General features: G+C 32.0%; 3 protein-coding genes, 1 long non-coding RNA gene and 1 pseudogene across 5 annotated transcripts; 2 read left to right on the top strand and 3 right to left on the bottom strand.

Moving 5' to 3' along the window:
- The first annotated feature begins 1698 nt into the window (after positions 1 to 1698).
- On the top strand, positions 1699 to 27195 carry LOC132755421 (phosphoribosylformylglycinamidine synthase-like; annotated as a pseudogene).
- Positions 27196 to 36146: 8951 nt separating this feature from the next.
- Positions 36147 to 42867, bottom strand: LOC132755420 (iduronate 2-sulfatase-like). Its single transcript, XM_060746289.1, has 7 exons — positions 42770 to 42867; positions 42113 to 42267; positions 41077 to 41254; positions 40416 to 40504; positions 38997 to 39210; positions 38490 to 38777; positions 36147 to 38018 (listed from the first exon to the last, which is right to left on the bottom strand). The coding sequence occupies exons 1-7, from the start codon at positions 42831 to 42833 to the stop codon at positions 37225 to 37227; spliced, it is 1782 nt and encodes a 593-aa protein (XP_060602272.1). The 5' UTR covers positions 42834 to 42867; the 3' UTR covers positions 36147 to 37224.
- A 3053-nt stretch (positions 42868 to 45920) lies between these two features.
- On the bottom strand, positions 45921 to 69357 carry LOC132755419 (protocadherin-11 X-linked-like). 2 transcript variants are annotated; one of them, XM_060746287.1, is made up of 6 exons: positions 69241 to 69357; positions 68567 to 68662; positions 55649 to 58421; positions 47951 to 48124; positions 46850 to 46982; positions 45921 to 46613 (listed from the first exon to the last, which is right to left on the bottom strand). In XM_060746287.1, the coding sequence occupies exons 3-6, from the start codon at positions 58301 to 58303 to the stop codon at positions 45928 to 45930; spliced, it is 3648 nt and encodes a 1215-aa protein (XP_060602270.1). In that variant the 5' UTR covers positions 58304 to 58421; positions 68567 to 68662; positions 69241 to 69357; the 3' UTR covers positions 45921 to 45927. The 2 variants fall into 2 exon arrangements, with proteins under 2 accessions (XP_060602270.1, XP_060602269.1); XM_060746286.1 differs by lacking the exons at positions 68567 to 68662; positions 69241 to 69357 and adding an exon at positions 58719 to 58971.
- A 555-nt stretch (positions 69358 to 69912) lies between these two features.
- LOC132755422 (uncharacterized) lies at positions 69913 to 118250 on the bottom strand. The gene is made up of 3 exons (XR_009629207.1): positions 117746 to 118250; positions 116852 to 117016; positions 69913 to 70232 (listed from the first exon to the last, which is right to left on the bottom strand). It is a non-coding gene; the product is annotated as an uncharacterized LOC132755422 (long non-coding RNA).
- On the top strand, positions 73371 to 77794 carry LOC132755418 (uncharacterized). Its single transcript, XM_060746285.1, has 2 exons — positions 73371 to 74958; positions 76737 to 77794. The coding sequence occupies exon 1, from the start codon at positions 73514 to 73516 to the stop codon at positions 74948 to 74950; it is 1437 nt and encodes a 478-aa protein (XP_060602268.1). The 5' UTR covers positions 73371 to 73513; the 3' UTR covers positions 74951 to 74958; positions 76737 to 77794.
- Positions 118251 to 121953: the final 3703 nt, after the last annotated feature.

Here is a 121953-nt window from a genome sequence, read left to right as displayed (position 1 = left end):
AAAAATTGAAAAAACTGACACTGTTGTGAAATTTTCTACAATTTTAGTAGCCTGATTTATCTTTGAACAAATTCTTCATAGGTGTATACCCTGCTGTTGAATTTAAAGTTTTTAATATTCCTGGGAATGACTTGAGTGGGTGCATATTTGTTTTTATTGTTTTTAAAGAAAAGATATCAAAGACTTGTTGAAAAATGTAGCCAACTTAAAATGGAATAAATGTTGATAATAAATGCATTTATATGTATAGCAAAAATAAATCTAAAGCATAATTTCCACTTCCATTTATTATTGGCTAATCAAACCTTAGCTAATTGAATATTGGTTGTTCCGGGATACTGATAACTTTAAAAATGTTTTCATTCTAGTTATGTTTGAATGTAGTTTTTCAGCTCTTTTTAAAGACAGTTGACCAGTGAATCCATTTCTTCACTGGTCACTATGGAACACTGGTAACACCTTTGCTATATACCGAACTAGAGCATTATTTGTGAGTTAATATTTGTCAAATATGCAAAGTTGAGCCCATATCATGGTCTTTTGAGGCCATAATTTAGTTATGAAATTCCAAATTTTAGCCCTAAAATTTCTTTCATTAACCCTAAAATTCCTAATTTTAGCCCTAAAATTTCTTAAAAATTGCCCTAAAATTTGCCCTAATTTTTTGTCAGAAGGTGCTGGACAGCCTGTACTATTGATCATTTAAAGGGAAATATTTAAAATGTAACTGAATCAAAAGTGAACAGTGCAGACTGATCAGACGTCATAGACATGCTGGCATGTCTTATATCGTGGTCTGCACTAGTCAAATTTGTAAATTCAGTTTCCACCTGTAGGCAGAGAGTTAAAGTATTACCAATGCTTATATCCAGGTTTTCAGTTATTATCCAGGTAATTTGCAAGGCTGTAGATTGTTATAATCATAATCTTTTTATAAGGGCTGCATTTCATAGAAAGTCTTATATGTATCTCAAGTCCTAGGAAATGAAACAAACTTTAGGGCTAACTTAAGACCCTTTTATTTGCAATGTGGTATTACTCATCTGTATTTAGGCTCCCACGTTTACAATTTTTTGTAAACGTTTACACAATTGCTAAGAACCGAAACGATACCGTTTAAACGGTGGTACCTGTATGTACTATATACACCATGTATTTGAGTCGCCAAATGATGTCTTTCTTTCTATTTTTAATACATGTACAAATAAAGAATGTGCAAGGCTCATCACGATTGAGTCAGCACACATTTTTTGCATTGTAACCCCATTTTTTACCAAAAATGTATTATGTCACGAGCAACTTTGCACCGTAATGCTGTGTGGAGGGTTGTGAACACCCATTTTCCGTCTTTTACTTTGAAATAAACCACTAGAATTGATAAAATCCATAATTACAGGCAATAATTAAGAAATTTTGTAAGACAATATGGTCATTTCGATTAAACGGTAAGAAATATCGTAAACGTTTATGAATGAAAATCGAAATGAATCTGTTTAAACATGTAATCATGGGGGCCTTAATCTGTATAGCTATTCAAAAATTGAGAGTCCTTAAAGAGATGTCATAATTAAGACATTTCTCAAATTGTCTCAGTTTTGGTCTTAAGATTGATTTCAGACTTAGGATTTTTTATGAAACACCTGATTATGACCCTGTTAAAATTCTCATCATCCTGGTACATTTATTGTTAATATACAGGAAATGTGTTAAAAGAGATAGTAGAGCCAGCAGGTGCTGTTATACGAGCTTCTGACTTCCAGCTAGGAGATCCAACCATCAGTATCCTTGAGCTGTGGGGGGCCGAGTATCAGGAGACCAGTGCTATACTTCTAGCCAGAGAGCACATGCAAGTATTGGAGAAAGTTGGACAGAGGGAACGCTGCCCTGTTTCATTTGTTGGAACAGTTACAGGGGATGGAAAGGTAACGTACAATATATTTTGTCAATTCAACACAACACTGTTATAAATATGTTAACCTTTCATATAAAGATTACATGTTGTAGTCCAATGGATGAAGTCTTGTCTTTAAAACATGTAATTGGAGAGTTGTATAAAGCTACTTTTAAAATACATTAATTTATTTCAGATCTGTTTAGAAGATTTTAAAAGAAAGGGAAAAGAAAAAGCTTCAGATGTTATAGGTAATGCTGCAAAGAAACAGAAATTGGATGATGGTGAAGTTGCTGATGTGAATAGTGATGACAGCCATACAGCCAATGAAAATGTTGATGATGGTCATGTGACTGAAAAATCAGCCAATGATAATTTGGCAAATGGTCATGATACTGACAAAACAACCAATGGTAATATAGCAAATGGTCATGTGATGAATGGGGCAGCCAATGGTGATTTAGCAAATGATCATGTGATAAATGGGACAGCCAATGGAGAGTGTATTACAGATGCAAGTGGGGATCACAGAAGATACCCTGTAGACTTGGAACTAGAACATGTTCTTGGTAAAATGCCTCAAAAGGTTAGTAACAATGATAAAAATATATATCTGCTTTCAGGTTATTTAAAGCAGAATTGTTTTTCTGTTTGTTTTTTTTTACTAAAAATCAATAAAAAATGTCTTGAATATATCATATTGTTATTGCATTGTAGAATTTTCTGTTGTAATTTTTATACCTTGATAAAGGTGGTACTAGGTGGTACTTTTGTGTGTTTTACTCAACATAGGATTCAAGTTGCCAATTTGGATACTTACTATTTTAATACGTAATTTTATTATAAAATAAAAGAAATACTGTACAGGGCTCACCAGAGGAAGTTGAACCAAATTTTTTTTTGTTTCCCAATTTGCTCTTTGAAAAAAAAAAAATTTGGCCCAAAAAGTTCTAAGCAGTATTACAGGGCTGCTTACTATCATACCCCAATCGGAATGTTGCTTATATAGAAGGTTTGACTCAACTAACAAACATTCTTTCTTGGTCTGATACCGGCTTGATTTTGAGGCAATATGATTTAGCAAGTGATTTAATGAGAATTATGCATTGTTAGTGTTAGAAAAATAAACATGTATTATATTCTCTATTTAACAATACACTGTGTCTAAGATGTTTTCAGAACTATCACCAAACTAAGTTACGACTTGTGATAGCCCTGAAAACTTTTTCTCTTTCAATTTTTTACTTAGCTTAGTGTTTGGAACTGATTGAATTCCATATAACAGGAAAATGGAAGATATTCTTATCAGTTAACCATTTCATTATGTTTAAACATTCAGAAATGTCGTTAACATGTACTAAAATAAATCCAATGAAAATTGAAATAAATACGTTTAATAGTATAGATGTAGGGGCCTTACTTTTGTGTTATAGACAGGGTATAAGGTTATGTCAGAAAACTGTTTCTTGGGCATTTTATTTTGCCAGCAATGACACCAGGTCAAAAAAGATTCTCACCCCTAGTCGGACTCAAACCTATAACCTTGGCTCTACCACTCAATCTCAATCAATTCATTGCACTTTAAGAATAAACCATTGAAAACAGCTTTCAACATCTTGGTACATGACAATGACCTTTAAGTGCCCTGAAAAGTCATTACCCTGTGAGTCATTGTTTTCTGAAGGATATTGCAGCGTATTGACATTTCAATATCCTTTTCTTGAAGTACAGAGATGAGAAAAAAATTATTAGATAGAAATGATTCTTTTATTTAAAAGATTTTTTGCAGGTTTACTATGTTATTGCTTTGACTGTCTAAAAGTTATTAAATTACACCTAAAAGTCTCTAATTGTCTAATCATAATAATGAATGTCTGTTAATGTTGCCTAAAATGCTTTATATATTAATTAGAACTGCCGTTATCATTTTGTAGTTAACTCATATATATATATTTTTGTAATCTTGCGTCAGGTTTCCCAAAGGTAAAGATTTAGCTTTTTTTTCTACCCTAGAACCTCTTGTAACCTATTTGTTTTGTTATCCCATTGGAATCCAGACCCCATACTCAACAGCATTTAAAATGTATATTTTTTAAATTATTTGACGAAATGATATATTTGAAGCTGTGGTATATATAATCATATAAAATGATAAGTGTCTGAGTGATTGATTTCAAATACATTCATTACAGATCCTTAAATGCCTTATTTAAATTTGTGTAATATCCATTTAAACATTTATGCAAAGCTGCTGGACATAATGTATAGAGCTCTGTGACCTGCTGGTTAAGGACTTGGGGCTGTCATTTATGGAAAACTTTTAATCAATATATCAAAGCCATGAATTTATCATATATCATTATATTATATTGATAACTAGTACAGTAAAACCTATTTGTTATAAACTGGCTTCATGGTGTTATGAATGCTTGTTTTAGTCCTCTCAGATACAACATACTGAAAGAAAGTCTATTTTCTTGAAATCATGTCTTTCTGACCTCTGAAAGCTAAATTCAGTCAAGCAAAAGGAACAAGGAAAAGAGATAGCAACTTCTGTCTTCAAGCCAAATAAAGAGATATTTGCATAAGACGGAGAAATGGATTTTTAATTGTATCAATATTCTAAATTGAATCAAATGTTAAATATCGAATGGTATATTGTTATTGTGCAGTATTTAATGACAGTCCTAGTTAGAGTTACTGACTTTGAATTACTTGTTTCTTACTGTTGTGGAATTGAATCCCAGCATTTATTTAAGGAAGCTGTTTATCTAGTTTATGGCCGGTTGGTTACACTAGTACCTAATACAATTAATGGAGTGCTACCAGAGGTCTTTTTCTGCCAGTAAGACTTGATAGTCACCATATGTTAGTTTAACTGAAAACAAAACTTAAATTAGATCTATATTAAATGGTGTAAGGTTAAAGGGTTAGTTTAGTTTTGGAATGAAATTACAGAATATATGCATTTACCATGTTTTCTTCATTTTTATATGTCGAGAAAAAAAATGCAATTGATAAAGGATCATTGTTTTATCTAAAGATATATTATGCTCAAATAAAATACTAGTATGTGAAAAAAACTGATATTACTTCTTTTTAAATGTAAAATAAACATGTTTGAGTTCACAGAAAAGGGATATGTTTTGTTATTAAAAAAAACAACCGAAAGCTTATTTAAAGAAAGGACAAATAAATGACCAGTATTAGGGAATCTAGCTTCCTGAAAATAGTAAATGAATTTTCTTATTCAAATTAGACATTTTCAGTAAGAATTCACTAGATTTCAATAAATTTCTGAAATAAAAATATGTTACCCAAAGGTGAGCATAGTATATCTTTAAGTACAGTCTTTGTAGACAGTTTTGTAGCTATATATTTTGCCCTTTCCTCTTGTTATCCCCTTGATGTCTGTGAAATGCACATGTATTTGTTGATACTCTTGCTTGTGTTTAGTATTTTGTTAAACCAGTAAGGCATGGCTTTATTGTTTGGAATTTCTGAAAGATCCAAATTAGTAAATGAATAAATAGTACTCTGTGATGGGCTCATATAACTTTACTGAATGGACTTTCATATATGGAGGCATGCTGTGTTTTTCTTTGCTAGAGGTTAAAGAAATGTAGTGTTCATTACATGCTATATTAGGGGTTAGGGTGTTTTTTCCTGAAAAGATTAGTGTTTACTATGTTTTACTGTTTTAAATATTCATATAATAAGTTAAACATTTCTTATATAAAAAGAAAGAAGGAAAAAAACAATTTAATATTGTAAATTTTTTAATTATCTGTCTTTATTTCTTGTCAAATTTCTGGCAGTTTGCCAAAGAATAAATGTATTATTTTTTAGATTACAAATTTCATTTATTTTTTACTACTGACTTTTTACAGTATAAAGATTGCAGGTTGTAATTTGCATGTTGTATTTGTGATATTGTTTATATACAGGTGTTTCATCTGAAGCATGAGCCACTACCCCTCCAGCCTATGTGTATATCTCCAGACTTGAGTGTGAGAGAGGCTCTAGAACGAGTCCTCCGACTGCCTTCTGTAGCTAGCAAAAGATATCTTACAAATAAGGTATGCACAAAATTTAATAAATTCAATTTATAAAGTTAACCAAAAGTATCAAATATGTGATAAAAACCACCTTTGAGTTCTGGTTCCTCTAGAGGTCCATAAACTAAAAGGTATTTAATCATTGTGACTACCGGTTCATAGAGACCTATCCATTTGTACATTTTAACTATAATATGCACTTTTTATCCACTGTGCAGGTTTACAGGTATTTATTCATTCCTCATTCTGTGTTTAAGAATGTATCTTGGAAGAAAATGTTAAAAATTGTTCTAGAGGCTGGACTTTCTTAAAACTACAGTATCCAGTGTCTTTAATAATCATTTAAATGACAGTTTTCTATGTTAATTTATACAATTAAACAGATTCAAAAAAAAGGTTTTGCAATAAAATAAATGAAATTTCAAAGTTTGATTTATCCCAACAAAAGGTATTTTGAAGACACACCTTTTTGCTTGAACTGTGGCTTGATGAGTGATAGCATTAATGATGTTTTGTCCATGTTTAGAACAAATTTGTCCTGTTAAGGTTCTTCACAAAGACTTAAATACCTTGTTATAGCTTTTTGTTTCCTTTTTTAGCTCACCTGTCACAAAGTGACAGGGTGAGTTTTTGTGATTGCTTTTCGTCCGGCGTCCGTCCGTCCGTAAACTTTTACTTTAAATGACATCTCCTCATAAACCACTTGGCCAATTTCATCCAAACTTCACAGGAATGTTCCTTTGGTGGTCACCTTTAAAAATTGTTCAAAGAATTTAATTCCATGCAGAACTCTGGTTGCCATGGCAACCGAAAGAATAAACTTAAAATATCTTCTTTAAAAAAACCCAAAGAGCTAGAGCTTAGATATTTGGCATGAAACATCATCTAGTCAGTGTCTACCAAGTTTGTTCAAATAAAAGCCCTGGGGTCAAAATTGGCCCCGCCCCAGGGGGTCATTGATTTTCCCTATATGCATATAGTAAAACCTTAAAAAATCTTCTTTTAAAGAACCCAAAGAGCTAGAGCTAAGATATTTAGCATGAAACATCCTCTAATGGGTGTCTACCAAGTTTGTTCAAATAAAAGCCCTGGGGTCAAAATTGGCCCCGCCCCAGGGGGTCATTGATTTACCCTATATGCATATAGTAAAACCTTAAAAAATCTTCTTTTAAAAAACCCAAAGAGGTAGAGCTTAGATATTTGGCATGAAACATCTTCTAGTCAGTGTCTACCAAGTTTGTTCAAATAAAAGCCCTGGGGTCAAAATTGGCCCCGCCCCAGGGGGTCATTGATTTTCCCTATATGCATATAGTAAAACCTTAAAAAATCTTCTTTTTAAGAACCCAAAGAGCTAGAGCTAAGATATTCAGCATGAAACATCCTCTAATGGGTGTCTACCAAGTTTGTTCAAATAAAAGCCCTAGGGTCAAATTGGCCCCGACCCAGGGGGTCATTGATTTACCCTATATGCATATAGTAAAACCTTAAAAAATCTTCTTTTAAAAAACCCAAAGAGGTAGAGCTTAAATATTTGGCATGAAACATCTTCTAGTCAGTGTCTAATAAGTTTGTTCAAATAAAAGCCCTGGGGTCAAATTTGGCCCCGCCCCAGGGGGTCATTGATTTACCATATATGCATATAGTAAAAACTTAAAAAATCTTCTTTTAAAAATCCCAAAGAGCTAGAGCTTAGCTATTAAGCATGAAACCTCTTCTAGTGGGTGTCTAACAAGTTTGTTCAAATAAAAGCCCTGGGGTCAAAATTGGCCCCGCCCCAGGGGGTCATTGTTTTTCCTTTTATGTATATAGTTAAAACATAAAAAATCTTCTTTTAAAAAACCTTAAAAGCTAGAGCTAAGATATTTAGCATGAAACATCTTCTAATGGGTGTCTACCATTTTTGTTAAATTAGGCCATTATTTTTTGATATTTCGGTTTACTGACCCGCCGCATCCTTTTTTTGGGAAAATGAAAAAAAAAAAAAAAATCTGCCCCTAAAAAAAAAAATACTCGAAATATGCGCTAATTAAATTTAGATCTAAATGTTCTATGGGAGATTTATAGAAGTCCAACTTATTACTTATTAGACTTGTCAAAGAAACGTCGAGATAATTTTTGACGGCGATGTATTTTGCATGAAGAAAAATGTCTGCAAAATGGGTTAAACCATTCTCGCCAAATTAATTAGGCTAATATCTATATATTTAAAATATATTTCATGTATGTATGTATAAAATCATATGTTTTGAAGGTCCAATTGTGTAGAAATGTCAAAGAAAACAACTACAAAAAAAATAAATAAATAAAAAAAGCCAAAATACGCAAGTTATCACTTTCATGGATACAGCGAGAGAAATCTTATTCAATGAGAATCAGATTAAATTAAATCTAAAAAGAAATAATTACAGTGACAATATCACTATTTACAGATTTAACAAAAACATTAGTCTTTAAAAAGAGATTAGATATGGGTTTCCTTTCAAACAAAATAAAAAAATGCACTTACGATTAATAATTTACATGTCGGTAATTGACCCGCTAATATTCCGATAGAAATATTTTTTCAACTTGGGCAATAATTTAACAAGTGTAATCTTTTCTTGACAGGTTTTTAAACTTCTGTTATATAAATAAATGAGTGCGAGTCAGTTGAGTTTCGGCACCTTTGATGATTCCGATTAAATAACTGGGACTACATGTGTGTGAACATCAAAGATTTACACCGACTCTTTTGAAGGGTCGGCGAGGTCATCTCGTGTGTAGATTAAATAATAGCAACATGATATTTTATCAATTTGTGGATGCTATTTTGTTTTCACACCTGTATGTGAACGATGTTTTGTGTATTTATAAGCACTGTGGAATTTAGACAGTCGGTCATTTAATTTCTCTAGAAAGTACTATGTACGCATCACATTTATCAGAATCGGGATGGACTAATCATAAGAGAAGGGATTCTTACAAAGTATGTCACCTTCCAGACATGAAGATAATTATGAAAAACTTTTCTCTTTTCCTTTTTTTTTTTTTTTTTTTTTTCCCTCCTCCGACCCTACCTATTTTTGGAAAAAATCAGTAAACCAAAATATAAAAAAAAAATGGCCTTAAGGGCCATGGGGTTAAAAAATTGGCCCCGCCCCGGGATCATTGATTTTCCTTTTATGTATATAGTAAAAACTGAAAAAATGTTCTGTTAAAAAGCCGAAAGAGATAGAGGTTAGATTTTAAGTATGAATTATCTTCTAGTGAGTGTTTACCAAGTTTGTTCAAATAAAAGCCCTGGGGACAAAATTGGCCCGCACAGAGGGGGTGGGTCATTGTTTTTCACTATATGTGTTTAGTAAAAACTTAAAAATTTTCTTAGAGCTAGAGCTTAGATATTTATCATGAAACATCCTCTAATGGGTGTCTACCAAGTTTGTTCAAATAAAAGCCCCTGGGTTAAAATTAGCCCCGCCCCGGGGGCCTATATACAGGTGAGCGATTTCAGGGCCATCATGGCCCTCTTGTTTCTCAGGTAGATAGATGTGTAACTGGTCTGGTTGCTCAGCAACAGTGTGTCGGTCCCCTGCACATACCTCTAGCAGATGTTGCCGTTACAGCCCTGTCATACATGGAGAAACGTGGTTCTGCCACGTCCATTGGAGAACAACCAATCAAAGGCTTGATAGACCCAGCATGTGGAGCTAGGATGGCTGTAGGAGAGGCTTTAACAAATCTAGTCTTTGCTAAAGTGTCTGATCTCAAAGTAAGCAAGAATCTAACGTTTTGTATTTCAAAATACAAAAATGTAGTTGTCCAGTAATTTCTTTGAACACAATTGTATAGTTAAGCAGGAAAATGGTCAAAAAGACTGTACTGCAGGATTCTAGTTCATTTGTGTTGACTCTGTTTTCTTTCTTTCACCTTTTAGGCTGAATAGATTTGTTCATCTTTATACTTTGATAAAACCATTCATTCATCACTTTAATGAAAAATTCAAAATAAGTACTGACTGAAAAGTGAACAGTGCAGACCATGATCAGATGGTACAGATACACCAACTGACAGCGATACCCAACTGATCTTGGTCCACTCAGGTTACATGGGTAGAATCTGTTACTGTATGCAGGCTAAGAGTTAATATTGGATTATTCAAACTCACTTATATATAAAATGTTCTAAAACTTTAGCAGAACAAAACCACTAAACAAATGACAACTTACAAAGATGTATGAAAATAACAAAGAAAATAATATCAAATAATATCAATGATCACATGAAATTACATTCAAATCAAAGGGAACCTGTACAAACTGAAGAGGTAATCATATTTACTGTCTAAGGGAGATAATTAGTATCTGTCTAGAAGAAAAAATAATAATATGACAACTTGATGTTTAAAATATTGCAGAAGATTATGTTTCCTTTGACTTAATTTTGCCTGAATTAATTGTTCACTTACAGGATGTGAAATGTAGTGGTAACTGGATGTGGCCGGCCAAGTTGCAGGGTGAGGGTGCTAATCTAGTGGATGCATGTAAAGCCATGTGTAAGGTGATGGAAAACCTTGGTATTGCAGTAGATGGAGGGAAGGACTCTCTCAGCATGGCTGCTCGTGTTGGTGATAACACAGTTAAAGCTCCAGGTTTGTTTTTATCTTACTTAGCTGGTTTAAAGTTAGAAACAATTACCAATTCAAATTTTTCAGCTATCTCACTCACCCTTGTCATGAGAATTGCAGAGGTCTGTCAAGAATTTGAATGTAATGGTGCCATAAGCCACATTTGGTATAGAAATATTATGCCACTATGTAAAAAGGTGCAGGCCATTGGTATATAATTTAAATTATGACCTTTTACAGTTTCAGAATATAAATATATAGGTATAAATTGTATTTACAAATTATCAGTTTGAGGTAAATAGTGTAACCATTGTTAAATTTACATTTATTGAAAAATTTGCACTATGAATACACAGTGTTTAAATAAAGCTACGCTAGTGAACAGTTTGATTTTGTTTTAATTTAGGAAGACTAAAAAAACATTTAAATGTTATGTATATTTTAAAGTCTATAAGATATATATTTTTCTAAGAGGGGATTAGTATCAAAATTCATGAATTGAGAGCACTAACTCGTCAATCATCTCTTTTCTGTTTGTCTGCTTTACATGTGTACTTGTGTGGAACTTGTTTGGGTACTCTGGTCCAATTTTACAACTATAGAAGATATTCACTTTTAATTTTAGAAATGTCTTTCGGGTTATACCTGTAGGTTACTGATGAAGGCCCATTTCTCTGGTTTAAACTTTAACTGAATAAATAACCTTTGTGAATTTCTGTCAAGTATACCTTTGTGAAGTTACTTTCAATTTCTGTCTCAGAATTACTGAAAATCTTAAACTAAATGGTCATAATTATAGATATTTTTATATGTGCACTTAAATTAAGCAAAGTAGAGCTGGAATTTCATTTACTCGGAAGTTAATTTCCATCTCTTTTAAGAGGGAATCTTTGTTTATATTGTTTGTTGATAATAGCCTTTCACGAGAATTGTCCTGTTTTTATTATCTCACTGTCACCTTTACAGAAATAATAGTTTTCAGTCGTGTTAGTATTTTGTTTGTTCACAAGTTCCTCCAGGTGCTATTCTTGTACCCCATACATAGCTGTTATTTATTGGTGTGATATCCTGTATCATGCAGTGATACCAACGGAACTCATGAGCTTATGAATTATACAATCATTCTAAAATTTGTGTGAAAACTTTTTGATATTTTTACAGGTAATCTTTTATTTTTAAAATGGGACTTCTTTTTTAAACCAGTTCAAATTTAACATCTATATGGGGTCTGTATTCGACAGCGATCTGAAAGGGCTGGTGGACCCTCATTAAGCATAGATTTCATCATCATCGTCTTTTTTGTGTTACTGGACTCCTTACCTTCACTCTATAGTTCTGTTGATTTTGATATTGAAATCACTTAAACTTATAATGATTTTACTTTGTTGAAGAATTTTTTCAGTTTTACATTCAGCTCACTGTGTTAGTTGAGGTACAAAGCAGTACTCTTGAGATAGTGTGGAAACGGGGTGTCCGTGGCCGAGTGCTTAAGGTCTTTGACTTCCAACCACTTGCCCCTCACCGCTGTGGGTTTGAATCCTGAAAGGGACTTTAGATTCTTTCATGTTAGGAAGCTATCCAGCTAGCTTACAGAACGTCTGTGGTTCTACTCAGATACCTGTTTGTGCCTGAAATAATGCATAGAAGGGCACCTGAGGTCTTCCTCCACAAGTAAAGCTGGAACGTTGCCATATGACTTATACTGTGTCGGTGTGACGTAAAACCCAATTAAACAAACAAGTGTGGAACCCCATTTATTGCAAAATCATACACATGTATATAATAAATATGGTTATAACACCTGATAGAGTTTCATCAAATTTCAAGTACACATATACACATAATATATAAAAACTGAAACTGAAGGTACCATATCAAAATACATTTTGTGGACATTATAATACAATCATTTTGAAATCTTTGTTAGATTGATGAACTGTCGAGTAGACAATTAAAACTTATATATTTATTATTTCAGGTACTCTGGTGATCTCAACGTATGTGACTTGTCCAGATATCACACTGACCGTTACTCCAGATCTCAAAACACCAGATGGAAAAGGTTATAAAGTATTTTACTATTCCATAGTATCATGGAACTCATTCTTGTTGACCCAATATATGAAAACATTTTTCTGCAGACTTTTTTGAAAGTTCTAGGGCAAAGCTGATGATGGGTTTCTTTTAAAGATATGAAGTGAAAGTTTTGAATCAAATTCCTTATCACAATGTCAAATTGTCATGCATTAGTCTATGTTTTTTTATTCATAGAACTTGTCTAAAGAATGGGCAGAAGAAGTTTTTCATTTTCCAAAAACTTTATCTAAATCTTAGAAAGTCTTTCTACAAGAATGTTTTAAAGAGTATTTTTTTACAGTGTTGGTTCTACAAATAGGAGTTTGATTTTAAGCAACCAAAAAAAAAAACAACTCATTTACATGCTCACAAGGCAAATGATATTTGATATAAAGCATCCATTATGGTCCTTGACCTCTAAATGTGAAACCAGTAGTCGAGTATGATTTGGAGCGTCAAAGGTCTTATGAACTCACTGGCTGTCCAAGTAAATGTCAGATCTGGAATATTATGATCTTTGCTTCATAGTAACCAATTTGTGGCCTTTATACTGTTTATAAGGGTTTGTTGTTAGTATTAAATGATTTTTAGATTGTTTTTATTTGTAGATATATAATCCATGTTTTGATAGTAAAAATCATAAATAAGCTGTTTACTATTAGATTATCAATGTTTTCTGATGAAAGTTTTTTTTTTTTTACTTTTTTTTAGGTTGTATTTTGTATGTTGATATAAGTGGTGGTAAGTGCCGTGTTGGTGGGACAGCATTTGCTCAGTGTTACAAACAGCTTGGTAACCAGGCACCTGATCTTGATCATCCAGAAGTATTGAAGTCTGTTTTCAACATCACCCAGAAGCTTATTGAAGGTTTATTTTTTCTCTACTTTTTAGCTCACCTGTCACAAAGTGACAGGGTGAGCTTTTGTGATCGCTTTTCGTCCGGGGCCCGGCCGTCCTTAAACTTTTACTTGAAATGACATCTCCTCATAAACCACTAAGCCAATTTCATCTACAGGAATGTTCCTTTGGTGGTCACCTTTAAAAATTGTTCAAAGAATTTAATTCCATGCAGAACTCTGGTTGCCATGGCAACCGAAAGAAAAAACTTTAAATATCTTCTTCTAAAAAACCCAAATAGCTAGAGCTTAGATATTTGGCATGAAACATCTTCTAGTTAGTGTTTACAAAGTTTGTTCAAATAAAAGCCCTGGGGTCAAAATTGGCCCCGCCCCAGGGGGTCATTGATTTTCCCTATATGCATATAGTAAAAACTTAAAAAATCTTCTTTTAAAGAACCAAAAGAGCTAGAGCTAAGATATTTAACATGAAACATCTTCTAATGAGTGTCTACCAAGTTTGTTCAAATAAAAGCCCTGTGGTCAAAATTGGCCCCGCCCCAGGGGGTCATTGATTTTCCCTATATGCATATAGTAAAAACTTAAAAATCTTCTTTTAGAGAACTGAAAGAGCTAGAGCTAAGATATTTAGCATGAAACATGTTCTAATGGGTGTCTACCAATTTTGTTCAAATAAAAGCCCTGGGGTCAAAATTGGCCCCACCCCGGGGGTCATTGATTTTCCTTATAAATGTGTATAGCAAAAACTTAAAAAATCTTCTTTGAAAAAACCTAAATAGCTAGAGTTAAGATATTAAGCATGAAACATCTTCTAGTGAGTGTCTACAAAGTTTGTTCAGATAAAAGCCCTGGGGTCAAAATTGGCCCTGCCCAGGGGGTCATTGATTTTCCTTATATGTGTATAGCAAAAACTTAAAAATCTTCTTTGAAAAAACCCGAATAACTAGAGTTTATATTTTAAGCATGAAACATGTTCTTATGGGTGTCTACCAAGTTTGTTCAAATAAAAGCCCTTGGGTTAAAATTGGCCCTGACGGGTGTGGGGGAGGGGGCAGATCATTGTTTTTCATTATATGTGTGTAGTAAAAACTTAACATCCTGAAACATCTTCTTATGGGTGTCTTCCAAGTTTGTTCAAATAAAAGCCCTGGGGTTTAAACTGGCCCCGCTCTGGGGGCCTATATACAGGTGAGCGACCTCAGGGCCATAATGGCCCTCTTGTTTACATGTTGCAAAGGCAACTTTGATCAAGATCACCTATTGTTTGTTTTAGTTGAGGAATGTTTGATCATTTTATCAATGTTTTTTTTTAGCAAGGGGACTTTATCACACACTTTACTGGTTTTTGTTTGAACCTTTTTGTTTTGTCTCACATCTAGAACATTTTTTTGCTGTTTAAGTTCATAACATAATTGATTTCTTGAGAGTTTGTGGTTTGGAAATTGAAACACATATGTGATAAAATATCTTCGCACATCAATATGATTGTGTTTTCTTGAGTAAAGTCACGTATAAAGTCACAAACAAAAATAATTAAACACTCTCCAGGAGACTATTCACTAAAGTAAGGATTGGAGTAATTACGTTTGAGTTGAGAAATGAAAGTCAATATTTATGCAGGGTAGTTACAAAAGAAGTGCCGTACATTACTATTTGTCCAAAAAAATGGTAGGAAAAAAAATCCTATTAGGCACATTTTTGCAGAAGTGAATTTTTAATCATTTTGAATCAAATTTTCAATATTAAAACAGGGGCGTCTGTGGCGTAGTTTACTTCAAACCATTTACCCCTCACGGTTGTAGGTTCTGTTGGATTCTTTCATGTATTGAAGCTATCCAGCTAGCGTACAAAACATTAGTGGTTCTACTCAGGTGCCCATTCATATCTGAAATAATACACAGAGAGGCATCTTAGGTCTTCCTCCACCAGTAATGCTGGAAAGTCGCCATTTGATCTCTACTGTGTAGGTGCAATGTAAACCCCAACCAATAAAAAAAAATCAACAATGAGGACAAAAATGTAAAAACCATGATTTTTTAGTAGAGCAGGCATATTCTTTTTGGACACTTTAGTAGAAATTGAAATTTTTGAAGTAATTTTATATATTAACACCATTCAGAAATTATTGTTCTCAGTACAGAATGTGATTCTGTGGAAAAAGAATAGCGCAGCATGCATTATAATGTGAACTTTATATGGAAATTAGATAAAGCTTCTTAATAAAATAATAACAACAACACAGGGATAGTAAAAGGAAAAAAAAAGAAAACAAAAAAAACACTAAATAAATTGACAAGTACTCCTAAACACATCAATATGAAAGAGACTCTGGGTGGGGGTACAAATACTCCTCTGTCAGGAGGGCAAGTTTACAATAGATCTTGGGTTGTAATGCAGCGCTCTGAAGACTGAAATGTCCCGGACTCACTTACAGAAACATGGAAAATACACTAACATCAAAAGGTGCTGAATAATAGAGTAAGTGGTATAAATTCCTATTTTCAAAAATGTAAAATATTCAAAGAAAAGAATTATATGGCAATTGTCTTCTTTGTGAAATAAACAAAGACACAGAATTAACCCTAAAAAATGCTTTATGCAAATAAACAAAGAAACAGAATTATCCATAGATGTTTTGTGAAAATAAACAAAGACATAGAATTAACCCCTAAATGCTTTTTGCAGATTAAAAAAAGACATAAAATTATCCCCAGATGCTTTTTGCAAGTGAATAAAATTGTAGAATTAATGCAAGATGCTTTATGCAAATAAACATAGAAACAGAATTATCCGTAGATGTTTGATGCAAATAAAGACATAGAATTATACATAGATGCTGTATGCAAATAAACAAAAACATAGATGTTATATGCAAGGGGTAATTGCCCAATCAGTTATAAAATCTTAAATGACTAAATGGGCAATATTTAGAGGCAACATAATTATGTTCCTTGGTGAAAGTGAATAAAAGGGTTTTGATGGGATCAAAAATGAATGTATAATATTTTATAAGCCCTAAACCTAAAAAAAGGGCAACAAATTTGCTGCTCAGTGGTAAGAGAAAATGAGAAGAAGAGAGCAAAATGGTAGGAGGACATTTGTCAGTGACCCTCATCCTGATATCTGTTGCAGCATTGTTTTGTATTAAAATACATAATATAATATTTTTTTTAAAAAGTAACTACATGTATGTAGAAATATAATATACTTAGGTTATATAATTTTGTTTACTACCAAAGCTGCAAAGTGTGTAATGAAAAATGTGTGATTGTTTATTAACAAGTTGAAATTAAATATCAAATGAATAGTAAACATGTTTTCGTGGTTATGTAAACTTAAAAATTTTGCTGACGTCAATATCCATTTTTTTGCAAAATTTATAGATCATATTAAATCACATTTTTTAGTTACCATAAAAATTTGTTTACATTGTTTCATGGTATAAGATTTTAGTATTCTTTGTTGACTTTCAAAACATACATGTTCAGTACAGAGTTTAATGCAGTAATTTTTTTTACGTTTTTCAAAACCCATACCCCTGAAATTGTGAATTTTTAGTGCCATAATCTGTCAAATTGAGAAAAAATAAATAAGAATAAATCACCACCTGTAGTCACTTTATTCATACATTTAATAATTATATCCATAGTTTCAGCTTTCTTCTTTTTATTCCCTCAAATATATCAATCAAATTCTCAAGCTTGTCATTTGTCAGTTCATTATTTTGTTTGTTACTGAAAGCAATCCTGCCTATTGTGAATTTTTTACACATTTTTGTGAATTTTTTATGTGTTTTTGGCATTGTGAAGAGGCCTTATTTTGGGGTCAAAATCAACAAAAAAATATCTCTGTTCATGATGCAAATGCCATTTGAAGTGTGTATTATTTTGATTTTAGCTCTGTCAGGGCAGAATAACAGAACATCCATTAATGCAACTGGTATTCAAACAAATAATACTGCTTGATTGAAATAAGGTGTTTTCTAAGTTTCGTTTTTTTCATCTCTACAATTGACAAACGTATAGCTCAATTCTGACTGTATATAATCAATTCTGTTTTTTTTTGTGTTGTACATGTAGTTTTGTGAGTTATTTATGTTATAATGATAGTAAAGTTGTAGATGGTATTTTGATAATGATTTGTATTTTTTTCAGAGAGAAAGATTGTATCTGGTCATGATGTAAGTGATGGTGGATTGATAACATGTATACTAGAGATGGCTTTTGCTGGAAACTGTGGCCTTGACATTGATATGACCTTTGAATGTAAGATTTTTTGTGTTGTTTTTTTTCTCCCAAACTTAGCTTGACTTTATGTTTTTTTTTACATAAAAATGTTTCATCATTTGTCAGCATCAAGATTTAATATTAAATTTTTTATGAAAGATTTACCTCAAATGATGCATGTTTATGAAAGAATACTAGATAAAGGATTGCCCGAGAATTGTAGCCTTGACAGAGATATGTCCTATTATTATATATGAGCCGTGTCATGACAAAACCAACATAGTGGGTTTGCTACCAGCAAGGATCCAGACCAGCCTGCGCATCCACGCAGTCTGATCAGGATCCATGCTGTTCGCTATCAGTTTCTCTACTTGTTATAGGAAGGCGCAGGCTGGTCTGGATCCATGCTGGTCGCACTCCCATTATGTTGGTTTTGTCATGATACGGCTATTATTATCATTTATCTTGACATCTAGAAAATGATGTGTTTTTTGGCAACAGACTTTGCTTGAAACTTTGACTTTACCATATTTATATGGCTTAGTATCATAATGGACAAAAAATATGAGAAATGATATGTGCAAATATGATTGCTATATTATTTCCTTCCACGACTTAATACTATCAACACTTTCATTAAGATAGCAAATTTATGTAGGTGTAAGGTGTGTTAGTATCTTTTCTGACAAAGAGATAATTAATGAATTCCTGTTTTGATTGCACGAAAAGTAATTTACCTTTGAGAATTTAAACATAGTAGGAATTTTGAACTATGCTAAGAATAATTGTGGTCAGAAATTTTTTAATAGGAAAATTTTTTACCCGGCCAATTTTGAATTGGAAGATATTTAAATGTATACTGTGGATCAACTTTTATTAACCTTGGCCTTGCAAATCCTTTTAAATCCCTTGAATTTTCAAGTAAGAATTTTGTATTATCCATGTTTTGTGTAAGTTCTCTTATGACATTATTTTACAGATGGAAGTTTTATAGAAGCTCTGTTCCATGAAGAACTCGGATTAGTTTTGGAAGTTAAGGAAGCAGATGCTCAGTATGTGGCCGAGGCATTCACTGCAGAGAATATTTCTTGCAATTTGATTGGCTACTCTCTGAAAGGTGGCCTAGACTCGATGGTATAAAACTTCTTATTGCCTTTTCTGATTCTTATCATGCCATAATTATAATTTTCTATTGATGACTGTAAAATGTCATAAACTGTGTTCAAGGGGTTCAAACTTTAGTCTGATGGTTGCCACTGATTATTCCCATGTGACCTGTGCAGACCAAGAGTGGGCACTTCCCTGCTGACTGATCATGGTCTGCACTCTTCCTTTAGTCATTACTATTTTGAAACCTTCCCTAAAAAAATGATGAATGGTTTTGTCCAAATTGCTAGATGGACAAGTCCACTTATAATATTAAGTGTGGAAAGGTTTATGTGGCATTGCACAGTTTATTGATTCATATTGCATCTTTTCAGCAGACTAAATTAGATACAAGAAATGATTTAATATTGTTATCATTAACAATGTTCTGGCTATAAAGGTAAAACCAGACTTCATGTCCCTGTTGTTAAAAAATTTCTGCTGTAATTTAAAACATATTTAAGCTAGATTGTGATCCAATCTTGAAGCCTTTTAGAACCACTCAAAAACTTACCAGTACTGTGACTGCAGTAGATCTCGAACCATCGAACCCTGGCTTGAGAGGGAGACACATTAAACACTAAGGCAGTGCTTCCCTTAAATGGTAATGCAAAATTTTAAACAGTAATTTTAGAAAGAAGTTTGTTTGTATTTTTGACATGGATTAAGCATTTTCAGTGGAATCTTAGATATAACTTTATCTTCTACAAAGTATAAACATACATGAATTTCTGAGGCTTGAGGAATGATTAAATACTCTTATATAAACCCATTACCTCCTGAAAATAAATAATGGAAAAGATATATAATGGATAAGCACTTCTTTGAATTTAGATCCAATCATTTCAAATTATAAATGTTGAATTGAGCAGATAATCTGGTCAGGTTGTATTTATTTGTAGGCTGGCCTGGTTGTAATTTGGTAGGGGATGGTTTGACATTGTCACCAGTCAATAGTACTTAAAGGTTTACTGTTACATGAACATACTGGTAAAACTATCCTGTACATCTTTTACACTTGTGAAGTAAATTTGTAAGCAGCCAGATAGCTCAGTTTGTAGTGCTGAGGAACAACATTCTTAGGGTACTGTGTTAGAGTCTTGGTTTGACTGCAGGTTTTTGTTGTTTTTTTATTCTGTGGATATTGCTTGAGTATTTTACATGTCTAGAATTTCATAATAAAGCAGAGGTATTGAAGTCTTTCTCTGATACATTCTACATAAAGTGATTTTATGATCTTTGTTTAACCAACAGCAATTTTATTCCTTGTTTACTAAGTGACCTTTATTAAATCCTTCAAGAATATCATAGTCTTATTCTAGCTGTTAATCAATTTTAGCAAGTGAATAGTTCAGGATGAAATTCAATATTAAAATTTTTCTCAGTTTTCTCACTTGTAAATTAATATATTAATTTATGTGTATGATTCATCATTTATTGTGTTAATAATGTTTTACGCAAATAAAAAATTGTGTTAATGACTGAATGTTAGCACTTTTTATGTAATCATTTTGTTTGTTTCATACCATCTGAGTTCACTGTTTTGACATGTACACAGTTTATTCCTAGAGATTATGTAGGGTGAACATTGTGAGCATAGTTTGAAATTTGAAATGGCTTAACCTCTGAACCTGCTGAATTTGTGTGTTGATTATGGAACAGTCCATTTCAAGTGTAAGGGATTTCATTATCAAAATATGAAAAATGAGAAACATGTTCCAGTAGTATAGAGCTTGGTCAGACTGTAATGATGTGCAGACTAGAGGCTTTAAGGCTAATCACTAGGTTACAGGAGGTTAAAGGAACTCTTCTGAAGTCCAAAAGCTTAAAAACATAAAAAAAAAAAAACAATAAAATTTGAGTTTCTTACATAGATCTGCTGGGGCACTTTCATCAGAAAGATTTGCAGAAGATAATTAAAATGTACACTTGGAAATGAATTTAGTGTTGATATTTTTTGTGCCATTCTTAGCCTCGTTTAAGTGAAAATCGGTGTACAAGTATAATAATTATCCTGGAAAAAACAGAGGAAGGAATGATATGAAATTTTGCAAACAAGTTACTTATTCAAGCCTTAATCAAATTTAACATTAATCTGAAAAATTATTAACAAAATCCCTTCATGTCAAAATATACTCATTTGAGTCTCTTTAAGTTAAGGTTTGAATTTTTAAATTACCATATCTAAAAATAACATAAAATTATTAAAGTTGCCATCTAAATTTACTGTAGACAGTTTACATAGAGTTTTCTAATTTGGATAAAATATATCATGACTTGTGTCACTGGAATGTTTGGTAAAAAAAAACTAGAAATAAAAAAAAACACTAGTATACAGCAATCCTTGCATTTATTTCTGGGTATACAATTTTAATATTATTAAAAATTCTTTTTCATTTCTAAATTTTTCAACTACATTTAAGTAAATAAAGAGGAAGAACAACACATCTAAATTTTAAGTTAAAAAGCGGGCATATTGAAAGAATAAAATTGATTGGGACTTTTCTTTCACTTCACAATTGGATAAGTTTTCCTTTTAACTTGTGGAAAATAGCCTTTGAGATAATAAATTTGATCATTAGAGTTTCTCTTTAGCAAAAAAATTTGTGGGGAATTTATAAAATCTCATGTCTTTTGAGTATGCTACATATCTGAAATAGTTACATGGTTTGTTTTAGTCCTTTAGCGACCACTGCCAGTCAACTTTCCATAGTTTTTAATTTTTAATTCATGTAACTATTTCATGCAGAAGTTTTATTTAGTTCAATTTTTGTAGCAAGCTATTAGCTTATAGACACCAGTCTGGAATTTCATACATGTCAGTGAAAGTTGCTAAATATGCCCATCTAACCATTATACCACAAAAATGCTTTTCTTTTATGTCCCTATATGGAACAAACTTTAAAGACAATTCTACAAACAAATCGCTGACATTGTACGAGATATTGGTAGTATATTTTTTATGTTATGCAAACTTTTCCGTCCTTCATGTTTTCCTTTGTCCTACTTGCAGGGTTTCTTACAGCACCTACATTAACATTTTATTGATTACAAGATCTTATATAAGTTTGACATGGGCCACTTTATATGTGCGTCAAGTTGATAAGGTCATTGTTTTATCTTGAAAGAAGAGCAGTGTATTCAGCTTTGAAGAAATTGGCATTTTAGTAGGGCATTCATCAGTTTTACCGTAGTCTTGTTTTCAAAACCTGCAGTACATGTAAGAAAAATTGTAATTCCTTTTTTAAAGGGGCTTGTTTAGTGACTCAGTCAAAATTAGAATATACATTAATGTACCTTAAACTTCAGGGTAATTTTTCGGTCCAAAAAATTTGTTCATTGATCAATAGGCTCATGTACATTGTCTATATATAATTTTATATAATTTTGTGTAAGATAAAAGAAAGGGTTCATGAGTTTGTCTGAATTCTAATACTCATGTTTAGTTTTGGCTTTCATAACTTTATATGTCGCTTTTATTTGACATTGTGTGACAGTAGATCTAGCTGTACTATAAAACCTGTTCGCTGATGTCTCTTTAGCTAACTCATGTTATGTTGTATGACGTTGTTAATCTGGACTTTGAACTGCCTTCAATAATGTTAAACAAAGCAATGTTTTTTTTACATTTTTAGATAGACGTGAAGATAAAGGGTTCAAGTGTTCTGTCGGAGAAAATGACTCTTCTAAGGGATGTATGGGAAGAGACAAGTTTTCAGCTAGAAATACGACAAGCCAACCCAGATTGTGTTGCCCAGGAGAGAGATGGACTGAAAAATAGAAAACAGCCCGAGTACAAGCTTACATTTGACCCAGATATCGTACATATTGTACCAAACGGTAAGGTCAAAATGCATTGTATCTGATTTTCTTTTGACCTTAATAAGAAAGTGATTGGGAAAGGAATGTTAAGAATGGGTTTATATCGACATTCACACATTTTTATACCAGTCCACAGAAGTTGTCAATGATAAAAAGACAAGATTTTTTTTTTAATTTCTTATTTTCAATAAATATTTTAGCATTAAACCTGTTGAACCTCCAGTGATTAGCCTTTGCTAAAGTCTGAATATTCATCTGTTTTTGAAGAAAAAGGTTGAGCTTCTATTATTACGGGTGATGGACTCATGCAAACACTTAATATCGGTCATTATTATATACCTATACCAAATTTTCTCCCTAAAATACACGCAAATTTTGTGTGATTTCTTAACTGCATTTTAGTGTGAGAACATTGCAACACTTCATTTTTTGGATATTTTGGAAAAAAAAAACAGGATAAGGAATTTACCTTAAAATTTTCACAGAAGTTAATGTCCTGACCTTCATATGGTGGTACACATATCACAGGAAAAATATTTCACATCCTGTCCTGTCAAAAAAACTCAGTGGGAGGCCCTTTGCGCAGACAAATGTTAACTCTGCCTCAAGTGCTCTTGTTTGTAATTTGATTCTGAAATCTCTTAATCTTTTTGAATTGCCTATACCAAATTCAAAAGATTGGCAATTACTGTTCATAAATGCAATTAGGTAAATGGTAAGATCTACAATCCTTATTCACAGAAGTGTATTAATTTTTTCTTACCATAATTGTAAAGACTTATTTGTTTCTGACAAATTTAAAGTCCTAGAATTAATTTTAGGCAATTATGACAGAATGACTTGACACTATTAGGTTTTGCAGGCAAGAAGTGTCCCCGTGTGGCAGGTACTACGTGAAGAAGGTAGCAACAGTGACAGGGAGATGGCGGCTGCACTAAAGATGGAGGGTTTGAGGTTTGGGACCGTGAACATGCAAGACCTGTGCTCTGGGTAGTATTACATTGGACCGTTTCCATGGTGTTGCTTTTGTTGGAGGTTTTAGCTATGCAGATGTTCTTGGTTCTGCTAAAGGTATCCTGATTTCATACCAGTTACAAAAACAGGAAACTTTTTATACATTTCATATCATTCAAAAACATGTTTGTCTCTTTTATACATGTACATACATGTATTTTTTTAACATCTTATGTAGAGCTGAAATCGATATAAACAATAATCAATAAGTTGTTTGATATATTTTTTAATGATCATTAATCAGTTCACATTTATAAAAATAGATAAATTTTGACCAATAAACTTAATGTCTAGAAAATTATGAAAATTCACCCTAAAAATATACAGAAGCAGGTGTCCATGTCTAACACAATGCTGTTGTTACATAATGGAAATATTTCATAACAATTGTGACAAAATAAATGGTTAGGAAAAAAATCATGCAATTGCCATCTATAAAGACACTGAACAGAACATGAATTTTACTGAAATCATTTAAACATGTATGGAATGACATACAAGTAGATTTAGCGATATATTGGTGTATCGTTAATATTTGTCATCTGATATAGATAAATTGTTGATATCAATGACTGCTCTCATCCTATGTATAAAATTTGAAACTTTCATTAAATCTGGCTTGTCCGTCTAAAAAAAAAAACCCAGATCTACAACTGTTTTATGGTTCAGTTATGGTATTCTACTTGTCTGTGAAGTGTGATTATTTACATCTATGACTTGCCTACCAATGAATATGTCCCCACAAATGGGGGTATATAGGAGTTGGTCCATCGGTCTGTCGGGTTAGTGAACTTCATAATATGTTTCACAGAAGCATAGTCTTCAATTGCAGAAAGCAGAGCAATACATTTATACATTTATTATTCATCCAGAAATTGTAATTTTCCTGCTAAGTTGCTGATTTAGATAAAATATATATGGATGTAGGAAAATTCTTGCAATAAAATCTGTCAGAAAAAAATAAGAGAGTAGAATTTTCTTCCTGATTAATATTTTAGCAATTACAATGTATACAAAGATGAACAAGTCAACATTTGGTTTGCCTTATCATCAGATCATACAGAAATTTGCGTTTAAGGTGTTTTTAATTTGAGGTTTTTTTTGACGTGACAGAACTGGAAATATTTTTCATTCAGAGATTTGGGGACCACTTGATGAAAGTCTGATCTAGTAACTTTTATGCAAATTTTTAGATATTCCTTTACTCTGAATCTTTCTGTATAAAAATTTTTATTGTGCAAAATTACTCAAAAATAATTAACATGAGTATATTTATCTTTATTTTTCGATTCGAAGCGCTTCATTGATATATATACCTGTAAAAATTTCAAATTTTATGTCTTTTAGGCTTTTTGGACTATAGTGGAACTCCTTTAACAATTACATCTATCAGACTTAGTATATGACATTATTTGCACTCTTGTTGTTCATTGCTTCATTTTATAACTTTTTAATGGACAAGTCAGTTTAAAATTTCAACATAACTTTAAATATTCATATTTTACTGACATATATCTTTATTATATTTAGGTTGGGCAGCTACAGCTTTGTTCAATCCAAGTATCAGAGATCAGTTTACAGCATTCAGACAGCGGGAAGATACTTTTAGCTTCGGTGTTTGTAATGGATGCCAGCTGATGGGATTATTAGGCTGGGTATCTCCAGATAATGGTAAATATGATACATTAGGCGTGGTATCCGCAGATAATGGTTTATATGATATAGATAATGGTATATATGATATATTAAGCATTCCCAGATAATGGTATATATGATATAATGGTATATATGATATATTAAGCATTCCCAGATAATGGTATATATGATCATTCAGACTGGGTTTCCTTACATAATGGTAAACATGATACATGCACAATGTAGTTTTGTATTGAAAACAAGTTCTTTTAGAAAAAAAAAGGAACTTAAATTGTGTAGATGTAATACCAAAATCAATGCTTTTGGACTGATTGCCATTGTTGACAAACTTTTTGTTATTGAAAAATTATTTGATATGCAGCTCTTCCCAAAATTTATTAAACCTTTTTGATAAACATTAGCGGGTCCATTCCTTTTAGAAATTGCTTCATTATTTTTTTTCCAGGAAAACACTCAGTAAAGTCAAGGTTTGTTTTTTGACCCAAAATGATCGAAGATTGAGTGTAGATTTTCACTGAAAAATACGAAGCCACTTTTAATGTTCGGGGAAAGGGGGGAGACGGTCTTTGGTATGGGGAGTGCCCTGGAGAAGGAAATTTCACAATTTCTCTTATGTAAAACTCCATAAAAAACAAAAATTTGATGAAAGTATAAATTTTTTTTTAAACTTGGACTGTTCAAAGACTAAGAACTATTGTCTTCACCTGTGCCTTAGTGTCATGTCCATACTAAATTTTTTCGTACATTCCACTTTTCACCCATCTCAATGACAAAATTACCTTCAATCTTCAGGGAAAGAAAACTACGTGTTTGTGACCATCAACTCTAAATCGTAGACAGTATATAACGGCTCTTGTCATGAAATTTTGACACAGTTATGTCCCCCTTTTAAAGGGACTGTACAAAAGCTATACATTGTATATAAATGTGAATGCAATAGCTGAACTAAAATATAAAATTGAAAATGAGATTAATATCATGAATTTGAAATGATGATTTATGCTAATCTTAATAAAGCGGCCTTCAGATTTTCTATAGGTTAAAAAATAAATCATTTCATATAATTGGCAAATCAGGAATTAAGGTGAAAAATGAATCTGCCTATAATATGATAAATAAACAATAATGAAACTCCTTGTATAACTCTAATCTACCAGTCCGCTCTCTATATTCAAATTAGTAAAGTGGTCGATTCTCAATCTTCTATTTTTTAAAAAACGAACATCACTGACAAGTTATAAATAGCTCTCAGGACACTGTTTTTTTAAAGAAGGCTTAACAATGATATGATGCCACTTTTCCAAAATACTTAGTTTGAAACAACACTGAATTGTTGATCCAAAACAGAATATTAAAGCTGAAGGCTGCTGTAAAAGTGGACTTGATGTTTTCTTAATATCAAAAATGAATAGATCAATTAGAGAAATTAGAAAGTTGTCAAGTGACAGGCTTTCTATTGTAGATATTTTTTTAAGAAATTACATTTTTGAAAATTTATGATATCCATACATTTTCAGGTAAAATGGTTTTCAAAAATAACACAATTTATGAGAACCTGAAGACAAACAAATTGATTCCAGTAAGATATGTAAATGATGAAGGGGAGGCTACTACAAACTATCCTTTTAACCCAAATGGTTCTACTGATGGAGTTGCTGCCCTTTGTTCAGAAGATGGCCGACACCTGGCCATTATGCCACACCCGGAGCGATGTTTCCTGCCCTGGCAATGCCCTTGGATGCCTGTAGAACACAGACAGTCTCTTGATGTATCACCGTGGATGAAAATGTTCCAGAATGCATTTGATTGGAGTGTGCAAGTCATTAATGAATCAGCTGAGATATGAACTTTAATTAGAGTTTAATTGTTAAAAAAAAATAATACGAAACAAAAATTCTTGGTTGTTAGTTAACATTTAAATGTACTATGTTCCTGGCTGTGTCAACAATGTTCAAGCAGTGTAGATGTGTTAACAAACAAAACATTTTCTAAGATACTATATTGTTATATGTATTTGCTTAATCGGCAATTCTATATGTGTATAGCAAATGCCATTTTTTGAGAGCTTTTGCTGATATCATTGATCTCATTTCTTGTTAATACTCGTTCATTATTTTCAATTTGATGAATTTTGTTATTGACATATAGGTGCTTACTAATTGTTTTCCAATTTTGTTTCCACTGTTATACTACATAAACATCCTTCAAGATGTAACTCTTTCGTTTACATAATATCATAATTATGTTACATAATATCATTATATAATATTAAGTTCAAAAATAGAACTACGTTTTCTTATTGTTATTTTTTTTATGTGGTATTCTGTCTATGATATGGAGATGATATGAAAATTCAGTCCTTCTCAATGTTTTTGACAAGAAACTTAATTATATTAAAATATTTTATAATGAATATCTACTGATGTGTTAGTATTTGTTTCCATATTTCCTTTAAGAGGTGATGGGACTTGCTTTAACAATGTAAGGGTCATAATTATGGTGTTTCAACTGCTATAATTGGTGGAGGAAGACAAATTGCTTATGAATATTTAAAGGAATTCCACTGAGGTCACAAAAGTCTAAAAAAAAAGTTTAAATTTTACTTTACTGGTGGAGGAAGACCTCGGATGCCCTACTGTGCATTATTTCAGGCACGAACAGGCACCTGAGTAGAACCACCGACGTTCCGTAAGCTAGCTGGATAGCTTCCTCACATGAAAGAATCCAAAGTCCCTGTTGGGATTCGAACCCACAGCCGTGAGGGGCAAGTAGTTTGAAGTCGACAACCTTAACCACTCGGCTACGGACCCCCCCAAAGATACATGAAAGATAATCAAGAAATATATACTGAAATAAATTAGATATTGTGTTTTTGTGCTATTGTTAGCCCAATTTGAGCAAAAAAAATTGCAAAGCATTTCAATTTTGGGTCATTTTTCACAAACAGAATATTTTTCTGGAATGGTGTTAGTGATTGATCTGAAATTTTGCGCATAATATATAGAAGATATTTGTTTGTTTGTGTGTAAGATGAAATTTTATTTCATCCAGTGAGCTTTAAAAAAACAGTATTATAATTGGTTTAGACTTGTATAAAATGTAAAATTTATCTCAAAAAAGCTGTTTTCATTCCCATCATGTGAAAAAACCTCAGTGGAGTCCTTTTAATGAATTTTGGCACTTAAATACAAACACTGATCTTCCATTAGCTCACATATTGTATATTATGGAAGCCCACAACTCGATTACAATGTTAGATATACCTTGATGAACTTGTGTTTATTGAATACTGAAGTTTTTTGTCATTCACTGATTTACTTGGTAGTAAACAATGGTAAATGTTCTCTCTCAATGCTAGCCGCAATGATTACAATCATACCTGTGCTACTAGAACAGAGTTGGGGACAGCTTGTATGTCCATGCTGATGTGCAGATCTTTCATTGTTTGCTCAGATCTTTGAATTAATATTTCCATCCTTAACTGCTAGTTATATCTTACAAAAATTATCAAGTAAAGGTTAATATATTATCGTGTATCTTGTTGACATTTACATGAACTATCATGTTGTGAAGCTAAGTGCACTATTATAGTTTGTTTTGTTGAAGAACGTGATTGATATATTGAAACAATTAGCAGAAAATATCAAAGCTGTAGTAATATGAAATTTATTAGTTTTTCTTCCTTTTTTTTCAAGTAATAAACTTAGTTTAGGTAAATGTAACCCCTGCCTCCCCCACTCCTGGGGAATACCGGGGACTTGACTTCAAGATTATTGACTAAGTTGGAGATGCCAGGTTACATAACATAACAAAACATAACTGAACAAAATTTGTTAATGTATTTTTTTTTATGAAATTAGCATTTAATTATAAATGAACAAAGTTAATATAATAATAATTTTGTTGCCATGTTCTACATACAGGATAAAAAAAAACACCAATTTATTAATAAATTTGAAATTTCAAAAGTCTTAGATTTTCAGCACAGCACAATATTTTTTGATCTGAGACACAGTGGTGATATGAAGATAGAAGTTTGTGCTGAAGATAGTGTACACTGAGGGATAGTGGACATTGATGCATTATAACAATGGCAGAATTAAAACTATTTTAATAGACATACTCTGGAATTAAGAATATTTGAGATTTTCCAAGCTGATCCGAGAGTACTAACTTTTACTGTTACAGCTTCGAAAATAAGTATAAGAGGTTGGCTAATCTATTGTGACCAGTAGTGCACCTAAAAGCTATAACGGTAAAAGTTATACTGGGGGATTAGCTTTGAAAAAACAACATTTGCCGAGTTCCGGTTTACATCTATTTAGTTGATATTAGGTGTGATTTTGATAATGTACGACGACATAATAGAATCTGGCTTATACAGTTTTAGTTGTCTTATGAAATTGCCTGCTAATATTGTGCTAGAAAATTTCACATCTTTAAAAGATTTACACACTTTTCATTGAACATACATTTATAACTGAATATTCTTGCTAGTTTTAATCATTGCATCATTATTTTATTTAAAAAAAATAATTTTTTTTTTTAAGACATTAAATCAGTGGCAAGAACAATACACTTTTTGTCAGTTGATACATGAAAGCACAAATTTGATATCTACCCGTGTATGATGTGAATTGTATGGCAACTGAAGTTTGGAGGTGGACCAGGGGATGTATAAGTTTACATTGAAATTTATGTTCTTGAACTGTACATTACAAGTCATATCAAATTTTCTATAATATAATCTTTACAGTTATGGGCATGTTTGTCAAATTGATACTGTTAACATAAGAGAACATTAAATTAATTGGAAATAGTATAAAGATGATATTAGTTCTATAAAGTTTTGTAAATATTATATTGCGGGGGGGGGGGGGCAAATTTTTTGTTGGGTCTTTACATTAATCTTTACTCATCAGATAATACCTGCCTGTAGTTTTATTTGTTTCTTTTTTAAGTACCACTAATAATGTAAAAGTCATTTGGCAACTTTCCAGCTTAATTGGTTGAGGAAGACAGTGGCAGCCAATCCATGCATTAATTTCAGGGCTGAGCAGGTACTCTAGTAGAACCCCCTAACCTTCATTAGCTTGCTGAATAATTTCCTCTCATGCACATGCCAAGTTCATCTTGACAAAAAGCAAAAGAATCAGTGCAGAGGTGAAAGTGGAGTAAAATGTCCTTCAGTTACATCCTTTAGTTACATCCTTTAGTTACATCCTTCAGCTACATCCTTCAGCTACATCCTTCAGTTACATCCTTCAGCTACATCATCAGCTGTCAGAAGGCACTCTTCTGACTTGAACTGGTCAAAATATCTGTTAAAGGTCTTGCTCCTCAGAAATTAATTGTAATGAAAATCATTCTTATAAATCAATCAAAAGATTACTGCATCATTAAACATTACTTAATTGTTGAAAATACCAACAGGTAAGTTTCTTGTATTAAATAATCCTCATAGATATTGGATGAACATTTTCCAAATTAATATGTTTGAAGTACAGTGAGTTGAGTTCAATGCAATTTGAATTTGCTTAATGAATCTATGAGTTGGTCTATAAAAAAACCCAGTGAAGCAAATAAGTGTTACAAACTTGTGACAAAAGTTAACAGACACATTCCTGAAAGCCAGAAATGAAGTTTAATGACATTCTGGTCATTTGTTTAAATGGCTATTTTTTGTTGTTGTTTTTTTTTAGCTCACCTGAGGACATTCACCCAAGGACAATGTCCTCAAGGTGAGCTTTTGTGATTGTCCATCGTCTGTCTGTGTGCTCGTGCATCAACAATTTCTTTAAACAACTTCTCATCCTTAACCACTAGGCCAAATTTGTTGAAACTTTGCAGGGATGTACCTTGCATGAAGCTCAACCAAAGTTGTTCAAAGAATTAAATTCAATGAGAACACTGGTTGCATTGGCAACCGAAATATTTTTTTTTTACAAAATATCTTATAAAATCTTCTTGTAAAGAGCTAGAGCTTAGATATTTGGCATGAAACATCTTCTAGCGGATGTCTACTAAGTTTGTTCAAATAAAAGCCCTAGGGTCAAAATTGGCCCCATCCCAGGGGTCATTGATTTCACTTATACATGTGTATGTATATACTAGTGGTAAAAATTAAAAAAAAAAACCTTGTGAAAATCCAAAAGATGTAGAGCTAAGATATTTGGCATGTAACTTCTTCTTGTGGGTTTCTACCAAGTTTGTTCAAATAAAACTCCTAGGGTCAAAATTGACCCAACCCCAGGGGGTCATTGATTTTCCTCATATGTATACAGTAAAAACTTAAAAAAATCGTATGACAATCCAAAAAGCACCGAGATTAGATATTTGGCATTAAACATCTTCTAGTGGATGTCTACCATGGTTAAAATAAATGTCCTAGGTTCAAAATTGCCCCGGCCCCAGGGGTCATTGATTTTCCTTATAGAAAAATTAAAAAATCTTCTTGTGAAAATCCAAAAGAGCTTAGATATTTTGCATGAAACATGTTTTAGTTTATATCTACCATGTTTGTTGAAATAAAACCCCTAGGGTCAAAATTGGCTCCAACTCGGGGGGGGGGGGGGATGGAGGTTCACAGTTAAATCCCCAGCCAGGTCAAATGTTTGTTTTCCTTCTCTTTTTTTGTCATCTTCTTATTAGCTTACCTCTCACTTAATGACATGCTAAACTTTTTAAAAAATGGCTGCCAGAGCTTAAATTTGAAAACAACATCTAAGCCACTGGTTCAATTTTGAAATAATTTTACACAAAAATTTCCTTTGTGACAGTGTACAAAAATTGTTCAGATTAAGCAGTCCTTTGTTATCAAATTGTGCTTCTAGGGTGAAAAGGGGCTCCACTTTGACCTTGTGACCTATTTCTCAGGTGAGCGATCCTGGGCCCTCTTGTTTTTTAACTGGTAATACAACATAGTACTTACTCATAATACTGTTTCAATAATTTTGACTTTAATCATAATTCCTCATTTGAAATATATTTATCTTGTACATGTATTACAAGACAGGCAAATTATTTCATGTTATCTAGATAGGAACTTTGTATAAAATACTTTTTTTGAAAATGGGAAGTCAAGGGATACCATTGAGATTTCATAAGTACCATATACTGGCTACTGCAGCTACCTAGCTTTGTTCCCGTTAGAACTTAGCCGTAACTTGTCTCAGTACATGCACCTAAACTAACACAGCCATTCTGGGGCTGGGTACAAATAAACCGGTTGTTTAAACTTTGTACCCAGCCTGGGTTGTGTATTTAGGTGCTACCATTACACTAAGACAACCCATGGAGCTATATACTCAATGGCGGCGGACTTCCTTCTCAAAACCTAATATCAGCATCAATTTATACAGTATATTTTTTGCACTAAATACTGAATGTGTTATGAATTTCAATACGAGAAAAAACACTGTTTTAAATAAAACAGTTAAAGAACCGTTATTAATTTAACATAATTGAGCCTTTGCCTTTCAAATGTTAACATTCGGAATAGTGAAGTGAGGTAAAAAGAACACTTAAAAAAAGTTTTAAACTCTTTACAAAATTTCAATTATCTCCCTTTAATAGTAAATGTACTGTTCATGCTATGCAGCTATTTATATACTCCAGACACTCTCTTATACCTGTTCAGTATATGCATGTGGTGATATCACATACAGGTATATCACAGTATGCTTCCGGAATTATTTTCTTATGTATAGTTTATACCATTCTTATAAAAACAGGGATGCATGTTGATGTGTTTATTTTTCTTGTCACAGATTATAACTGTCCTCCAATGTAATACTAGCTCTCGTGTGAATTTTAATGTCTGACAATTTTATGGGAAGTCTAGCTAAAAATAGTTGTTTTTACAATCTTCAGGATTTGTTTTCTTGAAAACTTGAAACAATTTTAAATTTAAAATAAAAAAAAAAGTAAAATGATAAGAATAGCAACAAGAGCTGTCACAGGAGACAGAGAAGCTCGACTGATTAAATACTAGACACAGTAAGAAAGACAAAACTATGAAAGAAAAAAAATTATGATATAAATATATTTCTTCTTATGACAAGAATTATAGTTGTAAACATAAATTCCAAGTTCAAGGGGGAAAAAATTCTGGAAATAGTCACATTGGGTTACGGACCTTGTCACACACGTGTGTAATGATGAGAAATATATATTCTAAGTTTGAAGTAGATACCTTAAAAAATAAAGAAGTTATATTATTTCTTAAAAAAAATTAAGTTCATAGGGAGATAAATCTGAAAATATTGCTTCAAGAATCATGAACCTTGTCACATAAGATCCGGTTGATGATAAGGAATAAGTATTTGAAGTTCCAGGTAGATACCTTTAAAAGTAAAAGTAAAGAAGTTAGAGTAAAAAATAACATTTTTCAAGTAAAAACATTTAAGTTAATGGGGAGATAAATCTTGCAATATTGGTATAAGAGTTATGAACCTTGTCACATAACATGGAACATAATATATTTGAAGTATGAAGTTGAACTCTTAAAAAATAAAAATAAGTTACAGTAAAAGATAATATTTTTTGAGGAAAATTGTAAGTTCAAGGGGGGATAAATCTGAAAATGTTGGTGCTAGAGTTATGGTCCTTGTCAAATAAGATGTGGTTGATGATAAAGAAAGTATATTTGAGTATGAAGTTGATCCGTTAAGAAATAAAGAAGTAACAGTAAGAAAATTCAAGGGGAAATAAATCTGAAAATATTGGTGTTAGAGTTATAAACCTTGTTACATAAGATGTAGTTGATAAGGCACATATATTTGAATTGAAGAAATAAAGAAGTCACAGTAAAAAATGGTATTTTTTGAGGAAAATTCTAAGTTCAAGAGAAGATAAATCTGATAATATTGGTGCTAGAGTTATGAACCTTGTCACAGGAGATGTGATTGATGATAAGGAACATATATTTGAAGTTGATACCTTAAGAAATGAAAAAGTTATAGCGAAAAATATTTTACTGCACCAAAACTTTAATCTGAAATCTCGACGCCGACCCCAGAACTAGTAGGACAGCTCTCCATATACTTCGTATAGTCAAGCTAAAAATCTAATTTAAAAAAAAAGTCAGTAGGTTTCTCTCTATTAAAGGTTTAGTCAAAAGTTAAGCTCTCAATACAATTTAGAATACATCATCTTTATAAAATTATGTTCCTATAAATGATTTTTCACAAAATGTGTTTTTCACATTAAAGTACTTATGTAACAATTAAAGATTAAGTTTTGCAATTATATTGGGCCAAAATACCCACTAGTAAAAATAAATTACATTATTTTGCCTGAGAATATAATACAGCTGTATTATGCATTCTTTTTCTTTTAAGTCATTTTTTTGTTTTTGTTTTTTTTTCATAGAGGATACTCATATTCGTTTTGCATGCGCACATCAAAATATATTTCACAAAGTGAATACCAGATGCAATATTTTCATGACTTTTTCAAGGAGTGAGAATCAAGAATGTTATGGCTTGTATTCATAAAAGTGAAATATAGTGTCATATCACAAGCAAAACAAACACATTTTCGATTTAGTTCATGTTTATTAAAGATTTTTAAAGTTTATTTTTGCTGCACAACATCTATTGCTCCTGTTCATGCCATCTCTATGTTTATATTGAAAAGTGAAAAAATGAAACAAGAGGGCCTTGATGGCCCTAAGTCGCTCACCAGAAACAACTGCTTTTCAGTGTTGGAAATTATACATTGTCAATATTTTGAATATCTTGACTTTAAACTATAATTTGAAGAAATGCCATGACCTGGGGCATTTAAGCTTTAGCTTAAACAGGGCCAATCAAATTAATATGAGCAAACTTGATAAAAGACTACCTAAGAATGCTACAGACAAGGTTTAGTGTCCATCTTTATTTGTCATCCAATGAAAACGCTGTAATTTTTAAAAATCCTGTGCATTATTTTTCACAGAAGAACAAAAGTTGATACTATATCAAATACCGTTCATAGTCGTCTTCTATTTTTCATAGTGCTTCATGTAGAACCATGTTTGTAAAAATAGTCTTTTGCATAAATTTGCACATGCGCATTCGTGGGCTGATTTTGAATATTAATTAAGTAAAAATGACGTCAAAAGGTCAACCTACATTTTGCTTTTATCGATAAAGGATATAGATCTACTTTGCAGTTCAGATTTAAATCCATGTCTTTGCAAAAAAGATACTGATAAGAATGCTACAGACAAAGTTTGGTGATCATCTATTATTTCAGTAGGAAAAGATGTTCAGGTAATTGTTAAATAAAGCTGACTGGTAGTGACGTAATAAAGTGAATATTAAGGAGGCCAAATTAAGTTGGACACTAAATATGTTAGTATTCATCTGTAGCTGTTCTACAGAAATTAGAAACATTCTCCTGTCGTTATCGCTCCCGTCGAAGTTTCTAATTTCTGTAGATGAACAGATGAACACTCACATATACTTGGTGATCATCCATCAATTATTTCAGTAGGAAAAGATGTTTAAAGGTTTTTTCTATTTTTAGCTTTAGCAGCTCCTTAAAGGGGCCAATCAAATTAATATGAGCAAACTTGATAAAAGACCATCTAAGAATACTACAGACAAAATTTGGTGATCATCCATCAATTATTTCAGTCCAACATTTTTTTCTATTTTTAGCTTTAGCAGCCCCTAAAAGTGGCTTATCAAATTAATATGAGCTTATCAAATTAATATGAGCATACATTGATATCATATTTTGATTGTTTCACTGTAAAATTATCAAAATATTTCACTGATTTATATCATTAATGTAATAAAGAAAATATTATTGTATAAAAGTGCTTTAATATAATTCTATCAATTTACAAATAATACAAAATATAGTTTTATCATAGTATACTATCACAGTATGTTTAAAATTCAATATGTGAACTTAATTTTGATTGTATCTTAATCTACAACATTAAAATTTCAACAACTTCACGTCTTGATTATATAATATTTTGAAAAACACAATGCATTACATACACTAGTTTAATGTTTTCACATTGAACATAAACTGTTCATTTGTGTCCAAAACAGATTTTAGTTCTTTGAAAATGGGATGTTTCATCCATCCATCCCAAACTTGAACTTGTCACGACTTTATAAAGCTTAAAACTAGTAAAAGGATATTAGCAGAATGTCCTCGTTTATTTGTTTTGTATAACCTTAAAAGATTCCTCTTGATTAGTTCTAAAACAAACATGTTTTGAATCCTCAAATGAACAATTTTGTATTAAGTAGTCACTGGTAATTCATTGGCAAACTTTGCTTTTTGTTTTGTTTGGTTTTACAGCAAACCAACACAAATGAGGTCATACGGTGCCAAAACAAGTGGATGGTTTTGGCTAACCTTAGGGTGTTACAAACTTAAAGCAAATTGGCAAACATAAAATGTAAATAGTGAATAGACCTCAGCTTCACACACAAGGACACATAAACAATGTTATTAAGTTGACAAATGTAAAATGTTAAATACAGGTATGGCACATTTATGGGTTTAGTTTAGAGTCTGGTCAACAGACAGTGAGCAGTTAGTGATGAAATATCACTTTGAATGAAGTTTGCTGTCCAGCATGATCGGCACACAGCAGACGGGAATCGAACCACAGGTCTCTGGACTGCCGGTCCAGTATGCTAACCAATACACCACAGCAGCCAATGCCATTTCTTAGGTCTAATTGACCTTATATATTTAACATAATTATATATATTCATATATATGGCTCGATCAATTACATTCTTGACAAAAATCCGGATTTTGAATACAGCCTGTGTCAATGTTTACTGAACACAATAACCACTTTCAAGACTGAAAAGTGGCAAGGAGCATTTAAATTCTTTTTAAAGAAACATATTTATCAAGCATTCCTCCACCCTGCGTGTAACTGTTTGGACAGCTGATCAACAATAGACTGATACTGTTTTATTCCAGCTAAATTACTATCTTCCAAAGAATCATTCATGTGAGAATATAGTTCCCTAGCATGTACTTGTGTCCAGTCCATTTTAAAAGTTTTGTGATTAAATGAGACCCATTCTGTATACCTGTATTCCTTAGTTCTCATAGAGTAACCCATTATTTTAATATCCCGCAACTTTGGTTTATCACTGTTTTCTAACGGCAGATCAGAAGGCCTTGGATACTGACTAAAAACAGCTTGTTTGCCTGATAATCTGGAACTAAATGTCTTCAAATTCTTACTTTTATACTGTTGTAAATTACTTTTATCATGTTTATACCATTTCTGTGATTTTTCATCCTCTATCTTTGATACATTGAAAATTAATGGCACAAGACTTGCTCCTTCAGTACACAAAATGACGTCTGCTGAATTTTTTGGACATCTCTCTGGTACTCGAACACCAGCTAGTTCTGCAAGTGTAGGAAATATATCCACCAGCTCTGTCAGAGCCTGTGATTCCTTAGATTTTACAGCTGCTGTATTATTTAAATTGGACCATTTCTTGAAGTTAATATATTCTGGCTGGCTTTTTATAGTTTGATCCGGTTCACTTAGAAGATTGATGTGAGGGAATAATCTGTGTTGTGTAGGAGCTGTAACTCCAGGAATATAAAACATTAGTGGTACCCTGGTAGACACTTCAAAGTTACTATATTTAGACCATTCCTGATGTTCACCTAGTGACCAACCTGGAACAAAAATGAATATTTTGTTAATTTCTTTAAAATTTTATAACCATGGAAACAAGCTGACTATTTATGAAATCTTCAAATGTAATTAAGTATTCAATATAAAACATCACAAAGAAAAGTTTATCACTGGTAAGAATATATTTACTCCATCTTTTCATTCTATAAAATTTTGTAATAATGTCCTGGTGACAGCCCTGTGTTTTACAGAAACTGATAGCAAATAAGATTCAATGGTACACAATTGTAACTAAGTAACTAATGGTGATTTACATAAAAATAGCCTATGTTATCAGTATTATTAATTGAAAGTTGAAAATATAATCATGACTAACTAGTAAACATAAATATTGTGACAGTATCATTTTAACCTTTTTTTATTGCAATGATTTTACAAGTCCATTACTTTTGTCTTTTATAACTTTTTACATTTTTTGTTCAAACTAACAGTACATGTATATACAAATATACCATGATCACCAACAAACACTATGATAGTATTGTTGGCAAATCCCTCAGTTTCTAGTGTAGACAGCAGACGACCAACTTGATCATCCATGTACGATGTTGCCGCAAAATAACTCTGCCGGATTAACTGACTAAAGTTCTCCGGCATCGGACCGTACGGGAAACTGAGATTCAGACGTTGTATATCCTCGCGTTCTCGTAGGTCTGTCCACGGATTCCAGGCCACAGGAGGGAGCTTTTCAGGGTACACAGGGTCTGCTACCTTAGGTACTTTATTCAAGGGGTATAACTCTGTAATATAAAAATTTAACTTCCAATTCAAAAACAGAATTTTACCAATAAGCAAAACATTTGAAATGCACACATGTTCGATTAACTTTCATAGTAAGTAGTAATATGTGTACCAAAGTCAAAAATTAAGCAGGAAAAATATTCTTTTATCTATCTGTTAAGTCTGCTGCTAACTTTTACAAATAAAGATATTTAGAATAAATATATTTCTATACATACTAAGGTATTGTTTTGGGTATTTCAGAGGAATATGAGGTTTATGGAAGCCTACTGCCAGAAAGAAAGGTTGATCTTGTTTACGCGAGGCATTTCTCAGGTACTCTGTGGCATACTCGGTGCTCTGTAGATCTGGGAGGGAGTGTTCTGGCATTTTATCTACATCTACCGGACATACCAGATTCATGTGTAGTTTACCATCATTTCCTGGACAAACCTATTTTACAGTAAAATAAATCAACAGAGATTTATTTTGGCAGTCAAACAAAAATACAGGGAGGTTTCATTGTAATGACAAACCTATTTGCTGAAGTCAGTAATGGGAGAAAAAGAAAATGTAATAGATTTGTTTTGTCTGTCAAAAAAAGGTATTTCAAATGATAGTTGCACAATGAAATTATTAACTTTATTTGAAGACCGACTTCATCATAGCTTTGACTGTAATAATAAATGTAATTCTTGCAATAGTAAAAGTGGCATTGATTAAGTTACTTTGAGAATCAAAAGAATAAATGTGGAAAATGAACTTTGCCAACGATTAAGAACATCATCATTCAACAAAAAGGAAACGCCTCACTTCCCTCTTCTACCTGTCCGCTTTCTATATTTAAATTAGTAAAGCAAATGATTTTTTCCCGATCTTCTATTTTTAGAAACGAACATCACTGACATGTTATAAATAAGGCTCCCATGTTTACAGTTTTTTGTAAACGTTTACACGACTGTTAAGAGTCGAAACAATACCGTTTAAACGGTGGTACTTCTATGTAATATACTATACTATGTATTCGAGTCACCAAATGATGACTTACTTTCTATCTTTAATACATGTACAAATAAATAATTTTCAGGACTCATCATGATTGAGTCAGCACACATTTTCTGCATTGTATCCCCATTTCGCACTTTCGAAAGACCAAAGGAAAATCAACTTTACCAAAAATGTATTATTTCACGAGTGATTATTGCATGTAATGCTGTGTTGTAAACACCCATTTTCTGTTGTTGTTTTTTTACTTTGGAATAAATCAATTAGAATTGATAGAATTTATGATAACAGGCAAAGATTAAGAATTTTTGTAAGGCTATAATTTATGGTCATTTGATCTAACGAATAAAAATCAAAACAAATCTGTTTAAACGTGTAACCGTGGGGGCCTTAGTTATAAAAAGCTCTATGGACACTGTTTTGAAGAAGGGTTAACAATGATAGTGATATGATGCACTTTTCCAAGATAATATTAATGAGAATTGTTTTTCCAACAGAAAATAAAACCCCGAAGGCCACTTTAAGCTGTACTCTACAAGTACATTAACTGGTTAAATTTTTGGAAATTTTACAAATTTCCTTTAATCTATTACTATGCTTTGACACTTCATTTTACTTCTTTCTGTACTTGCTTTCTAGAGATTTGTACTTACTTTTGCCATTTTGTATTTCTGTGTAGATGGGTGGTAGGCTGGTACAGACCAGCTGTATGGATAATCATCTGTATAATTACTGCTCTTACCTGAATAAATATATAAACATGTGATAAAATAGTAATGTTAAACAATAATCTGCCAGTTAATGTTTAAATGCATAACAAGACTGCATTTGTAAAACTTCGGGTCTATCAAGATGAAAATTAAGTTAAAGCAGCATGCCTCCAGTTCGATGCTACTTTTCATGAAAATTTTGAAAATATTTAATTGTATTGTGAAGTAACCAAATGGAAACAATTTACATATAACAAACAGCACTTGTAGTTTATGAAAATTACCACAAATTCAAAATATGCTGAAATAGATTTTATACCTTCATAATATTTCATTTTGGGCTTCATTTTTTTAAACTTGTTTACTAAATTTTATAAAATATGTTCAGTATATTTCAGTTAGACATTGAATCTATTATAAAAGTCACAATATATGGGGGACCAGTGGTATTATGACTTAGAGGGGAATTGACATTAATGTTTCTACAACTCTTCAAGCAAACAAGAAATGAGTATAAAGGTATTAAAAGTATGACTGTAAGGAGAGCTCGAAGTTAGAGAAATATAGAATTGTTAGAGAAGAAAAAAGCTTTACTACTGTTTACCTGGATGGAAGACTTTCCCAACTGACACAGTATGGTAACCGTTCTGTTTGAAGTGTTGTGGTAGAGTTGTAAAGTTACCTGCTGCCACTCTCCAGTATGAGTAGAAGTCATACAGTCTAGTTGTGTCAGGGCGACGACTTGTTAAAAATGATACTCTGCTAGGTCCACACAGTGCTTGCTGAAATTATTTCAAAATTAAAAGTTTACAGTAATATGACTGTGTTGATAATAAATATGAGCCGCGTCATGACAAAACCAACGTAATGCGTTTGCAACCAGCATGGATCCAGACCAGCCTGTGCTTCTGCGCAGTCTGATCAGGATTCATGCTGTTTGCTTACAAACCCTATTACAAGTAGAGAAACTGATAGCCAACAGCATGGATCCTGATCAGACTGCGCGGTGGCGCAGGCTCTGCGCGGTGGCGCAGGCTGGTCTGTAGCCATGCTGGTCGCAAACCCACTATGTTGATTTTGTCGTGATGCGGCTCAATTATATTGTAGATACAGTGCAGTTATTACATATAAATGTTTTCAGTTTCTAAATTTTATTTCTTTTTGGATTCCTGAGATGAATTTAATCCAACATCTGAAACTTACAAAAGAAGTTTACATTCTGTTACAACATTATTTATGTTAGAACATCCCTTTTCTCATAAATATCTGGAAAAAAGTGATCCCTCAGAAGCATAAACCTTAGCAAAATTACATGAAAATTTCAGATTCGGTTTGACTGAGTCTGTACATGGATAAAGAAAAAGTGCAACATCCCTTATGCCACCTAGCACCAGCTTGAGTGATACTCAATTTTCAATACTAAATGTGCTGAAATTAATGACCCTGAAGGACCAGAAAAATATAACAACACTCAAACTTGACTGAAGTTTAGTAGGGGGCAACTTTTTTTGGCTGCCTCACACCACCTGCTGTTGTGATGACTGATGTATATATATATCTGTGAAAAAGTCATCCCTCAATCCGAAGCATTAAAATCAACAAAATAACATGAAAATTGCAGACTGGCTTAAATGTCTTACCTGAACATAGGCATTTTTAAATGAGACTGAATGCCTTGCAAGATTGTCTATATTAGGCGTCACCATAAAGTCATCCCCATAGCAACCAAGTGATGGCCTGAGATCATCCACAACAATAAACAGAATGTTTGGTTTTTGTGACTGAACATTGTTCCCTATAAAAAGTGAAGTTACAGCATTGTTTTAGTCAAAATATATAAATAAATGTTCTAACAATCTAAAATCAATAAATGCAAAGCTGTAGATCTATATTGTGGAAGCTTTAATAAAGCAATGGAAATTGATAGAAATGTTACACAATCTTTGAACATGCTGAAGTGTTTTGTAACTTTAACAGTTTAAATTAATATTGCTGTTGGGGACCTTATTTTTTAAAATTGCTTATTCTTTGTGGCTTGAACAAAAAATCACACTTTTGAATATGTGTTCTATGTATTAATCTCCATGTTAACATCAGATAAACAACGTTAAATAATTATCATATATATTATAAATGGTTAAATGGACAGGAAGTTTTTTGTTTTGTTTTTTTTTTTTCATGAAAAAGTCTGAAAATTAAAAAAATGTATTAGATCTCTATATACAATGCTATTAAAGAATTATTGACATTTTGTAATTAACAGGTCAACCAAATTCATTTAATTAATTTTCTCCCACCGTTTGTCAATGTACAATACACTTGTAACAGAGTAATCAGTAAATTTAACACCAAATACTTCATTTTTGTTTGTAGGATTAACTGTAGGCGATGAATTGAAACTTGCCACCGGTTTTGACTAAAACATTGCCATTTTCTAAAATCACCTCAATATTTACGGCAATATACGTTAATATTATGATCGGATGGTGATTTTGAATAAAATGTTCAGTCCATGTGAGCTCTTAGTTTTCAAGTCATAATGTTTATTTCAATTCTTTATTAAGAGTTTGAATTGTTAAGGTTCAACACCATCCATCCATTTTACTGTAGGCTACTGAAGGGTCTTTCAAACAAGACTTTGAGTATAGATCGATAGAGTTTCTGTGAAACTGTCATTTTTTGTTAAAAAATGTTTGAATTCAAATATTTTTATATGCTTTTAAATTTAGAAGAGTAAAATATCTTATTTCTGCCTGCTTTATTTATACAGTATTTATTTTAATTTGATTATGGGAAGGAAGCTGTGACTTTACAGGCAAACTTTCTAATCCATTCTTAGTACCAGGATATTTCAAATTTGTTAGTACCAACCAGTACTGAGCAATGAGTGTGAAGTTTCCTGCTCAAGGCAATGAATCCATGCAGCCAGCAATCCTAGAATTAGTAGTCTGAGCACGGATTTATATTACAATATAAATCCGTGGTCTGAGGCATTAACCACATGGCCATGTCGCAATATGTCTACTTGTAATTAATGAAAATCATTTGTAGATGTTAGTGATTTACTGGTAATTGGGTTATGCAGTCTGTATTTTGATACAGTCCCTTCCTTAGGTTATGCTTTTTCATGTTCAAATGTATTCCGGCAATATTAACAATAAAGGAACAACAACTCTGTTAGGAATGATTAGTTTTCAAATTTGATTTGCTTCCCTTTGACCACATTATTTCCTAGCATCTCATGACCAGTTTAGTTTTATTTGAAATAACAATACAATAAACATTTCTTATGACAGGATAGAAAGCAAACTGTGCTTGTTCTGCTATTTCAACTTGTGGCAAATTTCTTTTAAAGACTATGACTACAACATATTATGTTAGGAAACAGTTTCAAATCTTTATTCATTTATAAGAGTGCAAGACCATTTTAGTTATATATTGTAAACTAGTGTAACCTTGTGACACTCAATAGCTATTTCATTGTAATCATATTATTATGTACATAAATGTGGTCTCAATTTATATTTTCCCCAATGAACAACAGTATTTTTTCCAAAAAATACTGTTAGCTAATCCTTTGCAATGCATCCTTAGCAAACGTTTGGAAATTGTTCACTTGGTTCTGTTATTGTCACCAGATATTTCATTGCCTTTCAGTGTAAAAAAAATTTGGATGAAAATACCCAAAATGGAATGTTTTGCATATCTTTTCATCCAAGTTTTTTGTAATCATATCAAGTTCAGTTTTTATTGATTCATAGAACATTAACTATTAAAATCATTTGCATAATTATATTTCTAAATTTCAAGACACAAACTCTGGAATTTCATTCTATAGTAATCTTTTAACTGTGGTTCAGAAAATTAACTGTCCATCAGATTCTGGAAATACTTTTGTAATATTCATTGAAATAACTAATTCTATATATCTGTGGTAACACATATCAGTGTAAAACAGTGCCTTTTATTCTTATTGGTTTCGCTTTATGTCACATCAACACAGGAGGTGTCATATGGCCACTTTCCAGCTTTACTGGTGGAAGACCTCAGGTGTCCCCTCCATGCATTATTTCAGGTGAAAGTGGAAAACCAAGTAGAATCACCAACGTTTTACAAGCTAACAAGATACCTTTGTCAAATAAATAAATCTGAAGTCCATGAGATTGGAACCTTCAGGGTGAGGGTCAAGTTGTTTGAAGTCAACAACCTTAATCACTTGGCCATGGACACCCTCTTTTTAAATCAAAACTGAACATATTTTGTTATTTTATATAGACATTTATTATTTTCATAATTTTATACAGATATAAATAGCACCTGAGCGTTTATATACAAAAACAAATCAATAACAAAGTATCATTAACAAAATAATATCATTTCTATAAAAAAAAAGGGAAGATTAAGTGACCTTAGACTTAAAAAACTTTTAGAACCAAATATTTGGATAAAAGATTTCTACTACTGTGATATATATTTCATATATGTGGCTTGTCTGGTTGCACATATGTGATATCTGCCCTAAATTGGTTGTTGTAGGTTTACAATGATGGCACCAAAATGCAGAACAACCCCTCTACAAAACAACACCCAATAAGAAGGCAAAGAATTTGGTTGCTTCCAAAATGTTATGCTCTATAGAGGTTAAATCTATTTTAAAATTCTTTAACTTATGAAGTAAAAAGGTATACAATGTTGGTCTACAGTGGACTGCCCTGCAGAGGTTACACTGTAGCTTTATGTATGATGATAACTTACAGTAAAATATTTTCTTACTTGTGTCATTAAATCAGTATTTTATCAAAAAAACTTTTTTTCTATTTGAGAAAATTCTTTATAAAAAATTTGATTTTGAATATATAAAATGATCAGATGTTCTAAATAATTTTGAAGACTTTAAAAATTACTTATTTCTGGTGATGTTAGTTGTGTTCTATAATATTTATTAAAATCTGATATGATTATATAGACATTACTTATATCTGACAAAGCCAATAAGAAGTGCTGGATTAAACTTGAAAAAAAAAATAGAATTACCATTTTGAAACCAAATATCTCAGCTTTATAATGAAAAACTGTGTAAGATAAATAAGTTCTTTAAATCAATTGAAAACCAGAGTAAATACCTCAAGAAACCTATCATAATTGTATCATATTTAAACTATTTCATTTATGGACATATCATCATTTATCGTACACCCTTCTGAGACACATACCTAACAATTCATGATAAATGTGATAGAAAAAAATGTGTACATCACCAAATCTATCTATTTTTTAAAATAAAAGTAAAATTGATTGACTAAATCGAAATTAATATTTTTTTTTATACAATTTGTAAATTAATGAACACTTTCAAAAAAATTATTAATGCAAGGGAGACAACTTATATAATATCAAATCACTGGCCAATCTGTATTAGTCTCCCTTGTATCACTCAGTTTTTTTTGGTTTTTATTTACACAAAAATATCTTTTAACTGTGCAACATTTAATTCCATAAAGTCTTCATTAGCATTATTATCTATGGTATAACTTCCCGATGTTGTTGTATTATCATCGTCATCATACGCTGTCGTAACACTTTCCATCGTTTCATCCAAATGTCTATTATTATGTGGATACATACGACTATGGTCCGATTTTGAAAAATTTGGTGAATGCCGATAATTGTCAAAAGTATCAAATGAATGTTGCCGATTTGGCCTGTGTCTGGAACTGTGTGGATGATGCTGACTGGAAAACGATGATAGTCCCATTTGTATACCAGCACCTGACTTTGCTTTTTGTGGATTTGTACAAAATGTCACTGTTTTTGTTGGTGCACTATTTTCCTGGTAAGGAGGATATCTTTCATTGTTTGTATTTTTATCATTTTCTGAATAAAAAAGGTCTGTGTTTGATCTAGAGTAAGGTGGATTTAATTTCCTATTTTCAAATGATTGGTCACAATGATTATTTGAATCTGACTGGTTCACATGATTGTCTCTAGGAGTAAGATTAGATGGGTTTTCTCTTGGTGTAAGATTTGAAGGTTTCTGCGGATATTTATTATTGTCATAATCTTGACGATGTAAGTGTGGTGGGGTGCCTCGTCTTCCACTCTGACGAACAATGTTCTGTAGCTGCATAATTCTTAAATCATCTGAAATAAAAACAAACATTTATTAGATACAATGCTGAATATCTAAACAAAAGTATCAATTATGAAACACAACTGTTTGAGTTAATTATCATACATTATATATGTGTATTTATATTTCAAAACTGAACTGTATCGAAATACTTCAGAAAATTTCAGGATAATTTAATTATAACAAAGTCATCTGACCAAAATCTATAAATAACTAAATCTACATTATTTCATTAACTATGTTATACCTGCATCTTGCGAGATTCCCATGTGACCGTCACTAACAGACCCGCCCCTCCCACTATCGCCATCCTCAGAGAGTTGACTATGAGTGTCCTCGGCTCCTGGCCTTGATAAATACATGTCATTGTTCTGATCAGTCTGTAAACAAAAATTAAAACTGTTTCAAAATTTTTTCATATTGCAAAGAAATAAGAGAATAAGTTTTTACTTTTATTCTACACGGATGGGGGTTCTTACCTACAGATGAATTATGGGAATAGAAAACAATATATAAATGAATCATTCATAAAAACATTTATTTTTTATTTGCTTATTTTGCCTAGTATTTTCTTATTTAATTAAGATTGTTCCTATGGCTGTACAGAAAAATTGGCACAGAACATTGGCTTTTAACATTTTTATGGCCCCAACACTTACAATCATAACAATAAAAGTTAAAGAACACCAGACATAATCATTAATTAAAACATCACACCAAGTATGCTAACAATTTTAGAGTTTCTTTTTGTAAAAGTGTAAAATTTCAATCAAAGGATTAAAACACAATATGCTTGTTTGTGAAAACTTCCTATCAACAAATTAAAGGTAATGATCCTAGCTGTCAAATATAGCAATCAATTGTGTAACACTGTCAACATCTGATAGTGTAGGTAAAACATCAAAGGTTTTTTTAAGGGTACAGGTAACACAAATGTTACAATGTTTTTTGATTGGTCATTGATTTCGGACAATTATTCAATCAGGTATTACACAGACAAGTGAAATATCAAGTCTGCTGAAGGAAATTATATATGTAAAAAGTGTTGATTACCCAATAAAAAGGTGTGATTGCATGACCTTTTATCTTTTATGTTAAAAGGGACAAAAAATTCTTTATGTCTAGATTTATTACTATGTTCTTTATGCATAAAAATGAATTATTTCCTTCAATTATATCTTGCATATCAAAAACTGGACATACAAATAAAATTGCTGTTAAAAAGAATAACCATGACAAAATGGACAAGCTATTGAGAAAGTATTGATACCAAAAAAAAAATCTTAATCTTGCATCTTATAACAAAACATTGTATAAAAAGTCAAAATGAAAGAGAAATTCTGCTTACATTATTCTGATTGGTCCATTGTTTGTCATGTGACTGTATAAGAGCCTGATGTAAGCGTAGCGATGCTAGCCTGTTTACGGTTGGTGCACTGTTGTCATGTGACAGTGGGTTACCATGGATCTGCATGTCAACGTCTGTTGGGTCAACAGCAGACGTCATAGAAGGAGTTGGTGTCTGAAAAAAATAAGCTTGTATGTTATTTTATGAACATTTATAAAAATGCTGGCATATAAATATATATATATATATTCATTGTACATAAGTTAAATAACAATTATTGTGACACAATTGAATCTCCGGTTATTATGAATGTATAGAAAGCTTTAGCCTTATGTTTGTAGCAGACTACATGTTGGTCAGGGGCTAATAAGAAACAATCAGCTTTAGGAAATTGAATGTCATTATCAAGAAATCAAAACTTACTGCCAACTGTACTTGAAAACACGCCCCTATTTTACTTTAATAAAAGAGTGATTTACAATTCCAATGAATAAAATCTAATGAGCAAATATGACATGAAAATAGAACTCTAATGAAATACATTATCCCCCTAAAATACAAACAATGTTTGCCCATTTTAATGCCAGGATAAGCAAATACGACATTTTTTCATTCAGTTGGACCAGAGAAAGACCGTCACTAGGCCAATAATGCTACATCAATATTCTTTTATATACAACTTCTGTGGGAGGTTTTTCTCACAAATAGTCAAAATGAGTCACCGAAATTAAATATTTCACGATCGAGATTGTAAAAAATGATTTTCACAGATTGACGAATCACTGAGAAATTATTTGATGAAATTTATCCTCTCATCTCTTTCTTTAATTTAAGAACCCCACGTGCAGTGATATTTGCAAAATAGCTATCTATTCGGTGTCACTGTCACAAAAGGACTTAATTGCAATATAAAGATGGTTTCATGATTATATCATTCAAAGTTAACGGCAAGTGTTAATCTCTTTAAGCCAATCTTTAATTGCTCTCCCCCAAACAAGTCACAATAATTCTTCTGTTAAATAAAAATATTGTTGTGAAGTTGTGATCTAATTTTTTAATTCATTTTTTAAAACCTATTTACATGACAGCCAAAAAACATTTCTTAAATTCAAAAAAAAAAAATTCTTTTCAATGAAAATCTATACAATGACTGTTTCCTCATACAGAGTGTTGTGACAGAGTCTAAAATTATCATCAACAGTTAATAGTTATCCATGTTATAACTATTTTTTCCTATGTGTCAGAACTATAACTAATAAATTGGCACTCCTATATCATAAGCATATCATTTATTAGATACATAAGGTATTAATAAACCAAAAAATCTGATATAAAATGACTCATTTTCTTAATATCAGTGTATATCATAAATCTACGGCCAAATCTTTTGTTTTTAAACTGTGACAAAAGTATTGAGGTGTCACGGAGTCTAATATCGTAAGAAAGAGATAAAAAATCTGAATGATTTACTTAAGACCAAGATAACTAGATATCTATCACTAAATTAAATTTACATTAATTGGTGTCCTTTGTTTGCATATGTTTATTTACAATTTAGAAAATATTGCAAATTTGACAGTGATTGTTCACCTTATAATTATAACAGAGGCCCAAGAAAAGTTTCTTCCAAAATGAAATTTTCATTAAAATCATGCAGTTTTCCCAAAAATCTGAACTTGCACTAGCTTTTTTACTTCCAAAATTAGCAACTTTAGAGAAATTTTTTCCTAAAATCAAGGCTAAGGGTTCTTCCCAATTAAGTGAGAAAAAACAACTGTCTGTGCCCTAATAAATATGTAATATATATATACATGTATAAAAGAAGTATCAAAATAAAATACTTTAAGATTTTAGTTGTGAAGAAACTGTTAAAATAATGTTACAAAGACATACAGTTTATCATTACAAGGACTGTTTAACATATTTACTTTAAATTATCATTAAAAATGAAAGAAATTCTTGTCTCCATACAAAGTTTAGTTTTAATTTCCTACAATTCTATTTTTTATATATTGACTTAACCATGAACAGACAATAAAGAGATATGCATTGTAGCTCTTAACATTTTTTTCCTGTAAAGATGATTGCCAGTATACCAGGCCTGTTTAGGAGTTGATACTATTTCGAAATTAGAAAAGACTCTATTTTTTGCATCTTTATTTGGTTATAAACATTTGTTCATGAGTTTTTAAACTGTGAAAATTATAGGTGGGAGTAAGAGTTATTAGCTATTGTTCCCGTATTTAAGTATCGTAAACCTATTTGTACGCTCGTTCAAATTCGATGCACTCGTGAAAACCCACAATTTCGTATAGTTTATGTTTTGATTTGAACAAAACATCTTCTATTCAAAAGTTATACTGGTCATCTGAATACATTTTACTGAACGAAGAATCGTTTAAATGCAAATGTTGACTTGGGCAAACAATTCAACCCTTTTTGCGCAGCAGAATTGTGTTTTCAAATTTACTGAACAAAAATGTCACAATAATTACCCGATTTTGTTTCAGCAACTTATTTGACACCGTATCAGACATTAACATGAAATTGGCAACCATAATTACTGCTCAAGTTGACATAAAAATAACACTTTCAGGAAACACAATATGAAAATTACCAACTTTTACCCTGCTGTACACAAAAAATAACTTGTACATCAGTGTGTTTGCAAACACTTTCTCATCGTTTCCTTAAACAGGAATGTTTACGTATTTGGCATAAATTAAATGATTCCCTAAACCAGTTTACTGGCATTCTCTCAATGGGAATTTTTTACATTTCCATTTTAAGATTTTGATGGATCGTATGCCAGTTACTCTACAGGAGAATTAACTTGATTACAAGACCTAATTGCTTTAAATGTTTTCTTATTGAATATCAGGATATGCGAATCAATCAGTAGTTTTAACAGTATTGTTTATCACACCCTTAAAAATGGTCTGGGGCCTAATTAAGTTCTTATTCAACAGCCAGTGCGAAAAGCATTTAGAGAGAAAGCTGTGGCATATAGATAATACAACATTTTGGCACTTACTTGTCGACGGGTTATGTTTTCAGACAATTGCATATCAATTTTAATCTTTCTATTGATACAGTCTTAAATTTAGGCCCGCTTATTTAGCGATTACTGCTGAACGGCAGGATTAGGTAGGAAAAGCTGCGATTTAAGGAAATGACAAAGCATTAAGCTTACATTAATGAGAAAAATGCTAAAACAGTTCTTCTACACACCAAACTGTGGTTTTTATGTAGTCAAAGTCCATAATAGAAATATTTGTTGTGACATTTCATACCTTTATAAACAGACATATTTGCAATATAGTAATCTTTTTTGCATGTATGTACCATTAACAAATATGAAATTGTCAAATTTGTATCTCACATCTATATACGAGCATAGAGCATCATTTATTTTAAGTAAGTGAGTAGTTATTTTGAGGGAAAGAGCAGTTTTTTTGAGTGAGAGAGCAGTTATTTTGAAATACTGAGACCAGTCATTTTGAGTGAGCGAGTATCACCAAACCAATGGGTATCAGGTTGATTGGTAGTTTGAATTATTCCATTTTGTTTATCAGTAAATAATTATGGAATTTCCGATTTGTGGACATACTGAAAGCTTGTTGACCATAAAGTCCTAACTCAATCCATTAACATGATGATTTACTGTCCCATTCTTAAACATGATATTTGTACTATGTACATATATTCCACTGCGGAGCGTTTAATTGATTCACAAATTGTTGTTTACGACTCGCTCGTGTCCGAACAAATGGACTTACTTCCTTTTGAGGTGATGCATTCTGGGTAAATAACTACAAGCATGACACTATGATCAAAGTATAAACATTTAAATAAATTTGGTGATGAATAAAAGTCAAGCATTTCACTTTACTAATGATACTGTAATACGAATGCAAGCGGTACAAAATAATTAAATCACAACGGCGGTATTTAAATGAGACGTTTTTCGAATAATATCAACAATTTGCGAGCAATGGGGACATTGTGTAGAAAATAACCATATCTGTACATTAAACTTATCTTTGATTTATTGAAAAAAATGTGAAGAAAATAATGTTAAAAATAACCCCAAAAAATTATTTTTTCAAAGGTATAATTATATGAGCCAATATTCATAATGTGAAAATAAGTTATTGACAGTTGATGAACTATGAGAAATGATCCCAAGGTTTATATAGCGCCAGATAAACGAAGATAAAAAAATACTTTTAACTTTTGGCGTGAACAATTATATATCTTATTACTTGAAAGCAAATTGAAAAAACAGATATAATAATGCATGGTCATGCATTATATAATTTTGATTTATGATGTTTGACACATTAAAATAGAGGAGTAACACAATAATATACCACTTTCATTACTTACTGATAACCATCATATTCTTGAGATAAAATAAATTTTTGGGCAGTAATAGGAAAAATAAAATAATTTATATTTTAAATGGTTGGCACAAATTTGAAATACTTATTTCAGAAATGCATTTAAAGCGTTCTGCTATCAAACTTGACACAACAACTGAAGAAAACTGAAAATCTTTTGACAGAGCTTCCATTAAGTTCCAAAATACTGCAAAATGTTTGACATTGAATGCCACATTATATTTATATACGGTAAAAGCATTACATTATGAAAATCACAAGTCAAATTCAAGGGGTAAATTATTTCCAAAATTCCACTAATGGAAGCCCCATTCTGTTACTGTATATCAAATAGATTCTCACTAAAATGCTGTAATTCATTAAGCAGAGAAAAAGTAAGTATTGACAATGTTGTAGTCATCTCTCAATGTTTCTTATAGCTTGTATACATTTTCTGAATCTAGTGGAACAAAAAACCTATTTCCCGTCAGCAATTAAAGCAGTATGGGAAAGTAATTTGTTTTGTTTACAGGTGTAATATTGCTGTGTTTCGAATTATCACATTAGCAGAGTTCTCATTTCGAAATGCATCTGTTCACTTAACTTTCTATCTTTCTTTCTTATTTTTCAGCAGGAATCGGCATAAAAATCATTTTAGTCTTGCGTAACAACATAAAAAATCACCTTGTATAATATTAATGTTTGAAGTAAAAAACATCAGTAAATTTCTTTTAAAATCTGCTACATAAAGAAATATGAAATGAAAGAAACATATTTTTGCACCAAAGTTCATGTGGAAAGTATTAGTTCATTGTTAGACGTCATGTGTTTTCACATTAAGTTGAGAAATGAAAACTCCCATTTAAATAATCCCTAGATTTTGCGGATTTACTTGAAAAAAAAAACACAACCTCATCACACAGCGATCAACTTATTTCAAAATGTTTATAGAGAATTTACTGATATTATAAAGCCATGTTTATGATTTTCATAAAGTAAAAAATATACATCAAAAATAATAACCAAACCAAAAACAACATTAACGTCTTTTGCTGTTGTCTATCTAACCAGGAAATAGATAGATTTTGTAATTTAGCTGTAGAAATGTGTATTAAAACAGGTTATTTATTGTTGAACATATAAAAAAATTGATGGAGGACAACTCTTTGCAAAGTTCACTGAAAGTTGATCAATGTTCCCACACATTGGAGCAATAAAATATTGCTGTATTTTTAATAATAATATATGATGCCTAGTAATGTCTGTAGTTAACGGTAGTTACTTACAATCAATAAAATAGGCTGTCATAGTATACATATAAAATACTATCAAGTTCTTAACTCTTATTATCATTGACTTTTGTTGCTGTGACATATTAACTGTTGATAAAAGGGGATTTTAGTAAAAAAAAAAAAAAAGAATGCTAAAATTTAGCAGCCAGTCTTAGAGAGTATGGACAGAATGCAGAGTTATTGTAGTTTGGCTCCATACTGATAGCACATTAACATTCAGCTGGCTGCCTCTTAGGCACTTTACTGGTAAGATGGGGTTGGGGACAGGGTGGGGGAAGAGAGAAATCAAGTTTAGCACTAACTTATAGTTAAAGTGGTTTTTCTCTACTACACATCAATTTGTCTGCAAATTGACAATGTCAGACCCCAGTTGACATAGTTTATCATTATATTTCATCAACTCAGAAACTCAGACTTTATGGATAATCTTGTATTACTAAACATATATAAATATTTGTGGAACATTATCTCCACCCTAACTGTATTGCACGTGCTCCCTAGCCTGTACCAAAAAGATAACAGTAATGTTATCTTCCCACAAATAAATACTCCCCATCTCTGGAGTAAACGCAGCAAAATCATGGTAACATCACAAGCTTCTTGATAACATAGACTGATATGAAATCTTTTATCAGAGATCTGGATCAATTAAAAGCTTCCAATTAAGAAAATGACAAATTGTGAAGGCAATTTATAAATACTCAATTTGTATGCTATTAGATGGGAAAAACTGATTAATTTTGAAGTTGATTTCATACATTTTAATAGAAGACAATGTATAGTGTTACAATATCATGACTAAAAGTTCATGTATATCATGATTGCAGCCTAAGGGAAATGAGAACTTGCCATTTTTGTCGGACAATATAAAATTATGGCATAAATGGGAAAAGTAAAACTTTTTACAATTTTACAATAAAAAGGCCATAATTTGTATCAATTGTGATAAAAACCTGATTTTTGTGAGATACTGAAAATTACATATTTAATGCTAGCACATAATCCTAGGCTGTTGCACCCAGGATAATAGCAATAAAATAAAATTGTATCAGCCAAAATTGAAGTTTATACCATTAATTGTAGCTTGTCTTTCTTTGTGAATGACGTAAATTATTTTAATACCACCTGACATATACAGGTTGGTAATTATTTTGTATCACTATATAATTTTAGTACTTTGATATAAATTTATTTCTTCGCTGGCCCCCTTATGAAGAATGAATTGCTTGTAATTAGTTGAAACTGATTTAAGAATTAATTTGTGATTTCCTGAAAATTGCTTTACATATTGTTGATACGACTGTAAATTAATTGAATTTTTGATTAATCCATTTATCATATGAAATTAAATGTTTCAGATGTTTATAAATTAATACATGACTGACACAGCAAAAATTTGCCTGTAATTTCACAGAAATGTGTGCCCTTAAAAGGCTGTTATACCGATGGGTTAATTCTATTGACTATATTTTTGAGGTAAAAAAATGAAAAATGAATTTTCACTATGACTCAATCTTGGTGTAAACACTTAAATCAAATACAAATGTGGCAAAACAAGGCAGTTACCCCCAAAAATACCCCCAAAAAATATGCAAAATAAATTCTACTTTATAATTATGCTTATTAGAATATTTTATGAACATTTTTACATTTTTTAGTATAGATTATAGCACATGGTAATTTTGACAATTTTTTTTTAACAAACATGAACAGGGTGAAATGTTTGTTTCTGTCCATAGAATGGTCATATTGCTTAACAGTTACTGATAGCACACCAATAATTTTCATCAAGAAAACACCTTCATACTCTCATATATAACAGAATAATCCACTTTTCTTTCACTAACACCCAGAGAACTACTGGCCATTCAACTCTATAGAGTCTACAGAAAATATATAAACAAAACATGATGTTAACTAAACCAGCAGGCAGGTTCAAGTATGAAACCCAGGCACACTGAGGTACTGATGAACTGTACGACCATTTATCACTCTATAGACCAAAAAGAACACTGTATACTTACATTCATTCTAGGTTTATAGATGTAATCTTTGGTGATGGAATTTCTGTCCAAAGACATGTGTGAAACAACTGGTGCCAAGTTTGAAGTGGTGTTTGGTCCAGAGTAAAAATCCTTCTGTCCATCGCCTGCCATGCCAGGAACAACTTCTGCTTCTGATGAATGATCACTATTAGAATCGTTGCCGAAGAATTCACGTTTTTTCTTATCCATTCTACGAATCACACAAATTGTGACAACGATTGTTGCCGCCAAAACGACTGTAACGATAACAACAGTTAGGGCAATCAGCAAGTTCTGGCTGTGTAGACCTTCTTTAACCGGAGGCATGGTTGTATTGTTATCCACCGTTACTGCCATCATCAACCTAGTTTTTGCGTAATTTTGAGGATTTCCATTATCATACACTACTATCTCAATCATGTATAAATTTACCTCCCCCTTTTCCATCGGCCTTGCAACAAGTACTTGACCCATGTCGTTGATATCAAAAATATGTGTATCATTTCTGTCCTCGATTGTGTATGTCAATTCTTTATTTCTCCCATCATCCAAGTCATCAGCCTTGATTAGATAAAGTGGCGTGTTTACAGGAGTTGTCACTGATATGTAAATTACTTGTCCGGATTGTTTTGGTGAATTAAAGAAAGGTGCGTTATCATTTGTGTCAGTAACAAATACACTTACGTTAACAGAGGAGCTCAATCTATTAGGTGACCCTTGATCAGTTGCAATAACTCTGAAGTCGTAACGTTCCACCTGTTCACGATCAAGTGGTTTTTTAGTCTTTAAGAATCCATTAGGATCAAGTTTAAATGGCAAAACCATATTGAAATTTTCAGCAATAGTGTAAGTCACAATTCCATTATTTTCAGCATCTCTGTCCTTGGCCACAACTTGTCCAACAACTTTTTCCTCGGGATGATTTTCCGGAACTTTGAAATCATAATGTGCCAGCTCAAAATTTGGTCTGTTGTCATTTTCATCAATGATTGTCAAGATAACCGTAGCTGTCGAGGTATGTGGCTCTTCGCCGCCATCTATCGCAAGTACGAAAAATTCATACTGACTTTGTTCCTCTCTGTCAAATGGTTTCATTGCACGAATTGTTCCATCACTTGGTTCTATGATGAAATCAGTCCAAGAGTCACTCCTCAGTTCATAATGAATTTTAGCATTATTGCCAACATCTGCATCAAAAGCAGACACAGTTAAAATAACATCCCCATAATTGTTGTTTTCATTGATCTTAGCTTTATAATTCTGAGTTGAAAAGATAGGAACATGGTCATTTTCATCTACAACAGATATATTAAAAGAGCTTGTGGAGTTTATAGGCGGAGTTCCAAGGTCCTCACAGAATACACTGATGTTGTATACAGCCCTTGTTTCACGATCGAGTGGCTTTGTAACAACTACGGTATACTCGTTAATATCTGACTTCTGCAGTGCAAATGAGTCACTTTCTATTGTACAGTTTGTTATTCCATTCCAGCCAACGTCATCGTCTGTTACCCCAATCAAAGCAACTACTGCTCCAATGTCAGCATGCTCTGAAACTTTTGCAAAGTTTGACGATGATAGTAAGTTCAGCTTTATCTTTGGTGCGTTGTTGTTGACATCTTGAACCTGTATATATACTAAGGCCTGCGTTACTTTTGGCGGCAGACCAGTGTCCCTAGCTTCCACAATTATTTGATACTGATGTCCAGGACTGTATATCAATTTTCCAATCGTTTTGATTTCGCCAGTAATAGAATTAATTGAGAACAATGGCTCAATGTCCTGGGGCTGATGGGCAGCAAAACTGTAAATGATTTTTCCATTGTCTCCGATATCCCTATCATTTGCAGTAACATGCAAAATCGTAGAATTTATTGAAATATCTTCCTCGACTGAGGCATTGTACATTTTGTTAGTGAATTCTGGAAAATTGTCATTAACATCTGTGATTGTAATGTTAATGGGAATACTTCCGGTCCTTGGCGGGATTGCGCCATCTTCCGCAATGAGTTGAATTTTGTAATGGTCAGTGTTTTCTCTGTCGAGATCATCATTGACTATGATCTGAACACTGGCTGTTCCGTCGAGATTTTTTATTAATTTTGGTATAAATGGTAAACCAGTCGGTGTGATGTTATAAGATTTCACTGCAAACTTTGAGCTATCTGGATCAATAGCTCCGTCAATTGTGAACGAAGCGCCGATGTTAGCGTCTTCAGAAAATGAAATGGTTTCAAATGGTTTTGTGAATTTAGGTGCATGATCATTTATGTCCTCAATAGTTATGTTAAGTTTTACTTTGTCAAAAAATGAACTTTTGGTTGCTGTAACTGCGATTTCTAAAATGACTGAACACTGCGCAGGACCATTACACACGTTTTCTCGATCAAGTACTCCCACTGTCCGTAAATCACCAGTATTTTCCGAAATGTTGAAATACGCAACATGATGTTGCTCTTGATTTAAGAAACTAAATCGCAATAATTTCCCATCATTTATATGAACAGTAAAATTAAAATCAACAGCAATGTTACCAATATATTCATTTGACACACCTTCTTCAGTAATTGTGTATGTCACAGCTTCAGAATATTGTAGTAAATTACATGAAAAAAACACATATGTAACAAATATATATCCAAATGAATTCTCCATCTTTGCCTTGTAGATTTTTCAAATTTAAATTTAAGAGCTCCTCTCGAAAAATAAATCAACTTTGTTTACTGTGTGTCATGTCCACGTCCTAACTGCTGTCTGTTGCACTCTCAATACTCTGAAATATTTGAAAAGATTATTTTAAATTAAAACATCCACTAAAAATATTTCTATCTGGAGATGCTAGTCCAATTACAACCCGATAATTACGTCGTTCAAATTCACAATCACTATCCTCTTTGAAGCAGACGCATTTCTCAATCAGATCAAATCCTCTTACCAAATAAATCCCTCCTTCACTTAAAGCTTTTATTTGCATCACCAAAAAACAGAAATTACTTTATAAGAAAAAAAAAGAACATTCCAATTAAAATGATGAGAATGCTTGAAAAATTTAAGATTAAAATAATCTTACCAATTCTTCTGATATAAATCTACTTCCTTAACAAAATGATAAATAAAAATATGTAACACTTAAGTCCATCATTTGTATGTTTTTACGCTTTAATAATTTTTTAGATACTTCTTATTTTCAAACATGTGTACGGTATTATGACAGATTTCTAATTCTCCTACACTTGTTTGATAATTGGGTGTCAATCATTTCTATAGTCCCGCCCCAACTGACAAACAGCCAATCATATAACAGGACAGTCAATTAGACCACCCTATAGGTTTTATCATGGCACACTTCACATTTATTATTGCGGTAAATATGTTTAGCAACAGATGAGTGCTGATATTGAAAATAATACTATACGTAAAACATGTTTGATTATAATGTAAAACATATGGAAAAAAACATGATGCACAGATTTCTTCAATAAATTGCTTTCTGCTATAAAGATTGTCAAAGTAAAAAAGGTTTAAAACATACTGAAAATATAAATCCTCTTATTATAAATTCTTTTTTAACTTTACACACATGGTGTAAATGTAGACCTTATGACAAATTTTCACAAACAAAGATAAAAAGAAAATCGTTCTTGTTTCTTAATTGATTTTAAAGTGTTAATGATGACAGACTTATGTTTAATAGACAAAACAGAATGTTCAAGTTGATTTAATATCCCTGAAAAAGTTTCTTTGTCTTAAAATTTAAGATATATTTAACATAGTAACTATTTTTATTTTTTTAGGAATACATTTTATTCCCTATAATAATAACAGGGTCTTTCAAATATTTCCTGATAATAAAAAGAAAATATCATAATACTTGGATCAACATTGAATAAACAAAAATTAATAAATAAATGGAATCTTACTTTTCAATTGAAACACTGTATCCAGATTATATATTAAAAACACTTTAAAACTATTAATATAAAATACACTTCGACCATTTAGACAAGGTGGGATATATCGTTGTAGGAAGTAATCTATCTTTCCTAGTATTCTATCATGTATCACAGAATAACAAGATTAACTTTGACATAATGATTTAGTTTTTGGGTGAGAAGGATTATCCCTGAGAGAGTTTTAACTGGCAGCCACACACCCTCACTAATTATCCCCACACATGTACAAGTTATCTTAACAATTAGACAAGTGCCTCTTTTAATTGATATTGCTCAGTTTACTCAAAATTAACTCTCTACTTTTTCTCAAGAACTACAATGTCTATTGTCAAACACATGTATTATCTGTGAAGTAATTATAGTAAAACAAGAGTTATTACTGTCATTTATAACTTTAACATTTGTGTTTCTCGATGAAGACAGAAAATAGCAATACTTTTAACATACTGAGAGTAAAATTTTTTTTTTTTGTGTGTTACATTTTAAAAGGATTAGATTTTATTCTTTTCAATAAATTGAAAATAATAATTTTGGTAAATTATCTCTGAAATACAGGGTAAAATAACGTTATGAGAGATTTCTACAAGATATTAATTTAAATCCTTGATAAAACTATAATATCGAAAAAAATTATGAAAAGATTTAGTTTTGTGGTATCATAGGCTTAAAACTGAATAGATAAATTGTTATTCTTCCTGTTTTCACATAACTGCAAGCATGAAAGTCTAGTACAGTAATGCCACTAACTTGTAGATTTTTACTTTCCCTATTTTTGATAAGAAATTATCAAGAAGAAGAAATTTTAATGTTGCAATAAACATGATAATAAAAAAGTTTGAAGTATAAATATATCATAGTTTTTTTTTTCTATTTTAATTTTTTTTTGTATTAATATCCACAGTCTTTCAAATAGAATTATTTGAAAGACCCTGTTAATATCATAGAATTTTTACTACCAGTACTGGTATTTTATCAGAGATTTTTTTCCTATACTATCACAGATTAATGTCCTTCAAAACCTAAAAAGTCGTTTTAATGGGATGGCACTGCAAGTTACTTTTTTATTTTTATTTTACAAGAGGATGAAATAAAATACATCAATTTTCTACAGAATAATTAAGATGCACATTTACTGCATAATGCTATTTGTGATGATAATCACAGTGGTGGGGCGACTGAAAATAAAATACATGTATCTTTGTTTGTTTGAATGTCTCCTGTGTCCCGATTGATTCAAATAGATTTATTTATGACAAATGTTAAACTAGAAACTTTAAACTACAGTTTGACAGGAAATGTTTGTCAGAATTGACCGAAAATTTGAACTTGCCATTAATTGTTTTCCTCTATGTCAGGGCACCCACTAATTTCCTTTGTTTTCTACATGAATCAATACAACAAAAACATTTATTATGTCATAAATTTAACATAAAGATTGTAGTTGGACATGAAGATTTTTTGCTGTTACAAACATCTAGATGATATAAAGACGTGTCAATCAAACCAGGATAAAACAGTATACAGTAGTTTCACCATGTTCTGCTAACATTACTTCCCTCATATATCACGGCCATATATCTTTTATATACATGTATATTTAAACTTACCATTTATAAAATATTTTTGTTATACAGTAACAAAAAAGTAAATAAATACAAAACAAGCAATTAACTTTAATAATTCTTTACAGTTATCATCCACATCATATTAATAAGGCAAAAATAAAATACATTGCTAGGTATTCGATAGTGATAGCTGCTTTTTGTGCTTGAAATGGCAGAAGGGCCCTTATTAAGCTTACAATACATTCATCTATTGCCATTATAAATAGGGTGCACAAATTTGATTTTATTTGTTTGCATGATTGGGAGTAGCAGTAGTCACATGCCCAACAAATATTCCTTCATCTTAGTTCTGAGAATATATTTTTATTATTTTCTTGTATATTTTTCTGTATTAAGGAAGTGCACATGTTAATCTTTGTAAGAATTTCAAATTTTACACTTTTGGAACTCAGTGGAGCTTCTTTAAAAATATCCACATTTAGGTTAAATTACTAATCATAATTGAAATTTCAATACCTTTATGTAGAGACACTTCATAAAGTAAACATGAAAATGTATATTTGTAGATGCATAAAAAAACAGCACCAACACTTTTCACACTAACATAAAAAGCAACACTATTTTAAGTTTTTGAAAAAAAAGGTAAAATTGCTGGAAGGTGTTATAGTATATGTAATAAAAACTGTAAAAGTTTTGTATCATCAAAGCAGAATCTTGACAGGTTAAATACTTTGTAGTATAAAATGTTTAACAAGATATTAAAATTCCTACATCATAAATAGTGCAAAGTTATTATGAAATGGAAGGCAATAAAATAGATTTGTAAAACAATTTTATCCCCCCAGCAAACTATGTAATAACATACAAGATTTTATGTAGATTTTATACCTGGCCCCTTCAAGCCATCCCTGGCCAGACATACATCAAGGTAGATACACTGGACAATGCCTCATAAAATGTTGACATGTTTTATACTGTTCTTTATCAGATCCCTAATTAATTAACTCAAAATCGTTTCCTAATCTCCAACAAAGAGAAAATAATAAACTAATATTTAAAGAGTTAAAAGTAACAAATATAATGATAACTAGACATCTTTAATACATCTGATCACATCATCTATTTAAGATAGTGCAAATATTATCTTGTACTAAGTATTACAAAGTATCCTATTTAATGATTTTTCCAAATCTTTTATACTGTTGTAAAATAGAAACAAGAGCGATCAGTAATCACATGTGTCGCCTCATGATGGCCAATTTCATGTTGGGACAAATTTTGTGACAGACGGACAGACAGACGGACAGTGCACAACTAGACTTGGTACTGATCATTCCTGTAAAGTTTGGATAAAATTGCACCAGTAGTTTATGAGGAGTAGTCCGGACAAGCTTTTGCGTATCTGGCAAAACACAGAAAAAAACACCTTTTTATCAAAGGGCCATAAGTCGGCCAAAAATCATTCAACCGGAAAACCCGTGCAATATGTGCAAGGACTTGAGCTACAGATCAATCCTGTAAAGTTTCATTGAAATTGCATTAGTGGTATAAGAGAATTAGTCCGGACAAACTTTAAAATTAAAAATTAATAAAGGGCCATAACTCAAACAAAAATCATTGAACCGGAAAATGCTTACAATATGCACAACTAGACTTGGTACTGATAATTCCTGTAAAGTTTGGATGAAATTGCACCAGTACTTTATGAGGAGTAGTCCGGACAAGCTTTTGTGTATCTGGCAACACACAGAAAAAGAAACGTTTTTATCAAAGGGCCATAACCCGGCCAAAAATCATTCAACCGGAAAACCCGTGCAATATGCGCAAGGACTTGAGCTACAGATCAATCCTGTGAAGTTTCATTGAAATTGCATTAGTGGTATAAGAGAAGTAGTCCGGACAAACTTTAAAATTAAAAATTATTAAAGGGCCATAACTCTGACAAAAATCATTGAACCGGAAAATGCTGACAATATGCACAACTAGACTTGGTACTGATCATTCCTGTAAAGTTTGGATGAAATTGCACCAGTAGTTTATGAGGAGTAGTCCGGACAAGTTTTGTGACGGACGGACGGACAGACAGACAGACAGACAGACAGACGGACAGACAGACAGACGACGGAGAAGTGATCCCTATATGTCGCCACTACTCCGTAGAGGCGACACAAAAACGGAGATGGATCAACAGTAACAGTAAAAGTATTAAAATTGATTATGATAATTTAATTAAATGTTCTTTAAAAAAGAATTGATAATATTAATTTAATGTTCTTTAATAAAAAATTGATAATATTAATTACTTAAATGTTCTTTAATAAAGAATTGATAATATTAATTACTTAAATGTTCTTTAATAAAGAATTGATAATATCACTTAATTAAATGTTCTTTAATAAAGAATTGATAATATTAATTACTCTAATGTTCTTTAATAAAGAATTGATAATTTTAATAAAATGTTCTTTAATAAAGACAAGAAAATATGGTATTATAAAAGTTAATGATAATGTGTACTGTCATTAATTACTTAACTAAATATTTGATTATATATGCAGTTAAGAGACTTTTATCAAGGACCCCCACTATATCCCTACGAGATATCCATCCAGTCACCACAATGTTACAGTGTCCCCTATAGATTACTATATTTACACAAGTAATGTAATCTACATTAACAATATTGATGTAGACAGTCTAAGTAAAGGAAAATAGCTTGTTGATGTAAATGATACCCTCCTATTATCCACTTATGGTATACCAAAGTAGATATAAGATACCCCTTCATACTCCAGCAATAAAAACTTTCCTTCAATGTCCATTACTCTCATTTTATTTTCCTCACTCTCTCAATTATGTCTCAGATATAATTTTCATGACAGACTGGTTTTTAGTAGCTTCTAAAAATCTCTCAATAATCGCTTCAAGTTATTTCTTACTGTCTCTCAATTTTATGACCATATATATCTGTACAATTATGTGAACTAAAATAAGTTCTTTAAGAGAGACTAATGGAACCCTTGATCATAGTTTTGGATATGCTTCAAATCCCCCAAGATACTATGAAATAATACTTTTTTATACATAAACTACTGAATTTCTTAAACGGACTTGTCCAGATTCCATTTTTTAAACTGTTCAGTATCAATTTTGGGAATAACAAGATGAAAATTGGATGTTCGTCTGCCCACAGTATAGACGCTGGTCAGACTGCATGGAAGTGCACGCTGGCCTGGTAGTGAAGGCACGTCCCTTCGACTTAAAAACACATAATTATAAATTTGTACTAAGTCTTAAGAACTTAAAATATCAGTAACTAAAAGAAAACTTGTGTAACTTAATCATCAATAATAGTGCCCTTCCATTCTCATTATTTCCTTATATGGTTAAAATTTAGCACCATTATCTAATGGATATTGCAAAATGTCTGTTTTGCAACAAAATAGTTTTTTCCCTATAAATCAATCCCTCCCAAAATAATCTTTTCTGCTCAGAAGTGCATCAAATAGTCTATAAATTGCTATTAAAAATGATTTAATTACATCCCAGTCATCGATAAAAATACAAAAACATTATTTGTCAATTTTCTGGACTGGTTCCAGCTTTGTTTCACAGCAAAATAGGAGGAGTACCAGACTGAGAAATCTTTCATTAAGGAAGATAATGGCAGAAAAATGAATCCCTCTCAGATAGCAATTATGAAAATTAAGATTGAATTGTTTGAAGTTATAAGTGCTTGGACATCATAAATTGTTGTTATCACTGTACGCACTTCCCTTGCCAAAGAAACTATCACTGATTAAATTGATTGTCAGAGAGTAGAATCAAGTAATGTGACAATAAGAACACAGTCTATAGTCTGTCCACACACAGGGGTAAAGTCAAGTGTTTCAGGAGTGGGAAGATGTAATATATCTTTAAGAAAACCAGTGTGATATGATTTTCCAGTAAGATGTTCACAATATTGATGATGTCACCCTGGACAGTGATGACATAAAAAGAGTCCTCACCTAACCTTCTACCATCAGACTTGTGCTTTATATTTCCTATCTCAAGGTTTTTTAGAAAGATGAAAGAACTGTTCTCTTTCTCTCTCTCCCTCCGTATATTTATTTTAGCTGGCAGAGCAACTAGAATTGAAATTCATGCCAATAAAATAATTTATGCTGTATTACATTATCCATTATTCATCATTATCCATAAATTGACAAGATGTCTATATAACCATATAGAACAAGGACAGCCTATTAATCTATAAATGTCTATATAACCATATAGAACAAGGACAGCCTATTAATCTATAAATGTCTATATAACCATATAGAACAAGGACAGCCTATTAATCTATAAAGGCTGACCAGGCTATAAACTGAACAGTAAATTAATGACAGCCCAACTTTACTGATATTTTTGATATTTAAATTGTTAAAACTCATGGAGAGTTCCAAATTCAAAGCAGGGCGCTACCATTATACCAAACAAGCAGAGACTTTTTCATCTTTCTAGAATTTTATTGAAGGATTATTATATTAAGTGTACAGTTTATAGCAAATCTTTTTTCTTTATCTGAGATGTTTTTTTTTTAAAAAAAATGTTAAGTTATTTGTTATTTAAATATATCATCAATTTTGACTGTAAACATTTTCAATAATTGGTATTAATCATCTATAAATTGTGTGATCATGAACAGAAAATGTAAAATAATTTGTTAATTGGATATACATTTTTGTATTATCAATTTTCTTTGTAAACATTTTCAACAATTGATATATTTAAAAATCCATTTGCACTATTGTTGATTAAAAAATATATTTCTAATATATGCTTTTTACATTTTTATGACTAATAAAGATTTTAAGAATTTAATATGAGATGTGGTATTGATGTCGCGAAGAATGACTCCGGAGTTAAACCATCCTTAATTACATTAGACCAACTTAACGGCAACCTAAGAGACCTTTTATTATGTGACCATTTAGTCATAATCATAGATATCGGGCGGATAAATACCTATAAACTTGTCAAAATGTTTAAAACAGTTACAAATTAACCACAAAAAATCCTTTATACTTGCTCATTTTGACTTCCGCCATTTGAAAAAACAAATCAGATAAACATCTCATTTTTAAAAAAAAACTCGAAACACACTTTTTTTGTTAATTACTAAGTGAAACAAAATACATGACCATTGTACACAAGTCAATTTCAATTTTGTACTTTTCACTATGAAAGTGAAGTCAAGTGGTTTTTAAACATGATAATTTATTTTTCCAGAGATAACCCTTATATTGGTTTCAATTAAATTTTCGCATATATAAACATAAAATTGTTGCATATAAGTACTAAATTCATGTACTATGGATTCTATAAATCTACCTATGGTAACTAACTATATATATACGTCTATGGACCTCTTGCTTACAAGTTTGAGACCTGGGCATGGCATCTACATGTGTATTTATCTAATTATGTTTAATGTCCTCCAACTTTATTTGAACATATTCTTGAGAAAGGTGGCAGATATTTGTGGAAACACAGATTTTAACTGAAACAGATTCCTGGATCACATGTTAAGTTTGTATAAGACTAAAAAACATGTACTATTTATCTGACCTTAAATCAAACAATATAAAATGAATCCACAATTTACTGGAAAATGATCACTTCAAACTTTCAAAAGAAAGAGATAATTATAAAATATAATAAGATCATTTAGTGAAAATTTAGTAATAATCAAATATAAGATATTTTGAGTATTTCATTTTTAAAAATTGTTTTCTTTAATTTTGTTTAGAACGTTTAACACCTTGTTGCGCCCTACACCTCACAGCTTTGTCATCGCGTCAGTCATACATCTGATAATGTTCAGTGTCATTTGGGTTAAACATTATTGTAAATGCAAGTCATTTTATTCATTCCATATAATGATTTTTTGGGTTATTAGTATTTCATTTAATTTATTGAATAAATGATGTTTCGGTTATTAGTGATACTCAAAGCCGTGAAGTCAACCATGTCTTGACGAAACGTTTAATGTTTTTATCGATAAATTTTTTCAAGTGGCAAAAGAATCATTAGCGTAGCATTTTCTTTTCTATTTGTAAAATTAACATGATTTACCTAACTCTTGCCGATTGAAGATATCAGACCTAACTACTTGGTGTGAAGAATTTTTGTCAAAATTGATATTTGTCACCGAAATTGTTTGCCGAGTGTAAAAATGATGTGAATTCTATCAACACCTGGTTTGTACGCTGTCTGATCACTGGCTCGGCAACTTTTTTTTCACGAAAAAATTACAATTAAAGATAAAATCTCAATTTGATTAAAGTGGCTAACCTCTGTCATTCCTTGTAATGTTTAGATATTTGCTATACAGAGTTTTACAAAAACAAAATTGAAGTGGAAATGAACAAACTTTTGACACACAAAACATTCTCTGTATTTGACTGATAACCATCTTAAACGTTCCCGTTTGTTTTGAAACAGTTTTTAAAAACAGTTACAATCAAGGAGTTCAAATTCATTGTTTTACTGGTCGTATTTCATCCTGCGTATTTGTGATATTTTACACTGAAAGGCGCAAGATAAACGTTAGCTAAAAAGAATAGCATTTGTGCGGATCATCAGCTACATTTAAGGGCGACAAATTATCTTAATAAAATCTAATTTATCTTTTCCGCAGTGTTTACATGAGTTACCGCTCTGACATTGTATTTGATTACAAATGATGTTCAATGATTAAACTGTGCTTTGATGACAATAACAGTTCTATACATTTGTTACAATGTACCTATGAAATACACAAAAACAAAGAAACGTTTGATGAAAAAATCATTCAAAATAATTAGGAGACAACATAACAGCCAATTATAACTTGTGTTCAGAGACTGTTGATAACATACATGTGAACTTTTTTTGATGATCATGTGGGAGATTTTTTCTTCAATAAGAGGGAGATTTTTCTTCAAAAACAGGGAGATTTTAGAATTTGCAATATACAAAGAAGAATGTTCTGGCACCAAAAAGAGGGAGATTTCTTTAATTTCTTAAAATACCCCTTATTTTAACAAAAATCTTTGAAATATGATGTCAGAGAGTGGGAGTCTCCCGCTACAAGTGGGAGAGTTCACATGTATGCTATTATTTTGTCATCTGACAGAAATATAAATTTTAATACATAAATTTGTTAAAAATATTCTTAAAAACTTCAGAATTAGGAATTACTGTAAATACCAATGATGATTTCCTGACTTATTTAATCCACTAGAATCTGAGATAATCTTTACATAAATCACAATGGTGTTTGGGGATATAAAGAAAACAAGATATTTATTGATCATCAGCAATGAAATACAAGTGGTAACATTGTAACAATTAAATAGTAAACATTTACCCACCACAGAAATCAGTGTGCAAACTCCCCGCATACCAGCGGCACCAAGTAACCTGGTCCCGGCTTACCAATCTTCTAAATGTCAAAGGTCGTCAGCCCCCTACAAGCAGAAGCACCCTATAATCTGCCATACTGACACAAAGAAATCAGAGTCAACAACTTGTCATAATGCTTAAACAGAGATGTTAAATTACCATTTACGGGATTACGTTTATCTTAAATAATGTAAACACGGGAAATACTCGGTCATTGTTTTAATGCTTTTATCTCAGTGTGAGAGTTATATACTAAAGATTCGAGCATCAATTTATAAATACGAGCTTTACCTCTTTTTGAAAAATGGCTTAAAATTAATACCAAATTACCACCACTTTTATTTAAACATCGCAAATGCTTATCTTGAATCCATAAAAAATATAGTATTTATTTCCTGTATTTTTTAATTTTTTCTCAAAAATTGCTAAGTCATGATATATTTTCACAGCAAGACGATATATCTATTATATCTATTTCCGTCTTACATCACAGACGAGCGCGGCAAAAGCTATCGGTTCCATGTTTTGCAGGGAGCACACAAATAGATATACTCGCATGTGGCTGATAGGGACGTCACATGAAAAATTCTCTCTATCTTCACAGAAAGGAAATGCCTGCAAATATTATCTTTCTCCAACCTACCATTTCAATCTCATAAAAAGAACTCTCTGTTAGCCCTTCTTTTTGCAAATTCAGAATTTAATGCTGCCTATCATTTATAAACTCACAGCCGATTGACTTATCATTGAAGAACACTGAAATTAGTTTAAAAAAAGAGATTTTAGTTAAAAACAAAACAACAACAAACTGTATATGAAATAGAATAATTAATAAAACTAGAACAAAAAGAAATAACTATTAGTAGGCAAGCAAAAATGATTATGCTTACAATTTTTCTGTGAAGTTGTTATGAATAATTAATATTTATTGGTATTGCAGTTAGTAAAGTACCAGTATTAGTCTGTAGGGAACACTTTAATGTAAGGACCAATAAGGTCATGTAATAATCTTTCGCATTTATTGTCACGCTACCATCAGAAAGAATTGTTTGACCCTATAAACTGATATAAGAATTCATCATCTCTTAGTTCAAATGACAAAAAATGCATCGCAAGTGATTTCGTAACAAATACATTTTGTATTAAAGCACCATCAAGAGAAATTTTATCATTCATAACAGTAGATAAAGAAATAAAAAATTAATTAATTGGTCAAGTAATCTAACATTTCTCTACTGTTAATGTGAATTAACAGTTAGACAGCAAAATTACCAAGATTCTAGACATCACCTTGTAAATTACTGATCTTCTTAATGTGTGCTGGTCAGGCAATAAAATGGGGTAACAAGTGTTTCTCTTTTGGCATAAATCACCAGACAGCTTCTGTTTATAGTTGTCTACTTACAGATACCAAAAACATTTCTATCATGCTGCCCCCATACATCAGCAGATCAAGAGAACCAGGGCTAGCCTTGTTTATACCTGTAATTAATTACCTGATGTGGTACCTGGTGGCAAGGTATGTTATGTTGGGGGATACATGTATCTTTGAACACACCAGAGTCATTGCTGGGTAAATATTTATGTTTGGTAAGTGATCACATTTCCCCGACCAGATCCATCAAATCATCCAACCTGAAATCAGAAACAAGGATTTTCATTAATGGATCTTCATAATCTAATGAAACTTTGATGAATAAATTAATTTAATTTCCCATCTTTACATGACACTCTGTTCAAAGTCTTCAGCCATGACAGTTGCCTTCTTGCTAAACAACTGCCATTTAAAACTGTAAGGTATATTGAAATTGCGCTATTTGTTATATCAATTTTGATTTTAAAGCATAGAAGAATAGAAGCATCATGCTAAAGGTCAAGCAGGTTCACAACAAAACTTTTACAATATCTTCATATCAAAAGATTTATAATACCTTTTCATTTATTTTTCTTAAAAAAAAATAATAGCCGTTTGACACTTATCAGTAGATTTAAATCAATTATTTCATTTTGAATAGCTGAATGTACTTTTAAGCTTTCAACACGGTACTAAAAGACACCAACTTAATTTAAACTGTGTTGTGTCAATATTTAACCTTAAAAGTTTATTTAAGAAAAAAAAGGAAGAAGAAAAAGATCATAATTATATTGGAATAGGGGTGCTGTAACCCTACTATTATTAAAATAAACACAAGATCACACTTTGTTAGAGTCGGATCTTTGATTTATACCTCCCGTAACCTCGGCAGATACATGGCACAAGCATTTTATTGTCACCATCACACCTCATTATTTATCATAATTACATACCTAACCATTACATATTTCTATAGAGTAAAAAAAGACTGGGACCCATCTCATTGTAACCGATATTTGCTGACAAATTTCCTGACAAAATTTCTTTTCAAAGTGACAGAATAAAAGGTCATTATACATTCGTTAACATCATTTTCTGCTTGTAATGCTTTACCCCTAGTAAAAAATTTAATGCTAACATTATTTTATTGAATTCAATACAGTATTAACACTTGTTATCTAAACAATCTTAAGATAAAAACCAAGACCTATTAAAAAATTGTGTCAGTGGAAACTTTTTTGTAATATATGCCCTAATTTGAGTCTAAATTGCATGATCATAGCAATTCCATATTATAATGTTATTCGTAGCTTCTTCAAAGAAGTTGTTTAGTAGAAGTTGAGATATTATTTTAGTCACTGGTTCAGTTCATTATTCTACTGTGCAAGCATACAATCTTTGCGTTCTTTTCCAGTTGCCCAGAAACTCTTCTTTCTTTTCTCTCATTAATTACAGGTAAAATCATAATAAAACATTAATTGATAATAGTGGAGGATATGATTATAACTGGAGAAAGGCGATCTCAGTCTGCTATAAATGAACTAGTAACTTCAAACTCAGGCCGACTTCAAACTTGCGACTTCAAACTCGTGATGTTTTAAGAATACAAGAGCGATCAGTAATCACATGTGTCGCCTCATAATGGCCAATTTCATGTTGGGACAAATTTTGTGACAGACGGACAGACAGACTGACAGTGCACAAATAGACTTGGTACTGATCAATCATGTAAAGTTTGGATAAAATTGCACCAGTAGCTTATGAGGAGTAGTCCGGACAAGCTTTTGCGTATCTGGCAGCACACAGAAAAAAAACACCTTTTTATCAAAGGGCCATAACTCAGCCAAAAATCATTCAACCGGAAAACCCGTGCATTATGCGCAAGGACTTGAGCTACAGATCAATCCTGTAAAGTTTCATTGAAATTGCATAAGTGGTATAAGAGAACTTGTGCGGACAAACTTTAAAAATAAAAATTATTAAAGGGCCATAACTCTGACAAAAATCATTGAACCGGAAAATGCTGACAATATGCACAACTACACTTGATACTGATCATTCCTGTAAAGTTTGGATAAAATTGCACCAGTAGTTTATGAGGAGTAGTCCGGACAAGCTTTTGTGTATCTGGCAACACAGAGAAAAAAACACCTTTTTTATCAAAGGGCCATAACTCGGCCAAAAATCATTCAACCGGAAAACCCTTGCAATATGCGCAAGGACTTGAGCTACAGATCAATCCTGTAAAGTTTCATTGAAATTGCATAAGTGGTATAAGAGAAGTAGTCCGGACAAACTTTAAAATTAAAAATTATTAAAGGGCCATAACTCTGATAAAAATCATTGAACCGGAAAATGCTGACAATATGCACAACTAGACTTGATACTGATCATTCCTGTAAAGTTTGGATGAAATTGCACCAGTAGTTTATGAGGGGTAGTCCGGACAAGTTTTGTGACGGACGGACGGACAGACAGACAGATGGACAGACGGACAGACAGACAGACAGACGGACAGATGGACAGACGGACAGACAGACGACGGAGAAGTGATCCCTACATGTCGCCACTACTCCGTAGAGGCGACACAACAAGTCTAACATACTCCATGAAGAATAATTAAACTAAAGTCGACAAAATAATGCCAGCACATGTGAATTTTATGATTTTCAGAGCAAAGAAAATGCTGAAAATGTGCATATTTAAATTTTCTGCCATTTCGTGATAGATTTATTGTAAAGGCACAGATGTTCTACCTGGTGCCACATTGGTAATCGCAACAACAATTTTGTCCCCACAAAATTAACACAATGTTTCTGTACAAGACTATGAGAGAAATGCTGCAGTTCAGTAAACATGTAATATACAAGAAATAAAAAAGATAATTACTTCTATCAATTTTATGGTGAATTTTCTGGCACAATATGTTCAATTACAGTTTATGGGAATTTGGTATAAACAGTCTAAAACATGTGCATATGAAGAATGTACATACTGTATAGACTTAAAATCATGCTATTACTTACTAGTGTTTCCAACTTGATTATGTTTGTGATAAAAATGATGGATGTTTGATATATAAAGTGTGACTGTATGTAATATAGTGTAATGAACATTGCATTAACAGGCAATATGGCATGTAGCACACATTTCATATAACTACATCATATGCCCAAGTATGAAGACAATTAGGATCTTTTCTATGAAAGGTCAGGCCAACTGCAACTTGTAAAATAACATAGAAAATATTGTTAGTTATTCCATTTTTTTTGCCAGCCCGCAAAGCTCAATCTGTTAGAGAACGAGACTTGTAATCTTGACATTGTGGGTTCGATTCCCGAGCTGGCCGACTAAAATTACCAATCAGTCTTTCGGATGAGACTAATTAAATGGAAGTCCTGTGTATGAGTGCTTAAACATTATTTTTCATCAAGCCTTCGGCTTCACATGTACAAAATAGCATTTCATTTTGAATTTATGGTTTAAGTCGCGTATTCAAAGGTTTAAATTTCCCGCTATATCACGGACATGCGCGTGACTACCGGAAGTAATAACCGGAAGCATGAAACACATGTTTTCACTTTTTGTTTTGGCGTTGTGGTTGTCGCGTGTTTTTGAAAGTTTTAGTTATTTTAAAAGTTATTTTGCGTTTAACCGCATTATTATGGCCCAAGAGGCTCTTCTCGATAGGATAGACCTTCATGCTTCGGGTGAGGAGGGAGATTTTTCTGGGTTTTCGGACCAAGAAATTACCGGTAAGAAAGAGAAAAAGTCTTCGGACAAAAAACGGTTAAAATCCGTCGTGGTGGAGAAAGAAAATAAACCCCCTCGTGGTAAAGGCAAAAAACAGTCAGGTAAAACTTTGAATACTAATTCTTCGGAAATATCGGACAGAAATTTATCCTCGGATAAATTTGATTTGAAAAACTTATCTAATAAGGATATTGAAGGTCTTAGGACTCTTCTTGGTATACAGCCTGTTGTTCAACAGAATCCTCAGTTTCTCCCTGATTGTGATAACTATGACTATAATGAGGATAATTATGATTATATGGATGATGAATCTGTGAATGATAACTATTCTGCTGTTCCTGCAGCATTAAAACCTAACCTTAGGGTGGAGGTTGCTGCCCAAGATGTTGATATTGAAGATACAGGGATTCGTAATCTGTCAAAAGATTTTTCTTCGGCTTTTGACGATGGTTGTACTGATAATAGACTTGAGTCGGATAGTGATACATGGGATCTTCCCAAATTAAAGATACCAGAGAAAGGTGAGCCAGTGAATGAGTCCTTGGCCAATTTAATTAACACGGCATTTACTGCCCAGTGTGACTTAGACTCTATTTTGAATAAGTACCAAGTACCTAAGAATTGTGACAGGGCCATTCCGCCCATTGTTAACCAGGAAATATGGAAAACATTAGACAAAAGAGCCCATTTTCAAGATAAGTTTATGGTGGACATACAAAATCTTGTGGTTTCGGGCCTAGGTCCAGTTGTTAAGTTGCTTGAGTTTGTGAAAAAGAACAATCTTATGAAAAATGAGGCAAAATGTATCTTCTCTGACCTGTTTACTGTTCTGGGTCAGGTGCAATACAACCTCAGTTTGAGGAGGAGATATCTTATAAGACCGTATTTGAAGAAGAAGTATTCTTCATTGTGTAGTATTTCGATGCCTATAACAACCAAACTTTTTGGTGATGATGTTTCAAAAGAAGTCAAAAGTTGTGATGCTTTATCGTACATTGGTAAGGATTATACTTACAGCAATTATAGAGGTGTCCAGCGTAGACGCTCTGGTCGAGGATTTGTTAACTCAAATTTTAGTAATTACGGCTACCAGTCATCTACATACAATCAGCGTTCTGGTTTTAGGACTAGACCGTATCCGTTACGTGGACAATCTTTCAAGATTGGTCTAGGCGGACGAGGAAGAGGTATGAGAAGAGGTGCCTTGGCTTCTGCTACAGCCAGTGCCCCAAACGATCAGGAATAAATGAAAGGGTAAGTCAAGTTGGACGTACACAGTATTTTTTAAGTGTATGGAAAAAATTTACTTCAGATCCTTGGATCTTGAATGCAGTTTCGGGGTATAAGATAGATTTTAATGAAAATCCTTTTCAAAGAAGCATTCCTAATGAAATTCCTTTTTGTTCAGATCAAAAAGCAATTGTTCATAATGAAGTTCAAGATTTGTTGAAAAAAGGAGCAATTATTAAATCAGAATCAGAGATTGATCAATTTATTTCAACAATATTTATTGTTCCTAAACCTAATAATAAATTTCGACCAGTTATAAACTTGAGATTTTTAAATGAGTTCGTACAATATAGTCATTTTAAACAGGAAACATTTTCTATTGTTTTGGATTTGATTAAACAAAATGACTTTATGACAAAAGTTGATTTATCTGATGCATATTTCTCTATTCCTATACATCCTTCACACTGGAAATATTTGAAGTTTTCATTCAATTCTATTTTATACTCATTTGTATGTTTACCATTTGGTTTGAAAATAGCCCCATATTTGTTTACTAAAGTATTACGTCCCATTTTTGCTTGGTTTAGACAGCAAGATATACGCTGTTCTTATTATATTGATGATTCTATTAATTTCAATGAGTTGTCACATGTGTGTTTGAATAATACGGTTACTATTACAAAGACATTACAGAGTTTAGGATTTACTATAAATGAGAAAAAGTCTGTACTAATCCCTTGTCAGAGAATTATTTTCTTTGGTCATATTATTGATACAGTTCAGTTCAAGGTATTTTTGACTGATGAAAAAGTGCAGAAAATTATGTCGAAAGCATCCTATTTATTGCAACATGAGGTTGTTTTGGTCAGACAGTTGGCATCTTTTATAGGTGTGATAGTTAGTTCTTTTTATGCAATTTTAGAAGGGCCACTACATTATAGAGCCCTTGAAAGAGAAAAGTTGATAGGTTTAGGTCAAAATATGAATTTTGACAATAAAGTTAGTTTATCTACGAAAAGTATCCATGAAATTCAATGGTGGTTAAAAAACGTGAAGAATAAAAATGGTAAAAGAATCAGGCCTATTTCTGTATCCAGAAGGTGTTTTACAGATGCGTCGATGGAAGGTTATGGTGGAATAGACCTGATTTCTGGCTTGCACACACAAGGCAGATGGAAAAATCAGGAATGTGGTTATCATATTAATTATTTGGAACTCCTTGCAGTTTTTTACTGCATGCAAGCATTTTACAATGAATTTTGTGATATTCATATTGAGATTCATTCAGATTCTGTTTCAGTGGTAACTTACATAAATAATTTTGGTGGTATGAATTCTTTGGAATTAGATGACCTTTCAAAATGTTTATGGGAATGGTGTTTAAGTAGAAATATATATATTTCTGCTGTACATGTCCCTGGTAAATTAAATAAAAGTGCTGATTATTATTCTAGAAATTTTTCAGATTCCACTGAATGGACATTGAAAAAAGATATTTTTGAAAGATTATGTAGACACACATTTATGCCTAACATAGACCTTTTTGCTTCTAGACTTAATAATCACTTACCTAAATTTGTTTCATGGTTTCCCGAACCAGGGGCTTACGCAGTTAATGCTTTTTCATTATCATGGAAGGATATGATACCATACATTTTTCCTCCATTTAATTTAATTGGGAAAGTACTAAATAAAATTGTTATTGATGAGGTTGATAGAGCTCTAATGGTTGTTCCTTTTTGGTTCACACAACCTTGGTTCCCTATTCTACTTGAAAACCTTTGTGATTTTCCTATCAGGTTACCCAGACACAGAGATCTTCTAGTGTTGCCGCACAATGGAACATTACACCCATTAGGAAGAAAATTAAAAATGATTGGAGTGGTGTTATCAGGGAAAGCCTGCAGAGTAAGGGAATTTCATCAATTGTTGCAGATTTCATCGCAGAATCTTGGTCACAGGGCACAAGAAAACAGTATAGCAGTGCCTGGAAAAGATGGTATATGTGGAATTCTATTAGATGTTCCAGTCCAATTTGTTCGTCTGAAGGTGTAGTCGTGAGTTACCTGTATTTTTTATTTCAATCTGGTATGTCTTATTCCGTTATAAATCTTCATAAAGCGATGTTAATGCAAACATTGTCCTTATTGGGAAATACATGGTGCAGTGACAACAAAATGATTGTAAGATTCATGAGAAGTGTATTTTTACATAAACCGGCTAAACCGCGTTATATAATGATTTGGGATGTTTCTGTTGTTTTGTGTTATTTACAAAAGTTAATGCCATTATCTAGGTTATCTTTGAAATTATTAACTTTTAAAACCTTAGCCTTGATTGCTCTTGCAACTGCACCAAGAGCTCAGACTTTGTGTTCTTTAACTTTAGACAATATGTTTATTCAACAACAGGCAGTTGTTTTCACATTCACGGATATTTTGAAGACATCCAAGACAGGTCAATATTACTCTATAAGGATAGAGCATTATCTGGAAGAAAATATATGTCCAATGCATACTCTACTTTATTATGTTAAAAAGACTGCTGATATTAGAAAAAGTAAAAAGGTGTTTGTTTCATATGTTACCTTTAATGCTGTTTCTTCGAGCACTTTGGCAAGATGGTTAAAAAATGTGTTAAGTTTAGCAGGGATTGATATAACTAAATATAAGGCACATTCTTATAGAGGAGCATCAGCTTCGGCTGCCTATAATAAAGGATGTTCAATAAGGGAGATTTTAAAAACTGCTGATTGGAAATCATCTAAAAATTTTCATAAGTTTTATTGTAGAAACTTAGAATCTGGTATTTCTTATAATGATGCTGTTTTTGGAACATAGAATATTTTTTGGGGTATTAAACTTGGAAAATATTTGTTTTTTGTTGCCTTTAAAGATGCTATTTTGTACATGTGAAGCCGAAGGCTTGATGAAAAATAATGGACCCCCATCCAAGCTTTAGTGCAGGATGGAGGGCATTATTTGAATAAAGCCGGAGGCTGAGCATGTACAAACCCTCCCTTGTGTATAGTATCATAGTATGTGATTAATGTCTTATTATATAATATAGAGAGGTTTTAACCCTCCCTTAGTTGCTTTATTGCAACAAAAAACACTCTTTAAATGAGTGAAAACATGTGTTTCATGCTTCCGGTTATTACTTCCGGTAGTCACGCGCATGTCCGTGATATAGCGGGAAATTTAAACCTTTGAATACGCGACTTAAACCATAAATTCAAAATGAAATGCTATTTTGTACATGCTCAGCCTCCGGCTTTATTCAAATAATGCCCTCCATCCTGCACTAAAGCTTGGATGGGGGTCCATTTTACATGTTAAAGAACCAGGGGAAGCTTCTGGATTTGGGGCATCTTTTTGAATTTGTATCTTGCAATACCCTCAAAAAAATATATAAGACTAATATTCTTCTGGAGGTACGCCCATATGGGCAACCGGTGGCGAGTATAAATAAGCTCAAATACACACAATTATTCCATTTACCCTATATGGTTTGCTGGCCGTTACAGAATCTACCCCTGCGAACAGTGCAGACCAAGATCAGGCAGCTCCATGTGTCATCTTATCATGGTCTGCACTGTTTCATATTCAGTTTAGTACATTATATTGAAATTTTCCCTAAAACTAATGAATGGTTTTGCCCGCAATGAAATATGAAATGAAATATGGACAAGTCCATTTCAGATATTTAGCAGGGGAAAAAGGGGTTAATAAATTCACTGGTTATCACAAAACACAAGAAAAAACATAAACAGCAGGAGTTGAATTCCTCACAGATTAGTTCTGGGGATTAACAGAATCATTCTTAAATGATGTTATTATCAAACAAAAGAATATTATAAAAGATGTTGTATTTTGTTCACCAAGCATGTGCTGAGATATTGGCAGACATAAAATGCTTTCAATTCACCCTAGAGCAAAAATTTCAGCAAATTAAGCCGAAATAAATGAATCCATTTCCCTCATAACGTAATGAAAAGTGTAGGATCTTGTCTCAGGTTCATACAACATAAAAATTCATCAAATAAGTTAAGGGCTTAGCGAAAAGTCCTTGCAGATGGGATCCTGTCTTGGTATCACAGAGTTTTGTAAATCCGAGAAAATCCCCTGAATTTCGAATGAAGTGTGAGGAAAATATTCAAACAACTTCGGCACAAATTTCCAGCAGCATGTGTCATTAATTATTGTTCCGAATGTTTTATAACATAGCTGAAAGAGGTACATGAAACTTTGAAACAAAACTTTAATATTTTAAGTGAAAAGTGGCAGTTTACAGGCCTTTTTAACTGCAATAAACAACATTTATGGATACTCAATGTAGGAGGCATGCTTCAAATTAACAAGATTGTTAAAGTTATTGCTGTAGTCAACACCAGTCTCAAAAACACTTCACATATTTTTACTTGATTGTATACTGGGGGATGTTTAATTTATTCTCATAGTTTTTATAGTTCTCTGAACACTGTGGTAAGGAAAATAATGATTGGAACAATATCCAAATTTTGTAATTATCCAAATTATGTAATATCCAAGTTTTGTATTATCCAAATTTTGAATTATTTAAATTTTGTATCATCTAAAGACAAACAGAACAAAATTAATTTCAAATTTGAACACTTAATTCAATTTTTAGACAATACTGAATAAAACATTTTTCTAAATACATCAATTAGTATATTGATAACCAGTGTCTCTCCATTTCTAATATATAGTTTACTCGCCATTTGTAAGAACTAAAAAAAAATTTTCCCCAATGATTACATAGATTAATGAACTAAATCAGCCACAAATTCAAAATTGAAATTCAAAGACAGTATTCTCTTCAACAAAGTACCAGATAATTAAATTTTTCTTAAAATGAGCTGGAATACATGTCATGATAAGTCAAATAATAAATGTAACAGATCTATCCAGCTTGTAAACTAGACTTGTGTATATATATTATAATAACTCTTTGATTAAATCATTCAAATATCATTAATTTTGTTGATATAGAAAGCTTAGTTTTAAGCCAGGAGATATAAAATTCATGTTAATCATTTTCATGATGAATTATTATTAATCCTTCAAAAAACCAAACAGCCCCACCCTTTCAGTCTTCTATAATTATATATGTTCTTTTTTTCTAAATTTAATTTGGTTCAAGATTACAAAGATCATGTATTCCATGTATCAAACTATTTATACAGAGAAGTTAGTGGTTGTGTATCTAGCATGTAAGATGTTAAGGAGGTTTTTAAGAGAAATTGCCTATAATTATGTCTATAAGAAAACTCCCAGCATTGAATGTTGTGGGTTTGAATCCCATTTTAACTTTATGAACTCTTTCATGTGAGAAAGCTATCCATCAAGCTTGTGGACAGTTCCTAGTCCATGTGGACTCATGACCTAGTGGCTATTGATGTTGGCATGCCGTCTAGTTGGCTTTTGTCCTAGTGGACCTCTTTCTTAGTGATTTATGTCCTAAGTGGGCTACTGTGGTGTGTCAAAGAGGACTTCTGTCCAAGTGGAACATCATATATAATAATGTCTCTATGACAATCTTTTGGACCTCTTAATAATTACTAAAATGAATGATGGAATGTTAAGAAAACAAAGTAACTTGAATACAAAAAATTGAACAATAAATATATTATGGAAAGTTCTCAAAAGTCACAATGTGCTGGCGAAAAATGATTTCCAATACAAATTGTTACTATAATATGTTACCTTTGTTCTTTTTATGCCATGATGGTTTAAAAGAAAGAACATTTAGTGAAGGAAGATGTTATTACAGGCTGATGTTTGGCAGACATTTGTTTTTTCATCGTATTTTGAAAAGAACAGCTGTCAAATAATGACATGTTATTCGACTCCTTCATTTATTTTTACTAGAAAATCTATCACCTATTTCTATCTTCTATATATAATGATAACCGATTTGTTTAACTGATGTAACACTCTCCGATAACCCAAATATACTTAACCTGTGTTTATATAATGGTTTATTACATTATAATTTTATTATCGTTACTGGTGTGACCAATCCATTTAAAAACTGCTACTTCAATTCTTTATAACTCTCAATGATACGCAAATATTTTCAAATTTACACAAGTTGGTTAAAATAACTGCACAAACAGATTAAGTAGTCTTATTGTGATCTGCATATATGTACACATTTTTATTTAACCGACAAAACAAACAACATTAACCGTTTCACAGTCACAGGCGTTCATCAGTGCTATACAGTTGTACCCATTTCTCACTTTTAAACCAACAGTAACACCTATATTTAGATCTAGGTCTTGGTTTTGTCAAAGATTGGTCATTTTCCTATAAAACAATTAAATTATCTCCCTTTCAGTACCCTTTTTATCTCCCTTTACCATACATATTTAACAATAAGTCAAAGAAAAGGTGATAAAAGCATGTCTATAGGATCAATTACACCATACTTGTTGTTCTTTGTTACCATTTCTTTCAACAATCAATGATAATGGCAATTTGTAGCCAAGTGTGAACAGCCACAAGGACATTTTTCCTTCACCTTTTCTGCCAATAATTTGTAAGGCATGCAGTTTTCACAAGCACATAGGTAACAAATATGTACAAAGTGCCAGAATGTCTTCTGATTCTTTGATGTAAACAACAGTTTTCTTGGTGATAATTCTTTTTTTACTTCATTGTGAACAACACTATCTTAGTTACACATGTGTTAACAAAAGAATTCCAACAGCATTATACCTGACTATGAACCATGATGAAGTTGGGTATTTGAGACAAAGTAAAAAATGTATTTTAATGTTTGTTGCCTTTTTGTCAGTGATGTTACAATGTTTAACACATGTTTCAGTGAAAACTTACACCAATTTTGTGAGAAGCAGCCATTATTAATGATACATAAATGCTCAGCCTGTCATCACAGTCATTTTCACTCTAACTTTGATAAAGGAAAAATCACCCTACAACTTTAACATTACAAGCCCTTGCCTGTTTCTAATGAACATTTTCCCCCACCAATCCGTCAACAATTCTTCTAGGAAAATTCCCCTGTGAAAATTATGGCAATATTTTTTTTTTACTTTTCTCATAATTACAAAATTATATGTAATTACATCTTATTATCTATTATTATATCTTTATACCCACTGCATATATTATGATGTTTCTAAAACCAGTCTGGTTGTTATAGCCTGATCATAGAGCCTAATTATAACATGCTCTTTGAAAAATAAAGGGAAATAATTAATACTCAGTATTTTTCAAACAGAAATCTCCTGTTTCTCACAGTTTTGAAATTTCTAACAACAATTCAAATAAATATTTTCCAGAGGGGCTTTTATTTTGTATTTTAGTGTCATGGACAAATATTTGACTGATTTATGCAAAGTTTGCCATGAAAATGCGAAAACATCATTATTGTTGTGCCTTTTCCAAATTTTTTAGGGGAAACAAAACTACTCCAAAAATGTGCCAAATAAAATGCCTCTTATTTGTTATGCCTTTGCATTTTTGCATATTTACTTTTGTTACATGTGGAAAAAGCAAAAAATGTTACAATGCGAAAAAGGGGAAACTCTGCTTATTCATTGTGAAAAAGCAAAGACCCAACTGATGTAATGCAAAAATCAGACACCTTTTATGTTTTGTATTTTTCCCTAATTTGTTATCCATTCCTTTTTTCAAATGAAGAATGCAAAAATGCCTATATATACATAGATACATGATAATGTGAAATAACCATATTATACATAATATTTTGGTTTATGTTATGTTATCTGTATTTTGGTTAATGTCATGTTATATGTATTTTGGTTAATGTCATGTTATATGTATTTTGGTTAATGTCATGTTATATTTATTTTGGTTAATGTCATGTTATATTTATTTTGGTTAATGTCTTGTTATATGTATTTTGGTTATTGTCATGTTATGTACATTTTGGTTAATGTCATGTAATATGTATTTTGGTTAATGTCATGTTACAGGTATTTTGGTTAATGTCATGTTATATGTATTTTGGTTAATGTCATGTTATATGTATTTTGGTTTATGTCATGTTACATGTATTTTGGTTAATGTCATGTTACATGTATTTTGGTTTATGTCATGTAACATGTATTTTGGTTTATGTCATGTTACATGTATTTTGGTTAATGTCATGTTATATGTATTTTTGTTAATGTCATGTTATATGTATTTTGGTTAATGTCATGTAATATGTATTTTGGTTAATGTCATGTTACATGTATTTTGGTTAATGTCATGTTATATGTATTTTGGTAAATGTCATGTTATATGTATTTTGGTTAATGTCATGTTATATTTATTTTGGTTAATGTCATGTAATATGTATTTTGGTTAATGTCATGTTACAGGTATTTTGGTAAATGTCATGTTATATGTATTTTGGTTAATGTCATGTTATATGTATTTTGGTTAATGTCATGTTATATGTATTTTTGTTAATGTCATGTTATATGTATTTTGGTTAATGTCATGTTATATGTATTTTGGTTAATGTCATGTAATATGTATTTTGGTTAATGTCATGTTACACGTATTTTGGTTAATGTCATGTTATATGTATTTTGGTTAAAGCCATGTTACATGTGTTTTGGTTTATGCCATGTTATATGTATTTTGGTTAATGTCATGTTATGTGCATTTTGGTTAATGCTTTGTTACATGTATTTTGGTTTATGTCATGTTACGTGTATTTTGGTTAATGTCATGTTACATGTATTTTGGTTTCATTACATTGTTTATTCATGTAATGTTTTATATTTGTATTATGATAAATGAATTATCATAAATGTCAATAACATAATTTTTTTTGAAGCATTACAAAATATTCTTGGCATGAAATGAAAGTGTTTTCTGAGTGCTTGATATCTAATGTCCTGATTTATGTGAACATTTTCTATGAGAACCTATTAATGCCTTCTCACAGATATGTAAATAATCTTGTCCTAAAATCTGTGTGAATATAAAACTTCCACAATTAAAGGACAGTGTAATGAGAAAAGCAGGGTATCAATTCTAAGGAAATTCCATTAGAATCTTATACAACTTGACTCAAGACTGCCTGTATTATATGATAAGGAACAAATTCACGCAATCTCTAGATTAAGTTTTGCATTATCACAAAATAAAATCTGTTCCTGATTTAAACAGACATCTAACTATATCTAAAAAAATCAGCAATGGTGGCCTAGCAGTAACTGAAACAGTATACCGGTATACCCTAGAACAGTGTACTATGATTTTAGTTCATGATATAATAACTATTCATTAGTACTTACTAACAGAGCATCATTTTCCTACTCACCAATAAAAAGAAACTTGGTGTCTTCAAGTCAACTGAACTCCACATCAGTAACAATCTAGTGTCAAAATACTGATATAAAACAAGAAAATCTCTCAAGGTGATGGATACTCCTAGCTAACTTAGGACTCTGAAAATAAATAAAGGTCAGATTTTGCGCCATGAGGACCAGCTGCCGATGTCCTGATTGAAGCCAGGAGAGTGGCCCTTCAAAGTAGGCTGGGACCACAAAGAAGGGTGCTAAGGTGCATAAGCTAAAACACCCTGTGGAAATTATAAATAAATTATCACTACTTTGTGCTTCAAAATTAACCATTTAAGGGCATGACTGGTGACATGCCTTGGGTCTTTACTGACCTTACCAATAGCTGCTTTTTGTGCCTTAACAAGTGGATAGACCCTTATTAAGCAATCAGGAAATTAATACTGATAGCTTCATTACTGGAAGCTTTGTCACTTGGTGCTCAATATTAAAGCCAGAACTGGTCATTTTGGTGTAAGTGTATGCACTGGGCTTGCAGCTCACTCTTAAATCATGAAACCACAATAACTTTCACTTTGTAAAGTGCATTATAACCAACTGTTTGTTTGACTGTATCAAATTGTATTTAATTATAAAATTTAGGTGGCACCTTTATTGTAACTGTAGACATAATATGATATAAAATTTAATGGAGCAAGATAAATAATCTGATTATACCCAAGGGAAAACTTCCACATTCAAAACAATCATGTACAGTCCCACAAACCAAATGAACCTGAAAGGCTGGAGTAAAAATTATGTCAATATTTTCTTTGACTATAAATACTTATAATCTTATCAAACATGACACCTAATGCATTAGAAGAAGACAGATAATCTTGTGCGAAATCTCGTGTAAAATCTGGTGTGAAATCATGTGCAAAACGTGCATCAATAAACCAAGAGTGCTAGTAAGCAAAATGTCAAAATATAAGCATTTGTAAAGTAAACTAATCATGTTATCTTATGATTTAATACAACATCAAAAACGTTCTTGTTTTACTTTATAGAGGTGAGATTTTGATCAAATGAAAAAAATGAATAAATAAATACAAGACATCATTGGTGGAGAAACCATCTGTTTGTAACCTGACTGAAAAAAGTCTATGGTTCTATCATGAAATTTTTCTTTGTAGTTGGTATGTACCTGCTAACTCTTATATTGTAAAAGACATGCTCTGATTTGAATATGGAACTTTCTGTTATCATTTACTGGGATTTCAGTATCAAAATACTATCCAACAGTATAATTCATACTGTAGTGGTTTGCTCTATACCGAATGGCACAGCTCTATAATAATGATAAGGCTCAATAATTTATTGTTTTGCTCTATACTCAATAATTATAGAGCCAGGCCATGCAGTATAGAGCAAATTTAGCCATTGAGGCTAATCATTTTTAAACCTCAATGGTTTTGCTCTATACTGAATGCCCTGGCTCTATAATAAATATAAGCCTCAATAGTTTTGCTCTATACTGAATGCCCTGGCTCTATAATAATGATAAGCATCAATGGCTCTGCTCTATATTGAATGTCCTGGCTCTATAATAACCATAAGCCTCTGTGAATTTGCTCTATACTGAATGCCCTGGCTCTATAATAATGATAAGCCTCTGTGACTTTGCTCTATATTGAATGCCCTGGCTCTATAATAATGATAAGCATCAATGACTTTGCTCTATATTGAATGCCCTGGCTCTATAATAATGATAAGCATCAATGGTTTTGCTCTATATTGAATGCCCTGGCTCTATAATAATGATAAGCCTCTGTGACTTTGCTCTATATTGAATGCCCTGGCTCTATAATAATGATAAGCATCAATGGCTTTGCTCTATATTAAATGGTTTGGCTCTGTGCTAATATTTTTAAATGTAATACAATGGTTTTGCTCCATACTGAATAACAATGATGTGCCTCTATGACTTTCTGCTCTTAATTGAAAAGCTTGGCTCTAAGACTTGGCTTGATATATTTAAACCTCAATGGTTTTGCTCTATACTGAATGCCCTGGCTCTATAATAAATATAAGCCTCAATAGTTTTGACAATACTTGCATGGCTCTAATTTTTTTACTTCACTCTTATAAATGGTATGGATTTTCACTATTGGCCTGTTTCAGTATGGCCAGGTTTGAAAGTAATGGGTCATCTTTTCTCAAGGCTTGGCTTTACACCAATGACCTGGATATATTTCCTCTATAAAATTGGCTTTACTTATGAATGTAAGCACTCTTCTGATGGCTCTGGCTTTGCTCTGGCTTGACTATACTAATGGCCTGAATTTATTACCTGGCTCTATTCAAGTAAGCAAGCTCCATACATTTGGCCATGCTCTATACTAATTGCCGGCTTTACACAAGTGAGCAGGATCTGTACACTTTGCAACACTTTCTACTGCTGGCCTGACTATAATACTGAGCTGGTACTATACTTACACAGTCAATGCCTCTATACTAAATTATTAATGACACTATTCTTAAGAAATACTTGGAATAACAGGATTGCTAGGTTTGAGTACATATTCTAACACCTCATGTTATATTGTATTTGCTTATGTATCTTCATATACATTCCTTGGATACCATAATTGGGTATAACTTCAGATTGACTGGATTACTGGTTCAAATGACACCTAGAATAATGCAAATACAAGTAATACATATATTTTCACTGGTTGTCACAGATATTGTCACATTCAACAAGATTATATCCTCGTTAGCTATCTTATACTCTATTATTTACAAATGTAAAACAGATATTTCTGTAATATCGTACAAAAATGACAAAGCAAAACATTTCTGCGTCTGCCATTATTTAAATTTTACTTATTTCTTTTAAATAACTAGAAATGTGTCCATAGGACACGGGTGCCCCCACCGCGCCACTGTTCTGTCAATCTTTTTACTAAGTCAAGGGAAATAACTCTACAAATACTGGATAAATCCACAAGCGAAACCCCAGGTGCAAATCTAAATATGCCGAGCAACCTGCCCATAAAGTTTAATGACTATGTCAAATCCTTTTTGAGTAACTTGCGACACAAGTTGAAAATTGCAAAAATTTTCTAAGTGAAGGGCAATAACTCTAAAAATACTAAATAAATCCAGACGAAAATACCTGGTGCACAACTGCACATGCTGATCAATATTCCTGTAAAGTAACATGACTCTAGGTCAAATACTTTTTGAGTTACATGCGACACATGTTGAAAATTGCAAAATTTTACTAAGTCAAGGGCAATAACTCCGAAAATACTAAAAATATCCACACGAAAATACCCAGGTGCACAACTACACATGCTGATCAACATTTCTGTAAAGTTTCATGACTCTAGGTCAAATACTTTTTGAGTTACATGCGACACAAGTTGAAAATTGCAAAATTTTACTAAGTCAAGGGCAATAACTCTGAAAATACTAAAAATATCCACACGAAAATACCCAGATGCACAACAACACATGCTGATCAACATTCCTGTAAAGTTTCATGACTCTAGGTCAAATACTTTTTGAGTTACATGCGACACAAGTTGAAAATTGCAAAATTTTACTGAGTCAAGGGCAATAACTCCAAAAATACTTAAAATATCCAGACGAAAAGACCCAGGTGCACAACTACACATGCTGATTAACATTCCTGTAAAGTTTCATGACACTAGGTCAAATACTTTTTGAGTTATGTGCGACACAAGTTGAAAATTGCAAAATTTTACTAAGTCAAGGGCAATAACTCTGAAAATACTAAAAATATCCACATGAAAATACCCAGGTGCACAACTACACATGCTGATCAACATTCCTGTAAAGTTTCATGACTCTAGGTCAAATACTTTTTGAGTTACGTGCGACACAAAAGTGAACGGACGGACGGACAGACGGAAGGACGGACGGACAGACGGACGGACGGACAAGGGTAAATCTAAATGCCCGCCACTAACGTGGGGGCACAAAAATATTTGTAGATTATTATGGCAGTAGGGGGTCATGATTGGGAGATATTCTCTAGCAGTATATCTGTAGGAAGTACGGTGACAAAATACAGGATTTGTTCACTCCTGACACTAATCCATTGAAGTAAAATAACTTTCTTTTCTTTCATGATCATTAACTGTTATTGTTAAACCTATCTATATCAAAATCTAAACAATCTAAAATTACAGGAAGATATTGGCAGGGATTAGGGACATCTATGAAATCTTGCCTCCACATCTCCTTTCACCCTAACTTAAAGATATACACCATTCAAACTACTGGGCAGTCTTAATCTTGAATCCACCCCCTCCCCTCCTTTCCCAATTATAGGTAACTACCTAATTTTTTCTACTTAACACAATGTATTACCTTTGTAAATCTCTTACAAAACCATTCATCATTTTTAGAGAAAATTTCGAAAATGAGTACTGACTGAATAGAAAACAGTGCAGCCCATGATCAGATGGCAAAGTTATGATGCCTGATTTTGGTTGGCACTGGTCACTGTAGAATCTGTTAGCACCAGCAAGCTTATATAAGTGTAAGGAGTCAAAATTATGGGCCACTATCAAACCAGAGTGATGGCATGGCCGAGTGGTTAACACATCAGACTAGTAATCTAGGATTGCTGTCTGTGTGGGTTCAAATCCTGTCAGGGACAAGCTGTTGTCTCCATAGGCAAGAAACTTTACACTCACTGTTTATTACTGGTTGGTTACAGGAACACATTCAGGAGTGTTTCAATAAAGCTTACAGCTTCCATCATTATCAAACTGAAACAAATTTATATAAACTATAAAGACCTATAACTTTAGCATCATTTTTTTTGGACAGCGATAGATCACTTTCTAATGTTGTCATTTTGGGCTGCTGGATATATCAAATAATTTAAATATCCATTGTACTTGCTTTAAAATTTGCCCACAAATCTTTTACCTAACCAGAATAAAAATTACCCATCTAATCAGTACAGTAGCTTACTTAGTCACCCAGAGTGTAAGAAGCTTAACTTGTATGATGTCACTAGGACCTTCCTATAAGACCTAGAAAAGTATTAATAAATAATCTTGCAAAATTTGCATAATGTCTTCCAGTAAAATGAATTAAGTACTTTCTCCTTTATTTCTGATGTTCCTATAATTGTTATTTCTTGTCATTAAAAAGTTTTGTCTTGAAAAACGAAGCAGAGAATTATGTGAGCAAGTGTGACAGTATGTAAGAATTATAGAATATTACCCAGTATTAACACAGCTTTACATCTACCACCACAATACTTTCATCATTCAATTATCACCTTCTTGTGATATATATTACCTATACATGACATAATTCCTTCTTACAAGATGCATAGTTCCTATTCTAAGGACATGAAGGTGTAACATTGGTCAACAATAGGTAGTGTCCTCTCTAAGGTAAATTACCTGATAATTGCCTTACCTATTGTCATGTCATATAGCTAATTGTATAAAGATGATGTCATTGAATTGAACTGAATTGAATTACAAAGATGATATAATAAAATGACAATTAAGATGAAATATATAAACGAACGCCTATATTTTTTTCAACAAAATCATAGCCCGAAAACAAGTTAAGATAATTTTATTACTTAACTTTTAAGAAAAAATTAAGAAACATTTTAACATTTGTATGATAACTGGAAATCTAATTATCTTTGGTCATGAAAAATAAAATGTCTTCAAACTTTAAGTCTTGACTTGTAGATCAATGTCCTGATGAGGACATCAAAATAATTAACACACAAGTGATAACAAGAGCATGCAGAGTTAATGCCCGTCTGTTAAAATAATCATCTTAAGGACATAACTCCAAAAATATAGCTTTCAGAATTATGGCCCTTGTTTATCAACTGCAACTTGTCAAGATAAGCAAGTATTCCAAGTTTTATATTGATACTTGTAAAAATGTTTGAATTAGCTCCAGCATGAATTTCTGTATAAATTCTATATATTTTGGGTTTGAATTGTAAATATTTATGTGTTCAACGAAATTTAGACGCCGACAGAATCACTGAATAGTTTTAAAACAAGTCATGTGACTTGAACAAACCCTGGAAGTTACAATAGCAGATATTGCGGATATTGTAAGATTGAAACAAGTTTAAGTCATTCATTTGACATGTTCTTTAATGTTTCCAGAGTTCACAACTATTGTGAAATCTTAACACTCTAACCTGACCCACATGTGTTAAGGTTAGGAAACCACCATGTTATTCTTTATAAAGAGAAAAGTTTTGTTTCTTTGACTGTCTTCATTTTGAGGACATTTACAGAATAATGAATAACTAAGAAAGGAAAATTTTAGAAGGGAATCATTACATTTAAAGAAGGTGTTCTGTCAAAGTCAGGATTTCTGGCTGAATGGCGGGACTATGTCAACCATAGGTACTGAGGCAGTTATAAATTGTGCCAATTTAACATGAACTAACCCATACCTAAACTTACTTTTCCTATTGACAGAAATTGAAAGAAAGTCATAAATCTACAAGAGAGAACATGCCATTATCTAATGTAAGTAATTCTCCTGTAATTCCCTTGAAAGTAATCAGGAAAATCTTTCTTCTTCAATCATATAATCATACTGAACTGCCCCACGGGGAGAATTCAATTAATGTTTTAAACTTTCTTAATTGACAGCCTTCAATTTTCCTTTTCCACTTTTAATGAGATAAAAATGTGGGAAAATTGTTTTGTCTTTGACAAATGATGGAGGTTGTTATATAAAATGACCTAATCAGGATGTAATAGAGTTCATTAAAATACCAAAATTAGCTGCACCATTACTGGCACAGCCCGACATAAATTAGTGCCACTAATATTATAGTGGGATGTTGCAGAAAACAATAATGCACATAAAATATCTGAAACTGATTGAAAACCATTATACTGCAGGAGTTAATCGACTTTCTTTAATGAAACTTCATAATTAACAGAGCAGCTAGTTTATCAGGTCCATATATAATTATATACTCGAATAAATGAAGAACAGTCATGAGCGGGAATTCATACACAGAAAAATTATATAAATACAAAGTTTCTTTAAAAAGATACTCGGAAGAGGTAAAACTTCTTTTACTAGCATGGTGTCTTCCAGTATGCACATGTTTGTCCGGGATCGTGGACATTATTGGTAGTCTTTTCATTTTAGAATGTGACATTTACAACTTGATAAATTCATATTGTCAAATATCTGTGTTTGTTTCCTATACTCCTTTAGATTATTTTATAACTTGGATGCTTGATCCTTTAGATTATTATAATAATTTTAGAATGTACGAGGGTTGTCCCAATATTCTGTGACAAGATTGATTAAAAGCTAAAAAAAACAGGTACGAATTTGATATTTTAATATGTTATAAACCTATATAATTTAAAAATTTTCACAAATTTTCATAGATAAATATCAACAAACAACAAAAATATGCCATAAACACCATGGCAACTAACTGAATAGCGGCGCACGCCCAACGTCAAAGACGGCGTTAAATCTATATAAGGCGCCTTTCTCAAATACTCTCAATGGCTGTCAACGCAATAATGGTACCCATAAATCGTCAATTTCTGACTTAAATCATGTAGTTGTTAATGTCTGTTGAATGTTTGGATGGCATACATTAATGTTTGCTATACGCGAACTGTCGGTCTCGTTACGCCTGTTTTTAGCTGTAGGAAATAGGCGACGAAGATCGGTCTTCCTGTCCGTGTTCCCTTATTTTCGCTTTTTGTAGCGCAAAACGCTGGTTCCGTTCATGCCTTTTGTACACAAATGCTCAGAATATGTTGCTAGACTGTTATATTTGGTATATTTGTTGAAAATCGTTACATGTGTCATCTCGAAATAGTCATGAAACCTGAGTGACATGTTCACTGCGCCGCAAATTCTTCGAACGTCGCCATTTTAACTTTCCTATTTTATATGAGATATTTTCATTTATTCGTATCTTTTTCGTTTTTTAAGTTATTTAACTAAAAATTTCAGAGATGATTTAAACATAACAGCAGAGGAAGTCAACATGACATTGTGCAGACACATCATCAGATATTTGAAATATACGTAATTAACTTCAGCCTATTCATAACAAAATGTAAATTATTTGACGTGCGCCGGCAACTCAAACCAATGTCGTTAATACTGAAAATTTCTAAGTAACTAGGGTAAATTTTTTGTAAATGATTTGTTATAATGTTAAATAATAAACTTAACGGTTATATGTGCGAGTTATTTTCTATTGGCGTTAAAAATGAACCGGCTATAAAATTTGTCACGGACTTTTGGGACAACCCTCGTACAAAGAGATTCCAAGATTTCAGTTTGTAATTCTAAAATGACCAATGGAAGTCTTTCTAATATTCCATATTTCCCCTGTAAATTTTACAGAATGTCAAACCGATCTCAGACTTCATCCGAAAAATCGACATGCCGCAGTTTGAGATTTTTATTATTATTTTTCTGCATTAAATATAAGTCTGGTCAGGTTTAGAAACATTTACTATTATAATCACTGTTATTTTCATCATCATCATATATCATCACTCAGTTATTTCAAAGAAAAACAAGCAAATTCGTTGAATTTATATCCCCCGCCGAGTACTGGTTATTATTAACACAACAAGCAAATTTCAAGGGCAATAACTCTAACAAAACTGAAAAAAATCCACATGCAAAGTCCAAGGTTCATAGCTTCACAGTGAGGTGAATCATTATTCCTGTAATTTAGTGATGTTGATCATAATTCCTGTTAAGTTGGTCGATTCTAACTCAAGCACTCAAGGATCAAATAACAACATAATGAAACAGTTTTTACTAAGTCAAGGGAAATAACTCTACAAATACTGGATAAATCCACAAGCGAAACCCCAGGAACAAACTAAATATGCTGACTCTAGGTCAAATACTTTTTGAGTTACATGCGACACAAGTTGAAAATTGCAAAATTTTACTAATTTAAGGGCAATAACTCTAAAAATACTAAAAATATCCAAATACTAAAAATATCCAGACGAAAATACTCAGGTGCACATTTACACATGCTGATCAACATTCCTGTAAAGTTTCATGACTCTATGTTAAATCCTTTTTGAGACATAAACTGAAAATTGCAAAAAAATTTACTAAGTCAAAGGCAATTACTTTAAAAATACTAAAAATATCCAGACGAAAATACCAAGGTGCCAAGTACACATGCTGATCAACATTCCCATAAAGTTTCGTTGAATTCCAGCCATTAGTTGCAGAGAACTACTCCGGAAACGAAATTCTAAGTCAAGGGCAATAACTCTAAAAATACTAAAAATATCCAGACGAAAATACCCAGGTGCACAACTTCACATGCTGATCAACATTCCCATAAAGTTTCGTTGAATTCCAGCCATTAGTTGCAGAGAACTACTCCGGAAACGAAATTCTAAGTCAAGGGCAATAACTCTAAAAATACTAAAAATATCCAGACGAAAATACCCAGGTGCACAACTTCACATGCTGATCAACATTCCCATAAAGTTTCGTTGAATTCCAGCCATTAGTTGCAGAGAACTACTCCGGAAACGAAATTCGGACGGACGGATGGACGGACGGACGGAAGGACAACGCCAAAACTATATCCCCCTCCCGATTCCATCAGCGGGGGATAATTATGGAAACTAAAATTTTTATGTTTATAGAAAATGTAAAATATCAAAAGCGATTGTTTTAGCAATAGCAATTGACTTCAGATTCTATCCTTATAGATATTAATAACTATGGTCTTACTTGGTGTCAACCATTTGCCAAAGACAAATGTTCATTGTGAATTTGCCAATAAACTTGAAACTTGAATTAATAGTAGCAGACCACTTGTCCTGTAGATGGCCAACTCCTGGAACATGTTCAATTCCTTTTAACATGCTCTGAGACAATAATTTATAACATGAAGTATTCATGATCAATTCTCCTATAATCAATGAACTAACCACCGTTGCATGTAATTGAGCATTTTAAATGTGTTATACACACCACAATCAGATTCCTCTGTCATGTCATCTTCACATTCTATACACACATTATATCCAATTAAAGAAAAGATTAAAGAGAAAAGGCTGGGCAGATTATCTCTGTCAGAAGCATGTCTTTCCTGTACGGAGAGTCTGCCAAGGTGAAAGGGGGCTATTATTATAATGTTTTATTGAAATGGAACACTTTTAGGAAAATGTTATAAAAACACTGTGACATGATAATGACCAATTTTGCTCATTTTTTTAAAAAATAAGCAATTTCTTTTAAATTTTTTTTCCGAGATTTTTATATTAAATTATATAAGGAGTTAATCTGTTAATGCACAAAGGTGACATTATGTGACATTTAATAATCAATTTAAGAGGCCTTGTTTGTTGTTCTTTATAGCACTCTTTTAATGAAATATAATTCTCTTACTACATATCAGCAGCGCCATGACAAAATCAACATTGTGGGTATGCGACCAGCATGGATCCAGACCAGCCTGCGCATCCCCGCAGTCTGATCAGGATCCATGCTGTTCGCTATCAGTTTCTCTACTTGTAATAGGGTTTGTAAGTGAACAGCATGGATCCTGATCAGACTGCATGGGATGCGCAGGCTGGTCTGGATCCATGCTGGTCCAAAATGCACTAAGTTGGTTTCGTCATGGTGCGGCTCATATATATCATTGGACACTATGACATGAAAGCTGGCCATGTAACTGATTACAGACCATCCACTCATAGAAGTACATGACTGTTTCTTCATACTGGTGACCTTTGAGCATTGTAAGCAAGGGAAGCAACCTGTACTCTGTTTGGAAGGTGATGTTTTTTATGGTCTTTGCACAGAACTTGTCTTGAATGGCACATGCAACATCCTCAGACATATGAAGAGGACATTTTATAACTAGGCCATTGTAACAGTTTGTATAAAGACTTTACATGACAAACTAGAAATTGATAATTCACGATGTTTAATGAGATATCTTTCTATTGTTTTCTTATTGTTAAATTATTTCACAGTTGTTTCAGGCTGACCAGATTTCTTTCTACTTCAAAAAGAAATTCTAATCTACAGTAACAAAGTAATGAAATATTGAAATTAAGCAGATCAAAATTTCAGAAATATTTTTTTCAGACCAAAGTCTTGCTGCATTATGATTGTCAATGACTGACAGACACTGCCAGGCAAAAATAGATAAAGAACATTAAAGATAAGAATGTTAAATGATGTAATGGTGACAATTTAGAAAGGGAAATTAAACTGGAAAAGACATTTTTTCAGAGGGTTTATCTCTACAACTGACTTGAACTGTTCTCCCTCTGACAAAGAAAAATTTCTACATGAAGTATTAGCCAATTACAATACCAATATAAAAGATGTAAAAGTTAAGTTAAGTTAAGTTACCCTATTTGAGCTTTTTTTTACAATTTCCGTATGAAAATTGGGAGATCATTCTAGATTTGAACAAAAGAATGGAATCAGATAATTAACTTGATGGAAACCTTTTACATAAAAATAAAGTTCGCAATGAGCCATCTTGCTGGCCAATCAAAAAAGAGAGCAGTTTTCTTTAATTTTTAGAGCTATAAAAAGAACAGTGTAAGTGATGTTTCCAAGAACACCATTTCCTGACATTAACTAATGATTAATTTTTCCTGTGCGTTTTTTCAGGGGGTGGTGGGGGGGAGATTTTTAAAAGTTATTATTTTCTGTATTTTTTTAGTTTTACAACATCCTTGTGCTGGGAAACTAAATCACGCCATATTGCAATTTTATATCCAAGCCCTCATCATGGGTTTTAAACTGAAATACTGCAAAAAGTGCACAAGAGTAATAAAACGATCCATGCAAACAGCGAAATCTGTCGTCTTTATTTGGAAGTTTGACTTTTTACCCTTCAAGACAGTGAGTAATGTGGAAATGAAGGAACTTTAATTTCCACCCCTAATCATCATCAATCAAAGAAGCTTTCCAACGACATGAGGAAAATTACATAATTTGAAAATGTATTGATGAGGCCGACATGATGTAATAATCGAACCAGAAAATGAACAGCGCATCGTGAAAGCAATTATCCCCCAAACTGAGCATGCAATCAGATCGTTTCCGTGGTAATATTTCTCCTTTCACGGTAATGTTCAAGTTTGATGCATGATGCCTGTGAAATGCTTGCAATGTTTTTGTTTGCTAACTATTTTTGATAAATTGGAAAACAAACTTGTAAATTTAAAACAACACTCCCAGGGAAGACAAACAATATTGATGGGCCTATGCTCCAGAGGATAAGAAAACTATTGTTCTTTTAAAGATAGCATCATGTTGCATAACAGAAAATGAGAAATATTGGTAGAGGACTCAAGATCTTTTGTATGCCAACATCAGAGTTACAAATTCATTCCATCATACAATCAGACAAGGGGCGTCCGTGGCCGAGTGGTTAAGGTCGTTGACTTGAAACCACTTGCCCCTCACCGCTGTGGGTTCGAGTCCCGACAGGGACTTTGGATTCTTTCATGTGAGGAAGCTATCCAGCTAGCTTACGGAACGTCGGTGGTTCTACTCAGGTGCCCGTTCGTGCCTGAAATAATGCACGGAAGGGCACCTGAGGTCTTCCTCCACCAGTAAAGCTGGAACGTCGCGATATGACCTATACTGTGTCGATGTGACGTAAAACCCAAAACAAAACAAAAAAACAATCAGACAAATTATGTTGAATTTTGCAGGCAATATTATGTCAAAATATAATTTCACTTCATTCCTTGACATGATATTGTCTTTGAGACATTCTATGCAAGTTAAATTTTTCCAAATGAAACACTGGTATGCATTCATAACAAAAATTTAATATATCCTCATATCAACAGCCATGCACTTAAACGTGATGATGTCACTATGCTTTAAACAAACTATATTTATTTTTGTGACATCTCTCAGTTATTAAGCTAAAATATGTAGGCAATAGTTATACATTCAAATTGACTTATGTTATAAAGACTCATACCTCCAGATGAGTCAAAGTATTTCAATAAAATGAAAGTTGCGAAAAAATGTACTTATTAAGATTTTAGGAAAAGTTAAAAGATTCAAAATTCAAGTAATAATATACATGTTAATTGTGCAATTAATGACTGCTTTTCCAGTAGGCTATTTTTGCATATTTTTTGGTAATTTACGAGGGTTGTAGTGTCATTGTTTATATTCAAATTGTTTCCTTTTGGTTATTTCACAGTGTTACATTTTTAAAAACATTATCAAAATGTACAAAATGAAAATTAGCATGAATCTGGAGGCGAGCTGCTTTAAAGCAACAGTATCTAAAAAAAACTCCAACTAAAAACATCCTAAAAAATAGTAATTTGTGGTAAACCTTGTTTAAATGTATTGCTTGATTGCTAAGTCAGTTATGTGTTATTTCTAAAGCAGAACTAGTTGTTATTTTTAATACAGGTGGATATTTATTATTTTATCTTTTTCAATAAATGATGATAAGTGGTTATAAATTAATTAATTCATTTTTAGTAGATGCAAAATATCACAGCTTAGATTATCAACAAAAGCCGGATTATCACCAAAAAAGCCTAGATTATCAGCACAATCATTGTCTCTTCAATATCAAATGAAAATAACATTAGTAAATTTTGTAATACCAGTTGTATAACTCTTAGGAAACATTTTAGTTAGAGAAATCTCTGGTACTTTAGTTCAATGTTCACACAGCATTTAATGAGTTTAGGTATGCCAATTATCACCTACACCTACAAATTATTGCTACAGGTACTGTTACTATGACGTCCCTTACTGTTAATGTGCTATAAGTAAGTCATGTGTTTCAACAACTCTATTACATTAACAGTTCCAGATTTGTGAACCAACATAAAGTTTACCAAACAACACTCTGTCAATAGGTTAAACATTATATTATTATTAATAATACAAATCTTGAGCAAAAATACTACAGGTTTAGCACTTAGGATTGTTTAGTCAAGAAAATGAAGGGAAATATTCAAAAAGTTTTCATAAACATCAGAGCATTAGCATTGGTCAATGCCCAGAACTTTTGACCAGAGCTTCTGTGGAAATTGGAAATTATAACAAGAGGGCCATGATGGCCTGAGGTCGCTCACCCGTATATAGGCCCCCCCAACCCCACCCCCACCCCCAAACGTTGCAGGGCCAATTTAACCCAAGGGCTTTTATTTGCACAAACTTGGTAGACACCCATAAGAAGATGTTTCATGCTAAACATCTAAGCTCTAGCTCATTGGGCTTTTTAAAAGAAGATTTTTTTAAAGTTTTTACTATACACATATAGTTAAAAACAATGACACCCCTGGGGCCGGGCCAGTTTTGACCCCAGGGCTTTTATTTGAACAAACTTTGTAGACACTTACTAGAAGATGTTTCATGCTTAATATCTAAACTCTAGCTATTTGAGTTTTTTCAAAGAAGATTTTAAGTTTTTGCTATACACATATAAAGAAAACAATGACCCCCGGGGCGGGGCCAATTTTGACCCCAGGTCTTTTATTTGAACAAACTTTGTAGACACTCACTAAAAGATGTTTCATGCTTAATATCTTAACTCTAGCTATTTGGGTTTTTTCAAAGAAGATTTTTTAAGTTTTTGCTATACACATATAAGGAAAATCAATGACCCCCGGGGCGGGGCCAATTTTGACCCCAGGGCTTTTATTTGAACAAACTTGGTAGACACCTATTAGAACATGTTTGATGCTCAATATCTTAGCCATAGCTCTTTGAGTTCTTTAAAAGAAGATTTTTTAAGTTTTTACTATATGCATATAGGGAAAATCAATGACCCCCCGGGGCGGGGCCAATTTTGACCCCAGGGCTTTTATTTGAACAAACTTGGTAGACAACCATTAGAACATGTTTCATGCTAAATATCTTAGCTCTAGCTCTTTGGGTTCTTTAAAAGAAGATTTTTTAAGTTTTTACTATATGCATATAGGAAAATCAAAGACCCCCGGGGGCGGGGCCAATTTTGACCCCAGGGCTTTTATTTGAACAAACTTGGTAGACACTCACTAGAAGATGTTTCATGCCAAATATCTAAGCTCTAGCTTTTATGGTTTTTTAAAAGAAGATATTTAAAGTTTTTTCTTTCCGTTGCCATGGCAACCAAAGTTCTGCATGGAATTAAATTCTTTGAACAATTTTTAAGGGTGACCACCAAAGGAACATTCCTGTGAAGTTTGGATGAAATTGGCTTAGTGGTTTATGAGGAGATGTCATTTAAAGTAAAAGTTTACAGACGGACGACGGACGGACGACGGACGAAAAGCGATCACAAAAGCTCACCCTGTCACTTTGTGACAGGTGAGCTAAAAATGGAGCAAAAAAAATAGAGCAAAAAGTTAAAGACTTAGCTGATTTTCAATAAGGAGTTAAGTAGGAACATGATTGTCTCATCATTTAGCTTTCATCAATATCCCACAAATATAGTTACTGTCACCAAATTAACACCCATCCCTTCTCTCCCATCCTCATCTTACACCCCCCCCCTTCAAGCCCCCCTCCCCCACCCAAAAAAAAAAGAAATAAATGAAATAAAATAAAAATTATTACATTTTTTTCTTCTGATAAATTACCTTAGTAACCGTAACACTGTGAAATTTCATTTGAATGTCTTTAAAATAATAGAAATACATGTACATGTATGTATAAATATTACAATATTTGACCATTTTAGAGGTTATTATTTTTCTGTTACAGCAGAAACAGATTTATTTCTGGACACACTACTATAATAGAAATCATCATATTACATCAACTGAATGGCCAGCTTAGACATCAGAGGCTGATCAGTGCAGACATATGACCTTTTGTCCAGCCAAACAAATACCTGACAATTGTCACAGCCTTCTCACCTTGATCCTCTCCAGGAAATCCAAGCATTTCATTGACACAGAGCAGCTGGAAGCCTCTTTAATGACAATGACTAAATCAGAGAGGATCATGGGATTAGTAATTCAAACTTTTCAAGTGTTGTCCTTTAGATGAAACCCAACGGGTGCATAGAAAAACCGGAAAGCACCGGATAGCACCGAAAAACCGGAAAGCACTCAAATTTCTATTAAAAACATATGAAAACGTTAATTAATCGGTTTGAAAGTGTTACCAATCGATTTATTAGATTAAAATCTTTCAGACAAGTCATTTTTATATTTATATATTGATAATTATTACGAGTATTTAGGAAAATAGATATATCGAGTGCTTTCCGGTCCTGTTAAGATACATGTACATTACCGGATAGCAATATTGTTTATCAAAGTTATACATGTAAATCTTTATTTTATTGGTTTGAAAGTGTTACCAATCGATTTATTAGATCAAAATCTTACAGACAAGTCATTTTTATAAAAATATATTGATAATTTTTACGATTATTTAGGAAAATAAGATATATCGAGTGCTTTCCGGTCCTGCTAAGGTACATGTACATTACCGGATAGCAATATTGAATATCAAAGTAATACATGAAAACTTTATTTTATTGGTTTGAAAGTGTAACCAATCGATTTATTAGATCAAAATCTTTCAGACAACATGTTTTTATAAATATATATTGATAATTATTACTATTATTTAGGAAAATAAGATATATCGAGTGCTTTCCGGTCCTGCCAAGGTACATGTACTTTACCGGATAGCAATATAGTTTATCAAATTAATACATGAAAACTTTATTTTATTGATTTGAAAGTGTTACCAATCGATTTAATATATCAAAATTCTCCAGACAACATGTTTTATAATTGTACTATGATTATTATAACGATTATTTAGGAATGTTAAAGAAATTGAGAATGCTTTCCGGTTTTGTTAAGTATATGTACCGAGTAGCACTCGAATTTTCACTAAAAAAAACGTACAACCTTCATTGTATTGAATTGAAAACGTTACCAAGAGATTTATTAGGAAAAAATCTCCCTGACATTATTTTTTTATAAATTAATATTACGAATAAAAAAGTTTAAAATAGATATTAAAATAGATATATCGAGTGCTTTCCGGTCCTGCACATTCCATTATTGCTTTCCGGTCCTGTGAAGTAATAGTAATACATCACCGAAAAGCACTGGTCCTCTTACCTCAGACATACAGATGGTATATAAATATTTAAAATGTATGTACCTTGTCTAATATATTAATATATTTATTTGTTGTAGGCTATATGGAAGACAAGAGGATTCAAAATAGCAGGAAGAGAAGAACAATAATTGTTTCAGTGATGTTTTTTTTATTTTTGACAATAAACAGTGCAATAAATAAAAATAAACGAAACTAAATACTAAGAACAAAATAAACAGATATAAAACAGAACTTAGCAAACATATATACATACATAATTGAAAAATAAGTATGATATTGAAATCAATTAAGGCACACTTCACGCCTCGTTTATTACACGTGCACACGCTGATTGAACGGACACACGCTGATTTAATTATCACATTTAAAGAGGTGTTAATAATACACAATAACTTGATGTATTTAACTGATTGATTAATTGAGGTATTATATATGATATTGAAATGTCATTTAAACTTTAATTTAATTATATTTACAAATAGTGATGTTTTAAAAACAAAATCAACAAATAACTATCTCATTATTATATACATATAAAACTACAAAATATATATATACATAGGCAGACCCCTACATTTTTTTTATGTAATATTAATATCAATGCATATTATATTATGGTAAATCCATTTCAGTTCGAGTATGGGCTAGACTACAGCCTGATGAGCATAAATGACATCTTAAGACACACTCGAACCTACTAATGCGGTCGTGATATAAATTTTATATAATATACATTGATATTGATACTTAATATCTATGTTCAACATATGTTTTCCAACATAAATTTTCAGGCACTGTGAATTGCAATTCCAGACAACAAAAATGAATGTCATGTCAATGTCATCGGTCATAGATAAATATCAATACATAATATATTGTGTTGTAGTATATAAGTTCGAGTATGGGCTTGACTATAGCCTGATGAGCATAAATGACATCTTAAGACACACTCGAACTTACTTATGCGGTCATCTATAATATATTTATGCATTGATATTTATCCCGTCTTTGGTTTCTTCACTGTCACAGTCCGAGTGTTAATTTTTCTTTTTCGTTGACCTGGTTTTTTACCGTGGGTTTATGGTGCAATTATCGTCGATTGTCCGTCCGTAGATGTCATGTAACCGGGCTTTTGATATTTTATTTAAGAGATATTCCAATTTAGATTTAATAGCACTACTAGCATTTAAATAAAAATTATGGTAATGGATTAATTTTGTTGAGGTTTATATACAATTTTATTCAAATAAGAGTACATTTTAATAGCTCCTTGATATAAAGTTCTAAGAGATTCCGTATATATCCGTTACAAACATTTCTTTTCATGAGTGCCGTAATAATCTTCATTAAACAAAATTAATTTTATATCAAAAGAGTGTGTAGTTAATTGCAATTTCTAATTATCTAATTTAATGTGCATGTAAAGGACAGTGTCTAATTAATGCAACTTTGATGTGCAGGTCGGTACTCTCAATTATCATAATTGTGTACAAATTGATTAAATCATCACCTTTTTGTGCTACAATATACAAGGTCTTTAATCAGCAAGGATTAGCACGTGTGATAAACAATACAACAACTACTGTCCTCCACTGATGACCACATTGCTTTTCGGTACACATAGTATGGAAAAAAAAAAAGACATAACTGAACGAAAATTTATATAAGTTTTTCTTTATTTTACATGATATAAAAATATAATAAGAAAAAATATGGTTCGATGCTTTGAATAACTTATTGGTACTTTTTACACATCCTCTTTCTGTCCTTCACACAACCTATAAAATATTAGAAATATGATACATTGTCAGGTCTATGGTATGAGCAAGATTGAAAAATCGTGTAACTAATCATAATATTTTTAATTTGAAATAATGTCAACTTAATTAATCAATTAAATAAAGTTTTCATGTATTAATTGGATAAAACAATATTGCTATTCGGTAATGTACATGTATCTTAGCAGGACCGGAAAGCACTCGATATATCAGTTTTCCTAAATACTCGTAATAATTATCATTATATATTTATAAAAAACATGTTGTCTGAAAGATTTTTGATCTAATAAAATCGATTGGTAACACTTTCAAACCAATAAAATAAAGTTTTCATGTATTACTTTGATAAACTATATTGCTATTCGGTAAAGTACGTGTACCCTAGCAGGACCGGAAAGCACTCGATATATCTTTATTTTCCTAAATAATAGTAATAATTATCAATATATATTTATAAAAACATGTTGTCTGAAAGATTTTGATCTAATAAATCGATTGGTTACACTTTCAAACCAATAAAATAAAGTTTTCATGTATTACTTTGATATTCAATATTGCTATCCGGTAATGTACATGTACCTTAGCAGGACCGGAAAGCACTCGATATATCTTATTTTCCTAAATAATCGTAAAAATTATCAATATATTTTTATAAAAATGACATGTCTGTAAGATTTTGATCTAATAAATCGATTGGTAACACTTTCAAACCAATAAAATAAAGATTTACATGTATAACTTTGATAAACAATATTGCTATCCGGTAATGTACATGTATCTTAACAGGACCGGAAAGCACTCGATATATCTATTTTCCTAAATACTCGTAATAATTATCAATATATAATATAAAAATGACTTGTCTGAAAATTTTAATCTAATAAATCGATTGGTAACACTTTTCAAACCGATTAATTAACGTTTTCATATGTTTTTAATAGAAATTTGAGTGCTTTCCGGTATTTCGGTGCTATCCGGTGCTTTCCGGTTTTTCTATGCACCGAAACCCAACAAGGTTTAAGAGTTGGCTAATTGGTGGAAAACCGCATAAATGAATCAGAGTATAGATTTAATCACTGCTGAGATGTTTGGAGTGAAAGGTTCAAGTTCTTTGGTTGCTATGGATATAATTTTTTTGCAGATTTGCAGATGTAGATATTTTTTGTTGAAGCAGGTGTTTCTCTTTCAGAATAAAAACATAAGGTATCAGGGTTATTATCTGATAGGTTCATTACCAAAATCAATAAATCAACAGGGCTACAGATTTTGTAGGTTTTTATATACAAGTAAATAAATAAAAAGCTTTATACTATCAGTCTATCTCTTATAAAGCTATATCTTACCATGCAGCATTAACCCTAGATAAGTTCCATGCAGCCATTCCAAACTGTTAATATCTTGTCTGCATTATGTTTATATAAAAGAAAACGTAATTTGTGTAATGAAGCATATTAGTTAACATTTTTGAGGTAAAAGTCGAGATATATTATTATCTACTAGAATGCAGATGTAAATGGTGCAAAATGTTCTATCTAATATGGCTCTCTGTTCTTTTGGCTTTTGGCATTACATATAGCTCAAACATGAATTGCTCATTCCTTTGATTTTATATAAATAAAAAAGCAGAAGACAGAACATGACTACAAATGCATAGCTCAGTTCCAAGAAGTTCCTGTCTTACTGTCAGAACTCCTGAACTTAAAAGAGCCTAGGACATTTATCAGATAGTGAAACATTAAAGATGTTACAAGTGTAAAATCTGCCGAATCATTTATGATAATGATCAAACTCTGTAATCTTCATATAAATTCTGTTTTCCCAGCTTTATAACAGTTATTTCACACAGATACCTATATAATGATATTATACAGAAAAATAGAAAATCTGTGGGGATCAGCTTATTAAAGAAAATCGAAAACAACCCCCCTACACAATGTTAAATCATACATAAGCCTCTTACAGAATATATATATATCAAAATAATGGTTAGATCTTACTTACTGAAGAATACTTGAAGGGATAAGTTATTATAATTTACACCTCATTAAATATAGCAGGGGATCAGCTATTTGGTGATATTGTGGACACTTATGGCAGATTACCCCTCAAGTTGATCTGTTTGTTTACATCACTGATATAGATATAGGGCTAATTAGAGACAACATAGAGACCGGTGACAATGCACAAACACTAGATGATGACAAACTTGACTGGTCATCAAAATGAAATTTTGAAATTTTCGTTTCTACCAATGACATACAGCAAAATAAAACCAGTCTGCTTAACTGATAACACAGATTCAAGTACAGCACTCTTTTTTTCTTTGCTTACATAATATTTCAAAAGAATAAAAAGTACAATAACCTCAGAAATATCTTTGTTTAGTCATATACCAAGTTAGTATGACCACAGATCTACTTTAAGTGGTACTTGTAATATGTGACGGTAAAAAATCAACAGAAAAACTACCAGAAAAACTACCGTACTTTTCACTATTTTGATGTGCAATGTTAGTTGAAGAATCCAGCTAGCTTATGGAATATCGGTGGTTCTACTCAGGTGCCCTTTCATGCCTGACTGAAATAATGCACGGAAGGGCACCTGAGGTCTTCCTTCAACAGTAAAGCTGGAAAGTCGCAATATGATCTTTACTGTGTTGGTGTGAAGTAAAACCCAACAAAAAAATGAAGTACTCTGTTCGTTCTAAAACAGTAGTTGATAGGTAACCTAGATTGGTACAAGCATTAGTGTAAGGTGGTGACAGATATTTAACCATTATATGATTCTGGGGTTAAACATTCACAAAACATTTACAAAGTCTCCAGATTTAAAACAGAACTCTGCACTTAAACCTGATAGTAATGCTGACAGAAGACACACAGTGATGTATGTATATTGTATATGATTTTAATTAGGTTTTGAAATTGAGCATTACCAACTTGACCGCCTGGCTCGATACTGATGTTTATTCCATTCACTGTTCTAGATAATATTAACATACTGTGCACTTCCAGATGAACTCCATTACAGCCTAGTAATATAATAAACTTAGAACAAATTCATATAAGTATTGTCTTATAATTAATCAGCACACTTTGACAATACCGTAATTAAGGTGCGAAATATGGCCAAAGATGTGTGACTTTTACTGTTTACTTTTCTTTTTTATCGGAGAGACAAATTTAACATCAGGATTTCATAATCTAAAATTGGGAATCGGGATTAGTGTATATCATAGTGTATAAATATCATGATTTTTTAAAATCCCGTAGGGACATCACATGAATGAATAATTGATTAAAATAATTATATACATGTATAAACAAAAGTACCAAGTAGCTCATTAAACAAAACAAGAGCCCGGTTTAAGCCGGGTGATGCTCCCCTAATAGGTTTTGGACACAGGAAAGTACACCTCTTCTAGTTTCAGAGTTATGTCCCTGGAAAAAGTTCAAAGTGCAATAATTCCAAAATTAGGCAAGGCAGAGTTACAGTTCTTTGCACTGCACTTCTAATCAATGTGATCTATCAACCTACAAAGTTTCTTGATGATATCCCTTATGATTTCCGAGTTATGTCCCAGACAATTCAAAAAGTAAAAATAAACAAAGGGCAATAACTCCAGAATTAGGCAAGGTAGAGTTTTGATTCTTGTGCACTGCACATCTACCCATTGAGATATATCTACCTACAAAGTTTCATGTTGATATCTCTTATAGTTTTACAGCTATGTCCTGGACAAGATTTTTCTAAAAGGGGAGATTATTAAAAAATGAGGCTTAACAGAGTTATGGTTCTTTTGCACTGCACCTATACTCAATGAGATCTATCTACCTACAATGTTTCATCTTGATATCTCTTAAGGTTTTAGAGTTATGCCCCGGACAAGATTTTTCTATAAGGGGAGATAATTCAAAAACCGGGCAAAGTAGAGTTATGGTTCTTTGACACTGCACTCCCCCTCAATGCCCTCTACCACTGTATGAAGTTTCAACAAATTATCTCCAAGGGTTTTCAAGTTATGCTCCGGACAAGACAACGGACGGACGGACGGACGTACCAACTTTTGATGTTTATGAGGCAAATCAGCTCATAAACACCACCTGGACCAACGTCCATAAGCAAAATTAGCTCATAAAACAAAAAAAGCTCTTAATTTGAATTTTATGAGTTTTTGTTCTTTATTTAACTACGGAATGAAGCTCATAAATATCAAATGTTTGCTCGGACAGATGGACGGACGGACAGAGACAAGGCGCCGACTATATGCTCCCCTGAAATTTTTCGGGGAGCATAAAAACATAGTAAACTGATATCAAATTAAACTTAATGGTTAAAAAATTGGTTGAATTAATCTTGATTCAATCTACTTTTTGTATTAACAGGAGTGATAGTGTCAAAGAAACATAATATTGTTGCGACTTCAGTAACATGGCAAGAAAAGTGAAATGCAGACAATACTTACTGTGGTCATATCTTCTCTTACTGTGTGATTCAACACCAGTGCTTAAAGGGACTCCACTGGGTTTTTTTGTACTTGAATGGACCAAAAATATTTTTTCAAAATTTTTGTTTAACTAGATGTATGTTTTGACCAATGACTAGTTTACAAAGTTTCAGATCATTGGCTGCCTCCGTTTCCCAGAAATAATCATTATTATTGTGCAAACTGGCCCCAAAAATGAAAACCTTTGCAGCCCTTTCACTCAAATCAGAAAAAATCGCATAAAAATTGATTATAAATTTAATACTGTGTATATTTATTTATTATGTGTTGCTTGGTTTTTAAATTTAAGTGTACCAGTTGATTTAAGAAAGAATTTCAAATTTCATTATTTTAGGCTATTGGACCTCAGTGGAGTTTCCTTTAATCCATCTATAGGGGATCTTTATTTTCCAAACATTTCAGCTGCAAACAAAATTATGGAAGGAAGAAAATTAATGCATTATTAAAAACTTAAACATTTAATAAAAAAATTTGGTGCAATTAGACCCGTGAAGCTTTTAATGGAAATTTGTTGCCAAATTTATACACTCTTCCCAAGTCTTTCATATTTTCCTCTTAATATGATCTATTTCCATACATTAAAGTAGATAATGAGAGTTTATTTATATCATATAACATTATGAGAACTGATCAAATGCATAAAATAGCTACATATTACAATATTACCATGTACCACATAATTGAGATTATGGTAACAAAATGACATATTTTACACATGTAATTATATTTTCACTTTCAGTTTATTTTCCGGTGGCAAATTTTATTTCAGCTTTTCTCCAGACCACCATTAAAGCGCTTGTAAAACTCGGTGTTTATTACTAGAAATGAGTGGCATTTACAGCTCCTACATACGTTATTACACTGTAAATTATTTCCCTTTTATTATTCTCTCTATAACCCTATCTCCAAATTTGTCCAATTTTCCATCAAGATTTCCCCCAATTCCACACTAAATTTCAAATTATATGCACAATTTGCAGCTATAATACGCATAATAAAAGTCAGAATCTCTCAACGTTAAAAGGGACACCAAGAACAGTGGTGGAAAACAGAGACTCTTGTGAAAGGTTACACTATTTGTGATTATAGAAATAATCTACTGTTAATCGCATATAAACGTTACCAATAGCCACCCATTATGTTGATATAAAAGTTATTAAAGTCATCTTGTAGCCAGAATTCTGACATTCTAGAAGGAACTGTAGGAGTGATACAGTTTTAATGCTGAACTCTTTGTACTATCACACTATAATGATTCCGACATTAGTTAGACATACAGACATAGTAGTCCCCTCTCGTTATGTCACCAACATGCTGAATGCTACAGTAAAATGAAAGATTTTCCCTAATTTGTTACAGACAGTATTGCTAATTAACTAGATGATTGTCATTTGTAATCAGAGTCACACCAATGTGTTCATGATTTTTATACTGAACAGAGTTAATCTCCACCATAAACGTCCATTCAAGTATACTTTAAAATGAACAGGAGACAAAAAATACTCCATTACCTACAGGGCATTTACTTGCAAATCATCTTACTTTAGAATAACTAATGTCTACTTAAGAAATTACTTACAGGGGGACTGTGCAGTTAGTTAACAAGCCAGACATTATAAATGAACTAGATCCATATACAGTAAATTTCTTCTACATCATCAGTATGTTAAGTAGAGGTTGTGACTTCAGTATGTTAAGCAGAGGTTTTTTTTTTTTTTTAAAGGCTTAATTGTAAACTTTAAAAGCCCCAGCAAAACAAAGTTGCAAATGGCTAGCCATCAGGTTTTGCTTATCTGGTGTGACTGGTATTGATCAACTTAAAACTTCATAAATTTGAGGTGAAGTGCAGTACCTGTGAACCATGACTCTATAATTTTTGAGTTTATATTGTTCTTTGTATTTTTTTTCTTTTCATAATTAATTTTTGTCTAGAGTTCAATAAAAAAATATTGGAGGTATTAATTTATACAATTATGTATGTCTGTGACTGGACGTATTTTATCATGTATTATGGTGTTAAGATTTTATTCTTCAGAACTTTTTACACTCACCAAGTCATAAATCATAACTTTAACCAAATACTTTAAAAGTTCATACACTAAATAACCTGTCATCCTTATACTCCTAAATTTATATAATGGACTTGTCCTGCATATTGAAATTTGTAAGGTCCAATGTCAATGTGAGGGGTTTCAATACCTAAAATGTTTAAATTTAAGCAGCAAACAATACAGAGTGGCTGAGTGGTTCATGCTTCGGACAAGCCATCTAAGGATTGATGGCACCATAGGTTTAAACCCCGTCAAGGGCAAGCCATTGTTTCCTTGAGCAAGAAACTTTACATTTATTGCTTAGTACTGGTTGGTTCCAGGAATGGATTCCAAAATGATTCAAAAAGCTTATAGCTTCCAAAACAATTGAACTAAAATAAATTTGTATAAACTAAACAATACTGAGAATCTGGTAAGATTTAAACACACGACCAGGCAGATCTGACTCTGTTACGGTGGTATGGACACCTAAATACCACATCTCAATCACTCAAAAATAAGGTATGAGAAAAAAATACCGGATATTTTTCAAATTTAAAACAAACAACCGGAATTTGATATCCTTCTAAAATTGAATCAAAAGATATATCAACACACCCCTGAAGATCATACACACAGCTAATTAAACAGTATAAATTGTAATTAAACAGAGTTATTTTGTCTTGTTAATGTTTTAAATCATCAAATCTTCATTGTTCACTTAATTTGTGAGGGCAAGATAGATTTGCTGCGAGATATGATTAACGCCACTGTTTACGGCTGTTTACAGTTCATCGGTATATCACAGTTGTATCGCAGTTATATCAAATATTTGTTAAGATATCAAATATATACATCACCCTTCAAAAAACAAAGTTGTGTATAAAATAGTAAATACAGTGATACGAAAATGATGTTAGCATTTTTCATTTAAATAATTTAATAAACAGTTTGGTTCCAAATGAATTATTTTGTGCCTTTGTAGATTTGAAGGGATCTTCACAATCATGAAATAAATCATGCATGCAAAAATGACTTTGAATTTTAAATAGTTCATTTTCATTATCTTTATAAACATAGAATAAGAATTGGTAGTTTAAGTCTATACAATTTTTAAAAGACAGTGACAAGTTACTTTTAGCATAAATTAAACAAGTATATCAGCACTAATCTATGCTTCAACATGTAAATGACAACTTTTCCACAAATATTATTTTGATACAGCAGCCAGTGGAGAAGACACGGCATAAAGACACACCATCCTCAACCAACTTGTCAGAGTAAACAGGTCTAATACCCAGGACTGATACCAGATTTTCAAATTTTACAAGAATTATGCTCTTACAAACTCTCATGATGGCTTCCCTTGCTGAACAAATCAGTTGGACATATTCTATAGGGAAAAAAATTGGATTGTATAGGTTTAAGACACATAATTTAGTCTAATAAGTTGACAGAAAGAAATAAAGAATGTCACTTTTACAAAATAGTGCTTTCTTGGTAACAGGGCCTCTTCACATTTGATACAGCTGTCAATTACTCTCAATTTTAAAACATTGTGAAGTTTAACCACATTAATAACCAGCTTAATTTATAAGACATATTAAATCTTGTTTTGGTTTAATGAAAAAGCTTTTTTGTGTGTGTATTTTCATCTCAGAAAGTTAACTTGAATAGATTTGTTAAATTTTCCCAATTATAGTTACCTACATAAAACTAGTCCCAAGTTCAATATAGTCAGGAGTAATGGACCCTATTGCATTAGTACTAAATATTGACAGAATATAGCGGATTCATACACAATTACGACTTGTTTATAATATGTTTAGAAGAAACGTAATTTTAGACTTTTAAAAAAATCCTTATACAATATGGTGAGATGTTGTAAATAGATAAATGGACTAAATCACAGTTTGCCAGGATATCTGTGAAATCTATCGGCAATAAACAAGATATCATCTGCTTCTTCAAGATATCACAACTATCTTCAAAATCATTAAACTTTAACGCACTGAAAAACAAAACCCCTACGCTTAAAGTAGTGGAATAATCTACAAACCATCTAATAGCAGTGTGTACAACAATAGGAGATCATTTAATATGCCAAAATTTAAGCTTTGAACAATCTTTCTGCTTACTTCACACCATTGAACGTAGCTTACGACATTAATCGCATGCAGTAACCACAAGCAATTCAGAAAATTGTCCACTATTATATTCATTACCAATGATACAATACCATGTATACAAGAACAAATGAGTGATTTTTGACAATTAAAACTTGATCAGGTTCTAGTGCAATCAATGCTCGCCGAAAAAAATATTGAAATATATAATGAGGATGACGCTCAGGTGTCTTAGTACTAATTACTTCAAATACTTGCAGATATCATCTCCGCCATACCATGTTAGTCAACAGCGTAATAACATGACTCATCTGAGCAGTTTTAGACAGGAAAACCTTTGTATATTTAACCAGCGGGGACGTTCTTAACTGTCGTAACACTTCATTTGAAAAAATAAGGATTTACGCGGATGGTCGAAAATTATAGGTTTCACGATACAAAACCTTATTCTGGTCAAAAGCATATATCAAGTCTATTGTATTAAAATAGTAACACCCAAAATCATCTTGTTGTTTTTTTTTCAAAGAAACATCAAAAAAAAATTTTTATACAGACTAGCAGTGTCTCAAAAATCTGCCATTATAAAAATAAAGAAAATTAGATAATTGTAGTCACAAAATATACAGTTTTGGTAATGAAATAATAAGAATAATAAGCAAAGACATTATAATTTGTTATCTTCATTCTCTTGCCTCCCCCAGCTTTTTGTTTATTCATCAACCATAAACAGAATAACTTTATTTTGTGAAAATATGTCTAATAAGATGATCATGGTAAACAGAAAGTTACTAGTATATACATCATTTTTAAGTCTTCCATTTATTAAGTTACCATTTGGGTGACATCAAAATAAAAGAAGAAAATACTTGTGGTAATTCACTGAAAGGAGACAACAATCATAATAAAATTCTTATAATTCAAATAAATAAAGTTTCCCAGGAGAAAATTTACCTCAGTCTGATAATGACTTTAAGTTATCATGATAGGTCATTTAAATTTACAATTACTGGTACTAAGTTAACATAGAGATTATTAGGTAGAAAATTACAAGTTTGACTCCCAAGTTATGTCATATTAAAGCTGGATTATTATGTAGCTACAGAAATATAACATTTTACTGCTTCAATGGATTCAAACTTTGGAAAGTTTTATTTACTAATTCTGTATGAAAGTGAAAGCATTGCTTTTATGCTTGAATAACAGAATAAAACAAAATACTTCAATATTTGACAAGCACTCATTCAAAACTGTTTGACATAATTGATCAATATATCTTGAAAGTTACAGAAATTCTCTGGTTGCTGCCAAAAGTTTTTCATATATAATATAAATAAAATAATATTTTCCAATTTCATTGAAAGATCAAGTCCAAGGAAACAATTGTGATCAAACTTTAGACATGAAGCAGAAATCTGCATATTGTCTTGCTTTTAACTTCCTTTTAATAAAAACTTCAAAATAATGAGTTTTCTCAACAAGTATGTAAAAAAACAACAATTTTCATTGCTATTCCTTCAATGTTTTTATATCATTTAAACAAATATTGAAATTACGGAGAGCGCCAAAAATATCTATTTAAGTTCAACATAAAACTTGATCGCCGAGTCTTACCATTTTAAAGTGTCCGTTTTATTATGTTTTTTCTCATTTTCAGTCCATTTGATACAAATCTACTTCAAAGAGTATTGCAATGATTATAAGGCAGCGATAAGGTAAGAGGAAAGAACAATATTATTAAATTATTGTAAAAAAGAATGGAATATTAATAACAATCTTTTGATATTTGCCGAATTTATTTAATTACAATCTCAAGTGACCTTAAAGTGGTAAAATCTGACAGGAAACATAGATCAATATTAGTTTACGATATTGTGTACGGATTAAGAACAAGTAAAATGAACATTGGCGTCTTACATCGAAAAGTATCACTTATTTAAAATTGCGTGTTTCATTCAAATCTAAATGGAGATAAAAACCAAATTACCATCCCCAGCTTACAGAAAGTACATCAAACATTTTTGGTGAAAAGAGTATGACCTTTACAAGCTATCATATTTGTAATTTCTTATTTCGCCTAACAAAAAAAAAGAAATTGTTAAAAACGATATTGTGTAATTTTTTTTCACAGGTAGCAATTTCACTTGTAACTGATACAAATGAGATATTTAAAGGCCGCGCCATCGAGATGTCCTGACTATATCCCGTATTATAACAAGTCGACATGAGCGAACCTTTGTCAACAATAGACAATTGTCCAAATTTCAGCGAGAAAATTGCGATTTAACCGTTGACAAGTTTAATATCTTCCCAGTAATTGCCGTTCAAATAGACAGTATTATTGTGAATAAAAATTTTGATTTATCTCTCTAGTACGAGCTAGAAACTGATATTCATTTTATCACAAAATAATGGTTACTTTTGTTAAAATGATAAAAAAAGAAAAAAAAGGCAGGGGGCAATCATTTTGACTTACAAAACTTCAGACTTGATTGATTATAAAAGGCTTAAACTAAAAAAGAGAACAAAATGTTGTTACATTTAAAATAAACACTTTAATTTTTATTCTTTTCCTTTCACTTTGCAGCAAAAAAAAAACCCTACTTTTTTGTAACATAGCCGATTGTATCTTTTTAGAAATCTTATTGATGACTGTTCATCGCTTTTTGTTTATCAATTTTATTGATGAATAGAAAAAAAGCAAGAATCTTTAGTCACCTCAACATCCTCTGCATTTTTTATTAGCTCCAATTCAATTTTGTTACAGATATTAATTAAACCAGCAAAAATGGAAAAAGCATCTATTTTTTTAACAAAGTTGACATCTGACTCATTAAACAGAGTAACTATATCGATTTTTTCTAAAATTACACCCAATTTGGATTTTTCCATTACATGATAAAATCTAATTCATCGATTTTTATGAAAAAATTCTGAAAAATTATAATCATACTAGATTACTTTCTAAATTCTAGTTCACAGCCATTTCATTAAATTCTCACAGGTCATTCATATCTGCCTTCAAATTGTTTTTTTCCATAGAGACATACTTGATATTTCTAAATTTCTAATGTTTACAACAATATGTTGTTTTCTTAAATGACAGAGTAATATTATATGTTTATAGCTTTTAAAGAGCTATCAAATGTCCTTGATTAAAACAATGTAACTGTTACTAATACTAATGGAGGTATATTGGACACACTACAAGTTCTTAATTCAAGACCATGAAATCTCCAATTCTCAACTCAATTTTCCTTTTATTTACAAATATGTAGAGAGAAAAGGTCTTATAATTGTCAGTTAGATAATACATTTGACTCTTTTCTTTGACTGCAAGTAAAGCAAGAGCAATAAAGGAATTTTCTACGTTTATATGAGAGAATAATTCCACAAAACCCTTAGTATTACACTTCTTGGCAAGTATGAGCCTAAAGACATGCATATAGTTTCAAATGCATTCCTTCAGCAGTTGTGAAAATAAAAATTGCATGCAAAATCATTATGCCTTCAAAATTACCTTCCATAATTATTCAGAAAACATGTGAGAATACCTCTGGTAGGTAAAAGATGACAAAGGTGCCGCCAACGTCAAGGCAAAAAGTATAGCAAGCAACCCTTGACCGAGCGATACATTATACAAAAGCAATGGCCAACATCAAGGCGAATGGCCCAAATATTATTTTAAGTGGATCAATGGCTGATTATTGTGGGAACCAATTCCCTAATTATCTATAGATACACATTATAGTCCCAATAATCTCAAAATCATTATATCTCTAATCCATGTCAATCACACAAAGACACTCTTTGATTTTTCAAAGGGATGGCAGTGAAATTTGAATTTACTTTCTTAATTTACCTGGGACTGAAAAGGAATTTCACCCTTTAACTTTCATAAACATGAGAATTGATACCATAGCCAGATTTGGCGAAGATTTTCCACAATTTTCCTGTCAACCATATGCCAATCATATGCGATCTTTCTCCCTGTTTAAGCATGATAGATTTCACTTTAATGACTGATGTCATTTCTACGTTGTTTAAGTAAATATGCTCAAGTGACTTAAATACCCATGATCCTTACCTTTAGAAGAAAGCCTCAAACAGAAGCGTTGAATTTCAATACTGCATCTAAATTAAAATCTTCCGAAAGGCCTTTAAACGTTGATTGCGATATAATGAACCAGGCACTTCCATTTCTATAAAATGACACCCACGATTCATACAATACTATTGTGAGCAAGTTTGAATTGTCAAAAAATTTACGCCTGACACTTTCCATCTGCATTGAAGACTTGTTGAAGGAACGTATGTGCTAACGTTATCACTTTTAATCAAAAACAGACACTCATCTTCTATTACTGTCAAGTATAATAAATTCAATGACAACAATAGAAATCTGTTGACACTATGTAAGAAAAAAAATCTGAATGAAACTCATAGAATTCTTATCTAGATTCCTGCTTTATTAGCACCTGCTTCTATCAAATTCATACAAATGTATATCTAGACAGTTTAAAATATTAAAAATTAATCATCAAAGATTCTGTGAAACTCAGGGGTTACTTGATAAATGCCAATTTGCCTACTAAGGTCTTTTGAAATAAAATTATTGTGTGAAAGGTTGAAGAGCTTGTCAGTAGCAAGACCATGTATTTTGTAAAGGCAAAATGGTTTTAAAAATGGCCTAGAGTACTGGGCACTTTGGGATAAAAACATTCAGTACTCTTCATTTAGTGGTACAAAATGCTGATGTTTGCATTTAAAATGAAAGGAGATCCTTTTCCAGGAACTGGATTCTTAATGAGATAAAAAATTCAGACGAGTTTTTCAAAATTTGATTAATAACTTCATAACTATAGTTTAATTTTGTAGTAAATTGTCATAAAGCTTGCTTTCAGACTATGCCTTATTCATACAAGTAATCAATCCAGCTACATTAGTTTCATCAATACATAATAATATCTTAAATTAATCAAACATGGAACGTTAAGATTAGTTTTTTTTAAATAAATTTTAAAAATGCTAACCTGTTTTGTTCATCTGTAGAAATTCCTGGCACAAATGAGGAATGCTTTCCTTGTCTCCCATGGCAACAAAAGTTGTTTCCTGTCCGGGAGCATTATGGGATGGTCATCCATCAGGATTGCTGACGCTAAGCTGGACATGTGAGTGGACAGAAGGGCTGGAAACTTCTGAAACAAAACAAATACCACTCAATATACTGACAAAGTTCACACTTGAATTTCTTTACAAAAATCTAAAGATTGTTCTTATGTTTATGCCGAACTTGTCTTTGAAGCACACAAAAAAAAGTGAACAGTAATGAAGTGTTTTTTTATCAAATGTCTGATAGACAATCCTTCAAATTATGAAATTATATTGGCGTGAAGTATCCAGCTCATAAAAAATAAAGTCTGAATTATAGAATTAGTTATTAATCATAAATTTTTTAACTAAATTTAAAGTTGCTTTTACAGTCTTGTGCCCTTAATCACTGTGGGTTCAAATCTTACAAGAAACAATGACTTCTTTATAAATTCAAGAAACAAACAAACAAACCATAAGACTATGGATCTAGAATGATGTCAAATTTTGCTTCACAAAAATACAGTATGGTGGCAAGAACCATTTTGTTTACAGTTTGTTGTTGACAAAATTAAATTATAATAACAGATGTTCAATGAGATGAAGGTATAAGAAAGAAAGGAAGAAAAAGAAATGAAGGCAACATAATCATGTTTTATAAATCAGGTTACTATATACTACAGAACAATATAGGTAGAAATCAGGGGTTGACTGCAAAACTCTTGTAAGTCCTTCTTTATTTCATACAAGTAACAGCAGTTTTGCAGTTAATCCTCGATATATCTGTGAAACGTTACTTGAACAAAGTTAAATTCTTATTTTAATGAATTCATTACCATAGGTAACTGTTAAACATCTTTTTATCTGTAAGTCATCTCACCAAAGTTTTACACCGCTGTGGTTCCGTACCATGGTCAAACAAATGTGCGCCCCGCTAAGTTACACCCAAATACCGTATCATTCCGGCAGTGAATTTCTGTAAGAAGATACATTACTTATGAAGAAACAATTAGAGTACTAATTGATGGTTTCAAACTTCTAGCCTCTAATTTTCAAACATATACACCTACGAAAACTGGTCATTAATCATTTGTGATAAAATCGAAAAATACCTAAGTAATTCAACAGTTCAATTTCCGACAAAGAAGTAGTCAATATATCTTAATTATTCAATTACAGTGACAAAACGTCTTGAAATCATATTTCAGTTTAAACATCATTTTGTTTGCTAAATGATAATTTTAGGGAATTAAATGTTGTCACTGTGCCTCTTAAATCAGCCAGTGCTCATTATTAGGCATTAAAGATGCGGTCAAGATGGTCAGACATTTGTCCATTTGAAGAATACGATGCCGAACACTAAAAAGTTAAAATATACCAAATTTCAATGCATTGTAATTCACATGTTTTGACAATTTGTAATTTGAATATGGGAAATATTTTGTTAAAATTTTAGGAAGAGTGAAAGATAATTGTCAGTGTTAAATTTATTAAAAGCAAATATACTACTTACGGCACATATAATTTAGGTTTAGATTCATTTGCTAGTGGGGCCATGACAGGGGGAACCTTTAATCACCAGACATTTGTGCATTTGATGAAAAGTTTGAACTGTTTGCAAGCCAGTCAGTTTGAAATTTACACTAAAATGATACACTGTTTTGTACATACTGAAAGATGGACAAGTACATTTCAATTGTTTAGCAAGGTAAAGATTACATAGTCAACTACTCAACTTCTGTTCAACTAAATCTTCTACTGTGCTGAAGAGCTTTCACCTGAACCTGTCTCTTTTAAAACATTTAGTAATGGAACGACCTATTTTAGGCAAAACTCTATTTCTGAAGACCTCTTAAACCTTTACTCTGCAAAAAATTATATGGTGGGTCTGCCCTTCTTTGAATTTGGAACTGTTTGAACCTACAAATGAGATGGACTTCACAATTCATATACAGTATGTATATCAAAATATAGTATATGAGTCTAGTCAAGATAGTTCAGTGAGTTTATGTAACATAATGTCAACAAAAGCTTGTCATAACAATGTCTCTTATATTTTCACCATTTTTATCATCCCTGCATTATTTTGTCCATATAAAATACTCACTTCAAAGGCTGTTGTTGTATTACCCATGTAAAAGGATTTGTAGGGCTTGTTGGGAATGTAAATAACAGAATTGACATGTGTTATAGTCCATTATTTGAGTGTTAAAATACCGAGTCTTTAGTTATTATCTTACTTCATATCAATGGGCACTAGTCTAGAAAATTCCTTTGTTTTAAAGTATTCAAGAACACCCCTTCAAGAACCTGATATAACCAACAAAATTGATATAAGCAACCTTAACTACACCTCTTCTCTGAGGGAGGGAGGGGCAGGAGGGCAAGTAAGTCCTGCTGTGCCAGTTACCTGGCTAAAGGGAGGTAAAACAAGCATGACATTTTCACATGAACTACAGAGTAATCTTCCTTATACATCAAAAGCAAGGTCAATTGTAATCATTCCTAATTTTTTACTTTATTCAATTAATGCACTTTGGTTAATCTTACATAACCAGTTTACAAATTATGGATATTTAGCAGTGTTAAGCAAATTAAAGGGACTCCACTGAGGGTTTTTAACATGAAAGGACTTGAAATATTTTTTCAAGATTTGTTTAGTCTACCATTAGATCAATAACTTGTGTGCAAAATTTCGGATCATTTGCCTCTTTCTTCTAGAATAATTGTGTCATTGTGAAAAATGATCATAAACAACAAGTGTTGCAACGTTTTTCACTAAAAACAGGCTAAAAATCAGCTTTTAATGTATCCCTGTACTGCAACTTTCCAATCAGCTAACATATTTTTCTACAATAACTGACAGTGAAATCATAAAACATTTTTTTTTCTTTTCCAATTCTGCAAATGTCATCATTTCAGCTAATAAATGCAACAACTTTTTGAAATTTTACCTGAATTATTAGTATGTATGGTAGACAAACCATAAATGAACCATTTTCCTGTCCTTCAAAATTTCACAACCACTTTTCAATCAGTTAACAAATTGTATACTGTACCACATAAAAATTGTTATACAATGTTAAAATATCACCAGTTATGTATTTTGAAGAAATTTTGAATAATCAATTACACAACAACTTTAAATAAATGGCAACAAGAAACATGGCAATGCCACGAAACCAGGTTTTCAATTATCACCATTGCAGATAAATATGTTGTAGTTGAAATACAAATACAAGCAACTAACAATGTACCTATGTGCAATGTAAAATGTGAATAATGTAGGAGAAATTGCGCACAGAAGAAATTGTTCACTATATATTATTTATAAGTATATAATGACCTGTATAAATCTCTTAGGGTCTTATCAAAAGTAACAAATAAAGACATTAATAGAAACATACATGTATATGTAGCTGCTGTGTTTGATTTTTTATGCTGACATTTTTTTTACCAAGATGAATATCAGGAATTCAATCTCTTAATATCAGGATCAGGGTTGAAATATCCGAATCTTTTTTAGTCCTGCCAGGATATCGCATGTATATGTTAAATAACAACAAGAGCCCGGTTTGAGCCGGGTGATGCTCCCCGAATAGGTTTTGGACACAGGAAAGTACACCTCATGAAGTTTTAGAGTTATGTCCCTGGAAAAAGTTTAAAGTCCAAAATTAGGCAAGGCAGAGTTACTGTTCTTTGCACTGCACTTCTAATCAATGTGATCTATCAACCTACAAAGTTTCTTGATGATATCTCTTATGATTTCCGAGTTATGTCCCGGACAACTTCAAAAAGTAAAAATAAACAAAGGGCAATAACTCCAGAATTAGGCAAGGCAGAGTTATGATTCTTGTGCACTGCACATCTACCCATTGAGATATATGTACCTACAAAGTTTCATGTCGATATCTCTTATAGTTTTACAGCTATGTCCTGGACAAGATTTTTCTAAAAGGGGAGATTATTAAAAAAATGAGGCTTAACAGAGTTATGGTTTTTTTGCACTGCACCTCTACTCAATGAGATCTATCTACCTACAATATTTCATCTCGATATCTCTTATAGTTTTAGAGTTATGTTCCGGACAAAGTTCAAAGTGTTAAAATTAACAAAGGGCAATAACTCCAAAATTAGGACAAAAAGAGTTATTGTTCTTATGCACTGCACATCTACCCATTGAGATCTATTCACCTACAAAGTTTCATGTTGATATCTCTTATAGTTTTAGAGTTATGCCCCGGACAAGATTTTTCTATAAGGGGAGATAATTCAAAAACCGGGCAAAATAGAGTTATGGTTCTTTGACACTGCACTCCCCCTCAATGCCCTCTACCAGTGTATGAAGTTTCAACAAATTATCTCCATGGGTTTTCATGTTATGCTCCGGACAAGACAACGTACGAACAAGGCGCCGACTATATGCTCCCCCGAAATTTTTCGGGGAGCATAAAAACAACCAAGAAAACAGTTCCAAGGTAGTGCTATGTCACTGTTTAAAACATTTCATCCAATAACCAGGGTAAACATTTAATGCTGTTAACAAGGTATCACTTATTAAGGAATCGTCATTAGTAACACAAAACCATGATAATATACACAAGTGCTTGTCAATGAAAAAAAACAACTAGCGTGCTTGTATAACTGTGACAGAAATAATGTTCTCACCTGTATCACAGTTTATATCCATAGCTGCTTTCAGTATAGTTTTTTTGGAAACAAAACCGCCGAATGAAAACGACTTTCATTAAAAATTGCGCTAAATTCCGAGATGGTGTCGTATAGCTGGTTGCACAGGCTAATTAGTCATACATGCTATATTCAAAAAGAATGACAAGTCAACATGTATATACATATATTAGGGTTTTTATTTCTTAATGTGCACTATGGAACATGACATGATTTATGAGTATTATAGTGCAGGAGATGCATACGGACTAGCTTATTCAAGATGATTATATATGTAAACTCTAAAACGTGTGTATTGATATACATTATAAAATGTCCTTAGGACAGGTTGATATTATATATACTATTCTCAAAA

The sequence above is a fragment of the Ruditapes philippinarum genome, unplaced genomic scaffold (genome assembly GCF_026571515.1).
Source record: "Ruditapes philippinarum isolate M1 unplaced genomic scaffold, ASM2657151v2 ctg7565_1_1_1_1, whole genome shotgun sequence".
NCBI classification, from domain to species: domain Eukaryota; kingdom Metazoa; phylum Mollusca; class Bivalvia; order Venerida; family Veneridae; genus Ruditapes; species Ruditapes philippinarum.
This window is presented reverse-complemented; position numbering and strand designations above follow the sequence as displayed.

Excerpts from the sequence above, each read along its gene's own strand:
- LOC132755420 (XM_060746289.1), bottom strand. The coding sequence starts at position 42,833 with ATGAAGTATTTGGTGTTAAATTTACTGATTACTCTGTTACAAGTGTAT. Across the intron at positions 39,211-40,415 it reads AGAAATACAAAATGGCAAAA|GTTTGTCCAGGAAATGATGG; the intron begins GTAAGTACAAAT and ends ACTGTAAAATAG. Across the intron at positions 38,019-38,489 it reads AGTGTTTGTTGGTGATCATG|GTTGGTCACTAGGTGAACAT; the intron begins GTATATTTGTAT and ends TTTTTGTTCCAG.
- LOC132755419 (XM_060746287.1), bottom strand. The coding sequence starts at position 58,303 with ATGGAGAATTCATTTGGATATATATTTGTTACATATGTGTTTTTTTCA. Across the intron at positions 48,125-55,648 it reads TCTATAAACCTAGAATGAAT|ACACCAACTCCTTCTATGAC; the intron begins GTAAGTATACAG and ends TATTTTTTTCAG. Across the intron at positions 46,983-47,950 it reads AATGGACCAATCAGAATAAT|ACTGATCAGAACAATGACAT; the intron begins GTAAGCAGAATT and ends TTTTGTTTACAG.
- LOC132755418 (XM_060746285.1), top strand. The coding sequence starts at position 73,514 with ATGAAACACATGTTTTCACTTTTTGTTTTGGCGTTGTGGTTGTCGCGT.